This window comes from Octopus sinensis, linkage group LG9, assembly GCF_006345805.1.
Source record: "Octopus sinensis linkage group LG9, ASM634580v1, whole genome shotgun sequence".
In the NCBI taxonomy this organism is placed as follows: domain Eukaryota; kingdom Metazoa; phylum Mollusca; class Cephalopoda; order Octopoda; family Octopodidae; genus Octopus; species Octopus sinensis.
Window position 1 is genome coordinate 32,193,937 of NC_043005.1, and position 144,179 is coordinate 32,338,115.

A 144,179-nucleotide genomic window follows, 5' to 3' on the forward strand; every position below is an offset into this window, starting at 1 on the left:
ATAGGGAACAAGGAGAAGATTTAGAAGCGTGAATCATATGATGGCTTGATACTGATTGGTTGTTTAATAGATCTATCATGTGAGACCACTATGGTTTGATTGTGATGCATGACTGGTCACCTAGTGGTTTGGTTTCAAATCACTGCTACAGTATCTTTACTTTGATCTTGAGCAGAGCATTGGTTAGTATGTAATAAACAGTCTTAGATATTGACTGGTGTTCCTGAGTAGGTTAATACCTTCTACTGTGGGAAGTTAGTCCTGCCTTACTGTGAGCTATGAGTCCACAAGAACCACTAACAAAATCATTTGTAGCAGGCTCTCCTCAGGACTTTGCTTTAGATTTGCATGAAGTCACTCATGTTTCTGTCTACTCACATCCAACCATTTCAAACTAGTGAAACGTTGTTTTCCATTAGTTGCACTTCTCATCAAAGTTTTTCCAGGACTTGAGATCAATATTACAATACTTGAAGTTACCTTTAAGCTTATCATCAACTACATATGTGGGAAATTCTGTCTGTGGGTGTGTTTGTGGAGTTGTTAGCAAACTCCTCCTACACCGTTTCATTGATTTTGATGAAACTTGACACATGAGTAGAATTCATGTCTGGAAACCACATGGCATACTCAGATTGTTGAGAAAAAAAAATCGATAATAGGGCCCCTGAAAGGGATCCTTATATATATCTAATATATTTTATTTTAAAAACCAAGGGAAATAACCCATTAGCCCATGGAAGGGGTCTTTATATATAGCCAAGGGAAAAACCCATTCATTTTCTTAAATTATTTGGTAAAAATGAAATTGAGTGTGCTTATTTCTTAGTATTTAAACTGTTAGAGTTATTTTTGAATTTATCATAACAATAGATCCACTTATTTTGGTTAGTGACTTATTCATGAATATACCAACACTAGCGTCCCTGAGGGTAATATTCTCTGAGAATGCACAAAGCTCTTTCCAGGGTTATTTACTTTGAATTATTATCTCGTATCTGATTAGTCTGTTATTATGTAACATGCTTCATGATTTTAGTATACATACCTTATTAGTATTTCATCCTATGTTCTATATACTCTGGGAATGCATTAAATCCCTTTTCAGGGCTACTTTATTTTAATTCTTACTATTGGGTAACTAATTTCATTAGTAAATTACTATTTTTAAATCTCACAACGAGAGATCTTCAGCAACAGTACTTTGTAGTAAAGATCATTTGTCAGCATAACATGGCAGTCCTGGTTTAGGATGAATGTCTCTGTAAGTTAGGTGATATTGTCTGCAGCTGGCTATACAACACGATCTGTGTCCTTATATTTTTGAACAAGGGAATCTAGTACCCCCACTCAGCTCAAAACAATATCTTTGTATCATAATTTCTGGGTTATTTCTCTTCATCAGCACAGAATAATTGTTCAGCTAGAGGTGAATTTTTTATTATGATAATTATTATCATACACAGAGGGGACAAAACAGGACAATACAAACAATTATTGTTATAATGAGTTTGTATGATACTTGATTTAAAAAAAATTTAGTATTTGACTTTTTGGGGGTAAAACTTAATGGGCTGAAGAGCCCAGCGACTACACCTTTTCCTTTTCCATGAAGATTAAGCAGGGTCATTTGCACCCACCTTTCTTACCCCAGCCGTCCATCTTTTGTCAAACACACCTCACAACAGTCGTCTCCTCTCCAGCTCTATCTTGCTCTTCAGTTGATATCTGAAAAAAGTGAGCAATCCAGGGCCAGAGATGAAGGTTACCATCACGTGTCCTTGCAGTCTAGTCTTCCAAACACACTCTGTCAAAACTGCCAGTGTAAGGAGAAAACATGCCTCATCTTCCTTCAAGAGCCTGGTGGGCGGCATAATCTGATAGCTGTACTCTGCCTAGGTGTGACAATACACGTTCAACGTAAACTATCAAGCCTGAAAGCTTCTGACAGTGTACAAAAGCATGCAGGATAGTTTCATCGTCCAGCCCACATCTTGGACATGTCAGTGGCACTGACATTCTGTTCCTGGATAACTTACTGTGAACAAGTATAGCGTTCCTGTAGCACTGTCAGGTTAGGGATATTTGGTAATTATCCAAATACCCTGGCCCAAAAGTCTTTTGGAATAGGTTGGTAAGTTGGTTCTCTTTGAACCCCAGAGCCCCTCCTAGGACATCATTGTTTTTAAACTCTACTAGCCCTCTATACAAAACCGAGGTGGTATTCCCATTGCCGGTCTTACCCGTCTTGTGGATCAGCATGAGTGCCTGTCAACACTCCTTTTGCCATTCTGTCAGATTGTGTCTTTTAATAAAACTGGGTTTGAATCTCTCCAAAGAGGCTGGTTGCAGGAAGAATTCCTCTGCCAGCAGATTCCACACCTTGTCCCCCTAAAGATAGCGTCAGAGATGTCTCAGCCTCAATGCATGTTTGTGCATTGTAAGCCAGGGCATCCCTAACCCACCCCTTAGCAGTTCCTGGCAGCAGATGGAATGCCTTACAAGTAGCTTTCCTCCCTTCCACAAAAAGTGGAAAAGGAAGCGCTCCAACTCGTTTGGCCACGAGTGGGGGCAAGGGACAACGGTTAGGCAGTAGGTAATTACAGATGCAATAAACACCTGTACCACCTCCACCCTTCCTTTCAGGGATAGAACCCGTCCAGACCAAGTCCGAACCAGAGCTTCCACTCTGTCTGCCACCTCACTCCAATTCTTCTCCGTTTGGGGGTCCGGTCCAAACCAAACTCCAAGCCACTTAACAGGACCATCTATCTAATGACCCATAACACTGGATGATACCGGCTTGCTCCTCCAGGTGCCGAGGCGCAAGCCGATGGACTTGTCCTTGTTAACTTCTGCTTCCCCACCACTACGTATCCTTTGATGATGTCCTCTACACTAGGTAGCTGAGCCTCATTGGACATGATAAAGGTGACGTCATCCGCATAAGCAGAGACCGACTTACCGCATCCGATTTCCTTGGGAGTACGTCCCAAATTCTCCAACTTCCTCAGAAAAGGCTCAAGAGCCAAAACATACAGAAGCAGGGACAGGGGACACCCTTGACAAACTGAGCACTTGATCGAAAACAGCTCCGACAAGTAGCCGTTTATCTGAATGGTGGAATGGATGCTGCTATACATTGCAGAGATCCACCTACAGAAGTCCAGGCCCAGCCCAGCCGCTTTGAGAATCTCTGCCAGGTACTGATGGTCTACCCTATCAAATGCTTTACTTTGGTCTAAATGAACCAGTGCCCCACTTTTGCTGGTAAATTTACCCCCACTGTCTAAGGTGTAGCGTATAAGGTGAAGATTGTCCTGGATCAACCTGCCTGGAATGGTGCATGTCTGCGCCTTCTCTGCAAGCTTATCCATGATATGCATCAACCTTTTTGCTAACACCTTGGCCAAAATCTTTAACTCTACATTGAGTAGAGTTATGGGCCTGTAATTACTTATACTGTCCCCCTTGCTTGGATCCTTCTGGATCAGCGTCACCGCTCCCCGACTCACAGAGCTGGGAATCCTCCCATTCTGTTGCCAGTTTGTGTAGACACCTGCCAGCAGGTCCCTGAACAAGTCCAGCATACTACGATAAGACTCATAGGGTAGACCATCCAGTCCTGGCAACTTGTCCCCAGCACACTCTGCAATACCTCTTTTACATCCGCAGGTGTAATTGGTCCTTCACAGCATTCTGCCTCATGTGCTGAGAGTTGTGGCCCACCGGCAAGGAAGCCCTTTAGGGACTCCCCACACTCGAGCTCATCACTCTGCCCAAACAACTGGGTGAAATGCTAGTGAAAGGCCTTCTGCATCTTTTCCTGTCCATCGATCTTGTGCCCCTGTTCATCAGTTAAAGACTTTATAGAGGGTTTTTTGCCCCTCTGACACTCTATACAACGGGCCCATCCGGTAATGTTAATACCTTCTCGACCCACTGCACATAGCTTAGCTCTAACTCTACAGCCTTCGTGTTTGGCTTTGAGGTGAAGGTACAAGATTGTTCTCACTGCCAGCACTCTGTCTGCAGAGCCAGATTCCAAAGCCTCGTCTAAATTCTTAACTAGTTCCCTTTCTATTCTAGATCTATCTAAACTTAGCTGGTTGCTAAATCTAATGGACTCTAAATGGATGGCTCTCTTGAGGACATGCCACCATCTATTATTAATGATCGCGCCACATAATGCCCTCTGTACCAATTCCTTAATCCAGGTACGGAAGGCTCGACAAGTCAAAATAGACTTGTTCATCTTCCAGTACCCGGGTCCCTGTCTATGACATTTATCTATATGTACCTCACACATCTCAAATTTGTGATCTGTGTAAAGCACAATACAAAATTGAGGACAGTTAAAGGTATCCCTATCTCTTTCTCTAACAAATACCCTATCTATATAACATCTGCATGAGCTATTGTTATTACTCCATGTCCACTGTGGAACGCTCTGCTCATCCAGTCTGTAATGATCTACTACATTATAGCTCTCGAGTAGGCCCTTGAGGCCAGGATTTCCCCTCCTATCAGTCGAGCCAACACTATCCACCCATACATCGAGTATAGTGTTAAACTCTCCTAACAGAACTACCATTTTTGATGTCACTAGAAAGTGCTCTAGTTCTCAACAAAAACCAGACTGCCTACGCTCCTCAGAAGGACTGTTTACTCTCGTGGGTCACATCTAGGACAACCAGCCTACCTTCTGGGTCCAGAAAGACTGTACTTATCTGTAAGTCCAAGGTCTTTCTGAGTAGAACCACCATGCCCCCCTCCTCCTCGTTGGCTAGGAGAAACAAATTTCTCATAGCCATTTAGAATAGGCGAGAATGCTTGTAGTCCACTCATCTTGGACTCAATTACAATGCATACATCTATATCTCGTGACCTGAGATCATTCAGGAGACAAGCTTGCTTCCAATTCGACCCCAACCCACGCATAATGAAATTTTATCGAAAGGAATTACCTACAATTTAAGTTGGTGAGGTAGGGGCTGCACAAATCTGCCTGCCTCCCCATCCTTTTCTTTTGCTGGTATCACTGTTGGTGTGGCTGCTGGGCTTATGTCACTTCTGTGCTGACATCTTGCACATCTTCCGGGTGATGTGCTATCAACTCTTTCCACAGGCCTTTGTCCATTAATGCAAAACTAATGCCTGCTGATGTGTCTTTTGTTCTTTTATATACATGTGCCTTGTAGTGTGAGCTAATGTATTTAGACATCGGTTCATTTCTCCCTCTAGAGGCCATTGTTTTTCACGTTTTTTTTTGGGGGGGGATAAATGACTTTACCATGGGGTTGGGTTGGGGAGTTTCGCTGTGTCTGTTGCATGCTTTGCTGATTTTTTTGATTGGGGAGGGGAGTCAGGGACATGTGTCTATTTTCGTTTATGCGTGACTGTGGTAAGCTCCATTTCTTCGGTTGTTTCTTTCTTTTTCTCAGCTACTTTTTCTTCCTTCTTCTCTGACGCATTCTCCAGCTTGTCCGTCTTTTCCTTCACTTCCCTTGCAGCTTTTTGGGGAGGAGCCTCATTCTCTTTTTTCTTTTTCGTGCACTTGTAGCGAACGTGGCCCTTTTCTCCACACTTGAAGCATCTGGGCCTACGTTCCTCCCCGACCACTCGCAATGATAGCCTCTCCCCTACAAATACCCTATTGGGCAAATTTTCCAGGGTCTCATTCACCACTTGAACTACCATTTCTAATGTCTGGCCTTTCCAGTTTATGGCGGCCTTCTTTTCCATCAGCAAGATGGACACCTCTTCTACATCATAAATCACTGCTGCTGCTACCCACATAACTTCATATCATGCTGGAATTTCTTCCACTGTAATTTTTGCAGTTCTGTGTCTCAAGTATGTGGGTAGCAACATTATCTCCTCATTCTTTAGTGTCTTTGTTGACACCTTGGCTACATCAGCCGTTTGGAACTGTGCTTCGACAGTAGCGCTTCACGTTCCATGGCCAACGTAGCATACCTGATTCCATATTGGTGCCATGCACCTCTCCACCACTTCATTCTTGGCATCCATAATCCTCTTTTTTCCTTCAGGTTGTAGATTTTGTATACTACTGTTCTAGCATTGATTGCTTGTACCATTTCAGGAGGCGGCAACAGTTTAGTGTTGCTGCCACTTTTTTTAATTAAATTCTGGAACTGGAATAGTTGTTCCATTTTTACCTCCAACTCGGTCACGTTACCCCTCACTGCGGCCAAAAAACTTGGCTTTTCCTGTGTCTTCTCGTTATTACTTTTTGAACCTTTTCCCATCTCAGGAAAATCTTTTTGGGATTCAGTGTTTAATTCCATCACAAAAACTTTTTAAAATCTTTGTTACAAATGACAAATTCACAAAAAGAAACCCAGTAATGGGTAAAACAAACAGTCCAATAATAAGTTTTTTCAAAATAATAATCCAACAGAATTTTCTGCCCCGTAGGGGGAAAATTACTGTTTCTTGAAGTACAACAGTTCAAGTAAAAGGATTTCAAAGTACAACACAGAAAAATGATGTAGAAAAACACACAGGAACGAACTCACATAACATTTGGTAACAAAATGTAACTCACGAAGCAAAAGATTGTTCGGCTAGAAGTAAATTCTTTATTACGATTATAAAAATAAATATATAGATAGGACACTACAGGACAAAAACAATTACAAAAACGTTATGCAGTTCAAATGAGAATTAAAAATTTTGAATATATATATAAAACTAGACTTTTAATGTATCCTTTTTTTTTTAACATTTAAAAAAAAAAAAATTTAATCAACAAGTAAAAACACCTATCTGGCTGCCTGAAAGACCCAGCAACTATTTTTTCCTTTTCATCGATGATCAAGCTGGGTTACTAACACCCACCTTTCTCATCACATCCTTCCAATGTTTCTCATACTCTCTCTGTGGCAGGGTCTTCCTCTCTAACGCCATCTTGCGCTTCAGATGGTATCTGAAGTAAGTTAACGAACTGGGGCCAGAGACGAAGGACCCTGTCACGAAACCTTCCATTCTGGTTTTCCACACAGACTCTTTCAATACTGCCATTGTACAGTAAAAAAAAGCCTCACCTTCCTTTGAGAGTCCAGTTGGTGGTATCATCTTTATTATAGATCCAGCTGACAGCTGTGACAACACGTGTTCTATGTAATTTATCAAGCTTGACAGCTCCCAACAATGTAAAAAAGCATGCTGGATGGTTTCATCGTCCAGCCCACATCTTGGACACATCGGTGGCACTGACATTCCATGCCAAGATAACTTACTGTGAACAGGTAAAGTATTCCTATAGCACTGCCAGGTAAGGGATCTTTGGTAGTTGTACCCTGGCCTGAAAGTCTTCTTAAACAGGTTGGTGAGTTGGTTCTCATTGAGCACCAGAGCCCCTCCTAGGACGTCATCATTTTTTGCCTCTACCAGCCCTCTATAGAACACCGATGTGGTATTCTCGCTGCCCGTCTTGTGGACCAGCATTGCCGGGTCTAGTGCTAGTGCTTGTTGTTCGTTGCCGGGTCACAGTAAAAATTTCTCACTAAATCAAGAGCTAAGTTTGTTATCACATTTCAGTCCGGGCCAGTTTTGTTGTTTATGAGCTAGTTGGAGCTTTTTATGAGAGTAATTAATATTCATTGGACTTCAGTTTTCACACCTGGAATGGCATAATCATGGAAAATTAGCGGGACTGTGCACATGCCATTAGTTGGAAAAAAAGGAGGCAGAAGAATGCGAAAAACTCAAATTTGGCTGCAAAATAGCATTATTTTGAAAATACACATAAATCTCATTTGTTGAGTTTTGGTTTCACACCCAACCCAGTTCTGCACAATCAGTGTCACAACGGGAACATATGGGTTGGGAGTTTGACTGGCAGAGGTGATCAAGTTGCACATGCCAGCCCTTTTGACACCAACCTGCCTTACCTAACCCCCTCGTCCTATGAGTGAATAGCAATAGTGGGAAGAAAATTGCTGATTCCGGCAAAAAGGCAGAGCAATTAGAGCACAAAAAACAGCATTCAAAGTGATTTTATTAGTATGATGCATTGAAGCAAGTAACGCAGTAAGGTCAATAGTTATAAGTTCATGATGCATAGAAGCACGTAAGACATCAAGGTTAAGTAAGGTATAAATAATAGTTATGCCTTTTTGCCGGAAGGCTAATTGGGCTTCTGATCCACTGAAATGGAGGAGGTTAGGTTTGGAACATTAAGCCTTCAACTAAAACCTAGACTAACCTTATGGAAGGGGGCCCGGGAGCCTCTAATAGCTTCTAATCCCGATCTATCACTAGCCATCCTAGGGGTTCTAAATGACATGACCGTAGAGGAAATTGGCTGTGGAGATGTGCATGGCAGTTTTGTTTCAGAGGAGGACGACTGCATTGGATTAAGGACCATTGAAAAATGTAGCTTTGCAGGACCTCGTTTGGCTCTGCCTGGATTTGAAACCAAACTGACCCATTTGTTGCTTGCAAAGACAGTGGGAAATTTCTTTACCATGTCAAGAGGGAATAGTGATTGATGTCTTTCCACTTGATACGTGACGTTGCTGAGGTGGATGTCAACACAGAAAATATTGACTTTCATAAAGTGGAAAAAATAAATGGAAGGAAAACAGCAAAATGTGGAACCTGAAGACTAAAACAATACCTGTTGTCATAGGTGCCCTGGGAATGATAGCAAAAGGGGCTGATTGCTACCTAGCTCAGATACCAGGAAACCTCAAAATGCAGAAATTCAAAAGATAGTGCTCATGGAAACTGCCCATATCATACGCAAAATGCTTTCTATGTTATCTCAAGTTTTAAAACAAACACATAATTTTCTTATGGTTTCTTAAACATTCTCTAGAACAACACTATGTACAAAACCAAATATATGGCACCCTAGGCATAACACCAACATGAACTTCCAACTTGTTGTCTCTTGAGGTCTCTGGGTGAGACTTGGAGCCAACTTGTACAAATGTAAAGCAAAAGTCAAACATAACATAATAATAATGATAATAATAATAATAATAATAATAATAATAATAATAATAATAAAATGCCCTGATGCAGTACCAGACTGTGGCTCTCATGGCTTCTGATCTGAACTGATTGAAAGTGTTATCATGTACATTGTTTTGTCTTGGTATAAAAGATGGACTACTGCAAATATTCTGCTCAATACCACAGATTTGCTTGTCAGTTGTTTGACCTTAACCAGTTGACTATGTCTCTTAGTGCTGATGATATGTGCATCTCTGATCATGAGCAGAAGTAGTGGGGGAGCATCATAGCCATGTGTTGAAAGGAATTCTTAGAGGTTCGGATAATTCACCTTTGGAATCATGGTGGTTCATTCAACATCCTTAAACAATCCTTATTCAGGGACCTTTTGAGCAGGATGGGCTACTCAACCAGAAGAAAATTCTAACTGGGCCCCACCTGCAAGGTCATGTGCTGTTTATCTTGATATGAGATCACCATGTCGTGCACATATTGTTGTGATGCATGTGCCTGGTGTACCTTTATCAGACAGGTAGTCATGATGGGTATACTGGGCTTAATATATTCTACCCCAGTGTCACTTTGATGGCATGCAATGCTCTCTCACTCAATAATAATAATAACCTTAAAGCTTGAACATACAAAAGTCATAAGGTGAAATAGATAGCAGTAGTTCTGGAAGGAGAATAGATCATAAAGTAAGGGAAAGATGTGTCAGATGTAGCAGTAATAGAGGGAGATGTGTGAGTAGATAAGGATGTGTATAGTGAGAATGTATGATTGTGGATATGAGAGAGTGTTGAGAATGATAGCAAGTATGTGAAGGGATAAGATGGAGTATAGAAGAGGGGAGAGCTATCTGGAGGCACAGAAAGGTGCTTGGTCAGAATACTGTTGAAAAAAAATGTGAAGATAATAAGGAATGGGAGGAGGAATACTCTAATATTTGATATTCTTACATTCTATTTAACTCTGTTTTACTTTTAATCTATATAATCACCAAACTTATATACCTAATTGATTCTTCAATATTATTTCTTCTGTTAATAATTAATATATGACTTAGAATGTCATTGACATCCCTTCAAACACTCCATGAAGTAATAACAAGAAATTCTGTAAAATCCACATTTCTTGTTTTAATGTTTCTTTCTCTTTTCGACTTGTCAGTGCTTTCCCACTTCAAGTATTGACTAAACACTAATGAATCTTTTCTTTTATCTTGACTCTTATACATATTTTAAACACTAACTTGTTTCTTTCCACTCATGGTTTGTCATCAACAATTACTTCTTTATTTATTTTCTTCACCTACTTAACAAGAATTTATAACTAAAATCTTTATCCATTTTAATCATTCAGCGTAACAGTTTCAGAAAAAGCAGGTGAACCAATTTAACATTGCTACCTGTTTTACTAAAACCTCTTCCGTGTCTATAGATACCAAGGGAGATAAATCTGTTGAGTTCCCTTGAACTATAGCGCTGAATGGAGGCTCAATGATTTCCGCTATGAAAGAAAATGGAAAAAAATTTAATCACGTTAATAGTATTTATCAAAAAAACATAGTTAATGAAAATAAAATAAAATTAAAAATGAAAAATCTCTTTAAAATATAATGTTTTATATTATGTAATATTTTGAGTCATTGACTCCGTAATAACTTCCGTCTGTGAGTTGTTCAGACCGCCTGGGAAAGATGGCTTCTCGTCGTGTTGCTAAGACTATAGTGGATTGGGCAGCTTTTGCTGAGAGGGTGCCACCGGCCGAGAGAGATATATTCAGGGCATTTAAAGCAAAATCTACTAATTTTCTTACCAAGTAAGTATTATTAGCTACAAGTTAACTTCTCCTTTAATAATTGGTTTTTATGTCCTGATATAACCGTCACCTTCACTGTTACTTTTCAATATATTTTATATTAACAATCTTTGTTCATTTTATTCACCCTATCGCTATACTATTATTATTATTATGTATTTTTTATATATCCACTGACGTATACTGGTGATAGGCATGCCCTACGCTAAGGTGACCTCTTCGTTTACTTAAACACCGTGACCTCGATACTTTCCAACCAAGGGCACTGCACCTTATCAGGAAAACGACAGCTGAGTTTCGATGTACAGAAGTCAGGGTTCATGAGCTCATCTCGCTTCTACTGTACCCGCATCTCACATATTTCATTGTCTTCTGTGACCTTTAAATCAGCTCTTACATTGTAAAAGTGCACATACTACAGAAATAGCTGTAACCTCGCGCTGTCAAGAGAAATGGGTCGAATTGTTTAACTGTTCAATATAAAATTACGACCATTATTTTCGTACTGCGTAGCCTGGACCCTTAATGAAAATGACATTGAAGAAAAAAGTGTCCAAAATTGTTTTAAATGTTGTTTTTATTGAACCAAATACTCATAATTTTCCTAAGTCATTGTGATGTTTCTGTGGTTAGTCCCAGATCAACACTGATCGAGCAGACGAGATCAGTCAAAACATTCCAGCTGTAACCATTTCTTAGACACTGTACTTCACTTCTCAATGTGCCCTTGATTCTTTTCCTCCCTCCCGCCGACGTTGGATGATCATAACTTTCAGAAAAATGGATATTTTTTAATGAAGTTTTTTTACGAATATATGTTATATCATGTACATTCTGAATATACAAAAGTTTTTGGGGAAAGTGTTTTAGGTGGGGAATTTCGGATAATTCACCGGCGTCCACTTCAATTCGTCTTAACTTTCAAGAAAATAGATATTTGTGAATACCTCGGACTATGTAGATTCCGAGAATATAGGAATTTTTTTTGGGAAACAATTGGTTAATATAAAGATTCGCACCCGGGAACAAAAGCAAAAATAAACCAGCCTGGAGAGTGTTAACAAGTGTGTGGAAAACGAATATGAATATATATATACCGGTACTATTTAAGAGTGGTTCCGGTGCGCGCACTCGTGCATCCGCGCTAGCTAGTCGTGACTAGTCGATCCTTACTTCGTGGAAAAAAATTATTTATTTTGTATTTTATTTACTTTGCTAGGTAGTCGTTTAGGATCGACTAGTCACGACTAGCTAGCGCGAGTGCGCGCACCGGAACCACTCTTCTTAAATAGTACCCATTACAAGCAATTATCTTGTACACAACCCATACCAAATTGGTGGACTTGGGCACATCGTAGAAATAGATGAATCTATGATGTGCAAACGAAAATACAACAGAGGTAGAATGCCACAGGAGAGGTGGGTTTTTGGAGGATGGGATAGAGAAGACAAGAAAGGGTTTCTAGTCTTCGTACCTGACCGTTCCTCTGAAACTCTTTTACCCCTTATCAAAAAATTCATAAAATCAGGTACCACTATATATTCCGATTGTTGGGGTGCGTATAATGGAATTAATGAAATGGATGTGACACCAAAATACACCCATTTCAAGGTGACCCATTTGGAAAATTTTGTTGATCCCAAAACAAATGCACACACAAATTCTGTGGAATGTTATTGGAAGAATGCAAAAAGTTGTTTCAAGACTATGATGCCGGTACACACGAATATGGTGGAATCATACCTGGATGAATTTCTTTGGAGAGAAGAATACGGAAAAAGTGGGAAGGAATGTTTTGAAAACATTCTGAAGCACCTTTCAGAATGGTTCACATTACGACTACTTACTACTAGCTAGCGTGGATGTGCACCGGGATCACTGTTCGCTAGTAGTATCCGAATATAAAAACTAAAAGGGCCATATTTTGGATTGAGAATATGAATCAAAAAATGTTCGTTAGTTTCTGTGAGCACTGCGTAAATTTCCAAGAAGAAAATCGAGATCAATGTCGAAAAAGCCGTTTCAGTTATAGTTCTCACACAAGAACAAGCACGCAGTTGACAAAATAACAAGTGGTCACGGAAACTAACGAATTGAACAGGCGAATGGAAACAAAATATTTTTTCATTCGTCTGCTCAATTGGAAAGATGTCCAACAAAAATTTGCGCAAACATACATACATGTATGTCTTGATTGATAATTATTTCTTTCTTCATGTCAAGAAGTTATAAATAGATATATTGCAAGTTATTATTGCAGATCTGTGTTTCTCCAAAGTCTTTCAATGTTTTGTGTGTGTATTTCCTCTGGGTGCTATCTTCAAAATTGTTGCAGTGAGGCTTTTTTTACATCGTTGGGTAAATAAATGAATAGTGCTGGTGTGGTGCTTTTATAGTAAACAAAATTACAATTTTCACAAATATTGAAATTATCCATTCTCGAGTGTTTTCAGATGTAAATAAATGGTCAGTATAAAGATCCTCACCTGGGGTGGAGGATTAAACAGCCTGGGGAGGGGTGTTAACAAGTGTGTGGTAAACGAATATGAAAAAAAATGCGTGCTGATGACCCATGGCGTGGGGAGGGGACTTCCAGAAAATGAACAAGATCCGATTTTTCTGTCATAAATTCGGGTAAAATGGATATATATTGATTTTTTTCCCTGTAATCCCACGTTTTTGGTTATGGGGGATCCGATTCTGGAAAAGAAATTTCCAAAAATTGCATTTTCAAAGTTTCATTATGTTATCGCAGTTTTGTGAAATTTTGTAAATGCAATTTTTGAAAAAAATTTTTTTAGAATCAGATCCTCCGTAACCAAAAACATGGGATTCCCTAAAAAAAAAAAAGAATCTAATATATCCATTTTACCCGAAGTTATGACGGAAAAATCGGATCTTGTGAACCAATTTTACTGTTGCACTCTTTTGTACTCAGATTACATTGCACACCCAATGCACCAGAGCATGTTCCATGTGGCCTAGTTAAACCTCTAACCAAAGGTTTTCCAGCACTGACCTCATCTTATTTCATTCAGATAGACTTTCATTTTTAAAGTTGTAGGTTATGATTTGAGTGGGATTTCTAGCAAGTCAAGTAACCACCTAGAATCCTTTCTTGGTTTGTTACTGCTTGTGGTTCATTTCCACAAACATTCTAGCTATTTTCCATACATAGACGGTGATGATGAGAGGATATTCTTTTTTAACTCCAGCTATTTCCTAAATAAACCCTATCCTTAAAGATTAATTTAGGAGCTAAACTTTATGGCAAATACTTTCTATCGATAGTAACATCATGGCAAATACTTTCTATCGATAGTAACATCAATAACACAAGTTATAAAGTATCAGCTACATTTAAATGCCACTCTGTGTGATAATAAATAAATTTTTGTTTTACACATATGGCACGGGCATGTGGAATGTGTAGGACAATGAAATGGTTGAAGATTCATTCCATTGGGCAAGTATTTACTGCTATAGCTTTAAACTGACCAAAAGCTTATGAGTGGATTTCGTAGGGTATGTGTGTATATGTATATATATATGTTTATGTATGTTATCGCCACAGATGGAGGAAGCAGGTTAAGGACGGGGTTGACACTTTTGTGAGAGCACGTATTGGCATGAAGAACTTAAGGGTGCTGCTCGAAAGTGTACTGCTGGTGTAGTGAATGGGGAAAGCTTGGTTTGCAATGTTTGCAGTCATGTATGCTTGTCAAGAGCAGGGCTCATTAGCCACCAGTGGATCTGCAAATACAAAATATAAGTTTGTCCTGAAGGTCAGCAGTGGTCTTCAATCACGAGTGGATCGCCATCATCATGTATGTATGAATATATATGTATGAATATGTATGTTTGTATATATATATATGTGTATGTATGTATATATATATATATATATACATAGGCATAGGAATGGTTGTGTGGTAAGTAGCTTGCTTATGAACCACATGGTTCCGGGTTCAGTCCTACTGCGTGGCACCTTGGGCAAGTGTCTTCTACTATAGCTTCGGGCCGACCAAAGCCTTGTGAGTGGATTTGGTAGACGGAAACTGAAAGAAGCCCATTGTATATATGTATATATGTGTGTCTATATGTTTGTGTGTCTTTGTTTGCCCCCCAACATCGCTTGACAACTGATGCTGGTGTGTTTATGTCCCCGTAACTTAGCGGTTCGGCAAAAGAAACCGATAGAATAAGTACTAGGCTTACAAAGTATAAGTCCTTGGGTCGATTTGCTCGACTAAAGGTGGTGCTCCAAGTAAAAGTGAAACAAGTAAAAGAGAGTAAAGAGTATATGTATGTAAGCATGTATATATATGTACATGTGTGTATATATATATATATACACACACACACACACATATATATATATGTATGTATATATACATACATATATAGGTGCATGGCTCAGTGGTTAGAGCGTCGAGCTTACGATCGTGAGGTTGTGAGCTCGAATCCTGGACCGGGCTGCATGTTGTATTCTTGAGCAAGACACTTTATTTCACTTTGCTCCAGTTCACTCAGCTGTAGAAATGAGTTGCGATGTTACAGGTGCCAAGCTGTATCGGCCTTTGCCTTTCCCTTGGATAACACTGGTGGCATGGAGAGGGGAGGCCAGTATGCATGGGTGACTGCTGGTCTTCCATAAACAACCTAGCCCGGACTTGTACCTGGGAGGGTAACTTTCTAGGTGCAATCCCATGGTCTGTGTTGTGACCGAAGGGGGTCTCAGATATGTATATATGTATTTGTATATGTATGTATATATGTATGGAGGGTGTTTATTGGACACCCTGCGGGATGAAAAACAAAACCCGTCAAAGGGCGGAGGAACTCTTGAGAGTCAATGGCCATCCAATAAATGTCTTAGGGCTGTATCATGTGCGGGGACATAGAAATAATTGGACTGAATACCCGATCGCGCGGTTAAACCATTGGGAGTGAAGGACTCCTAGCCTTTGTTAGGGCATCCTTCTAGGCGAAGGTAACTCAGGTAACTGGGATAACTCCGACATAAAACCTGTGGCTCAGTGGTTACCGATGATGTTGACTTGTTCTTCTTTTCGGATTATGGCTGCTGTTGCTTAGTGAGTGAGATTGACTCAGTGCACAGCCTTCCCTCACTTTAAAAAAAAAGTTTCGTGCAATGGTCATACTCGATAACGAGGGGGCAGCCACTATGTATGCATGTATGTATGTATATATATGTGTATGTATGTATGTGTGTTTACACATGTACATTTATTTCTGCTCATCTACATTTGTGTATGCTGGTTGTAAGCAGTGACCTTGCTGTTTATGTGAACAGGTCGTTTGAGTACAATTTTCTGTGTAATAATGTATGAGCTATTGTTTGATAGATTGGGAGATTATTATCTCTCTTAGAAACTGCTGAGGTTGGTATCAGGAAAGGCATCTAGATGCAAGCATAGTAAAGTAAGCGTTGATAGCCTCTTATTTTATATATGCCTACAATAAAAATCCATTGTTTTCTGCAACTATTGTTTAGGGTGCACCAGTATCCTGAAGCCCTGCCAGCCATTGACTTTGCACAGTATAAGAAGCTGTTACCCAATCCAGCTATAGTGGATGCTTTTGAAAAGAATGTGAGTATTTTAAATAATTTTTCATTCTTACAAACCATTGTTAGCTCAGTTCAGCAACTGTTTCTTAACCTATAAACCTTTCTTCATAATTTTTACTGTTGCTTTTTAAGATTGGCTAATGTTACTTCCCTCAACTTCCAACCCATACTGATTGAGCTAACTATCTTCCCTTATAATTTATTCCCATTATTATCTGTCAATTGTCTCTACTTAGGGTCCTCAACTGAGCCACTTAGCTATTCATACAACCAGCTGACAAATTTGGCTTTTCTATATTTGACTTGTCGTGGCTGATTCCACTCAATTCTGATGTTGTCTACAGTAGTCATTGACCTACATGTTGTACTAGATGGGCTTAAATTACGATTCTGGGCAGTGTCATAAGTGTGGAATTGGTAAGTGATGTTATTGTTTGCAGTGTTGAGTTAAATTCTACCAACATGAAAAACTACTTGAATTGACCAGTGTCTTCTCCAGGGAAATATTTATCTCTCCTCTTGATACTATAAAAACTGTATGTAAAATAAGATTAATCTTTTACTACCTCTCTGTTCCTGTTATAATAATATGTCTGTCTTTGTTTTTTTCCATCCACCACACACTTCTTTATTTCTATTCTCTGTTAAGTCCTTAATATTTATCAAGTAAATTTCTATATGGTTGAGTAATCTGTCAGAAATAACAGGCAAATTTCCTCTTAAACTATACCTTACTATCTTAAAAAGAGGATACATTCTGTAATGTATTCCTTCATAACAATATCTACAAAAAGACAGATAAGGTAGCCATGGTTGGAATACTTTTCGATATCCAAAGCTGATCTGGATTTATACAACAACAACAATAATATTTACAGTAAAAGAAGTGTCTAGTTGTGTCAACCTCTACAGAATGTTCAAGCTAAATTTCAGTAACAGCTTGATGTATTTGTGAACAGTCAAAGGCATTGGAGAGTCTAAAGATTAAAGTTGTAGGTGAGAAAAAGTTAGCTGACATGGAGGAATGGAAGCCATTTGAACATTGGAAAAGTGTTACCTGTATCATGATATAGGGTATCAAAATACTGACTGCTGCTCAATACTCTGTGCACACTGTAGAGGCTGTAAGATGTGACATGGACAGCTACAACAGAAACTATGAAGCTGTGGTCAGCAAGAAGGAAATGCAGCAGGTGTTCTCGCTATGTCTGCACACTGGAATTCATCAAATAACTGCAGCACAAGGTGATGGAAGATCCGAGCAAGAGAATCTGAGCTTTGGTGAGAGAGATGGGTGTTGGAGATGTCATCATGAAGCTGGCTCTGAATGAAGAACTTTGGTGCCACTCATACGAGACACACGAGGGAAAAATTCTGACATCCAAGAACTGCTTGGCAAAAGGAAAAGAAACTCCTAATCAAACTGGGGTTGATCTGGTTCTTCTCAATGGAAAGAACTCCTACCAAGACTAGCTGCATTGAGAACAACAGGTGGCTTGCCTATGATATATCATGAACACCAAGTTCCCCCAAACTGTGATGGCTTTTGGGTGTGTTGCATGTGAGGATGACATCATTCTGCTCCACATCTTTAAATAGGGCATTAGGCTCGATTCAGATAGCTATGTGAAACTGTTGGAAGACCATATGTGTGGCAGCAGGATTTGGCTCCTTGTCACACTTTTGGAAAGTGTCAGAAGTGGTTGTTGGAGAATTTCTGTGACTTTACCAGCTCCAATTTCTGGCCTCCTAATTCCCTCCATTGTAATCTCATGGATTACTATTTGTGGAGTATAGTTGAGAAAGACACTAACAGCTCTGCGTACAACACGATGGCTGAGCTGGTGGTCAAAATCAAGGAGGTGTTTGAAGATCTTCTTAGGGTCAGAATGAGAAATGCATGCACCAGGTTCTGGAGCTGTCTTGAGGCTGTGGTGAAAGCTGAATGTGGCTACTTTGAGTAAATTGTTAACTCTCAGCTATAATATTGTTGATATTTAATCATTTTTTAAAAATACTTTTATTTTTGGATGGGATATTATTTTCATTTCCTTTTATGCAAACTGTCAAATTTAACCCAAACAACTTGTAGTGACTAGGGTTAGATATGAAATGACAGCCACATGTTTGGTCACCTGATGATTTCACTAAAGTTTCATTTCCTGGGTATTCATGGTCAACCTACTTTAGCTTGTATCCTTTAACCCTAGTACTATTCAACAGGAGTTATGTTCTTTCAGTTGTAATTTTACTTAGTCTGTTTTTTTTCTTTTTGTTTTGTTCCAGTACAAGGCACTATCTGTACCCTACCCAACAGATAAAGACAAGGTGCTTGATGCAGTGACAAAAGAGGAAGCCACGGTTGTAAGTATTCTTATATTTTTTCTCTGATTAATCTTGATGTTGTTAATGACATGTGGGTGTGGGTGGGAAGGAGGGCGGGCGTACCGCGAACTAGCAAGTTAAGACGAGAGCATCTTCTGGATACGTATTTTTTCGGCGGTGGTATTAAAAATCAAGTAAGGGAATCCGAGTGCGTGCGCTAGTTTACATAAGGTGGTGGTGGTGGAGGAGGAAGTCTTGGCGAAGCTAGTGGTAATCGAAAGAGAGACAGAGACAGGCAGAGTGAGGCCGAGAGAGAGAGACAGATTGAGCGGGAGAGAGAGTAGGGGTAGTGGTCAGAACATGAGGGAGAAAAATATTCTTTTGGGATTTGTGTAGCAAAATTTAATGAGATGGCAAATGTTGATAATAGTAAAACAGAATTGAAAAATCTGAGAGTTTTCGGTCAGCCAATCTGAGACAAAATTAGAGAAATAAGTGACTGTGTGATAAACTTGATCGATGAATGAATGAATATGTTGCGGTTAACGAAATGCGTGAACTAAGGTTATCTTAATTCAACAACAAGGAAGATGAAACTATTGAAACTATATTTACATGATGACATAGTACTGAAATGGACAGAATAATGAAAAGAACTAATAAGGGGTTTATGATCTGCACAGAAATAGAAGAGTAGATGAACGAGGTTGAAAAGACAAAACTTCTTAACTGAGCATCTTCTGAGATTCGTATTCTTCGACTGAATTCTGCTTGTCGTTCCATTACTTAGTCTGTCAGTAATGCTTTCATGTGATTAGAGAAAAATAGGGAGAGAGAAGTGTCCATGATGTGAGGTAGAGGATATGTAATTGTAATGCTTTCACATGATTGGTTGAGGGGAAGGAGAGAATATAGAAAAAGAAGAGTGAGATTGAAAGAGGGAAAAAGATGGAGTGAGAAGAATCCACGACACGAGGTAGGGGGAATGTAATATTTATTGATGGTTAAAAAAGTTAGTTAAAGGCAGTGATGATATAGAGGAGGAGAGTTAAAGATATAATTTTAGCTGAGAGGTGATGTTCTGGTGGTGAGGTTAAAGAAAGGCACAGAGAGAGAAATGATGATGGTGTTGGTGGTTGTGATTGGATAGTGAAAAGTGTATTTTTTAAAAATTGAACTAAGTTTTTTATATCACCTATCTCTTAACTCATGCGCATAAGGGCAATTCTGTGAAATATTCATGCTTATTTATGTGGCAGATATATGCAATTTAACTAAAGATTGTATCATGTACAGGATATTTTTTTTTTGCTTATGGCTAAAATGGAAATATTTATGAGTACTGTGTATTAAGTCTATAAAATTGTGCATAAAGTATCTAAAGTGCATTAAGTAATCATTGTATTCCAATTTCTTGGACTTTTCAGTGAGTAGCAGATGAGTGACTATCTTTCAATACAGTCACAACACAGGTTATTCTTTTAGGTTTTTTTTGGATAAAGTTTTTAGAAATAACGCAATACATTTACCATTAATTCTGTGAAATATTCATTAATCCAACAAAAGGTATTTTAATTCCTGAAGAGATATATACAGAACAAAGTATATTTTGCCAGACAAGTAATTATGGATTAGATATTTTGTGTGTGTGTTTATATATAATGGCTTTATTTCAGTGAAAAATCAGTGCTTTTTGAATGTCGTAGAGTTGTTGTCATTAGTGATCTAGGGTGATTTGGTATCCCATTGGGAACTTGTTACCATTAATATTGCTGTCGTTCATAGATTGTAGTCTGATGGAAATTATAAGTTTTTATTGGGTTGTTCCTGTTAGCTATGAATAGACAAAGCAGGGAGGTAGCACATCCCATGTTTTAGCTTACTTTCACAACCCAGTATATTTAAATACAACAAATGTATTCATTTAGAATGGACTTTTATTTCTATTTTGTTGACAGTCTTTTTCTTTTAATCCTCTTTTCAGAATGAATCCATCAAAGACCAAGTTGCTGAGTTCCAGAGAATGGCCGCTGATGCCCAGCTGATGGTAAGTTATCAACATAATTATATTATTTGTTTACATTGACATAGTCTAACCCATGATGGTAATATTTGTTTCAATTTCTACACCATTTGAGTGGTGGACTTAATCCATTGCCTTTTGGATGCTGTTAGTTTGTTTTCAGCCTGAAGATATCTAGATCTTTTTTCCTCTTACTTCTGTTCCCCATTAAGATCTCCACCTAACATGTTCACAAGCTCCGTATTACATCTGTTCCTGGGCCAGATCCTCCTCTACAGTCCACAGTCAGATTTTGATAAGTCTGCTTCACTGCCTACCACTGGTCTCTTGTGAACATATGTAACTTGTAGTTGAACATTTTACAGTGACAGTATCCAACAAGATACTCAGCCCTTGATGCTTTTCACAACTACTTCATTTGTGATGCAGTTACACTAAGAAATTCTTAGAGGCTTAAAGCAACATCTTTTGAAGACTTCTGCACTCTAAGAAATTCTGCTCATCTTTTTTACATGTTTTGCAAGCATAGGTTGCCATTGGCATTACAATGGCTGTAGATAGATAGCGTTTGATGCCTAAACCCTACAAACTTCAGGTACTGGAAGATAGCTGTAGATTTACCATGTCTTTTTTTTTTTTACATCAAATTCAAGTTGCCATTGTTTGTAATGTCACTGCTCAGTGAAGGCATCTCCAGAGTCTGACCTTTCAGTCAAACTAGTTTCTGCTATGTCTTTTGTCTTTTCATTATTGATTTAGAAGATCAACCTTTGATCTACTATTGTTGCTAAAACAAGTGGTCATGTCTTGTATGGACTGTAGATGTGATATTCAAGAATCCTAGATCATTCAGGAAGTCAAGGTCTGTGAATTTTCAGTCCCCATTTGTTGTCTGTGTTGGATCTCCATAGACCTTCTCATGGTGAAATTCACCATTATCAGGAACAAAAATGCTTAGCGATATTTCGTCTGTCTTTACATACTGAGTTCATATTCCTCTGAGGTCAACTTTGCCTTTCATCCTTACGGGGGGCGATAAATTAAGTACCAGTTGTGTACTGGGGTCGATCTAATTGACTGGCCCCTTCTCCCTAAATTTTGGGCCTTGTACTTAGAGTAGAAAAGATATCAAGCTGGCTACTTGATACTGTGCCATGATCTTTCATAGAGATTCCCTGTGTATGTTCTTGACAACCTTCTTGAGGATTTGTTTACTGCATGACCTTCTGCTCCTGAATCGTACATGTGCCTCCCGTAAATGTTCATCAACTCCTTCTTCAGGCAGGTAAGAAACACAGTGTGGGACATTTTATCAGAGCCAGATAACTGGACTATACTGTGCCATTTGTTGCAATCATATACAGCTCCTTTCTTGGGCAATGTTACTACCATTCTATTCATTCAGGTCTCAGTGACTGCCTCTAATGCAAAGGTATGACAATTCTTTTGTGGTGACATTCTCTCCATGCTGAATTGGGTCCATAGTTACCTTGTGCAGCTCTGCTTTCTTGTTCTTCAGGAAATGAATGACTTTGGTGACCTCTCTGTTGATATATCTTTATCTATCATTTGCAGGGGATTTGTCTAAGGAGTCTCTTGGTTGAAGAGGTAAACCAGGTTCAGCTGAGAAGGCTTTTTATTTTTAAACTTTCTAGGTCTGGAAAAAAGAGCAGTGTCACAGCTTTGTCCCCCACCCTCCTGGACCGGTGAGGTTGAGATTGTTAATGTTCCTCTTGAACCTTAGTAAGTCAACACCAGCTGGAAGGACATGAACAGAGGGGAAATCCAGAGAGACTGGGTGTTGGGTGGCTAGACAGAGCAAGGATGATGAAAGTGTCGGAAATGTCTGGATGGAGGTGTTGTGAGCCCACCCAGCTGCAAGGAGCAAAGGCTATTATAGTAGTGGTAAAAAAGACAGAGAGGAGATAGCAGACTTGTGGGCCAGAAGCTGGAGTTTGTGAGTGACTTAATGCCACTGGCTGGAGAGGATATTCAAAATATTAATGAACACTTAATGTTAGATAATCCTTTTCTATCTCCTTTGGAGATTTCTCTCAAATATATAATAATTTTTTTCAAACATTATTTATCCAGATTATTTTAATAAGGAAATATAGATGTTAACTCATTGACTAAGCAGGTTCTGATTCATTATGAAATATCTAAGATTACTGAGGGACTTGAAACTTGGCATTTTTGGAGTCATTACAGCCTGGTAATATTGACATAATTATTAAATGTTATATTTCAAAATACAATTATCAAATATTATATTTCATCTGTTTTCCTTGCTGGCATGGGTTGGCTGGTTTGACAGGAGCTAGCAAGCTAGAAGACTGCATCAAGCTCTACTGTCTGTTTTGGATAGTTTTTGCATGGCACCAGCAACAGAGAGGTTGCCAAATAATGTAAAGACAAGACTCCTCAGTTGAGTGGAGAATAGTATTGAAAGTGATGGTTTTGTGCCAGTTAGAAAGAGGTTAAAGTATAAATAGAAGGACAGAAATAGGTGCCTGCCTGTAAAAGTGCTACAGGGTTACCTCAGGAGGTGGGAGAAGATGTAGATGTGATGGATGGAGTACACTCAAGTGACAGGAGGTGTATATAAGTAAAATAGAACCAAGGATTGGATAGGGTGAATGGGTGGATTAGTTCAGAAGATTGTGAGAGAGTGGGAGGTGGAGGTGAGGGAATATAGTGAGTGGATACAAATAAAAGGAGTGGATGTTAGGATGATATGTTGTGGGGAAGAAATTCAACAGGGATACATTCTGAGCAAGTGGGCTCACAAGGATTCAAAGGGACAGTGGGAGGTAGTGAGGAGGGGAATACAGTGAATGGTGAAATCAGGTTGGCTAGGGTGTTAGAAAGATGGATTGTGAGTTTGCCAGGGACAGATTAAGTACAGGAGCATGGACATAAATGACATGCCTTCATGGCTTCAATTTTACATAGCTGGATGCCTTGCCTCAAGCACTGCAAAATACCAATCATTTTGGCCCTTTGTCATTCTATGAGGCTCAACACCTGAAGATCATTTTTCACCAATTTACCCCACATCTTCCTCAGTCTCTCTCTTCCACAGGTTCCTTCCATATTTAAGATCGGCATTTCTTCCATTGTAGCTATCTTCATCCATTTGCATCACATTATCATACCAATGTAGTCTTCTCTCTTGCACACTACATGGGGTGCTTCTTATACCCAATTTTTCTCTTAAACATACTTAAACTCTGTTGTACATGCATACTGACATTGCACATCCAGTTTCATTTCTTTCAAACCTTTGTATGTTCTCTGCAGTCACATCTCGTGTTTCACTATCAGGCAGCATAGCTATTTGTACACAAGCATTGTTGAATCTGCCTCGGTAGAGGTGCTTTGTTACCAACAAAGATAATAGCTCTTTGGACTTTGCCCAGCTGGTTCTAATTCTAGCAATGATACTTTCAGAGCATCCTCCACTATACTAATTTGGTCATCTAGGTAATGGAAGCTATCTACTATCTCTAAGGGTCCCTCTGGGCATTAGAGGTAATCTATTTCCAGTGTGTTCTTAGTGTTTATTGGTCCACATTTTCCACACACAAAGAGTATTTTTCTGTTAACCTTCCTGTGATTCCACTGCACCTCTTTTGCATCTATAGCTTGTACTGAGTACACCATATGGAATTTCTACCTACATCCTTTCTATGTATCAAACAGGGCTTGCAGGGATTAGTAATTTGTCTACTGTTGTGCTTACTAGTACTTTGGTCTTTGCTAAATTAACTCTAAGGCCCTTTGATTCTGGGCCTTGCTTCTGTACCTGAAATTTCTTCTCTAATTCTACTATAGCTTCAGCTATAAGAACAAAGTCATCAGTATAGAGAAGCTTCCATGGGCAACCGATTTTAAATTCTTCTATCATAACCTAAAGGATTATGATAAACAAGAGAGGGCTGGGAACTGAGCCTTGGTAAACTCCTACCTGTGCACTGAATTTGTTGCTATATTCGTTACTGACTTTCACATTACAGACAACATCTCTGCACATGGTTTTGGACAGCTTTCACCAGTGACTCATCTACCCATAGCTTCCACAGTGACCACCAGAAGAGAGAGAGAGCGATGGACCTTGTCAAAGGTTTTCTCCATATTGGCAAATCCAAGTACAGCAGTTTATATTTGATTAAGCACTTCTCCTGCTGTTGCCTTACTTGGAAGATAGCAATTGTAGTGCCTCTTCCTGGCACAAAATCAAACTGCATCTCATCTAGTTTAGCTCTCTTCTTAATTAGTTGAGCTATGATCCTTTCTGAAACATATGATGTGCTTTACAGTTAGTTTAAGGAAATAGAAAATTAATTAAAACTTATTTGTGTGTGTGTGTGTGTGTATATATATATATGAAAATCTCACACTTTCCGCTGTTCAACTACCACCATGGCTCAGTCAAAGTTATTTATCAATTGAAATTAGTTTCATTCCTTTTCATTTCAGTTCAGTTACATATCTATTCGTATATCTCTATCTACATCTGTAGACTCACCTTTGTACCTATCTATCTTGAGTACATCTTTCCTGGGGATTATGCAAGCTGATTTATTCAGAATTTTGTTATGGTAATCTTCAATATAATTCATTGTCAATGTCTAAGCAGGTCTCTATGCTTGAATTGAAACAATTGTGGTTTGTGTTACTCTTGTAGTTGTTTGGCCTCCTTCTGGAAATCCACAAGTAGGTACACTAAATAACATTACAATAGAACTATACTATATATTTAGCAAAGTTTGAATTTATGGAATTACTAAGCTTATAAATTCTTTCATATTATTAGCATTTCAATTACTTGCTGATTAAAAAGAAGCAATATTCTTCTTTTGCTTTCTCCCTTATTGCATTTATTTTTCTAGTTTTGGTGAGTCTTATTCATTCCAATTGTACAACAAAAATGCAGATGGTTTATTGAAGTAATTGTTAATTAGAGGGGTATTTCTGCCAATTCAAGATCACTTACTTGTGAAATATACTTTGGAAATCAATGAGCTTGTGATAATTTCTTTCTCCCTGTAACTGTTATTACACCATTTGAAATATTGTTTACCTTTCACTAAATACAAAACCTTAAATTTTAAGTTGACAGGAAAGGGCTTGTTGTGCAGTTCCTCTTTCTTTGAAGATTTGTAATATGAAGTACTTTCAATCAGGAATTGAAACCCTGTCACATAATTTTGTGCTTTCCTCAATGTTACATTGGAGTTCATCTTATAACCATTTGTTTTTTTTTTCTTCTTGTATTTCAGTTGGACAAAATCGACACAGTTCCTAAACCTGAAGCAATGACTCATGAAATGTTTGCAGATTACTTCCCAGAGTCTGCTGTTAACCCAGATAAGCCAACTCTGTATCCACATACCAAGCCATACCAACCAGAGAACATCAAAGATTTCCTTAAATAATTACTTCTTAGTAGATATATTTGAATTTTTGGATGATGAATGTAATGATAGTTTTCTAGTTCTGTATGACACAATCTAAATAAAGTTATTGGTTGGCAACATAATCTTCCAATATTTCCTTTTTAATTGAATTTAAATGCATGTTGACTCCTCGTTTTAATTTTTCACATCATCCTATTCATCTTACTATTCTGTGTACTACCATATTTAACACTAACTCTTCCTAATTTATTTAATGTAATTCATAAGTCTACCTCTATTTACAATCTTTCTCCCCTGATTTTACTGCTCAGAAAGGGGCAGTCTTTCTCTCCTTCATTTGCGATGCACCCACCCATTTTTGTCCCCACCACCTATACTGGAGTTCTGTGATGTGAATAACCTAATGCTCTGCAACACCCACTTTAGAAAGCCAGCCATTCACCTGATTACCTATCAATCAAGTGACCATGCTAGCAAGATTAAGTACATTTTTACCAGAAAGTATGATGTTGTTGCTCATAGATGCAAAGACCTTCTCTGGTGAAGAATGTACTCACCAGCATAGATTAGTTATTAGCAACTTTATACTAGAAGGATTCCAAGAAGGAGAGCTGTCTGGAAAAGAAGTATTTGGAAGCTTAAGGATTGTTTAAACGGTCAGAGACTTAGGTATGTCCAAATTGTAGTTCCTCCTTATTAAATCTTTCAGACTTGTAACATAGATAGCAACTGGGAGATACTATGGGGCAGCTTGCTGAGTGCCACAGACCAAATATGTAGCTGGTGCAAAGTCCTAACAAACCTAAGGTGATGTAGTGGTAGAACAGTGTTGTAGACAAGGCCATCAGAGTGAATAAATTATATCAGATAACTAGGAGGGAGATTAGAAAACACACTTAGCCAGGGGATGAGCAGAAAGGAGGAAATTTGCCAATGTTTTGTGGAATGAGATTTTTGGATTACAAGACAGTGCATTAGAGTAAATCATGATATGGCAAGAGAGAAGGTATTCACATGGATGATAGCTCACTTGCAGTTAGTGATTCTGGAAGTGCCACTATGAAAGATTGCTAAATGTAGAGGATGCATGGGAGGAGAGCCTGCCTAATGTGAACCCAACAGAGGGGCCAGCTATCGGAATCGATAGTAACTTAGTAGATAAAGCAAAAGGTTAAAAAGACCCTGGCCCATTGGTAATTGCTGCTGAAATGCTTAATATTGGGTTGGCAACTAAGTTCCCACCGTTTTTTAAATTTTGGAATCTTTTTTTTTTCCGAGTTAATTTTAGCTTATTTTGAGATCATTAAAGTGGAATGTCAAGTTAAGAAAAACGAGCATTTTTGACACCTCCTTTTTGCTTTTAATCAAGGTTCTAAGGCCGCAAAAGCTGCTTGCGACATTTGTGCTGTGTGCGGAGAGGGTGCCATAGCTGAAAGAACTGCTTGTGATTGGTATGCCAAATTCAAAAATGGAAATTTTGACCTCAAAGATGCACCTTGTTCTGGCTGTCCAGTTGAGCTCAATGAAGAGCAATTAAACCAACTTTTGCACGAAAATTCTCGTCAAACAACAAGGGAACTGGCAGAGAAAATGGAATGCTCCCACACTGCTAATAGAGAAGCATCTTCGCTTGATGGGAAAAGTTCAGAAGTATGGAGCATGGGTTTCGCATGCTTTAAGTGACAACAACAAAAATCGAGCCACAATCTGCTGGTATGCTTGCTTGTCACCGCTCAACTCATGGACACAAGCAACAATTTCTTTACCAAATTGTTACTGACGACGAAAAATGGTGGCTGTACATCAATATGAAGCAGCTTAAGGAATGGCTTAGTCCCAGTAAACAAGATCTTCATCTGTGTAAAACGATGTTGTGCGTATGGTGGGACTGGGAAGGGATTTACGAATTGCTTGAACGGAACCAAACGGTCGAAGTGGAACTCTATGTTCAACAGATGGAATGACTCAAAACGACTATTAAAAAGAAAAGGCCTAATCGGAAACATGGAGTTCTGCTGCATGACAATGCCTGCCCTTATATTGCCAATATGACCAAGGAAGCAATTCAAACACATGGCTAGGAAGTGCTGCCACACCCGCCGTACTCACTTGATTTGACACCGATGGATTTCTACCTCATTCAAATGCCATGTGCGGAGCTTAGTTCAATACTGATGCAGAATTGAGAGCTTGGTTGGATCAATTTTTCGTGTCGAAATCTGGTGATTTCTACCAAGGTATTGAAAATCTTGTTGAATGTTGGGAAGAAGTTGTAAACAAGGGTGAGTACATTATTGATTAATTAGTTATTTTCTATTAAACCTTTTAAAAAATTTAAATTTAAAAAAACGGCGGGAACTTAGTTGCCAACCCAATATATCTGGCAAAGTGGGATATAACCTAGTCACCTGTATCAGGTTGTTCAATGATTGGTATAGCAGTCAACTGCTACAAAGGCATCAAATTGCTGGACCAAGTGATTAAAGTTACAGAAAGGGTCACAGCTCAATTACTTAGGAAGAAAGTTAGCCCAGATGAGATGCATTTTGGATTTATGCAACTGCAGAAGTACTTAGCGCCAAAAATAAACCTCTGTTTCCGGCTTTTGTTGACATGGTCCCCCACTCCCTTATCTGGTGGGCAATGTGGAATCTAGAGATAGATGAGTGGTTAGTGAGAGCTGTAAAAGCCATGTACAGTATGATGGAGCGAAAAAGTACTTTTTACACAGATTTTTGAAATGTTTTCAAGAATATATTTTTTCATTGCAAAATCCTTTAAAAACAACTGTGTTAAAATTTAAAGTTCTTAAATTCACATCTTCAGGCTCGCACAGCCCACTTGAAATTTTAACTAATGAGTGGCAAATCAATTTGTAACATGTTTGACATTCCTCATTTTATTCTATACATTCATAGTTACAAATTGATTTTCTTTTGTAAAATCTCAAGCTCTAAAATTTATATCTTCAGGCTCTGCAAACACAATTGAAATTACGTGAAATAGACTTTTCGACTTTGTTTTCTTTATTATCTTTGAAACTAGGTGTTACATGGTCTAGATTACACACACACATTAAAATAGATTAAATAAATTGTTAAGATTATTGCTGAAAAGAAAATTCTTTTTTGGCAAAAGGCATCCATCCTTTGTGTTATAATTGAGTCAGTTAAACTGAAAATCTTAAACTTTGCTGACATAGAAGGGCAACTTTGATCTGGCCGATTCTTTCTAATCAACTTCTGTTTAGATACTGCTTGATCTACTCCGCAAATGATTATTTTTCAATTTGTCTGCTGATCCTGTCAAAAACCTTGTTCTCTCTGTGGTACTTTTTTGTCGCTACTACAACTAAAACTTTTAAATGAGTTGCACTTACAACAGGAAATGTCATATCTTTTGCATTGTTTTTAAACTCCTTATACTTTTGTTTGAAACAATGGCACATTTTATCTATTTTTCACAGATTTTAGTAATGCTTGGTACCTTAGATAAAAGATTAAAACTTTTGGTTTAACTGACTCAATCATAATATAAGGGATGGATGCCTTTTGCCAAAGAATTTTTTTTCTGCTACAATCTTGACAATTTGTTCAATTGAAGAATCTTTCTTAACTACATTCTTTTCTTTTTCTCGTTAAAAAACATTTTAGTACATCCTTGTAAGTTGGCAAAACTCATTCGCAAAGATACCCGAGTACCAGATATTGGCCTTTCAATATCATGATGTGTTATTGGCTTAAGAGTCATCACTAAATTTAACACGATCATTAATTTTAATACAATGGCCTAAAGTCAAGGTGCAAAGCAGAAAACTTCACACTCATATGATATACGTCCACATGCAATGACTGTTGCAGCAGCACTGGAGAGTTCACACTCCTGTTATCTTTATAGCCAATGCGGAACCTCAAGATATTAGTCAAGTGTATTGAAATTTGGTATGCAACCTCTTAAGGATACTATATTTACAGTTTTGCATTCTGTCATGTAGAAATGTATTCATTATGACTTATAATCCATGAAATCCAAAATTCGACCAAAAATAGTGATTTAAAAAATTCTTCAATTGCATTGCAGCGCCTGAAAAAAATATTTAACTGCAAAGTTCTTTATACACCTTTCTTTTAATTCACAATAAAATACCGATTCTTGGTTACTAATTTCAAAAGTTGTATTTTTCACTCCATCCTAATGTACAGTAAGGGGAAAGACCCCAATGAGTATAGCGAGGAATTTTGTGAACAAGTAGGAGTCAACTTGGGATTGGGTCTTAGCCCCCTCTTGTTTATCGTAGTGCTTCAGGTTGTAATAAAGGAATTTAAGATTGGCTGCCCTTGGGAGCTCTTCTACGCCAATGACTTTGTTCTTATCACTGAATCACTACCAGAATTAGAGAAGAAATTTCAGGTATGGAAACAAGACCTGGAATCAAAGGGCATTAGAGTTAATTTAGCAAAAATCAAAGTCCTAATACGTAGGAAAACAGACTAATCAGACTCCTTCCAGAAGATGGCCCTGCTTGATATGTAAAAAAGATGTTGGTAGAAACTCCACATGATGTATCCAGTGCAAGCTATGGTCACCTAAGAGGTGCAGCGGTATCACTGGAAGACTAACAGAGAAAGTAGTTTTTACATATGGAAGGTGTGTGGGTACATAAACACCAGGAATGTACAAATGATAGACTCTCAAATGTCAGTGGGGACCCTTAGTAGTTGACAGTTTCCATTATTAGGTGATCAAGAAGTTAGCAGTGGTAGAGGTTGTTTCAAAAGTATAGCCACTAGAATAAGCGGGGCAAAGTTCAGAGAGCAATTACCTCTGTTAGTAATGAAGGGCCTGATGCCTGTGTACTAACAGCTATGTAACATGGCAGTGAAATATGGGCTGTGACTGAGGACCTGCAAAAGCTTGAAAGAAACGAAGCCAGTTCACTCTGCTGGATGAGTGTCAGTGTGCATGTACAATAGAGTGATTTGAGAGAGAAACTGGGTATATAGGGCATCAAATGTAGTGTGCAAGAGAGACCAGAATGGTCATAATGTGTATGAATGAAGACAGTTCAATCAACAAGTGCCAAGTTCTAATTGTGGAAGGGGTAGACCCATGAAGATGTGGGATGAAGGGTTACAAAGCGTCTTCAGATGTTGGACCTTACAGAGGGGATGAAAGGGGACTGAGACTTCTGGTGGTTTGCTGTGCTTGAAAAGACACATCAAGCCAAGTAAATACATGGTTGTTCCTGCATACAGACATGTCCCCTGCATCACTCTTCAGCTGAATGTTCCTAATGTTGTGGGCTCATGGATGCTGGTGCCATGTAAATGCACCCAGTACTCTGTAAAGTGGTTGGTGTTAGGAAGGGCATCCAGCCATAGAAACCAGACATGGAGCCCAGGCAGCTCCTGCCAAACCGTCCAACCCATGCCAGCATGGAAAACAGATGCTGAATGATGATGATAGGTCAACTATGGCTCTGGGGTTAAGAAATTTGTTTCCCTACCACATGGTCTCAGGTTCAGTCCCACTTCATGACACCTTACATCATAGCCCTACCTCAAGAGTGGATTTGTTAGGCAGAAACTGAAAGCCCCTTGTATGTGTGTGTGTGTGTGCTTGTGCCTCCTTGTCTTGACATCAAGTAATAGTTGTCATTTGTTTCCAGTCTTCTATGAAAACATGTCATGGGAAAATATTACCTAGCCTGGAAACAGGTGAGAGTTGGCATCAGATCATAGAAAACTTGCCTTAATGAAGTCATCTAACTCCTGCAAGCATGGAAAGGTCGAAGTTGAAACGATTTATTGACAGGAGAGATATTTGAATATCTTGTTTCATTTCATATGTGCAGAAATCTGAAATTATGAAATTAAGTTTCCAAGAAGAAAATAGTTTCTCAATTTACTTTGCTCCAATCAACATAACAAAAGCAGTAATTATCTTGATATTCTTTATGGTCAACTTAACTTTGTTTTTCCTCAGTAGAATTTTTCTGAAAGTATTTTGAAAGTTGGCGAGGGAAGGAGATTGCTCACCATCTTTTACAGTGCCTGTCAAACTGGTGAGGTTAATAACGTTTGTTCAATTTGAATCGCTATAGATTGGAATAGAGAGGAAAAAAACTTGTAGGTAGGGAAAACTGGATTAGGTAATGAGATACAGGAAAGTATGAGAAGGAATTATAGCTCTAGAGGGTTCACCACCCGGTCAGGGCTGAAGGATTTTCATGTTTCTAAAGGGGAAACCCAAGTCTTTTAACCCTTTAGCCATATCCAGCCAAAATATTCCTGTTTTATTTTCAAACCAGTCAAATTTGGCCTCTCACACCTACATCAGTGTCACTTTAAAATCTCAAATCCATGAAATAATGCAAGATTAATCTAAAATGATTAACCATGCATTATCTCATGGATTTGAGATTTCAACGATGTGATTATTTAATTTTAAAATGACACTAGGGTAGGTGTGAGAGGCCAAATTTGACTGGTTTGAAAATAAAACAGGAATATTTTGGCTGGATATGGCTAAAGGGTTAAAAGACTTGAGTTTCTCTTTAGAAACCTGAAAATCCTTCAGCTCTGATCAGGTGGTGGACCCTCAAGAGCTATAATAGCTTCTGTTCAACTCCTGTATATTCATGTGAATACATAAGCTTTACATTTGACAGAGTATTCTGAATTCTAAATTATCAGAGATTACACAGCCTAAAGTTTCAGGTCAGTCCTTATTGAACAAGCCTATAAATTAAGGTGTTTCAACTTTGATTATTCCATCATTTTGTAGGTATGACATTGTCCATTGGGTTTTTATTTATGTATTTATTTAAAATGGGGGGATGGGGTGAATGCATATATTCTTTCTCATAAGAGTGATGTACAGGAATTTGATATGAAATTGTTATATTCCTATTGAAAGATGTTTGAACTAAGACAATATCATCATTTAATGTCCATTTTCCATGCTGGCATGAGTCAGACAGTTTGACAGGATCCAGCAACCTGCAAGGCCATATTAGGCTTTGATATCAGCTTTGGCATGGCTTCTGCAGCTAGATGCCCTTCCTAACACCAATCACTTGGCAGAGGGTACTGGGTACTTTTTTTTTGTGTCACTTACACTAGTGAGGTTGCCAAGTATCTTACCAAACAGAAGAGACAGAGGTAAAAATTGGTTCCATAACTTCCTGGAGAGAGTATGAGTAAAGAACTAGGTCTGATGTGCCAAGAAGGGAATGAACAGGATCAGCTGTCTTGATGGGCGTGTAATGGAAAAGAACTTAGAAGTTTTGTGTGGAGTTGGCAGCGAAGCAGGCAGCAGAAGACAGAATTGTGAGGAAGGATGTTTCTTTTCATCTGTAATGCTGTGAGTGAACCACTTGAGAATTTGAGGTTATGGGCTTTTGAGGCACACATGTTCTATGGTTTCATGATCAAAAATGGATTAGGTGTAAAGAATACTTGTTGCAAATAGACAGTACCCCTAGCAGTCAACTGACAAGAAGAGGATGTATTGCTTTGATTATACAATCATTTAGTGACAGTTGGTTTGGAAGTAATTGCAGAATGGTAAACATCTTACATAGAGGTTACCAGACTAAACTTATCTCTTGATATCTAAACTACACTGTATAAAGTAACAGCTGTGATTACACTGCTGTTGGCTTGATAATGAGTAGCTAATCTTGAAGAATAGTGTTTAACAGCCAAGCTTTCTACTCATAAGAGATTACTATCAATAACAGGTATACTAAAATCTAATGCATTCAACACTTTTCTGCTGGGTTGGCCTCTTTGCTTGTAGGAATATCTGTCCACTATCTCATTTTACCTAGATTCTATTTCAGTTTGCCAAGAAAATCATTAAACCGAGAACAAAATTTTTTGGAACTCTTAGAAGCCATCAGTCACCTCCAGTGTTGAAAGGAAAGTTTGCTTTTATAATTTTATAGTAGCTATCAATTTAATTAGAGACTGCAGTTCATGACACACTATCTAGAAATATTCTTGCAATCTAGATTCATATTCAAAAGAATAAAATTTAAGGTTCATATCAATTTCCTTGAACATTGTGGAATTGATAATATAAACCACATAACAAGCCAGACCAAAATTAAAAAAGAAAGTAATTTCGATTCTAACCAATTAAAAAAAAGCCTGAGAGGATTCACTGTTGTCAGTCCTTGAAACTCTTCAGTGCCAATAGGTGACTGGTGGTTGCTCAGCTCCACAATGTTTTTTTTCTTCTGACTATTTCAATTGATGACATAGAAATCTCTCTCATAACAACATATTGCCTTGCTCTTCTCACTTGACTACAACAAAAGCTTATGTTTAGTTTGGATAAAATAAGTCCATGAAATTTTTTTTCTTTCAATGTACATTGAGACAAGTATGAATGGAAGGACATTTGGCTATTTTCACTGGCACAAACCATTAATGATTGGTGGGGTACTACTTCTGAACTACATTAGTAGATGCCTGCTCATTTTATCAACATCGGGCAAGAAAAGTTGACTCGGAGTACAAACATACACCAAAACCTACAGTTTATTCCTGTTTCAGCAGACTCCACCATCACACATTACAACATATAATGACATTAAAATTTGAATTAAAACAGATTTTTTTTTTATTGTTTCCCATGGTTTATTAATTTTTCTTTTCCAATTAAAATTTTTTTTTTCTCTTGTCAGCAAGGCAAGTGATACAGAACAGAGAGAATACTTGCGGTATTAGCTGATTTTTGTTTTTATTGTTCATGTTACACACTCCACTAAACTGAGGGAGAAAATGGGGTGGGTTTTTTTTTTTTTTGTAATTAGGGTCTTATCTACACTGAGGTGGGGGTGGGGTATGGAATTATAAGACCAAACTATGTGGTGGTGTACAACAAGAGGCCTAGAATATTAGTGGGGAAAGGAAGGGAATGTATAATCCTTAGACTTAAAAAGAAAAAAAAAGTCATTTTTGATATTTTATTTTTCAACATTTTTTTTGAAGCAACTCGGAATGAGGTGGAAGGTTCTGGAAGTGAGAAAGGCTATAACAGTGTGTTTAGGTGGTATCTTATCACAGTTCTAAGATCAGAATAGTTGTTATAATTTACCTTTCATCTGAATTTAAAGAACATTGATTTCACTACAAAATTATTTACATCCAAAGAGTACAGCAAGAAATCACCATCACAACCACCTGTCCACCTGCACTCACATACCCACATTCAGAATCAGTGATAAAGCCCAGTTGATTGGTGGTACACAAGGGAGGGTGAGGTTATCTTCATTTTATGCTAAAAGGAAAGGAACCAAAGTAACATGATATATTTCAAAAACTATTTAAATAGTTCTCCATCTAAGCAATAGCTTCAAACTAATTTCAACATTTCCATGCTTCAATGAGAAACATTTAGAGGTGGAGTAAGAGGATAATTTCTCAAAGTTACCACTGCTTTACAAAGAATGGCACCTGAAATAACTAACAAATATTTTATCAAAATATGAGAGTGGGTGGGTGGTTGAAGTGCTAATCATTACAGTCAATTGGTGCTGAATTTAGCATATTCAACTGAAATAAAAAGTAAAACAAACGTAGGTTTTAAAATAATCTCTATGTTACCCCAGAATCTAAGGTTATTCTTTCCATTAAAATAAATAAAAAGTTTGAAGCTAAATGCAAAACCTGAAATTTTCCTCTACTTAAGATTTCAAAGTTTAGAAATGTAAATTATTTGCCATTTGTCTTGTCAGACTACTTCAACGTTAGTCACATTAGGAAAATTTCTGACCCTTACAGAATCACCAGAAAGATGTCCAGGTTAACATCAAAAGAAGTAAAAAGGTAATATTGGTAAGCTATGTCATTTAGTTAGTTTTTTTTCCCCACCCCCTCATTAAGTAGTGAAAACAATACTGGTTTCTGTGATTGTATATATGAAATCACTTTATGTCCATTTTTTCTGTGCTTGTATAGGGGTAGTCTTTACTGAAAGCACATGAAAGATGTGATTCGGCTAAACAAGAAGAGAGTGGGTGGCTGCATATTTTTAACAAATTCTCAACTTTTAATTTAGCTGGCTACTAAGCCAGCCGAATGAGGACAACTAAATCAGAAAACCAAAAGTATCTACATAATGCTAAAATGTTATTTCTCACTTCAATTAGCAACAAAATTGGATTATTGTGGTGGTAGGATTATAATTGTTTAATTTATTTTGCTGGGTTGGCAGAATCATTAGTCAGATTGAAAATTTGGAATATGGTAACCTTCCTGCTATTAAAGCTTAAACCAAATTACTTCAGTAGACATAAGCAGCAGGAGTGAAACTCAATTAGACATGTAAGCTGTAATTGCTCTCTGATACAGATTTTTACATGATTAATCGAGTTGTATTGTTTAATAAACAATTCTGCTGAAGTAAGTTATAGAATGGGGTTAAAAAAAAGTTAGGATTCTTTACAAAACATGTTACTTTGGAGCCTTAAAGAGAGAAGAAAAAAGATTTATGGTATTTCAGGAATAAAAACCAAAAACAGGATTCCAAGTAGGAATCAAAATAATCTAGACTCCAGACTGGGCTTTCTTTGACCTTACTTTGACCCTAACGTTATTTAAAGAAACACAAATTAATAAATAATTTGGAACTGTAAGAATAAAGCTGATACAGAAATGAAGTGATTTGAAGAAACAAAAGAAAAATAAAGGAAAAACTATTGTTGCAAAAATAGGTGAGGATTTTAATTGGTTATAAATGAAGTGAAATAAAGAAAAAAAATTAAAGGTCTTAAAAATAAGAAAAAAAAAGATATTTGAATAACATTTTTCTAAGTTAAGCATCATTTTTTTTTTTAAAGTTGGAAGGTAACAAGTGTTTTAGTCATTTAACACTCAGCAGATGAGAGATTCTTACTAGACCTGACTGCAAAAAGAAGAAAAAAAGAAAAGGATCAACCAAATGAAAAGAAAGCAAGGAGGAATAACTTTAGTAACAATACCAGTATTAAAAGATAACAAAAGAAATTTAAATGGTACACAACATTGTCAGGAGGGCAGGAGTTGTCAAGATGAGTTTAACAACAGAAAAAAAAGGAACAAAGAAACGAACAAAGAAACTTTGTAGCAACAATAAAAATATAAATAAAAGTATGCAGCCAGGACTGGTAAAAATATTGTGGTAGAGGAGGTGGTGATGAGGTTAAGTTTAATCAAAGTAAAATTAAATGTGACAGCTAAGACAGCAACCTCTTATAGACACACACACACAAGCAGATTTAGAATTTATTACTCAGTAAGTAAGCTGACTTACTAAAACTGAGATTGTAGAACAGAACAAAAGATATTCTATGAGCTTTGATATTATATATATATTTATTTGTAGCAGGCAAGGCAACTTGATTGGCCAATACTGAAACAAATTCAACATACTTGATAGCCTGATCCGTACTCCAGAGGTTGGCAGTTACGACTATCACATACACACACACACAATAAATAACAAAATGAATATATAGCAAAGCAAAAGAAGGGATTAGCCTGGCATTGTTCCTTTCTTTTGCAAAATCTTCCCCTTATATATACATATCTATATGTATTTTGTTAATAAACCATTTGATGAGAACAACAATAACAAAACTGTTTTTTTTTGTTTTTTAAGTGGAGGCATAATTGATTGAATTGACGAGGCACCATGGTACCTGATAATGATTTCTTTTGGCTTGGAGCCAATCCTACTTTGAGATGAAGAATTGGCTCCAGTATATAACTCATTTCAGTGACCCCTGTAGGGTTAGGACTCAGGATATTGAAGAGATGAATAAATACTGCAATGCATTTAGTCAAGTGCTCGGCTACTTTACTGGTTGACAATGATAACAGTTGGAGACTGGCACAAGGCCAATTTCTAAGTGAGGAGGATGAGGAATATAGTTGATGGCATCAACCCTTATAGATTACATTAACCCAAATAGAATGAAAGGCTAAGTTGACTCCAGCAGGATTTGAACTCAGCATGTAAACAGGACTAAACACAGCAACGCCTTTGTCTAGTGCTCTGCTTTTGTCAATCCATCACCCAGTGGCTGATTTCTCACATTGGCACAAGGAGGGGAACAAATAAAGTGATCACAGTGAACTGCTGATACTTATTTTGTCAAGAGGGATGAAAGATAAAGTTAACCAGCCAGGATTTGAACCTAAAAACTGAAGGCTCCCAGCTATATACTGTAAATCATCTAAGCAATCTAATTCTAAATCTACATCAGGTTTGGTGGTGGGATGGCGGTGGTCACATAAATTAACCTGTTTTTGTTTTATTTGATCTTGATGATATGAAAGACATAGCTGATCATAGCAGAATTTGAACTCAGAACATTAATAGAAGTGGCATTAAAATGCCTTTCTCAACAATTTTGTAAAATGTCTGTAGTAAGATATAGAATGTGAAACCCTTGTTAGGTGGGAGCCAGTTACCTTTATCCGGACAATCTCAGATTCTTAGAGTTTCCTCCTGTTCAATTGGTCCCATGAAATAACAAAGCTCCCACCAATATTTGAAAGTCGGAACAGTCTGGGTCCCATCCCAGTATTAATATCAAGACTGTTGGAAGGCTATAAAAACAAAAGTTGGGTGTCGTTGTGAGGGTGACGTATGAAACAAAGAACACTGTGTCCAGATGGTGAAAAAACAATATTTCCTTTTCCTTCCAAAGTGTGATGGTCAATGGTGAACTTAGAAACAGAAATATCATCCATCAATAGGGTAATTAATCCTGACTTGGAGGTGAGGAAATACAGGATAGAAGAATGCTTTTACCCAAAGCTATTTAGCAATGTAAGTGGAGGAGAGATAACTGGGAATTACTTACAGTGCTCATTCGCTTGCAAGAATAGAATACAAAGAGATAAAGGTTCAATAGTTATCTGTGAAAGATGGCAAACTTAGAGGCTCAGATGAAGCAAGATACACAACAGTCCACATTGTTCAGAACACACCATCTTAAACATTCCAGGCACAAGTTAATAATTTTTTTTTTCTGGGTCTTTTTCTTTCTTCCTTTTTTTTTAATAAATAAACATATTGAAAACTATAACATTGGCAGGAAAAGTGAGTGAATATGTGAGAGAGAAAACAAGAAATTCAGAGATAGGAGGAGCAAGAAGATGAAAGGAAAATAGGAGGGAGGAGGGGTAAAATAACAATATTTTATATCAACATGACTACAGCAATAATACAGTCATGGAAACCAGCAGTAGTAAACTTGTTTTAATTGAAAATACTTTCCAAAATTAATCCATAAAAATAAAAGGACCAAAAACAAAGCTTACTAGACAAACATACTTGCACTGACATTACATGGAAGTCTTCCAACCCCATAAAAACCAGTGCTAGCACACACACACACACACACACTCACTCACACACACACACTCCCAAGTGTTGCATGTGGCCAACAGTAGAATACTGGGCTGCATCATATCTAAATTCAGTTTTTCTCTTCAAATTTTGGTGAAACCAACTTAACAGTAATATCCAGGGGGGTGGGGCTCAACTGACAATATATGTCTACATTACAAAGAAAATGGCCTTGAGATATAATAAAATATACTTTTTATCGATATAAAAACATTCAGAGTGTGCTAAGTACACTGGTTATGAACATGTGTAGAAGTTAGTCAATACATTAATGTGTGGAATAGTGAGGCCATAGCACTAATAGTTTTTAATAAGCTGAAGTATGAACCTGTGAGACTAAGTTCCACATGCATGCATACACACAGGGAAAAGAGGAAGGAGCTCTAAGGAACAAGAATTTAATTATATTTCTGATTTCTGTAATTTTGTTTAAAACTTTACAATTGTTAAAGTAGATATTTTCATGAACTAAAACAGAATTTCATGAAGATTATTTAAATTCGTTTTAGGTTTAGAAAGAAAAGTCCCCCCCACCCAACCAAATCATTTTAAATAGAGCTCAAATTACACTTAAAAGAAACTAAAATTCTAGTGTAAGGCATCACCTATTTTACTGATTAATTTTTCAAAAAAGTATATAAACAAATCTTATTAATTTCAATTGTGTGTGGTTTATATATATTATACATATTTGTAACTGTAGAGAACACGGTTTCTTTCAAACATGTAGTGAAAGACAAATGTGTTTGAATAACAATTTTTATTAAAGATATTTTTCATATTTCCTTATTTGTCCTTTATGTTAAGTTAACAGTAGTTGTCCTAAGTTCATTACCATTGACCCTCTTGACCACATCTTCTGAAGTGATGATAGTAGGCAACAAGTAATTGTGAAATGATGTATCAGATAAATTCACAGTACTTGATTTAAAATTGCTTAGCAGTTAACTCCAGGTTACTTTCATATTATATTCTGTATGTGCTATATGTTATCGATTTTTGGTTTGAGGCACAGGTATGACTGTGTGGTTAAGAAGCTTGCTTCCCAACCACTTGGTTCTAGGATCAGTTCCACTGCATGGTAGCACCTAGGACAAATGTCTACTACAGCCTCAGTGGATTTGGTAGATGGAAACTGAAAGAAGCCCTTTGTGTATATGTGTGACTGTCTCGACATCATGTGATTGTTGTAAATGAGAGCCACCATCACACAAGTGGTGTCCTTTGTTTCCAAATTTCTGTGCAAACATTACCTCACTTGGAAACAGGTGAAGGTTCATAACAGGAAGAGTATCTGGCTGTAGAAAATTTGCTTCAACAAATTCTGTCCAACCCATTCATGTATAGAAAAGTGGATGTTAAAACGATACTTTTGGTAGCAATCATTTCATAGCTAATCCACTAAAAAAAAATCTATTTAAGATGTTTGTAGTATTAACTAATGGTTTCCAGTTTGATTTTATTTGTATTGTGTATTGCAGTAGTAGCAGCTTCTTATAAATGTATGGCCAACTGATGACTAAATGTTGTATACCTGTTTAATTATAACACAGACACACACAGACACCATCATTTAATATTTATGTTTCCATGTGTCAGATGGAGTTTGTTGAGGCAGGTTTTCTATGGCTGGATACTTTTCCTCTTGCCAACCCTTGCCTGTTTCTAGATAATATTTCTCATGACCAGACATGTTTTTCCACATAAGACTGAAAACTAACAACATTGCTTATATGACAATGACACTTATTTACAAATATCACATGACAGGGTACACCAACCCACATACTTGTCATACATATAAATGTATATATATCATTTAATGTACACAGTATAAAGACATGAGCTACTAATAGTTTGTTTGGAGACATGGGTGTAGGCAGGTTTTTATAACACCTTGTATATCTGAGCACATGGTTTGGTCAATCTGCAGATCAGGACACTGGTACAAGAGAAATCACGAAGAAATAGAATGAGAAAAAGGTAGATGTAAAAAGTTGAAAAAGAAAAATTCCATCTGATTATGCGAATGTGATTTCAAAAAATGTTATGCAAACCACCAATCTTCTTTCTGGCAACATCAACAAAAGTAAAGCCACTCAGTTGGTTAGCCATGAATAGTGTTTGAAGACCAACTGCACACTATGTATAATCAAGTGGAGAATTGTGCAGAAATCTGCACAATATGTTAATGGATCTAACAAATGTAAATTATGTGTAGCTGAAAGATTACATTTTCTTTTTTAGATCTAAAAATTCCATCACACTGAATTCCAGATGCAAACACGAATAAATTTCTTTGGGTGAACTGGAGGACACCACTCTCTCTGAATTGAGCAGCTGCCTTGCAGACTTTGGACCCTTCTCTGTTGAATTATTCTACAATTAGTAGCTTTATTATAGGTTTACTTGCAGACTTTGGACCTTTCTCTGTTGAATTATTCTACAATTAGTAGCTTTATTATAGGCTTACTCACGAAGGGGACATAACTAATTTTCCTTTTGGTTTCTATTCACCCTTCCACTTTTTGTATCTACCTTCTTGTGATTTCTCTTGTACCAGCTTCCTGATTTGCAAATTGAATAGTGAATAGATCACGTGCTTGGAGACAAGGTATGTTATAAAAACCTGCGTCTCCAATCAAGAAACTATTAGTAGCTTGTATCTTTATACTGTGTGCATTAAATGATATCTCTCACTGGTTGAAGTACTTTTTCTGTCGATCTATATATACATACATACACACATACATACATACGTATATATATATACACACACGAGATGAAATAATAGTCAATAACCTGTTGGGATGCTACTGAAAGTGTTTAGAATGTCACTCCTAGCAGCTAGTGACTATGGCCAAACTTACAAATTTCATGAGAACTATGTAAAGCACAATGGCTACAGCTGTTAATTGAAATAATGTGGCATACTATGAAGTTACAACTGTATTCAAGAAGTAAACAAATGCACTTACATACAAGCATGCATGCACATGCACACACACTAATCAAAGAAACGAGTGTGCATAAAGTAATGAAGCCCTTGTCTTGTCTATCTTCCATACCTATTACATGCCTAAATACCCACTGCAAATAAAAGCCAGCTGGAAAAAAAAAAAAAAAGATGTATTGTTGGTCTCAGAGAGGTATGAAGGAATGAAGATAAATGAGTAAGGGATAGACTGATAGAGGAATCTGATGTGTTTATGTGTGATTTGCAGATATATGTAGATGAAGAGATGACAAATTATAGCTACCTACCACCCCTGTGTGCACCCCACTACTAAATTATTTTGCCCCACTTCCAAAGCCCCTCCCCTACCTGCCAGAGTCAACACACACACACACACACTCACACACACCTAAGTTCAAGTTAAATTTAACAATACCAACAATCCAACTTGTCGGCTGTTGCAAAACAGAGAAAGCAAAAGGATTAAGAGACAAAACAGTAATAAAAAGAAATTTAAACTATTGAGAGAGATGAGGAGAAAGAGAGAGAGAAAGAGAAAGGGAGGGGAGAGAGAGAGAGAGGGAGAGAAAGAGAGAGAAAAGGAGAGAAATATCAATGTCTATTGCCATAATAGTGCTGCCACACTTCTTGGATCTTGGTCACCCATTCCTGAGCATGTGACATTGGGTCCTCTAAGTAATAAGTGCGGTTTGGCTGGAAAGAGATAATGGAAACAGCAGAACAAGTTAAAAAGATGTAAAATGTAATCATGTATGGAGATGATAACAATATTAAGTTTTTAATAAGTCTCAATTTTTGGCACAAGGCCAACAATTTTGAGGAGAGGTGTTAATTGATTACATCAACCCCAGTGGTTAACTGGTAATTTATTCCATTGAGCCTATAAGGACAGAAGGTAAAGTTGATCATGGCAAAATTTGAACTTAGAACATAAAGAGTTGGAAGAAATCCCATTAATGACTTGTACTAATTTTATCAACACCACAAAATTCAGAAAAAGTTAAGCTGAATTTCAACTAAAAACATAAGGTGTACCTAAACACTATACATTTTTTTTTTTTTGGTTCTCTGCCAATTCTGTCATGCACTGGAATTGAAAATGGCAAATGATTTTACAATGCCATCAACCACAAATTTTGAGGTGAAAATGCAATCAAACAGACCCAGTATATAACTGGCAAATCTGACCAATCCTGAAGGATGAAAAGGTAAACTTAACCTTGATAAGTTCCGTAATGAGAATATAAAGAATTTTGCTCAGCACTACAAATTCTGTATTTAGCATAGAATGAGCTGAAATGAATTAAGTCCTTAATGTTTTTGTTGAAGATAGAGAATTTAGTTAAATAACTGTCATTATTACCTTGTTTGGAATGTTAACACAAAATCTTGATGAAATTTTAATTTAAAACAGGAAGTTTGTATCAGAATCAGGAGCAGTCTTAGGCTGATTATTATCAAAAAGGTTAACTAATTCTTATTTTACCAACCCTGGAGGTATGGAAGCAATGTTGGCCCAATTGTATTTGAGAAAAGATGAGACTGAAGCCACTAAGTCTAATGTTATTTCCTACAATATAATTTTCAGAATCTGACGAAGTTGTGAAACGTAATTTATGAAAATGGCGGCCCAAAGTAAAATTATTTGAGAGAACAATAAGGAAACACACATAGTTGATATCACAAGCAAAACCAATTGATTAAAATCTACTTACTGTATGTACAAAATAGATCTTGAAGTTTTTAGCTTCTGGTTTTAATTCTTCTGACCTAGATATAAAGGATTATAAATTAGTAATTAATGATGCGAGCTTCAATTGCAGATGAAGACAAATAAGAAAAAACTGAATAAGCACAAAACTGAAGTGCATGTATAAGTGTACGTAAGACACCACATGGTCACACCTCAAGTGCACAGGTAATAGGCATAAGGCACATAATGGATTTTTTAATATTTTGAGTAACATTAGTCTGTAATGTTGCTGTGGTGATTCTTATTTAGCTTACTAATTTTTTATTTTTACAAACTAGAAGAGATAGGATGATAACTTTTTGGAGATGTGATTAATTTTACAGCTTCCTTACTTCAAAGAAGTTGAGCTAACAGTCGTTCTGTCAGTCAGCCAATCCTAGTTTAATATGAACTCTTAACCATATGCTCATTTCAGTGGTTTACCAACTTAACCCAGTAAGTCTGACTGAGTACAGTAGTTATCAAGAAACTTTACAGATTATGCCACCTTTCTATGTCTGGTACAGGTTAGCTGGAGAGAGCTAATACTATTTCAAGCTGTATACCAAAAGAAGTGGTACTGCAAATGAACAAAACATCCAAATAAGTAATTGTTCTCTTCACACTAGGAGAACAGGATTGTCCTGGTATGCCATACTGTGCTAATATATAAACTTACAAACTCAATTTTGCAAGGGTATTCAGCAATAAAGATAACCATTGAAAGAGTGCTCCAACTTCCAAATAAAATAGAGAATATCATGGTTCATCCAACTAGGAATTGAAACTAGATTGTAGGTTATTTCCCCTACAGATCTACTCAACCACATCTGCTACACATGTTAAAAGTAATAAAGGAAAAATTCTTGCAGTAACATGACCTACCATGGTATTTCTCCTTTAAGGACTTTATTTACAGGGTCTACATAGTATAGATGAGGTCCTTCAGTTAATAACAGCATTCTTCTTCGAGCAAAAAGACCCTGTAAGCAAAATGTGTGAGTACATGTATACACATAAATAAATACAGAATACACTTGAAGATTTCAGTCTTCAATCCACAGAGATAGATTTGGGCAAAGTGCAAAAAGAGTGAAAATATTAGACTTCTTAGATACAAACATATGTATGCTTTAGATACTGTGTGTGTGAGAGGGTATGTGCAAAGTGCAGCCACTTGGCACAGATTGACCTTGAACTAAATTTTAACATTCTACCTCACTTTTGCTGTTTACAGCAGTGCTTGGAAGTAACGTGTAGCATGTGTTAGTAGCACTGACCATGACAAGGAGAGTTGAGAAGACAATTTGCATCAAATTTTGCCAAAAGCTTGGTGATAACCTGATCAGAGGCCTACACAAAGTTTTCACCATTCTTGACACAATCAAGGAGAGTTTATGCAACTGAAACCTGTGAGTCTTTTTGATCAGCTGAAAGTAGTTTGGGTACAAACTTGGCAGACATGCGTCTCATACTCAAATCTTCAGTGATACTGAACTGAACTGTAACTAATCTGCACATCCTCTGATAACTCACGGATGGTGATTCGATGATTTCCCCTCACATCTGCGATGTTTTTCTCAGTTTTGCTGGTTTTAGGTCTGCCAGAACGTTTGTTACTATCAACATTTTTTCAGCCATCTTGGAAACGTCTGAATCATTCATACACTTGTGTGCAGCTCATATACTCCTCTTCATATACTTTCTGCAGCTTTGCATAGACCTCTGAGCAGGTATTGCCATAACAACTTTCTCTGTCATGGTCAATGCGATGATCACATTACAACGAAGCACTGTGAAAGTGAGCTAGAACATTAAACATAGTGCACATGCACAGTAGAGGTCAAGGACAATCTGTGCCAAGCAGCTTCACTGTGTGCTTTAGCATTGTTATAGAGGCAACAGGCCGGATATTTATTGATTAGTCCTCATATATATATATATAATCCTTTTATGTCTGTTTTCCATGCTGATAAGGGTTGGATGGTTTGACCAGAGCTGGCAGCCAAAGAGCTGCACCAGGTTCCAGTTTGATTTGTATGTATGCTCCAGATATAGATGTGCGCGCATGCCTGTACGCCCCAGATACAGAAGTGTGTGCACACCTATATGCCCCAGATACAGACACACATGCACGTTTGTATGCCTCAGATACAAACATATGCATGTCTGTATGCCCCAGATACAAACATAATGCATGTATGCACACAAATACATATGAGTATATTAATACTTGTGGGCATAAGTATGATGTATGGTCATAGAAAATATTTTAAGAGAAAAATCTATATCAGTAAGACTAGTTTTGTAAAAACTTACCTTACGCTTATCTACTAAGCCTTGTTTCAAAATGAGATTGCCTTCAACAAATTTGTGAAAATCATTTTCTCGGGCCTGTTTTTCGAGCAATTCTTTCCGTTGATCTTCAGTAATCCTACAATGAAAAACAACCATCTTCCATAAATGGCACAAAACAATGTATATTTCATTTATCATGTTTTTTTTTTATCATTATTCTACTAGCTGCTGCTAACTAATGAATGTATAAAGTGCAGTAAAAGGGTAGTGAACTTCTAAATAGAGGAACCTTAAATTTTTTTAACCCTTTAGCTTTTAAACTTGCCATATCTGGCCCAAATATTCTGCCCATTTTATTTTTAAACTGGCCAGATCTGGCCTCTCACACCTATTAATATCATTCTAAAAATAAACAATCACTGAAAATTCAAAGATAATTAATTCAAACAATAAGAATAAATAACGTATAACATTTGACAGAATAATCTGAATGCTAAAGGGCTAATAGCTTCAACTTGTGACATGGAATTGCTCTCCTCATTAACAAATGCTTCCTGCACAACTGATCAGGGATTGAGTTACATAAAATGCAATCCAGCTTTGTGACCAGAAGAGGTAGTATTGATGCAATCGTAGTCTTTTTTGTCACCAATAGAAGTAACTGTTCCTTGAATTTTCCTTACTATGTTCTTACTTGGAGTATACTTTCAGAGCATCCTCTTCCATTACTAATTTGAGTACCTAAGAAACAAGCTGCTATCAACCACCTCTAGGAATACAATTCTACATTTAAGAGATGAGGAATTATGTACATTATTTACATTCGACAGATATTTGTCCTCATCTTGTTTTCTGTTAACACAACGTTTCAGCTGATACACCCTCCAGCCTTCTTCAGGTGTCTTGGGGAAATTTCGAACCTGGGTTCTCATTCCTAAGGTATTTTTTGATATCATTATTATTATTGTTCAGGTCACTGCTTCGATTCAAACTGGGAATCTTGGGGTTAGTAGCCCGCGTTCTTAACCACTACGCCATATGCCTGTGGGCAATTATGGAGTGAATGCTCAGTGCAAAGAATATAAGTAGCGATCATGATACACAAAACGAAGAAATGATCAAGTTAAATAACGATCTGTTAAGCAACAACTACCCCAAAAGTATACTATCCACTCCAATTATGAGTTGTCACAAACTGTAGCAACCCTTGTTTTTTCTTGGACAATTTTGGAATTGTGGAGAGCACAGACTTGTATGCTAGTGTAAGAAAAATAAAATTGAATAAGAACTTTCCAACCACCGATCCATGGTCTCTAGAAACAGCATAACCTGATCTTTGGTAATTATAGGGTTCAATTACTAAGCAATGAGTCATATGGATTTCAGCTGTTGTTACATTCAGGTCTTTCTCAAGAGCAATACTAATGGGAAAATAGTCCTAATCTCGTACTTCAAGTAATTAATCACCATCATTTAACATCCGCTTTCCATGCTGGCATGGATTGGACAGTTTGGAAGACAGCACCAAGCTTCAGTGTCTGTTTTGGCATGGTTCTTATGGCTGGATGCCCTTCCTAACACCAATAACCCTGTGGAGTGTTTAATTTTTCACTTATTCACAGTAGTTACATTAATTCACAGAAAATGTTACAACAATTATTTTACTGTCACTGACAGTGTTGGTGGTTTAACTGATGTACTCTTTGTTATAGGTGACACTTGGAGCAGTGATTTCACAAAAACCAGGGAGAGGATTGAGAAGCGTGGTCCATTAGGTGTAGCAATGTTAACTTGAGGTAAATTAGGGGGCTGAACAACAAAAAATGGCAGTTGGTTGCTGAAAGAGAGATAACCAAATAATGTGGTAATGTTGTTAGAGCATTCGCAAGGTGAAAGGGGATTTGATGGTGTTATAGCAATAGATAGAGACCATTATTTCACATTTAAGGAAATTTAAGGTTTCAAAATTGAAATGTGTGTAGAGATGTTCCATGAAACACTTGCCACGCATCAATGTGCTCTCACTTTAGAGAAATTTTGACAAAAATAATGTTGCTGTTGACATTAACAAAACCTGTGGATCTAGCATCCAAACCTCTGAGCAAAACTTCTTGCCTAAGGGTCTCCATCCATTTCACATCTCTTGGAAAGCTTGCTTCCAGATTGCAACATTGTAGCATATGTTGAGTACTCTCTATAGCTCATTCTCTAGGGTTCCTCAGGATCTGCCCTCTCTTCCAAGATATCAATCACTCACTACCATATTCAACAATACCCATTCCTATGCACATGATCTCCACTCCTCTCTCATCTCCCTTAACCATGCATTATCCACATGTAACCTAGACACCACACCTGAAAATGGATACCTTATAAACATCCTGCAGTGAATGCATGGGTGGGTCATGCCAACAATAATTTCTTAACAGCTAAGAAACTCAAACTCTATTCATAAGAAAATACTACTCTAATCATAAGTGGCATTCAACTAGAGACCTCCCATCTCTCCAACTGTCAGACCACACAATCAGCAAAGATCTTTTAGCATAGTTAAGACCATATCCCAAAGACTAACTCTTCTCTTCAGGGCCAGAAGATATGCTACTGATACTCCACAAGGATAGAGGATTTACATCTAGATCAGGAGTGCAACTATGAACACTGACATCATAGACCACATCTAGGTGAGCCATTCAGCTAATGGGAATCCTTTTACTACTGAACACACTAACTTCTAGCCCACAGACATGCCTGTCTTTTTTATCACTATTATAATGGTCTCTACTACTCAGGTACTCCTGACCCATTCATCTCTCCACATCTCATCCAACCCCATATTTCAACCCTAACCCCTATTTCCCCACAACATCATTGCCCTAAAATGTTCCCTGCATGTGCTGACCAGCAACAAATTAATGTTATTAACGTACAATTTTAATCTCACCAATGTTAGATGGCCTGCAAGTCCTCCAGACTCAGCAAGTAAAAAGAAATGCTAAAACTATGTTGATGTTTTTTATGCAGGTATGAAACCAGCTCCAATAGTGTTTCAGGAGAGGAGAAATTATGATTTTATGTTTCCTAAAGGCATTAATAAAATGAAAAAAGTGAAACTGAAGTTACAATTTCAGCTTGTGGAGCAAACAATAACAAAAGTACTTACACTGTTTCAGTTATTATCTCCCCAATTCTAGCATCATCAAGTCCAGGCTGATACAAATAAATAAAAAAAAATTAAAAATCAAAATTGCAAAGGTGATATCATCCAAGACAATATGTAAAATTATGTAAAGAAGGAATGTATCAAATTCTTCCATGGCTATTCCTTAGACCTAAGGATGAGAGAAGGCTACATCATGTCTGCTATTAAACAGTTAAATGATCTGTTCATTTCCTCATTGCTTTGCAAACTTTCTTATTGCCACTTGCATTTTTAAGCCTGGGCTCGTTAATGTTGGCCTACATTCTTCAAACTGTCACTCTGGTTGATAGCTCTCTCTTAGATAATATGTTTTACTCATTAATAAAGTGCTATACCATTAAATTAAAACAACAGTATGCTAATTGATCAGCATTATATGATATCTTGAGGAGAATAAGCTATAATGATTGAAAGATGTTTTTTTTGGGTCATGTTAGAATATTTAATGTTTAGAAATAGATACCACAAATTATATAGTCCAGTTCCATATGATTAGCAGACTTCTTTCCTATACTACATCACCATCATTATTTTAATGCTCACTTTTCCATGCTCATATGGGTTGAACAGAACTGAGCCTTCCTATTATCAACCCCCACCTGTTCTCAAGCAAGGTAATATTTCTCCATGGTGAGATGTTTTTTTGCAAGATATTAAATGAATGGCCCTGCTTGTATGACAGTTATGCTTGTTTACAACCATCACAATGTCAAAACAAAGTTACACACAAATGATGAGTTTCTTTCAGTTTTTTTGTACCAAATCCACTCACAAGGTTTTGGCTGGCCTGGGGCTATGGAGAAGACACTTGCCCAAAGTGCCAAGCAGTGGTGTTCAACTCAAGACCACATATTTAGAAAGTAAGCTTCTTGACCATCAGTAATGCTTGTGCTTATAGTTAAATATTAAGTTTATTCCAAAATAAGCATCAAGTTTGAAATAAATTCTTAATTATCTTTGCACCAATCCAATAGAAATTTAAAGACATCACTTTTCAGAACTGTTGAAACAGCCCACCACATCTAGACGTTACAGTATTTTTGCATTTTACCATCTCTTACCATAAAATGTGTTATCACAAAATGTGTTTTAACTGTACTGAAAGTTTACCAGAAACAATGAGACACAGGACAAAAACTTTTTTACAAACCCGATAGTGGCTCCATAAACTGGGATTGCTAGGTGTGGCAGGTAAATAGGGGAGAAGATCAGGTGGGTCTTGCGTCCAAAGATGGTCCCAAACAATACCATCAAAGAAAGGATGTTTTTTAAGTGGTTTAAAGCCTCCAGATTCAGGACTACCAAGTCGTTTTTGGGGATTGAATACCTGAAAATAGACATTTATAAAGTTTACCTTCTTTTATTTAAGGAAAGTGCAATGAAATTAGTTAATCTAAATTTTGGTACAACTATCAAGACTTTAGTCTTGGTTTCTAAAAAGAGGATATTTTATTTCCATTGTTACTTCATCTGATACAGGAAGCAATGTCAGAGTTGTTTCTTCAAACGTTGTTTAGGTTTGTTTTTGTGATTGAAAGTTTAAGTAGTGTAGGTCACTTATTTTAAAATGTGCAAGTTTAGCAGCTGTAAGTGTCTCTTATCAGTCAACAACACTATCACCTCAAGCCACTCTTCTAAATCAACAGTCTAGTCCTTACATAACATTATACAACATATTGTAGGTGTTAGAATTTAATGCTCAAAGTACTATAACATCTTCAACAAAATAGGCTTGTATAAGCAGTACTTCACCTTTTTTTTATATGTAATTCAGATAGTTTTGAATATTAATGGTACAAGTAAAAATCATACTAATAGAGAAAAAAGGGATGCCAGCAGTATATAAGAATTTGGATGGGATTGAATTTTAAAAGTGTGTTTAACATGTGAAGTTGTCCTTCGCTTATTTCTTTTTAAGGTTAAAGTTATTTGTAACTCGTATGTTGTTTCCTAACCAATACTCCAGAAATTACGTAAATCTGACTAGCAAGGTCTTATTCAATATTATTTATATTAAATCCAAATTCAATCGTTTTAACAGTATTATAAATAAAACAGGAGTGTTCTCCCTCAGTTTACTTGTTTTTTTAAGAAAGCCTGTGATAAAGGTCTTTTTCTAATTCTTCTAAGAGTTGAGAAGAAGGACGAGTATTGAATTTTTAAAACTAATTCTTCAAACTATTCGAGAAAGAATTGAGGTAAATGACTTAAGGTCATGCTGGAGAAAAATAGATAATGCAATGTCTATTTCATGAGCTTGACAACAATTCAACACTACAAGACATACAGAATGTTGGGTGACAAAGCTTCCTGTGGCAGCTTAAAAGTCACTGAAAAATATCAGAAATCTTGGGTTTTTATAAGTTACTTTAGATATTTTTAGAAGTGTCCAGAAACTAAATTTCAGAATTTTTGGTTGAAAACTAGGACAGCTTTGGCTAATAATTTATTATTAAGCCAATGAAAAGAATCTTTTAAGATTGACTTCGTCTAAACTTCTATTTTAGCGCCAAAAGATTTCCACGGAACAACTCCAGTTGATTTCAAAACATATCTGCTACAAAGCTTTTTACTACATGTGCATTAAAAGAAAGAAAATAAAATAAAAATGCAGTTAAAGTATGAAGTTGGGAAAGGGAGAAAATATATTTATTCAAAAGTGATATATAAGGAAATGTTTTAGAGATAACAGTTTTAGTGTTATCATATTCCATTGTTAAAATTTTTTTCTTTTATCTTGTTTTGGGTTAAATTCTGTGAATATTCTTACAGAACCTTCAAACAATTTGAAACATGGCCAGATTTAGAAAGAAGATATGGCTTTAAAATTTTTCTAAACACAATTGGCATACATTTTAATGCTAAAAATGGTGATATTCCTCTGTTCACAATTTTCCCATAAATAATGTTATTAAAATGAAATAAAAATTTTCTTCAAAAATTTGTGCTTGGAAAGAGCAAACAATGAACTAGTTTTGAGGTCAGCTAAGCATTTTGGAAAAAATCATTTTTTTACTAAAAAAAACAACTGAAAATACTACAACTTATTTAGTGTAGAATATGTGTTATGTATCTTATATGAGTGGATCTAAATATATAAAAATTGGCTATAAAACAATACAGAGTAAATAAATTCAAAAGCTACAGATGTTACTCACCAATAATTTCTGGACCAAATCTTTGGCAACAGGATTGAAACCATCAGGGAACTCATAGTCAAGTTTTAAAATCTTTTGAAATATCTGATATTCATGGCTAAAAGTAGAAAATCATTTGCATGTATTGGTACACTTTAATCAATATTATACTTGCAGTTTTAAAGTAATGTATTTTTTATATGGCAGTAAATAGGCTCAAAGAACATTTTCATTCATTTTATTTATTTCTTCCTTACCAAACCATATTCTGACAATTAGAATCATGGTCAACTTCCATGTTGGTTAAGCAACCAAACATCCAATGTTTGTTGTCATTAATGCAAAGCTACAATTATTAAAGCCACTCTTACTCAGTTCAACTAGCTGTGCATGTGGACAGATGATTACATGTTGCTCACAAGAGTAAACAGTGGGGCCACTGTGTAAATTAAGGATTACTTCATTAGTGTTGTGCTGGCCAAGACTTCCAACTGAGGTTTAGGTGATAGGAAAACAGTTTAAACCAATTCTATCAAAATATTGAACATGAACAAGTGGTGAGTGAAAATTATGAAATTTAGTCCATTTATAACAACACAAGCCTATCAAGGCAACAAACCTAGATCCTGTAGGATTTAGCACTTTTGGGATAGCAGCTAAAGCCAATTTTACTATTGGCCAGTAAAAATATAATTTTATTGAATGAATAAAAGACATTTAAGAAGTAATTTTTGTTCTTTTAAATTTAGAAATAGTTACTCACTTTCCCCAGAAAGGTGGTAAACCAGAATGTAGTTGGTAGATTATACATCCCAAGGCCCACAAGTCAGAGCTGAAAGGAAATTGAAAATTTATAACAGCAACTGAAACATTTCAACTAAATATGTTGTAAATACATTTGACAGATCTAACAATATATTTTATGTTAACATTTCTAAAATGACAAGTGAAAGGATTACTTTGGTCCAAAGGTAAGAATACCTATCACGTCTAAAGGAGATGTGGGTTCATGTTCGATGGGCAGTCTTCTACATTTTCTATCCAAAAGAGATTTTCAGCCCAATATTTACATGCTATTATTTGAAGCTTTATGTAATGTGCTTCAAGAACCAATGTTCTCCAAAAGAATATATACATATATCCATATAAATGTGTGGAATAAGATATAGACTCAGAATCATGTAGTTATCACAGTAAGCTCCTCATACAGTCCTGGCTATCAGTCCATATAATAATCAATTACAAAGTAGTGTAATGTAAAATGTTCATGTCACAGAAAATCAAGAAAATCCAAGTAATAAAATTATTCTGTGAAGAATATATAAAAACAAATATTAAAGGTGAATATTGATTTATTTAACCATATGACTTCCATGTAATTTTGATTTCAGAATACAAGAAATTATGTACATGGTTGCATAAATGTGTGTGCTTAGCATTATTTCACAAACATTGTGGTTACATCAACAGTTCAACTCTAAATATAGACACAAAATTCACTTTTTATATACAAACTGCATGAAAAGCTGGAACCGCACAAAATTAGATTTGGTCAGTAAAAGGTAAACATCAGAGTAAAGCAATGACATGGCTCTATAGTTATAGGAAAATTTTCTTCACATGTGAACTAGATTTTGTACCCAACAGAAGTCAACCAGTTATTGTAAACAAAATAATGCACTAAAATATAACAATAGTCAACAGTTGTGACAGGGTTTCAAAAGGGAACACTGTACAACATTCAACAAACATTTTCTGAAGATCCTAATTCCTAGTACAATAGACAATATTAAAGGCAACCCAATCTCCATTATTACTGAAGTAATAGGTAGATGAAATTGAGGTACTTGGGTATTTCTCTAGGCTTCGTCAGAGATTATAAAGTACATAATGTTAAGTTATAAATAAATATAAATGTAAAATATTAAATTAATGGTAAAATATCTCTTTACCTTCACCCATTTAGTAAACTAGGTAATGTAATTGCAATGCAATAAAAAATACTTGTGTATTAATAATTGGGTATTCTACCAGCAGTATATTGGATAGAGATTATCCCGTAGTGGGTTGGATTCACAACCTATAACTTTCTTGGAGTTATATATCAAGTCAGTAGCGGGGGCGGGCATGCTGAAAGTGTAACTGCTAGAGTAAGAATAGCTTGGGCAAAGTTCAGAGAGCTCTTACCTCTGCTGGTGACAAAAGGCCTCTCGCTCAGAGTAAAAGGCAGACTGTATGACGCGCGTGTAGGAAAAAACATGCTACATGGCAGTGAAACATGGGCCGTGACTGCTGAGGATATGCGTAAGCTCGCAAGAAATGAAGCCAGTATGCTCCGATGGATGTTTAATGTCAGTGTTTATACTCGACAGAGTGAACGTACCTTGAGAGAGAAGCTGGACCTAAGAAGCATCAGTTGTGGTGTGCAAGAGAGACATTTGTGCTGGTATGGTCATGTGGCAAGAATGGATGAAGATAGTTGTGTGAAAAAATGCTATACCCTAGCAGTTGAGGGAACCTGTGGAAGAGGCAGACCCAGGAAAACCTGGGACGAGGTGGTGAAGCACGACCTTCGAACTTTAGGTCTCACTGAGGAAATGACTAGAGACCGAGACCTTTGAAAGTGTGCTGTGCGTGAGAAGACCCGGCAGGACAAGTGAGACCATAACCCGTGGCCTCTACATGGGATGTGCCAGTCCACTTATGCATACCTTTCCTTCTTGGGACACAAAACTCTACTTGTGAAGACCTGTTGAGGCAAGTGAGAATCGAAATCGATCAACATCAATGGAAATTGCAGCTGTGATACCAGTACCGGTGGCACGTAAGAGAACCATCCGAACGTGGCCGTTGCCAGCGCCGCCCCGACTGGCCTCGTGCCGGTGGCACGTAAAAAGCACCATCTGTTTGTGGCTGTTGTCACCCTCACCTGGCCCCCGTACCGGTGGCACGTAAAAAGCACCATCCGATCGTGGCCGTTTGCCAGCCTCGTCTGGCACCTGTGCTGGTGGCACGTAAAAAGCACCCACTACACTTACGGAGTGGTTGGCGTTAGGAAGGGCATCCAGCCGTAGAAACATTGCCAGATCAGACTGGGCCTGGTGCTCCTTCTGGCTTCCCAGACCTCAGTTGAGCTGTCCAACCCATGCTAGCATGGAAAGCGGACGCTAAATGATGATGATGATGATGATGAAGGCGACGAGCTGGCAGAATCGTTAGCACGCCGGGTGAAATGCTTATCGGTATTTCGTCTGCCGCTACGTTCTGAGTTCAAATTCTGCCGAGGTCGACTTTGCCTTTCATCCTTTCGGGGTCGATTAAATAAGTACCAGTTACGTACTGGGGTCGATATAATCGACTTAATCTGTTTGTCATTGTTTGTCCTCTCTGTGTTTAGCCCCTTGTGGATAGTAAAGAGAGTGATGATGATGATATATATATATCCGTATGTGCACACACATACACCCATACGTATGCACATCCACATGCACGTGAACAATCATACGTACACACACCTGTTGCTGTCGTTCATGACAGTCTATAGCCATTTCCAAGCATGACTTTTACATGAACTTTACAACAGCCAAACCTGAGAGCATCAAAGTGATGACATTGTTTTACATCTTAAACACACAATGCCAACATGCAGAGGGTAACGCACATCATTTTGTGGTCATTTTTGTATGTTTGCATGAGTCAGGTGTGTGTGTATTTCAAACTTCTACACACAATAGGTTTCCATACAGCTTCTTGCCATCAGTTTCACTCATAAGCCATTGGTCCAACCAGTGCCATAATTGAAGACACTTGCTGTCCAAAGTGCCTGGAACTAAACCTTATAACATTTAAAAAATAACTCACCTGCTTGTACTCCTGCTGGTAAGTACTTCAGGTGACACATATTGAGCAGTGCCAACAAAAGACTTCCGGCGCTGAGAATGGCGGTTCTCCTTGCTGCCATCTAGAAAAATAAAATGATTTTTGTCTGTAATTTGTCTGCAATATGGTTTCTTTGCTCACAAGAAGTTTGAGTATATTTACCATATTACTGAATCTGAAAGACTAAAAGCTTCCTTGATACGATGTAAATTCAGAAATACCTTCCACCAAAAAAAAAAAACAAATCAAATTTAAATTGTCTATTGCAGACAAACATTCAACATCATAACAGCAGTAAAATCCTTGCTCTATTTCAACATTATATAACATTCAAAAGACAAGCACTGACTAGAATAATCTTGTTTGTTTCTGTTTATTCTAGACAAGTGACAACAATAATAATTCACATTTACCTGTGTTGGTATCTTCTTTATCTACATTCTCATCCTTCCCTAAAATTTTAGCTGATCCAAAGTCTGTGATCTGTATATGCATTTTTTCATTAAGTAATATATTTTCAGGTTTCAAATCCCTAAAATATTAAAACAAAATATCACAGATGGTAAAATAATTCCACTCTGATTTTTTTTTTTTTAAATTCTCTCTATGAAAAGCAAGTAGGTCTAACAAGAATGTACTAAAGCTATCTTGACCACAACAATTTTTTAACCTCAATAAAATAAAGAGTAGTTTAAGTACTTTGAAATAGACTGTTCAATGCTTCAGAAATTTGTTGTTTTATACCAAGGTTGAAAAAGGAGAAGATAACTTTTTAATCTATCAAAGTTTTCTAGTATGAATCTAGCTTGGGATATCCAAGTACATATCCAGAAATAAGACACCTCATTATGATAGTGGACCAAAGGGATTTGAGAGGTAGAAAAATTATATTCTTAGTATTTCCATAGGTTTATAAGTTTATGTAGATTTTTTTTTTCTTTTTCTTTTTAGATCTTTTGCAGACTTCATTCAGTTATGCAACCCCATCTTCAGAAAATTTGCATCAACAAAAGCAGAAGTAAAATTACAAGAAATTGTGAAAATATTATGTCAAACAATCATTTAATGTCCATGATATTTAACAAGTATCATCATCAATGTCATCATGTAGTGTCTGTTTTTCATACGGGCATGTATTGGAGAATTTGACAGAACCTGATGGGCCCAAGGATTGCAATATGCTCCAGTATCTGCTTTGAAATGGTTTCTATAACTGGATACCCTTCTTAATGCCACTCACTTTACAGTATATATTGAGTGCTTTTATTTTCATCTTACCAGTGCAAATGAAGTCACTACACAGCTTTACATTAGGAGATGAGTAAAGATGAGAGAAGGATCCAAAGCATCTTGCTTACATGACTAAAACATATTTTAGAAAAGAGGATGAAAGTGATTTTATGTAGCTGTAAAGAGATGAAACCAGGTGCCAGGTGGACCCTCAAAGGTATGAGGTGGGTAGAAGTGAGTAGGGACAGGAATGTGGGTAGGTGAAGGCTGCAAGAAAGTATAGGGGAGGGGAGGCAGACTAATTGATTTTGTAAGCTTTTCATTCAACAATTCCAAGAAGAGACTGACAAAGTTATGGATTTCTATATTCTTGCATGGAATACGATACACACAAATATAGAATATTAACAAACCTGTGAATGATCCCTAAACCATTAAGATATTCCAGTGCAGTAACAATCTCTGCTGAGTAGAAGCAAGTGCTTTTCTCATCAAATGAGGATAATTTCCGCAAGTAATCCAATAGTTCTCCTCTACGAGCATAGCTGAGAACAAAATCTAGAGTACAATTAAGGAAGATCATTGTAGATTACTTAAATTCAAGAATTTAAACAGTTTAACTCCGATGTGTGTGTGTATACAATTAATTATAGCATATATCATGATAATCATTCAATGTCCACTTTTCCATGCAAGCATGGGTCAGACAAGATTTAAGGCAGACGTTCTTAACTGGATGCTGTTCCTGTCTCCAATCCCTACCTGCTTCCATGCAAGGAAATATTTTCCCATAGCTAACTAAATAGGTTTACAATCACCATTGTAATGTTAGGCAGGGGCAGTTTCCACCAAATAAATCCACTCACTAGACTTTGGTTGGTCTGGGGCTCTAGTAAAATACATGAAGGGTGTCACACAGTAGAGCAGAACCCAAGACTGCATGGTTAGGAAACAAGCTTCTTAAGCATACAGTCACACCAGCATGTATGTGTGTGATCATCATTTAATGTCCATCTTCCATGCTGGAATGGGTTGGAGGCTTGACAGAAGCTGACAGGGCCAGGGGCCACACCAGGTTCCATAGTCTGTTTTGGCTTGGTTTCTACAACTGGAACCCCTTCCTAAAGCCAGTCACTTTACATTGTATACTTGGTGGTTTTACATGGCACCTTGGTTTTAGGATCTCAATTCTGTTGTTGTGGGTGGGTCTTCTTGAGTACAGCAATGCACTACATCAGCCCTCTGTCACCTCCTTTGTAAGGCTCAGTGTTTTAAGATTGGCCTTCAATATTTTGCCCCATATTTTCCTGGGTCTCCCTCTTCCACACCTTCCTTCCACTTCAAGTGATTGGTACTTCTTTATGCATTAAGTGATAGGCACGCACGCACACACCATGATGTCTTTTCCATATTTACTGTCTTAGCAGTGTATATAATGCATTCAATAGATGCTTTTACAATAAAAAATATTCTTTCCATAGAATAGTTCCTGATTAATGATCATATACTGAATCAAGGATGTAATCTTTTATCACCATTAAGCAATTAAATCAAACAGCTGAATGGATTATTGAATTCCAAGTTCAAAGGTCTCTATTTCAAATCCCCTTTAAGCTTTCATTGTATATACAGGTTGTAACATCTATACACCTCAGTTTGTTAGTTACTATCAGATCACTTGGAAATGCCAAATGGAATAAACTGGTATCCTAGTCAGAGAATTTTAAGGGTTTACTTTGTAATCTTTTATCAAAATGATTTCTTAACTAGCTTCTTTATAGTATCTTGTTTGTTGGCTCTGATTTCTGGATTCAAACTTGATCAACAATAGTTTTCACTCATATCCATAGTACTCATTATCATCACCATCATCGTTGCTTAACGTCTGCTTTCCATGCTGGCATGGGTTGGACGGTTTGACTGAGGTCTGGCGAACCAGGCTCCAATCTGATCTGGCAAAGTTTCTACAGCTGATGCCCTTCCTAACACCAATCACTCCGAGAGTGTAGTGGGTGCTTTTACATGCCACTGGTACGAGAGCCAGTCAGGCGGTTCTGGCAATGACCACACTCAAAAGGTGTTTTTTATGTGCTTCCTGTATGGGAGCCAGTCCGGCGGCACTGGTAACAACCACGCTTGAATGTTGTTTTTCACGTGCCACCGGCACATGCCGGTAAAGCGATGCTGACACTGATCATACTCAAATGGCGCGTTTTACGTACCACTGGCATGAGAGCCAATCCATGGTCCTGGCAACGATCATGCTTGGATATGCTTTTAATGTTCCACTGGCATGAGTGCCAATCATTGGCCACGACAGCGATTTTAATTTTGATTTCACTTGCCTCAATAGGTCTTCGCAAGCAAAGTTTATTGTCCAATGAATGAGGGGTACTCATAAGTGGGCTGGATACACCCACTGGCAATGGTCTCTTCAAGCACAGCATATCACCAAAGGTCTCGGTCACTAGTCATTGCCTTGATAAGGTCCAATGTTCGAAGGTCGTGCTTCACCACCTCATCCCAGGTTCTCCTGAGTCTACCTCATCCACAGGTTCCTTCAACTGCGAGAGTGTGATACTTTTTCACACAGCTGTCCTCATTCATTCGCAACACATGACCATACCAGCGCAGTCATCTCTCTTGCACACCACATTTGATGCTTCTTAAATCCAACTTTTCTCTCAGGGCGCTTACACTGTCATGTATGCACATTGACATTACACATCCAGCAGTGCACACTGGCTTCATTCCTTGCAAGCTTATGCATGTCCTCAGCAGTCATGGCCCATGTCTCACTGCCATGTAGCATGGCTGTTTGTACACATGCGTCATACAGTCTACCTTTTACTCTGAGCAAGAGGCCCTTTGTCACCAGCAGAGGTAAGAGCTGTCTAAACTTTGCCCAGGCTATTATTATTCTAGCAGCTACACCTTCAGAGCATCCACCTCCACTACTGACTTGGTTCCCTAGGTAATAGAAGCTATCACCTACTTCTAGTTTTTCACCCTGGAATGTGACAGAAGCTGTTTTCTGCACATTTTCAGCGTTTATAGCACCTGAGCATTTGCCACATACAAAAACTATCTTCTCAGTTAGCTTTCCTTTGATATTGCTGCACCTCTTATGTGTCCATAGCTTACACTGGGTACATCTTATAGAGTTTCTACCTATGCCTTTTCTACAGATCGAGCAGGGCCATCTACCTGAAGGGATTTATGGTTTGTCTGCCTTCCTACTTATTAAGACTTTGGTTTTAGCTAAGTTGACTCTAAGGCCCTTCGATTCTAATCCTTGCTTCCACACCTGAAACTTTTCCTTGAGTTCTGATAGTGACTCAGCAATTAAAGCAAGGTCATCAGCATAGAGGACTCCCAGGGGCATCCTGTCTTGAATTCCTCTCTTATTGCCTGGAGGACTATGATGAATAAGAGGGGCTGAGGATTGATCCTTGGTGGACCCCTACCTGGAATTCTTCACTGTACTTGTTGCCAACCCTCACCTTACTGACAGCATCCCTGTACATGGATTGTACAACTCCCACTAACCATTCATCTATCCCTAGTTTCCTCATTGACCACCAGATAAGTGATTGGGGGACCCTGTCAAAGGCTTTCTCCATGTCAACGAAAGCGATGTACAGAGGTTTATCTTTGGCAAGGTATTTCTCCTGCACCTGTCTTACCAGACTGACTCTCTCCCTAATTAGTTGGCATCACCTTTACCTTTGTAGCAGTTGACTATGGTTCTACTACACCAGTCATTGGGTATGACTCCTGCATGTATCACCTGGTTAACTATACGGGCAACTAGGCTATAGCCAACACTGCCAGATATTTTGAGCATCTCTGCGATGATTCCTGATGGTCCGGGGCCTTTCCCTGTCTTCATACCCTTAATTGCTTTATCTACCAAGGTACTGTCAATTCCGATAGCTGGTTCCTCTGTTGGGTCAGCATTCGGTAGACTCTCTTTCTCCCATTCAGTCTCTTTATTTAGCTACCTTTCATAGTGGCGTCTCCAAACCTCTCTCTTTGCAGCCTTGTTTGATGGAAGTGAACCATCATCTATGCAGACACATTTCTCTCCTACATCACAATTCTCTCTTACACACTGCCTTGCAACACAAAGATGAAATAAGTAGCACTATTGTATTAGGTTTGGTTAAATAAAACCTGACAGGTCATACAAAGAAAGCAATAAGGACCACATATATGAACAATCAATGAAAATTTATGTTTATATCTTCCTCAATCTCTCCTACATTAGTAATAATACAAGTGTTGGTTCTGATTTTACTGGCCCAAAATTTTTATAAACCTCACACAAAATACAGAATGACAAAAACATCAATTGGAAAGAAAGAACTAAATATTTTTGAAAAGGTTAAAAAAAAAAAGTTAATGCAATGACTAATAAGTTTCTTATTGTTTAACTATATGTTAGTAACTGTATGTTGGATATTTTCTATGATCAAATGGACATTTGACACTTAAAGATCCTTTACATTGTAATGTTGCATCTATTTATTTTGGAGAAACTTCATGGATTGCCTTTGGCATAACTGAACAAGCTTGCTTAGGAGACAAAAAGTACAAGATTATTGGAGGTTGAAGCAAGTGAAAAGATACTATAACATGTCAGTAAGATGAAGTCCAGGGTCAGAATCATTATAAAGGAAAGGTAAGAAAGATGGTGAGAAGTAATGGATTGTGTAAAACAGAATGATGAGGTAATGGAAGATAGAAGAAATGACAAATGAGAATTATGATTAATGGTACAAAAAGAATTAGAAAAGTTAGCCAATCAAAGGAGATAACAAGCATCACTGTTATTTCAGTAGAGGAAATGTTGAGAAATTAGAGATGTGAAAATGTAGAGAGAGAGGGGATGGATCCATGAAACAATTACTATATCACAAGTAGCAGCAGCTAGGGTTATCACATTATTGAAGGATACATAATCTGTCAGTGTCTTGAAAGGTATAGTACAACCGTATAAAAAATGGATGGTTGATTCTGGCCAACACTTCCTTTTCTCTCATAACATATTGCGTTTTTTTCTCTCGTAGGATGTGCTTTTTCTCCAACACTTTGACTGAAAAGCAAAACAAAATATAATTACCAAATAAAAAAAAAAAACTTAGAAGAATAAAAATCAATATAAGATATTGAATGGACAAAATTTGAAACTTTATAAGTGTCAGAAATATTGGTTGAGTGAAAGTTCTTTCCATATCACAAATTTTCTTGATTGCTTTTCATTCTCTACAAGAATCACACCTACATTATCACCTTTATATTGTTTAAATTTATCAATTCAAGAATTCAGGGAAATTGGAACAATTTTGTTGTTAGCATTTGACCATCCTTATAGCTCTTATTCTTTAGATTTTAGTTTTTAAAATAATGTCCTAAGGTTTGGAATGTAAGTTTCCATATTGTTGAAGCTATCTGGCTGCTACAATAGCACACTTGATATAACTTTCTAAATTAGTAAAATTTTAGTGAAACCATTTGATGGGAACATGTCACTGCAGTGGTTATAAACCATATTTTATATGGAGGCATTGAAGAAGCAATATAAAATCTACCAACAGAACTGCTAAATGTTCTCAGACAAAACCACACTTCCAACTTTCAAACAACTATTTGTGTTTTGGAGTTCAAGACATTATGGTCTTCTTCATGCCTACATCACCTTTATTGTTAGACTGAGTGGCAATGAGGGTGAGTAAATAAGTGGGTGAAATCAACATTCTGTTACTGAAAAGAGCAAGAGTGAACAAGGGAAAGGGACATTCTATGAGGGTTATAAAAAAAGTGAGAGACATTTTGAAATGGTTGCAACAGACTGCGGCCGGACTGAAACCTCAGTTTCATTTAAACACGAAAGCCATCAGTAACGGTGTAACTTCACCTTCAGTGGCACCCACCATTTCATTTCTACAATATATTACAACACATCAAGTGAATTCAATTCTAGATGTCAGCACAATTAACAAAGAGGAGGGAAGAATAGGGCAACAAGCAGCTCAGGTTTATAGCGAAAGACGTCCAGCAAGTCTATAAAATGTAATGTGGCACTGCAATATTGAGCAGCGAAGAGTCTATTGATGACAAAAATAAAACTAGTTTGCCATGAGAATCTATGCCAAAGTCAGTCTAGACAATATAAAACACACACGTGTATGTGCAAGAACATTGAATTATATGAGCTTAAATGTGCAGAGAATAAATTAATAATAAAGTTATAGAGAAACTGTAACAGCTTGTGAGAGTCACAATAGATTACAAGACCACCCACACAACCACACATTAACAAACACAAATCTCAATCACTATACTAGATCTGTCAACACAGTGCAACTGCAGTCTGGCTGCAGTGCAACAAGCTAGCTGTTAACTGACCAACAGTTCACACTTAAAGAGAATGGTACACTAAAAGCATGCCAGGAATTCAGATAATAGCAATATAAATATTTGAAAAGAGGGGAGCTGGGGAGTTGAGTTGTTAGCATTTTAAATTATATTTCACATCTTTTTTTTTTTTTTTCTATATTCATATATTTTAAAAATCAAGTATTTTACTTAGATTCTCAATTGGTATGGTGCATTGAAGCTTGTCACTGTTTAGCAACCAAAATTCAAAACAGTATTAGGAACTGAGAGTAGAAGAATTAGTTGTTTTGATTAAATGTGTAGTAAGTGACACTGGCTTTTATACTGCCTAATCATATGACTTAATCACTTGATTCTGCTGTCCAAAACAGTGCAATATTGGAATCTTGACAACATTTCTCGATTTTCCAAACTTCTGGAGATGGAATAATTCAAAAGTGATTTTCTAAATCCAAAACCATGTCAACTTTTGATCCCTGACTGAGACAATATTAATTCTAGGTGAGATATCTTCAGTGGAATTGGTGTAAAGAAAATGAAAGGTAAATGTCACTCAGGACAGAACAGCTGGTTATTACAAACAACATACAATAAATCATAAGAAAATACCTGCATCTGCTATTACCAACATAAAAACTCTGATGCATACAAAACTATATCTGGTAGGAAACATGGACACTATGCTGGCTGTGCTAGGTGGTATCAAAAAGTTGCAGGACTAATCCTGTGGTGCGCCAACAAATGGCACACAGTTGCACATGCAGTGAGAGCTAGCAGTAGCCTTCATAAGGCAGTGTGCTGAGTGACATCACTGTGTTTACTGAGCAAGTTGTGAAATTTGTGTTTTTATGATCACATATATGTCGTAATCTGCAATTTTATGATGGATAGGAACAGAAAGCCAATGTGAAAGTTTGCATTAAACTTGGAAAGTCTGCTACAGAGACATTGAGTATGCTTTGGCAAGCGCACAGTGATGAGGCAATGGGTCGTACACAATGTTTTGAATGGCATGGGTACTTCAAAAGCAGAAGAACATTCCTGGAAAACGATGAGTAACCTAGAAGACCTGCCACAAGTGTCATCCCTGGAATTGTGCATTGAGGATTTGTCCCTCAGGATCAGGCCGTCAACTGAGATTTCTACTGTGACATTTTGAAGCATTTCACCAAGGATATTTGGTGAAAGTGACCGGATCTGTGAAACGCAAAGTATTGGATTCTTCACAACAATGCACCCAGTTGCTGAGCTCTCCTCACTCGTGAGTTTCTTGCCAAAAACCACATGATATTGCTTTCGCATTCACACTATTTGCCAGATTTAGCATGTGGACTTCCATTTCTTCTCCAAGATGAAAATGCAACTCAAAGGTTGCAGTTTTAACACAGTTGTCAAAATCAAGAGTGAATAGCAGGCAGTCCTTGATTTGTTTATGGAAAACAACTTCCAGGCTGGATTCCAAAAGTGGTAGGAACACTGGGACCAGTGTATTGCTGCACAAGGTGACTATTTCAATGGAGATTATGTTAAAATTAAGGTAAATAAGTTATTTTATTTTATTAAACATAACTAGTCCTGGAACTTTTTGATACCATGTTGTAACACATCTGTAAATGAACCCTAAAGACAGCATATCAGAGTATATTTGATGGTTTATTCTATCTTTCTAGGAATTTCAGTTGGAGTATGATCACATGAATCAATACTGAGGATTACATTAAGCTAATTTCAACAGCCTCAATAAGATAAACAGCAAAATAGACCAGACCATGTAAAGCATTCTCTTTTGTTTGCTTTCTTCCTTCTCTACATCAATGACCAACTCACTACCACATCTAACAAGGACATAACCTTACACTCCTCCTCTACTTAAGCAGATATAACCTTACACACCTCAATTATCTACACCAAACCTGCATATATTCCATAAACAAAGACCTTGAGAGACCCAACACCTCTGGGGTCATACCAACCTTATGTCTTAACAGTAAACAAAAAAAAAAAAAAGCTTAAGCACTACTCATAATAAAAAACACCACTGCACCACTCTCTCCCAACTAACCATGAACAGTATTTAGCTAGATCCCTTACAGTTGCTCTCTAAATGCTGGTTTCACAACCATTGAAAATCTCTTCTGGTAAAATGAAAATCCTTAGAATAACTAGGACCACTTCTGAAAAATTGCTTTTTTTATTCTGCAGGGCCAGAAAACATTTCAACTTATCAGTGGCTGACATTCTACAAGACTCAAGTGATGTCCACAACTGAGCACTGCTCCCACATCTGGCACCATGCTGCTGCTAAAACCATCCCGGATCACATCCAGAGAAGTATCATTCATCTCATCCAATCACTAGCCTAGATTCATTCCAGCCTCTGACCCATAAGAATGCAGTTTCTTCTGTCTTTTCTATCATTACTATAAAGATAACTGTTCCATGGCATGGCTGGTCTCATTTCTCCACGATTCAGACACCCAGGATCCACTTGTTACTCTTGGTGTACCCTACACCTTTGGTTCCCACAAACTATTATGCCCAGTCCTTTCTCCCCAGAACATCAGCACTCGGGAATCTTTTCCTGTTATCATTATAAACAGCATTAATGGTATCAAGCTCACAAGAATTGGATAATACTTCTTCCTCCAGACTCAACAAGTAAAATAATGATCCTTTGATTCTACAATCTACCATCCTGTATAATTGTGGGGGCAGGGAATCATCCCTAAACATTTATCTGTATAGGGAAATGCCAAAGCAAGCAGCCATCAATTATTTAACTCATTATAGAAAATATTTTAAAACATACACAAAAAAGTAACACCATTTTATTAAATAAAGGCATTATATGAACATACTTGCATATTCCTTTTCTGTATTGATCTCCTTGGCCAAATATACCTGAAGATATAAAAGTAAAATTGAAATTAGTTATAAAGTGATCTAATTTTACATTTTATTAAAATTTAATCCTGGTATATAATTCCCATAATAATCGATGACTTCCATTTAGTCATCAGTTTTTTTTTTTATTCCATTGGTGAAAAACTCATTTGGTTTTGATGAGAAGGAAGAGAAGTCGGTTTTAACCTCTTTGGGCCTTTGGAGTACCAATCCATCTAAATGATTCTTTAGGCTTCAAAACATGGTAATCAGAAGGAGTGAGGTTGAAAGAATAAGGTAGGTGAGAGATTTTTTCCCAGCCAAGTTCTTGATTTTTTTCTGATGTAATTTGTACATTATCATGATGAAACCCCACACCCTTATGATTCCCCAATGCAGGCTTTTTTTCCTCTCAGAGCAGCATCCAAATGCTCTAATTGTTAGTAATAGGTGTGGGCAGTAATTGTTGCATTAGCTGGTAGCAGCTCAAAGTGGAGGACTCCAGTGCAATCCCGCCAAACAAAGAACCATTTTTGCATGGAGTCCTTTTTTGGGTTGTGGCTTAGCCTGTACTCCACAATTAAGACATTGCCTGCATTGCTTAACATTTTCATAAAAAATCTACTTTTCATCACCAGTCACTAATCTGTCCAAAAATGGCACAATACATTCACGAGAGCGAAGAGATGAGCATATGTCCACTCGTGATTTTCAGCAGGCTTCTGTCAAACCATGGGGAATCCATTTTCTGAGTTTGGGCACCTTTTCAAGCTGTTGAAGATGCCAGTGAACAGTTGAATGGTTTGAATTGAGCTTGCTTGCAAATTCTTCAACTGACACACCATTATCCTTCTGAAGCTCTAACAAAAGAAGCCAATCCTCAAATTCAACAGGGCGTTGTATTTGTGGCCTCTCTCTCAGGCTGAGATCACCATTTTTGAACTCTGCAAAACATCTTCTATAACTTCTTCCATTCAAGTACTCTCCCCAGAAGTGGATATTTTGGATTGCTTCTGCTGCACAGTTCCCTTTTTGAACTCAAAAGCATTATGTGCCTTAAATGCTCCTTCAATACGTTCATCTTTGAAGGGTTAATATTAGTAATTAATTCAGTCAGATGATTCTGTAAAAAGAAATTATGCTAATTAAAAGGTTTCTAAATTTATGAGTATCAATCAATACCATTTGACATTTCGGACATTATTAATGGGATGACTTGATATATGAAAGAGTTGTCACATGGTCATATGAGATATCACCATATAAGAGGGATCTATTTAGAGTGCAGAATTAATGCCCATAAGAGCAATAAGTGAGATTTTGTGAAAGAGGAAGTTATTCAACAAATCATGGGAACAATAATCAATGAGTTTAGTGTTAAGAAACTGCTGGAAGAAGTCCCACCTTCTAGTAAGCCTAATAGAGTAGGTTTACCCTGAAATATTTTCTATCTGGCAAGTATATGTATTTTTTCCATTCATTTCAGCTATGCAGCTGTTGTCATGTTAAAGGATTTTGTAACCGAACAATAAATATTATGGCATTACTTGATACAGTATGTATGCATATACACTCCAGATGAAGATAATAGTGGTCATGGTAATGTCTGTGTAGAGGATCAATTGGAGCTGAACTTAAATGTTATGCACCATCAATAAGTAAATATGATAATGTTTATGTGGCATACATTCCTAATCCATACTGCTTAATCATCAATATTTGACCTGTGTCAGACCATTAGTTAAATGCAGTACTGAATAATGGCCATCCATCATTCCAAGAGTTAAAAAATAACATCTAACTACACATCTTGCATATAAACTATAGACTAAGTGAATTTCCATCAAGTGGTTTGAGTAAAGAAGAGATAAGTTTATAAAACTTACTTCCTGGTTGCTACAGAGGATAACAAAAAATATACAAAACAAAGAATGTATTGTAGTGAGTTAAATTAGTGCAATCATGTGCACGTGTCAGTCCTAATCTTGCCTGTCTGCCTGATCATCCCTGTTCTATATCATCTCTTTCAGTTTCCATCATGATCCATATCTATGTTATACATCTATTAAACTCATGCCCCCTTTTCTGGTCTGTTGCCACAACCTTCATGTCAATCTTTTGTCTATGTGATATCAATATTTCTATATCTACTGATACTTCTCCCTCTTTAACTATCACTATTTCATTGTCTCTAACAAGTCACAGAAATAATAGCACTCCTACCCACCGGCCATTCAATCAACTTTGTAACTAGAAATTTTAATTCCTTTTATAGTTTTAGCAACATAAAATTACAAAAATAGAAATATCACTCCTACCACAAAAGAAAAAAAAAATGCATATTTTATGTAGGAGGGACTTTATTTTTGCTGGAAGTGATGTCTTTACAAAAGGGAGGTGTTGTTGATAACATTTAAGTTATAGGTGTTGTAGTAGGATCTGATATGTGGCTTATAAAATATTTTTAGAAGACAGTGGTTTACAGAATGTTAAGGACAGTGATTTCTGAAGGAAGAGCTAATAGGTGAAGAGATGAAAAATATGGAACCATTGTCAGCTATACATGATAATCATAGCCAACTACTGTAAAATATTTAATCAACATCACTGTACCATCTTCAACTAACAAGCAAAGGATAAAGATTCATGAAAAACATGCTTCCAACTGAAGAGTCAATTAGAAGCTCAGCTTTTGTAAGGTTGTAACAGAGTGAGAGAGTTCAAAGAATTGCTAGATAAAGTAGTTTCTGGTCAGTTGTGCTTCAGTAAAAAATACAATGTTGAGGTAACTGAGTAAATATTTGAAAGCAGTCCACTAAGTTCAGCATTTAACCATTGCAAAGCTGCATCAATCAGCCGTGTTACATGCTGGCATCAGTCAAATGGCTTCACAGGATCCTATGAGTCCAAGGATTGCATACTACTTCAGTGTCTAATTTGGCATGGTTTCTATGGCTGGATGCCCTTCCTTATACCAACTATAGAGTGTATACTGGGTGTTATTTTCATGCTACCAGCATTAGTGAGATTACCACACAGTTTGCTAGATTACAAGACCTGAGAGAAAGGGCCAGAGCAGAACAGATTTCTTGGTGTAGAAGGGCCACATAACTACTCACATTTTAGAAGAGATAAAAATAGAAGTGATAGAGTTTTTTTTTTTTTTATGTGTATCTTCAAGGTATGAAGCAAATATAAGTATATGCAAGAATGAATGTGGACATAGAGGTTATGTGCACAATCAGAGAAATGTGAATACATGTAATGGTAATATAGATTTACCAAATGACAAGGAACATCGAAATTTTAAATGTATTGAAAAACTTACGGTTGAAAAGGATCCTTCCCCAATAACTTTTCCAAATATGAAATCATTGGGAGTCTTCTTGCCAGATGGCCTCTTGGCAAGGGTGGTGGGTGGGTCTACAGAGTGGTCCTTGGACATTCGAGTTGGCCCAGCAGAGACTAGTGGAATTGGTGCTTGAGCTGCAGTTGGGGGATACACCTTGGTTTTTGGTTTAGAACAAACACTGTTAGTTGTTTGGGATCTCTGTGACACCAGGCTAACGGACTAAAGTAAAATATATATATATACAGATATATAAGTAAAACAACTTCAGATTTATATAGATTTATTTTAATAAAAACATTTTAAATATTAACAATTTACTTCAAATTTCATCTTTGTAAGATCATCAAATCCCTCAACTGATGTATACAAGGGAGAAAACAGTGTGTGTGTGTGTAAAAGTATGAATGTCATTTCCACTTCATACAAGATCAGCTGAGCAGAACCCCACCCCCAAATTGATGTCTTGCTTACATTCCCTGTAAACCATGTTTTGTAGCAGTGTGATTTTGAAGTTTAATGGAATGAAAAATCTTTTACTTGAAAAACAATTAAGGATTGGTGATCAGAAGAACCAAGCTGTGAAATGTTTCACATAAGTACTTGTTCAACTGGTGCCAGCATGGAAAAATAGATGTTAAAGGAACAAGTTGGGTGACTTTGCAGGAACTTTGCATATTCGTTCCTCTTACAGATAATAGTGTGGAAGCAATGCTGTTTATTGTGGTAATTTAAGAAACATTTTTCTATGATAGTCATAAAATTGACTATTTTGGAGTTTGGGTAGTCTAATTTGACCTCTGTTGGAAAATTATGGCAGATCACTAAGAGAGAAATAAATTGCAAAACTTGTAAAAATCTTTGGCACAAAACAAATTTTGAGGGAAAGAATGTAGACAATTTCATTAATCCAGTATTTAACTGGTATTTACTTTATCAATCAGAATGTTAAAATGCATGAACCAAGTACTGCAAGTTTTAAAATTTAGTTGTACAGATTTTCTATAGAATTTACAGCCAGCACTGGAAGTTATAATCTTTCATAAACAAATACATCCATGTAGCTGGTGCAGGTTCTCAATTCTATAGAAAATCTATAGAGACCAATTTAAAAGACCAATTACGCTTCTAACATAAGTTAAGACAATATTGACTTGTAAACCTGTAATATACTTGATAGTATATTATAATTGCAAAATAAAATACTGTGTCCTTGCCAGCAATTAATAAGTACTGTAGGTAAATGTGATACGATTCTTTATGGCAATCCTGTGTTAACAATTTAAAAACATGTGTTAGAAGCATTAATTATTAAAAAAATGGTTATCAGTAAACAAAGAAGTTTTTTTTTATATATACTATTAGCATATTTAATGTTAGAAACAATTTAGCTGTTAATAATATTGGGGTTGTTAACCCCAAATATGTTTGGCAATGTAGTATGTAGTCACTATGAAAGGTTTTGTAAAGTTCATAAGTTGGGAGGGTATCTCATTTATGTGTAGCGATTGTGTGAATGCAACTGTTAAAGTTGTCCCTAATTGAGATGTTTTAAAGGTCTTTGTTCATAGAAAGGGTTAGTTTCTTCTAGGATTCATCATCATTTAATGTCTGTTTTCCATACTGGTATAACCCAAGAAAATTATGATCCTCTGGATCTATAGGAGTAGAAGTTGATTTATTTTTGGAGCTCTGATTATGTAGGTAATGTACTGTAAGATGGTAGTAATAATTAAAGTAGAATTAGGTGACAGAAAATTAAGGTCATACACTATAACATGGGTGAAACCAGTGTGAAGTATGGAAGATGGATCTATCTCAAATTATCCAGTTGCTTATCCCTGTCCCCACCAGAAGTAATTTTCTGAAAGAATTTTAAAAATGCAAGGCACCTAACTTAAAGCATATCTCCTATTCTCTAACATTTACATCCATTCTAATAGTCTATAAAAATAAAATAAGTGAAATTTCAACAATCCAAACTTTTGGTCGAACTGCTGCAACTGCATATTAACTAGCTGTATCACCACTGCATTCAGTTTTGCTAACAAACAAAACTAATTAAACATTAAAACACTAATGATAGACTGACACAAAGAGGTTGGTGGAAGGAAAAACCAGATATGAACACACACACAAACACATCAGTACACAGGTGTTTAAATTGTTTACATTTCTGTACATGCAAACATTTAAAACCTAATAAACAAATATGCAACACCAACTGATTTTATATATATACTAGAGTTTTATATATATAGATATATATATATCATCATCATCCTTTAATGCCCGCTTTCCATGCTAGAATGGTTTGGATGATTTGACTGAGGACTGGCAAACCAGATGACTGTACCAGGCTCCAATCTGATCTGGCAGAGTTTCTACAGCTGGATGCCCTTCCTAACGCCAACCACTCTGAGAGTGTAGTGGGTGCTTTTACGTGCCATCGACACGAGACCTAGTCTGGCAGTACTGGCAACGGCCACGCTCAAAATGGTGTTTTTTACATGCCACCTGCACAGGAGTCAGCCCAGCAGCACTGGCAACAACCTCACTCGAATGTTTTGTTCACGTGTCACTGGCACAAGTGCCAGTAAGGCGAGGCTGGTAACGATCACGCTCAAATGGTGCTTTTTACATGCCCACCGGCAGTGATCCTACTCAGATGGAGCAGTTAGCGCTCCACTGGCAAGGGTGCCAGTCATTGAATTTGGTTCAATTTCGATTTCACTTGCCCCAACAGGTCTTCGCAAGCAGAGTTTAGTGTCCAATGAAGGGAGGTTGGCATGGGTGCCAGTCGTCGAATTTGGTTCGATTTCGATTTCACTTGCCTCAACAGGTTTTCGCAAGCAGAGTTTTGTGTCCAAAGAAGGAAAGGCATGCATAAGTGGGCTGGCTACATCCCTGGTAAAGGCCATGGGTTATGGTCTCACTTGTCCGCAGGGTCTTCTCACGCACAGCATATTTCTAAAGGTCTCGGTCACTAGCCATTGCCTCGGTGAGGCCTAATGTTCGAAGGTCGCGCTTCACCACCTCGTCCCAGGTTTTCCAGGGTCTACCTCTTCCACAGGTTCCCTCAACTGCTAGGGTGTGGCACTTTTTCACATAGCTATCTTCACCCATTCTTACCACATGACCATACCAGCACGATCATGTCTCTTGCACACCACAACTGATGCTTCTTAGGTCCAACTTTTCTCTCAAGGTAGTTACACTGTCGAGTATGTACACTGACATTACACATCCATCGGAGCATACTAGCCTCATTCCTTGCGAGCTCAGACATGTTATATATATATATATATATAAATATATACACACACATACACATACGGGTTGGACAAAATAATGGAAACACCTAGCATCATAATTTTGAAATATCTATAAAACTGTCAAAAGCTTGTTTATTTTTGTTTTATTACTAGTGTTGTTTAATATGTTTTTGCTAAAATTGCTGTTTCTTTTCAGATATCAGAAAAAGGTAATTAAAATTCATTAAAATGACAGATCTATTGGACTTTCAAAGAGGTCAAATTGTTGGTGCCCGTATGGCAGGCGCTAGCCTAATGAAAACAGCCGAAATGTTTGGTGTATCAAGAAGCACCGTCTCGAAAGTAATGATAGCCTTTGAGAAAGAGGGAAAAACCTCCACATTGAAACAAAACTCTGGAAGAAAACCGAAACTTTCAGGTAGGGTTCGTCAGACTCTTACACAAATTGTTAGAAAGGATCACAAAAGTACAGCTCCCAAAATGACTGCAGAGCTTAATGACCACCTCGAGAACCCAGTTTCCACAAAAACTGTTTGCTGGGAGCTGCACAAAGCCAGATTTCATGGGAAGGCTTCAACCAGAAAACCACTACTTTTAAAAACAAATGTTGCAAAGCATTTAGAGTGGAGTAAAAACCTACAGAATTAGTCCCTAGAGCAGTGGAAGAATGTTATTTTCTCGGACAAGTCATCCTTTATGTTATTTCCAGCACTGGCTGAGTATGCATGTGGAAACAGCCAAAAGAAGCATGTGACCCAGACTGCCTTCTTCCAACTGTTAAATATGGAGGAGGATCTGCGATGATCTGGGGCCTATATCTTGGCAATCCACCAGCTCAATGGTTTTCCTTCATGACAGAATTAAGAGTCAAGACTATTTAAGCATTTTATCTGATCAAATTTATCCTATGGTGGCGAAACTGTTTCCAGAGGAAAAAACAATCTTTCAGGATGATAATGCACCAATTTTAAGAACTCTTTCTAGGTGAATATATTTGCTAAAAATGTCTTGAATTCAATGGAATGTTATGGAGCACAGGGACAGCAGCTGTTAGTGCACGGCAGTGAAAAAAAAAATCAACTAGTCAAAATGAATTGTGGAGGGAGAGTAAATAAATTGTTATGACCAGCATGCATAAAAATATACACATGTTTAAACTTTTACAGGGAAAAGGTTGATAGTAACTTAGAAATTCCGTTTGCCATCTGTTTGATGTTAAATTGCTTTTATATGATATAAAACACACACACACACATATATATATATATATATATATATATATATATATATATATATATATATATATATATATATATATATATATATAATCCACTGAAGGAGTGGCTTTTCTGTTGATAAACATTATAATTAGCTGTTTGTGTCCACCCTACCACTCAGATTTCCTCTCATTCATATAAATTTTATTTTATTTTCTCTCTATTCTGTAGCATTAGTGCAGACAGTTTCCTGCTGGGTTATACAGATCATTCAGCCACTACCTATTCTAAATTCAATACCTACTAGAGTCAACCGAATTAAAACAATACATTTACTGTTATTTATTGGACTACAGAGTGTGTGTGTGTCCAGTGATTTAAGAAACAGTCAATAACTACCAAAATATCATCAAACCTCATGAGTAATATAATTAGGTAATAAGAGATGGCAATTAAGTAAACAGATTCTTTATGGTATTCAAAACTCAAGGCCTCATTCTACAGTTTACATCCCAATAGAACTGATATTGTCTAGTGTCATTCCATAGTTGATAAGAAGTTAAGTTATTTAAACAAGCCAAATACCTAATCAAAATCCCCTTGCTCTAATAATCAACTCCCAACTCCTTTTTTTAATTACTAGTTGGAACAGACTTTTCTGCTCTTTGAAATATTCTTATATTTTGACCTGTCATCAACAGCCACAATGCTTTATCTTCCATCAGAAAATACAGAGGTATCTTCAAGGGTAGAGTTCTCTTGTCTAGAAATCTGACAGAGTTCATTTATCAGTTAATGAGTAGATAGTAGCTATACCTACTCTTCCATTACACCATTTATTTAAAAAATTTAGGAGGTCAATTTCAAAAACTAAATATGTATACTCTTTTACTTGTTTCAGTCATTTGACTGTAGCCATGCTGAAGCACTGCCTTTAGTTGAGCAAATCGACCCCAGGACTTATTCTTTGGATGTCTAGTACTTATTCTATCGCTCCCTTTTGCTGAACTGCTAAGTTATGGGGACGTAAACACACCACCATCGGTTGTGAAGCGATGGTGGGGAGGACAAACATACATACACACAACAGGCTTCTTTCAGTTTCCATCTACCAAATCCACTCACAAGACTTTGGTTGGCCCGAGGCTATAGAAGACACTTGCCCAAGGTGCCACACAGTGGAACTGAACCCGGAACCACGTGGTTTGTAAGCACTTACCACACAGCCACTCCTTTGCCTATCCTATTTATGTGTATTACTTTTCAAACTATTAACCATTTTCATACCAAATCTATCTAACTGAATAATTAATACAACAAAGGTTAAGATTATTAGTTTTTTAAACATTTTAATGTCAGTTTTTTTTTTTTAACTCTTGATACCAAATTGCCTTCGAACACTCCTAGTTCTATGATACAAGATTCTTGTTTTAAAGTGATCTAAATTCAAACATTCCATAAAAATTTCATGTTAACTTGTGTTCCAAATACCAGCTTAATAAAGTTATTTTATTAAATTCTTTACTATTTTCGAAACTAACTCAAATATGTAACAAAAGAGTTAAGAGTATTCAGGGACAGACTGAGACAACCCAGGTGAAAATAATGATGATGATGCTACTGGCTCTTTACTTGCTCCTTAATGTAATAAGAATACTACTGGACAAGTGTGCAGACAGATAGTGGAAGACAGAAAGGATAGTGATAGATGGATAACTAGGGAACAGGTGGTTTTATTGACAAATCAATAAGAACTGGAAAGTGGTTATGGAATCAGAGAAAATTATTTACAAGTTCCATTTATTCAACCATTTATGTTGCTCCCCAAATGTAGGAATAACAAAGCTCAGTGCTTGTAAGATAGCAAGTGTTATAATAGGAACTGACAGTTGGTGTCTTTAAGGTTTGCTATTACAATAGAATTTTATACCATATGTGCCTGTATATGTCTGAGAGAGAAAAATAAACAGTGAAGTAAACAAAGAGCAGGTTGCCATAGCAACATATACATAAGGATTGAGTGTAGGGAGATAATGGTGATAGACTGGTAAATGTGTAGAAAGGAAGAGAAGATTAATATAAAAAGTAAAGATGAAAGGAAGAATATGAAAAAGATCTGTTAGATAAATGTGGAAAGTGGTAAAAATGTTAAGGAATAATGAAGAAAAAACTGTACATGTATAGGTGTGTGTGTGTGTGTGTGTGTGTGTATGTGTGTGTGTGTGTGTGTCACTCATGAAGCTAGTTTCTGCTCAACTTCACAACACTGTCATGCTTTAATAAATGTGTACAAAAAACCAGATTGTCTGCATTTTGGGATTACAGAAGATCCGTGGTCTCTATGGAATTTCCTGAGACCCTTGGCAGTTGGTGCATATTGTATATGTCATTTTTGTTAATAAAAGGCTCAGATAAGGTGGAGAGATGGCAGAATCATTAGCATGCCAGACAAAATACTTAAAGGCATTTCATATGCCTTTATGTCTTGAATTCAAATTCTGCCGAGATTGACTATGTCTTTCATCCATTCAGGTTTGATAAAATAAGTACTAGTAATATACTGGGGTCAATATAATGAGGATTACCACCTCTCGGGAATTCCTGACCTTGTGCCAAAATTTGAAACCAATATAGGGCCCAGAGTTTCAACATCTATTTGGAGTAAAACAGAGTGCAAGATGAAGTAATTTGATGGTCAATAAGTAACCATAGGTAGAGCAATTATTATAGAAAGTTAACATCTTGGTATCTTCATGGTTGTTAAATGTTCTATTTCCAATGTAGACAGAGTCAAGGAATAAACATTTTCTTTCATATTCAGAAAGTTGAGAAAAATAAAGGTATTCATTCATACAATTAATATAGACTATGTTGCTCTCTGCTAAAGTGACTGGGATCCTTATTGAATTGCTAAGCAACAGTTTCCAACCTTTTCACTAGCAAGGACCTCTCATATAAGTTAGCTTCTACCCCAAAGGCCATGGATTCAAAAATGTGGTGTTAAGGTCTTCTAATTTCAGTTTAGTGAGAAACTGATTTAATGCACAATGTTTGGTCACTTTAGCAATATTTTAAAAAGGATATTTCCCTATAATTTAGAAATTAAGAGTAACAATAAACATGCAATATAATTAGAAGCCAAGAAGTTTCAGGGTGGTCACAGACAATTTTCAGGAAGTGTTCTCTTTTTCTTTCTCTAATATTAGTAATTAGGTACAGGAACAAGCAGCACCAGCAGGTTGAATACATTCATGTGTGTGCACAGTGTATTCAATATTTAATGAGAGATTAGTCTTAAACATTTACTTTGGGAAATTTAGCCAGACAGAAAGCTGCACTTAATAGAGTTGAATGTGCTGAATACTAGAAATCAAATCATTCCTTTGGCCAAATGGGGAAAATGTGACACAAAGCTGATAAAGCAAAAAGGATAACATCTTGTGAAACTGTAATTGAAACTTGCTGCTGCATGCAGCCTATTTGAAGTATATTACATATATCATCATTATCATCATTTAATGTCAGTCTTCTATGCTGGCAAGCCAGAGGACTGCACCAAGCTCCACTGTCTGTTTGGCATAGTTTTTATGGCTGGATACCCTTTCTAATGCCAACTACTTTACAGAGCAGACTGGATTCTTTTTACATAGCATCAGCATTGGCAATGTCTGTTTTGGCATGGTTTTTATGACTGGATGCTTTTTATGTGACACCAGCAAGGTCACCAAGTAATTTGCAAGACAAAGATCTTTTGAAAGCAGGGTTGTATTGAAGAAGGTGGCTTTGTACCAGGTGATGAAGGGTTAGAATATGACAGGAAGGAGGAGAGGGAAAAGGGGAAGTGGGAGTGTGAAAGAGATGGTGATGCTGTGCCAGAGAATAATTTCAAGGTACCAGGATGTGAATATAACTGGAATGGTAGAAGATTGCCCAGGGTGTAAGAGTAAGGAGTTCACATGAATGCAAAAAACAAAACAAAAAAAAAACTGGGTACATACGAGGGGACAAGAGGATAGCAATGATACAGTGGGCAAGGCAAGGAGGACAGGGTTGGAGAGAGAGAGAGAGAGAGAGAGATAAGCGTAGTGCATGAAGAAGGATATGTAAGGAAAAGATATGAGGTTTGGTTTACAGGAGCAGGGTATGTAAAAAATTTTAGGTTACATGTGGGTGGAGCACAGCACCTCCAGAACTCAGTTCTGCTGAGGTGGGTGGGTCTTCTCAAGAACCTCATATCACCAGAAATCTCGGTCCATTGTCATGTCCTCTCAACATCTTGAAATTGACCCTCACTACTTCATCTCATGACTTCCTGGGTATCTCTCTCCTACATGTGCCATCCACTTTAAGCAGTCAGCACTTCTTTATACAGCTGTTTTCATTCATATGCATTAAATGTCCAAACAGTCTTTTCTTTTGCATGCTGCATCTGATACCTCTTATGCCCAACTTTTCTCTCAGCATATTTGCACTGTCATATATGCATACTGATGTTGCATATCCACTGGAGTATACTAACTCCATTCGTCTCTAGTTATGCAGGTCTTCTACATTTAGGACCAACATCTCACTACCATGGAGTATAGCTGCTCATGCACAAGCATCAAACAATTTGCTTTTCACTCAGTACTTTTGTTGTCAACATAGGTAATAGCTCTCTGAACTTCCTCCATCCTATTCTAGCAACAATACTTTCACAACATTCTCTGCCACTGCTAATTTGGTTCCCTATGTAACACAAACTATCTACAATCATCTGGGTATTTGAGAGAGTCTAATTCCCATGTGTTCCTAGAGCTTATTGTTCCTGCAAATCTGCTACATACAAAGACAGCTGTTGACCTACCTGTGATTCCACTGCACCTATTATAATGTAAATAGCTTTGTACTGGGTGCAACAAATGGAATTTCTTCAAACACCTTTCCTAGATATTTAATTGAGTCATTTACCTAACAAAAATTGTCTTATCTGCTTTCTTCTTAACAACTTTGGTATTCACTACATTGACTAAGACTTTCTGATTCCAGGTTCTCCACCAATCCCCTATAGAATGTTTTTGTAATGCAGTCACTCAAGGTTGACCCAGGATGGCAGAGTTGCTCGAGAGCAATGCGACACTTGTGATGCCATTTGCCCTTCCTCGGCCTCTTCTTGATCCACATCTGCACTTCGGACATGGAGATGAGCTGCAGGAAAGCACGCCTCACAAAGGCGAACACACCCATTCACTATCGTCTGCTTAGAGCAGGAGATGTCACAGTCTCAGTGCATGTCTGTGCATCATTAACCACGGCATACCCAGCCATCCTTTTAGCAGGTGCTGGCCACAAATGGATCACCTGGCCTTCGAAACACTTCCTTTCCACAAGAAGTGGAAGAGGATGCGTTCCAGTTTGGTGATGGTAGGGTCAGGACAAGGCATGACGGTCAGGCAGTAGCAGATGATGGACGTGATGTACGCTTTCACCACCTCCACCAGACCTTTTAGGGACAGTTTCCTCCTGGCTCTTTGCTGAGCGAGAGTGGCCACCCAACTCATTATTTCATCCCAGTTCTTCTCCATTTGGAGGTCTGGACAAAACCAGACCCTGAGCAACTTAACCAGACCATCGGTTCAGGGTCCTGCAATGGAGGCGCTGCTGGATGGCATGGGCTTGCCTCTCAAGATGCCAAGCTGCAAGCCCACTGACTTTTCCCGGTTAAACTTTACTCCCATTACCGCATCGTAGTCTTCCAGTGTCTTTCCGACCAGCTCGATGTGATTGTGGCTAGACACTATGATGATGACGGCTGCATATTTGGACATGCTTGTACCATATCCCAATTCTTGTGGGATGCCCCTCAGTATCGACAACTTCTGCAGTAGTGGCTCAAGAGTCAATATGTACAGAAGTGACGAGAGGGGGCATCCTGACAGCTGAAACATGCAATGTCGAATAGTCTGGATAGATGCCCACTCAGGCGAACTACCGAACGGATGCCTCTGTATAAAGCAGCGATCCAGCTGAGGAAGGCAGGACCAAAACCAGCCACTAAGAGGACAGCCTCCAAGTATTGATGGTCTACCCTATCGAAAGCTTTGAATTGATCCAAATTGTTCAGTACCCAACCCATGCCAGGTTCCTTAACTACCCTGTCTATGATGTAGCGCATGAAGTGGAGGTTGTCACGAATGCTCTGGTCCGGCACAGCGCACATTTGCACCTTGTCAACCAGTTCCCCAATGACAAGTGCCAACCTCCCTGCTAACACCTTGGCCAGAATTTTCAAATTTGCATTAAGCAGAGTGATGGGCCTAAAGTTATCTATTATGTTCCTCTTGTTTGGATCTTTCTTTAGCAGTGTTACAGTTCCTCGGCTCACAGAACTGGGGATACACCCATTTTGCTGCCAAGATGTCTCCTAACAAGTCTGGCATATAACCATAAAGCCTGTAGGCAGACCATCCAAGCCCGGCAATTTGTCCCTCGAGCAGTTTCCTATTGCATCCTGTACATCCACTACTGTGATGGCACCTTCACAACACTCCGCCTCTCTTGCTGAGAGTTGTGGCAGGCTATGCAGGTAGGCACTGAAATCCACCCTGCGTTCTGGTTAGCCAGTTGTCCCAAACAGTCGGGCAAAGTGCTGTTGAAAGGCCTCGCACATTTTTCTAGGCTATCAGAGAACAAATAGTGGCTTTGTTGTGCCTCTGCCACTTGGGCAGCTTCAATACCTTTGTTTCTTAGAGCATGCATCCTAGCTCTGACAACGCATCCTTCATGTTTGGTGTTGAAGTGTTGGTCAAAGGCCAACCTCGCTGCCAATACCTTCTGTATATTTATTAGTAAATATTGCTCAATCCTCCCTTCTCTCTCCCCTGTCTCTATATGTGAATGCAAATGATTTTGTCTGTCCATTTACAAAGGGAGAGAGTATGGGTTTGACTAGTGTTTTCAGTGTCGTCTGAGATTTGTTAGTTCAAAAACAGCTACCTTGGGGAATGTTCAGAAAGCTGAGGTGGGAGAGGAGAAAAAAACACAAGACATGCTAATTCATGGCTCAGCATATCAGTAATACATATTTTAATGATGCCAGTGGGATAAAAGAAATTGAATTGACCCTTTAGTTACCATATTTCCACTGAAGTATACTTGGTTTCAATGAATTTAGTAAATTTATCAGGAAGCAAGTGTTTGGGAGAATAAATCAATTTTGATGGAATATTTTAATTTAGATCACTTCAAACAGGAAATTTCTATCACAGAACCACCAGGCAATCTCAAACCAAATTGTTATCAAAATGGTTGAGAGCTGTGTATGTAAAATAATGTTAAAATATTGTTAAATCCCTTTATACACCAAGAACTCTGCACCTGCAGATATCTAGGATATTCAAACGAATTGAAGCCATGTCTCTCAACACCCAAAGAGGTCAATAATACATTTCACAACTGTAATAAACAAGGAAGTCACTCATTTTAAACTTCATCTGGTACAAACATATTTGTGAAACTGAAATCAAGTTGAGCCATAAATCAACCCTAATAAAAAGGACCTAAAATCAAAGGCTGTTCTGCCATGACCATCTTGTATTCAGTTTAGACTGTAGCAGTAGATTAAATATGTCTACCTCTTTAAGAGGTTGGAGAGTGAGAAATTAGATGGAAGTTTATGTCTAGCATGTCAAGCAACCATATAGAAGCTGTCTTGTTAGCATGTAATCTGAGATTAAATTGCAAGTAAGGGTGAGTTGCAATCCTGCAAAGTCTAGAGATCAGATCCTATTATAATAGCTGTGGAAGAAGCACAGCAATAACATCAAAAATGTGATTTTCTTTCATAAAAGAGAGGCTTTCAATAAAGGATGGATACATTGTCAAGGTGAAAGTAGTTTTCTTCTGAAAATGAGGTGCAAGTGGTTTTCTTCAAATGTACTCTGTTATTAGAAACACTATGATCAAAATCTGTCACTGCTCACTAATGTGTAAATTTTATATAAGAAATTAATGAACAACTAGTTCAATCAAATATTTATTACTTGCTTGTGAACAAGCAGATTTTAGCTATTACTACAATTCATTATTGGCAAGTAATATAAATAAAAATATTGGCTTAGAGGAGTTATTGAGCACATTATGTAACCTGCTTCAACAAAACTCTACATCTCAATTTATTATTTAGTACAGTTAAGTGGTCAAAAACTATCATTGAAATTAATCAACCATATCCACTTGGAGTAGTCTATGAAAACAAGAACCAATCAGAGAACAGCTATTTGTAGACAATCAAGATACTGACATGTGATGATTGTGTGTTTCTTTGTTCATTAAATTTGATGATGACCCAGCAAATGAAAAAAAACAAAACAAAGGCAATGATGAAAAGAGGAGATGCTGCTTGAACTTCTATTTGTCCACTAGTATTTTGTAGGTCACCTATCAGCCTGTTCTCATGACTATGAAAAACAAGCACCACTAAAACAACTAGGAAGCAATTATCTGTGACAGGCTTATGATTCCAAAAGGATTAATTGTCCCTTTCTAGTTCAATGTACAGAGTTAAATACTGATGTTATAGCTCCATGTTGGAGTGGGAAAGGGTTTGCCAATAATTCCTAATATTCAAATGATTAACCATACTCTTACTCTTTTACTTGTTTCAGTCACTTGACTGTGGCCATGCTAGAGCACCGCCTTTAGTCGAGCAAATCGACTCCTTGACATTCTTTGTAAGCCTAGTACTTATTCTATTGGTCTCTTTTGCCAAACTGCTAAGTTACGGGGATGTAAACACACCAGCATCGGTTGTCAAGCGATGGGGACAAACACAGACACACAAACGTACATCATCATCATCGTTTAACGTCCGCTTTCCATGCTAGCATGGGTTGGACGGTTCAACTGGGGTCTGGCGAGCCCGAAGGCTGCACCAGGCCAGTCAGATCTGGCAGTGTTTCTACAGCTGGATGCCCTTCCTAACGCCAACCACTCCGAGAGTGTAGTGGGTGATTTTATGTGCCACCGACACAGGTGCCAGACGAAGCTGGCAGACGGCCACGCTCGGATGGTGTTTTATATATATATATATATATATATATATATAATATATATATATATATACACGACGGGCTTCTTTCAGTTTCCGTCTACCAAATCCACTCACAAGGCTATGGTCGGCCCAAGGCTATAGTAGAAGACACTTGCCCAAGGTGCCACGCAGTGTCTTGACTCCTCATAGAAAATGAGGATTACAGTATCAAACTTTAAAACAATGTACAGCAAGAGAGCCTCTACATGATTGTTTGACTTGTAAGAAATAATAGCCAAATCTCCTTCAAATCACCACACTATCTTAAAACTGTAAAGATATCAAATAATATTGTCCTATTTATATAATACAAGGAAAAGGCAACAAGAGGCTCAAAAGTGAAACAACCGTTATCATGTCTGCTTATTCAGGATTAAACTGGGGCTAAATACATTTAACCTTGCTCTGCCTACTAAATATCAAGGCAGTCATTCAAGTTTTTAATAGACACTATTTCACACCAACAACCTATCATATTCCTGTTACTACTCCCTCAGTAGCCTTGTGTTCACTTGAGATATCAGTCATTTGAACTGATCTGTTTCTATTTTTGCACCAAACATTACATCCTTTTCAATAGGCATCACCATGTGGAACTCCTTTGCTATGATTCAGCTTCATAAGATGAATCAATAATACTCAACATAGCCTTCCTTTCTTGCTTTGCAATAATTTCAAATTTGTTCCAAGTCTGCTGACATTGTGTTTCATTCTTGTAAAAAAGTTGATGTACAAAAACTTCAATTAACTTAAATTACACTTATGCTGCCTATCTTTAACCCTTTTGTTACCCAATTTCTGATGAAATACATTGCCTGTGTTAAAATTTAGTTTGAAAATAATTTTAAGAAAATCTATTAAAGTACCCGGATTATCAAAATGAACTATTAGTCCAAGCTGAAATGCCTGATTGATTTCCTGTAAGAAATAATGTTCAAACAGAATCTTCAGTTGGTTTTCAATAGTAGAGTATTTGAAGCAACAAAATCTATTAAGCAAATGTATTACAGGGTTATTCACATCTAGGTAGGTTATATGGCCCTCAGTACAAGTACCTTTGCCATCAGCTAATCAAGTACAAACTTGATTCTCTGCTAATATTGCAAAAATTCAATGCACAATCCTACACAAACATTACACAAGGTGCTACACATTATTACAACTCCATTTTTACACACAAAATACCCATCTGAGTTGCAGTTTTATCATTCATATTGCAATATTCCATTATTTTGCTGTAACTCTTTAGTAAATTTAAAGTTCTTGGGTATTAGTAAATATAACAAATCACAACAGGATTGATGCAGTTAGATTTTAGGAATTCTAATTCCTAAGCATTCTCTCTCTCTACATCAGCATAGTATTTCTTAATATAGAATTGAAAATATCTAATGCTAGTTTTACCAAAGATTATATCATTAAGATATTAACCTTGGTTATTTCTTTCTTTACAAATAATTATAAATCATGGTAACTTTAGCCACAGTTATAATATGGAATTACATTGGACTTGACAATTCAGGCCAAATAAAAATCAATGACACTATTTACTAAATGTATTAGGCAATATTTAATATTCACAAACAGATTTTAATGCTTAGAGAACTGTCTTTTGAACATTATTCTCTTACTAGTTCTAGTTGTTGCCATACTGGGAAACATTAAATCAATTTTTAAGCCTGCTTCTGTTGAGAACTATGATTACAACAAAAAACAAATAAGAGTCCACTTAAAACCTAATCATACTTGGTTTTAAATAATTACCAACTAGCATTGAATAATTTTTGTACCCCTTCATCCTCACATCTAAAATGTGTTTTTCAGTCCAAGTATCAAAATGCAGAAAGTGAAATAATTCAATTAAACACTTTAAGTGGTGCTAAGAACCAGCTAATACATGATTGAAGCCTCGGAAGTAAAACAATTCTATCTTAAAACAACAGCTGCTCTGGATACTGTGTAAAACAAATTCACACATGTCACAGCAAATATCCATATTCACATTTTTTTTTTAAAGAACTTAACATTGCTTTTCTTTCGAAGGTTGGATATCTTTCACTTATTACTTCACAGCTTCTGTCTGGAAATGTTGCTTAACAGTACCAACACATGCACCGTTTAAGAAAAAAAAAAATTATGTATATTGAGAATAGATACTTAAATAATGAAAAGAAAAAGAGTGAATGTAGAAGGGCAAGCTCATTGTAACAAGATATTGTAAAGCAGGAGAGAGAATCTGAGAATATGATTGTGACACCTAGACTTACGCAAGGCTGACAAACTGCTGTATGCTAAGACATGTAGAGGAGAAAATAACACACGATATAGACAGTGAACTTCTGGTGTTCAGAATTTAACCATGGTTACACAACAAATACATTAGCAACACAAAACACTAACCACCAACAAAATTCAGACACTCGTTTAATTCACCATCATTGTTTAAACATCCACTTTTCAATGCATTCATGGGTCAGACAGAATTCATCAATGCAAATTTTCTAGGGTTAGATGCCCTTCTTGTTACCAACCCCCACTCATGTTCCAAACAAGGTAATATTTCCCCATAACTAGACATGTTTTCACAGATATTTGCAAACAATCAACACTGCCTGAATGACAGTGACACTCACAAATGTAAGATACACACTTCACAGTCTTCTTTCAGATTTTGACTAGTAAATCTATGCACAAGGCTTTGGTCAGCTTGGAGCTATAGTAGAAGACATTTGCTCAAGGCATCACACAGTAGAACTGAACCTGAAACCTTGAGGTTGAGAATTAAAGTTCTTAAGAATACGACCCCACCATCACCAGCTGATTGCTTCAAATGGTCCTTCTCTACCCACAATGTGTGCATTCAATAAGGAGACACCTACAATAATCCAATAATTTCAAAAGCTCCTTCATATCATGCAAGCTCATTACATAACCCTAACCAGCTGAACCTAGAAATGCTGATAATACAAACTAACCGGAACAACAAATATACCCTAAACTTTGTCTCATACAAAAATATGAGGTGAGGCTCTACACTAAACATGTATCCAATTGATATGTTATTCTTAAATAACTGCTTTTGAATACCAACAGATAAAAGAATGAAAGAATTAGTCACAGCATTGGATAATAAGTCAAGGAAATATCTAACATTAACAGCTAATAACATTTTATTAGAATAATTCATCTGTAGTTGAAGGAAGTCAACAAAGCTGGTCTTCCTCCAGCTATGTATAGGGAGCATTCGTTATAGAGTTGAGATGTAAACTGTGAAGGAAGAGCTTCAAGATTACCTTATTGGTATATACATCAGAATTTTCATGGGAGCTCAAAAGATTTCACAACATGAGCAACCAAAAAAGAAGAGATTTATGGACATATTCCAACCAACTTAGCTATTGTTGTATAACTTAAGGTTGGCTTTAATGTGCCGAACAACAACCATATCAAATTTCATATTTAAGAGATATTTGTACCTAATAGAGAATGAAGGACACTTGATTATATTGATTTTACTGACAAAGACAGATACAAAATTCAGGATATATTAAAGCTAAAGAGGGACAGAAATTCTTAGCTGTGACTGCTTAAAAGGAGGAGGGGGGCTATATCTTGTATTTGATTATATTTCTATCTATTTTTATAGGTTGGAGTTGGTGAGCAAAAATGAAAATGTATCATTCATATAAGAAATTCATCCAAAACAATGCTTACTAAACTATTGAGACTAAAAGCAATTTGGATAACAAAAATGTTAATTTTACAATCCTTTCATCTCCTCTTAGAATGGAACAGACAAAAAGAGAGCAGCTAATTACAGCAGTGCTATGGAATATTGCTTTGTTCCTGATGTTAGCTGTAATTTTAAATTGTAAAATAGACAAAATGCTTGTATCATGTCACAAACAGGAAAAATGAATTTGACAACTAATGATTTCCACTGTTCAATTAAACTTCAAGATAACCCAAGAATTGATCATTTGATATGATTGACACTCCTCGTTTCTGGAGTATTCATATTCTGGCATGCAAAAAAAACCTGTATTTTTTTTGCCATGTGTAAGCTAACTGTAGTTAAAGGAAGGCTTGGGAGAGAGTTAAATGTTAATAACATAGAATGTGATAGCATTATTAATGTAGAATCAAAGTAAACAATATGTAATCACTGGGAATAACAATAAAAAAACTTAAAACAATCTACATAAATGTAAAACTGAGAATGTGTGTCTGTATGTGTGAATCCCTAAAACTTGAGAACTACACAACAAATTTCATTCAAATTTAACACATGCCTTACTTGGGGTCCAAGTAGTGTCATGGGCAAAAACATTTTTTACCTTCTTGCCTAGGGTGAGCCCACAGCAATATCATATCTTCTCCACTATTTCAGTATTACATGTTAAAAGTGAAACAAAAACATCTCTTTATTGTAATGTCAGATACTTTCACTTTAATACTGAAACTATTGTCATTTTATCTAAGGAAAAACGAATACAGTTGTGCTCTTGGAAGCTGTAGGGTTACCTAAGCATAAAAGATGAGCATTATCTGTAATTCAATGGTACATCAGTGTAAGAGTTTGCTTTGACATACACTTACATTGTGATTTCTGCAATGTGGTACATAAATTGTCATGTAAATGACAGGCATCTTTGCCTCCACTGATTCAGTTGCAAAGTGTTGAGTAAAGTTATTTGATTGCAGACCTCCTTTCAGTCTTTTTATTATCACTGGGTCACACATAGTCCCCAGATGGTAACATTGATTTCAAGGCCTTCCCAGATGAGTGACTGGTTATTCAAAGACATTTAAAGATTGTAAATTTATTCTGTCCAGTTACGTATCAGTATAGTGGTCATTTGCAAACTCCAGAGGTTAATGTTTATTTCAGTTGGGTCACGCCCTTCCAATTGCTATAGATTCGTAATGCATCATACGGCTGTGCCTGTCACCTGGATGGTGAGGAATCCTACATTGGGAATGGTAACTGACTGCTTATTGTGATCATTCGTCCTTTGGTTTCCTGTAGCTTTGCTCTCTTTTACAAACTTCAATTAATTGATTAGTGATCTCTCAAGTCTTACACCTCAGGTTCAGTGAAACAATCCCTTGGAATTCCCTACCTACAGATAAGCCAAACATACTGTACTAATGCAACTAATCACCAATTTTTACTCGGGATTTCCATCCAAATGAAACAGGAAATGTTTAAGTCCCATTATATTTATTTGATTCTATCATTTCCTACTGTGTCATTAAATCTTGAGGAAGACAATCACTTCTGTTACTACATTCCTTGCTGTTAATTATCAATGTTAATCTCTACGTCTTGTCTATTAGCAGCAACATTTGCAGATAATCTTGCATTTGTTTCATTTTTAATTCTTTAGAGACTAATTAATGGAGTCTATTTATAAACAAATGTCTTTTCATATTTTTATTTTTCAAATAATGTGTGAAAGTAATTTTCCTACAGTAAACAACTACCTTTTAAACAAGAATTTTACTGAACTAGAATCAAGTAAAAACCCTACCTCTTTTGATTTAGTCCATATGAAACCCAGTAGAGGAATTCGCTTAGGGATAATGAAGATCAATTCAACCTTGGGACATTGATCTCAGAAAGCAGAGTTGACAGGCTTAACTAAACTTGGAATCTAACAAGGTATTTTATTCAATGATTAATTGATTTTGTGAGAAAACAGTATCAACTATGAAATTTCTGTTTTGAATTCAGTTATTAATTATGCTTCACCTCCATTCTTACAATCATAAACAAAATAAGAAAAATATATGCATACAGGATCAGCAAGGTTCAAAGATCAATCCAATCCAAAAGAAAAATGATTTTTATGTGGCAAAAATTGATTACAATCACATAACTAAGTTTCTATGGTAGTATAATGGTGCTTTTAGCTGGTGCTGGATAACTGTCTAGACACTAACCAAGAACAAAACTCGTTTTCTTCAGTTGGGTACAGTGGATGCAATGGCTGTAACAAAATTTCAAAATTGAGAATCACTTTTTTAGTAATCAAACCACAAGTTTAATAATTTCCAAAAAATTAGAAAAAATATTTCTTTAACTATTAAAATATTTGCATCATGCTCCAGCGTCTCAGTTCTGGCATGGTTATGATTACTATGGCTAGATACCCTTCTTAATGCCAATCACTCTACAGTGTACATCATCGTTTAACATCCGCTTTCCATGCTAGCATTGGTTTTGATGGTTCGACCAGGGTCTGGGAAGCCAGGAGGTTGCACCAGGCTCCAGTCTGATCTGGCAGTGTTTCTACAGCTGGATGCCCTTCCTAACACCAACCACTCCGTGAGTGTAGTGGGTGCTTTTTATGTGCCAACGGCACAGGGGCCAGGGGATGCTGGCAATGGCCACGATCGGTTGGTGCTTTTTACATGCCACCGGCACAGATGCCAGTCAAGGCAGCGCTGGCATCGGTCACATTCGGATGGTGTTTTTACGTGCCACCGGCACGGGTATCACAACTACAATTTCCATTTGATTTTTATTTTGATGTACTTGACTCAATGTCTCCTCAAGCACAGCAGGTCGTCCTTCTGGCCTCGAGCCTAAAGTCACTAATGACTAGCCTATGCTGGGAGATACATTCTTCACCTGGAAGGATTGTTGTACTTAAGAGCAACCCTGCGTCTTGCTGTCTGGTGAGGATGAAATCAATATGGCTAGCAGAGTCTCCTAATCGATAGGTTATAAGGTGGCTATCTGGCTCCCTGAAATTAGTGTTGCAGATTAAAAGGTTACATGCATCACAGAACTCCAGTAGCCTAGTTCCCTCATCATTTCAGGTGCCAATACCATGGCCACCGTGTACCCCAGTGAAGGTACCAGATTCCCGCCCAACATGTCCATTAAAGTCTCCAGCCACAAAGATGAGGTCATTGCCACTACTCTTTGGGATAGCCTGTAGAAGGGTACCATAAAAGTGATGTGGGGCATAGGTGGAGATAACTGTAGCTGTGATGTTCTGCAGGTCTAGCCAGAGCTTAAGCACTATCGCATACCCTAACAACCTCTGTGACCTTCTCCATCACCCCCTTCACCATCCATGTTACCTTGCCAGAAGACTTTATACCTTGCCTGTGAGGACCCTAGCTAAAGATCCTCTCCATCTAACCTCTTGTATGTAGCATACATCAACCCGTCTCCTTTCAAGCATCTCTACAATCTCACAAGACCTACCTTTCAGTATGCCAACATTGATAGTGCCAACTCTGAAAACTGGGAAGGGAATGTGGGGGTAAGGTTTGGGGAGGAGGGATGTTATTCAGTGCCTGAAAAGAAGAGGGTTGTTGTGGTGTTCGTTTTTTTTAGGCATGCTTCATCTCTTCTCTCTTCCGACCTGACAACATTCAAGCATCCAGGCATGTTAAGATTGTTGCCCCTACTGGAGGTAGGCACCGGTGTTAGTAGTGTTGTAAGCATAAGCATTATGGTCATCGAATGATGTAGATTCAAGTGGTGTAGCAAAAATATGGATATTCCAATGTTAGGTTACGAGAGAGTCAGCTGAAACTGGTTGCGTCAGACCAGGTAGAGAGGGATTGCAGGTATAATGGAGGGTACCCCCAGCGGGGAAGGGTTCAGACAGAGAGAGGGGAAACAAGCTCATTCCTATATATACACAAGCGCACCCACGGACAGCCGAATAGCTTTCTCCTTCATAAGGCTAAGGAAAATTCCTGGGTAGTTGTTGGCATGTTTCTAAACAGAATGAAATTGGAACGAAAGATAGCCGGTTAAGTAGGTGGGCAGATAACCTGGTTGTGTTTGTCCCAGTAGAGATAACCTGGTTGTGTTTGTCCCAGTAGAGGGAGAAGAGGTAGAGAAAGAGAGGGAGAAGAGGTAGAGAAAGAGAGGGAGAAGAGGTAGAGAAAGAGAGGGAGAAGAGGTAGAGAAAGAAAGGGAGAAGAGGTAGAGAAAGAAAGGGAGAAGAGGTAGAGAAAGAAAGGGAGAAGAGGTAGAGAAAGAAAGGGAGAAGAGGTAGAGAAAGAAAGGGAGAAGAGGTAGAGAAAGAAAGGGAGAAGAGGTAGAGAAAGAAAGGGAGAAAAGGTAGAGAAAGAAAGGGAGAAAAGGTAGAGAAAGAAAGGGAGAAAAGGTAGAGGGAGAAGAGATAGGGGTAGAGAGATGGGGGAGAGAGGTAGAGAGAGACAGAGAAAGAGAGGGAGAGAGAAAGAGTGCAGGTAATATAGGGAACAGCACCAGTGAGGATGGGGAATTGGGAGAAGAGATAACTGGAAGGGGTAGTGACAAATTTCTAGACAGAACAAAAGGTAGAAAGGTAAGATAGCTGGTGAAGCGGGTGGGTGGATGAGCAGCTGGGCTGGTTGCATTTGTCATAGGAGAGAGAGAAGTGAAGGTAATATATGGAGAACAGCCCAGTGAGGATGATAGTAGGAGAATAGACACAGGTAATGGTGGTGGGAGAAGGGATATCCAGTGTAGATGGCGGGAAGATAGAGATATCCCCGGTATTAGTGGTGGGGGTGGGAAAGGTCAGCTGCACTGCAAACAAGCAAAGTTTTGTTTGGGGACAGAAGGACGAAAATATGATAAGAATGAGATTGAATAGGAGGTGATGAGAGATAAAATTAAAGTTATATTTTGAGGGGACATTTTCAATGGTTAGCTCATGAAAAACAAGCTGTTAGTAAATAATACATTTAAAGTGTTAATGGTGAATGAGTACAGGAGGGGAAAAAATGAGAAAGAATCTTAGCTTCTCGGACATGGTTTTTTTTTTTGTTACTTGTACATGTGAGCTCACTATGTAACTCACAAAACTGAAGAGCCTCCTCTGCAGAAAAATGTAGTGGAGAAGGAGGTGGTTTCATGCAAAGAGTTAAGATGTTAAAGTAAGATAGAAGGGAGAGGAAGAGGTTTGCTATGGAAGAGGAAGATACTTCTCATTGTATGAGGTTAGGTTAAGAGTAAATGGAACGGAGTCAGGAAGAGAAATAAAGATAGTAGTGACAAGGTGTTAGAATGTATCCCCAAATTTTAAGAAGGTGAATAGAGTTTGGGGTCAGAAGATCAGGAATGGTGGGTAAAGGTTGAAAAAGTGTGGAGGAAAGCTAAGAGTAGAAGTGGTCAGGTATAGCGAGATAAATATAGTGAAAGGCAAACAAAATTTGAGAAAGGTTGATGGTAAATATTAGGTGTTAAAAATGAGAGATAAGTGTTAATAGGATGCAGTTCAAGGGAGACTGAATGATGATGGGCAATAAAGGGTGACCAATGGAAAATGAGTGATGAAGGGTAGATGTCAAACGGAAGTGATTCAGGGGAGAGAAAAAGAAAATTCGAATAGAAAAAGATATCTGTAGTTCTGCTCTCAATTACAGTAGCTGAATAATGTAGCTAGAAGAATGATGGTGGGATTGGTGACAAGGAGATATTGGCCAAGACACCCAGTTGTGTGCATATCCATCATGCTTCTAGAACCTCAATTTCACTTAGTGGGTTCTCAGTTATGATGTATCTCCAATTTGTCATCTGAGACTAGTTTTCATCATCTTGTCCCACATTTAGGAACAGATGAATAGAATGAAGTGCATTACTTAAACATTCAACAAAACACAACTAGACAATCACATAAACCACATTGCAGATTAACTTAAATACAAGGATTACAAAAAGTATTACTTGATTAACACACAACCAACTCAGAATGAAAATTTTGTATGAACAATATGAAAGAAGCTGCTCTAGAGCAAATCATTTTTAAAGTGAAAACAAGCAATCAATGCTAGAATATAGTAATGCTGAATTGACAGAGATAAAATAGGCAATCATTGAAGAAGGCAATGAAGACTAGCAAAAAGAAAAACCACAAGAAATAAGTTGACCCATCATCATCATTTAATGTCTGTTGTCCATGTTAGCATGGGTTGGAGTTTAATCAGTGCTGGTAAGCTGCACCAGACTCCAGGTTTGGCATAGCTTTCTACAGCTGGATGCCCTTCCTAACATCAATGACTAAGAATGCAATGGGTGCTTTTATATGTTACTGGCATGGGTGACATGGGTATCTTAGCGTGACATGGGCATCTACCACAACCCATTTTGCTCAGCTTGATGAGTCTTCTCAAGCACATTAATACCAAAGGTTTTGGTCATTGCCTTTGTGAGGGCCAACACTTGAAAGGAACTCAGCCACTTCGCCTCCATGAAGCCCAACACTCGAAAAGAACTCAGCCACTTTGCCTCTGCAAGGAGGCATATCAAAGTAATTAGGAGATTGGCATTTCTAGAACACAACTGAACAACTCTGACAAAAGCCAATAGTTTGAACCGATACTAGCAAATCATTTTCTAACTTTTAGTGCTATGACCTAAATGACTTCACTATTTATCCTCCTCACATCTCTTTGCTTAGTTTCCAGTTCTTTAGACTTTATTCTATCAGCAGCTGGTTATAGCAAGAGCTATTCACTTACCTGTTTTACATCAATATTTCCATGCTGCAGTTTGGTATTAAATATTCTTAAATTGCTATTATCACAATACCATTGTTATATTCTGAGAGCATGAATTCTACACATGAATTTTCTATTGATTTCAAGATTAATCTGTTTTTCAAAATTTTTTAAAACCAAGGTTCAGTAGGAAAGAATGTACTTTCTATCAAGGTATGTTGTATAATCATCAAAAATTAACAGTTTTGTAACAAAGTTCTAAAGAATTACAATTTTCTTAAATTTCAAAATACTGAAACTGGAACGAACAATCTTTGTATTCTTTTCTTTTGGCTTTGCAAATAAATAGAAAAGCATTTTTCAAAACCTCTCGGCAAACTTGTTTGAACAATAACAGTTTGGAATCATGAAACATTGCAGTATTTTCACAATTTACCAGTTAAATTCATGGGCTGCATCTACCTCTGAGAACTTCTGTATGAATGTTTATATATACACATTCTGCAGCACCAAAATCCATTAAGGTTTTCCCCACTGTGCTAAGATACAAAGACAGTTATGATTTTTAAATTTAACATTCACTTAATGGAGATTCACTTCTGTTTACAGATTGCCAAACTTCACTCACTAAATACTAACCTTTGGCTTCTATGGTATCAAATGGATAAGATAGGAAAAAAAGAATCTTATAGTGATAACACACAATGTTTTTGCTGGGGCCAACATAGGATAAGGAAGGTTAGTTTCCATTACACCTTTATCTGTTTCAACATTACATCTTCACTTAATTAGCATCACCATCAAATAATATAAAATATGCCACCAACATAGATACTTATGGCTTTATTGATTAAAATGTGTTGTGTCAAAATTTTTCACAGAACTTTTTAATATGACTTGACATTCACACACTTTACAATTTGACCACATATTTTTATTGTCATCACCTAACAGCCGCTTTTTCCTGTTTGCATGGATCAAAAGAAATTTGAAGCAATTTTTTAACAACCAGATGCTTTTCCTGTTCTTAAGCTTCACCTATTTCCAAGCAAGGTAATATTCCTCTAGTCCTTCAAACAAGATCAGTAAAAATGGTCAAACATTGTCATAAAATATTACAAACACCACTTGTGTTATGATGACACTTGTTTACAATTAACATGTAATGTCAAGACAAGGAAACATGTAAAACACACACACACACGGCTTCCTCCTATTCCATTTACGAAATCCAATACAAGGATATTGTTGGCCTGGGAATATAGCAAAAGACACTTGTCTAAAGTGTGCAATGGGACTAAATCCAAATCCATGTGGTTGCAAAGCAAAGTTCATAATTACATGACCAAGTCTAGCACTAATGTATACTGACACGTATACAACTGGAAGTGATATTTGAAGAGTGAGCACACAAAACATCAATAGTTCAGCAACTAAGTGTAAAAAGTGAAATATTTAAATGGTATATATTGTAAACATAATATTTCTGTCTGGTGAATAACTAGAAAATTGGAACAAGGCAAGCTACAACATCATAGTTGACCTGCAGAAAGAATTTGGTGTGATTTAGACATTTATTGAAAACAGATTATACAACTTATGTATTCTGCAATGGGCAGCATGGTTAACTGATAAAAACCTAAAATCACTAGAGATAAAAGAACTGAAGGACATCTGAAGCCAATAGATAACAAACTCATAGTATAGCTTACAAAGTACATACTAGTTGAGCATAAGGCAGCTCTATTAGAGACATCAACAAAAATACAAGATTATCCAGGCTTGAGCAAAGTGCTCAAAGATTCTATATATGTGTCCACTAGTAATCTGTTTTCAACCTCATTAATTCAAGTCATTGTATGAGTCATAGAAGTGTTCAAGCTTTGCTGCTGATACTAATTTAATATGTCAATAACCTGTAGAGAGACAACGCGATTCATTCATTTGTTTGTTTCTCTTTGTGCCTTGTGGTACCTGAAGCAACAAGATCGCCCTTGACAGCTCGTACCATTGTTAACCCTCTGCTTTTAAGATCTGTTAGTGTTCTCTGCCATGTTTCCTTTAGTCGACCACATCTTGTGGAACCCATTGATAAGTGATCCTGATAATTGAGTTTGGTTTACAGCAACAAACTTGAACCAGCCATTTCCATCTCCTTACTCCAATAGTTTATTGGTTTCATGTTAACCTTGGTGTGTAGTTGGTTATTTGAGATCATAGTTGGCCAGTAGAGCTTCAAAATTTTTCGTAAACATTAAGTTTGAAACACCTCCAATTTCTTTTCAGAAACTCTTCAGAGAGAACATCCTTACCTGCTAACTCTACAGATACAAACCCTGATGACCTCTAACTGAATGTACTAAAGCTAATGTGAACTGCACTTCATCACAGCAACACTAATAAGTAAAAATATATCACCTTAACTATAGAAAGCTAATTATCCATCAAAGTTTATACCAAACAATTCTCAGTCAACTCGTAGAAAAGAGAAGAGAACTTGAAAATAAAATTTCACAATTTACATGCCTAGAAAAATAACTGAAAATTACTACTATCCAAGATTATAGCTTTCTATAACAACCTTTGTCAGTTGATCAATGCAGTCATGAGTAAACTATGCTATGTAGATGAAGGTGCATATAACTGAAACCTGTTCAAAACTGTACCCCTTGCCTGCCAACTGATTTTATCCTGAACACAAATTCAGTCTCAATTTCATGCTTTGTTTAGAAGGTGCCAACAATTACCACTTCAAGTTTTTTTTTTAACATCAGACCAAGTGTGAAATTTCAATTGAGAATATTTTGCATATGTCATTCCTTACTGGTCCAAGTTATACCACTGACCAATTTGAGTTGCGCCTTCAGCTATTTTTTAATGAATGAAGTTTTAAATATCTTTTGTCTCAGTCATTAAACTATGGCCATGCTGGGGTACTGCCTTGAAGAATTTTAGTTGAAGGAATTCACCCCAGTACTTTTTCTTAAGCTTGGTACTTATTCTATTGGTCTCTATGGCTGAACTGCTAAGTTATGGGGACATAAAAATACCAACACTGGTTGTTAAGCAGAGTTGAGGAACAAACAAGCATTATACACACACAATGCACACAGTATAAAGATACAAGCTACTGATAGTTTCATGCATTAGAGAGACAAGTCTAGGCAGGTTTTTATAATATACCTTGAGTCTTCAAGCAATCTTCAGATCAGAATGTTGGAAGCAGAGAGAAAATAAGAAGATTGATGCAAAAAGTGGAACAGTGAAAAACAAAAAACAAAAGAAAGAGAAAATGATAATTAGCGTTATGTTTCCTTTGACTGTAGAATAATTCAATGGAGAGAGGTCCAGCCTGCAAGACAGCTGCTCAATCCAAAGAGGGTGGTATCCTCTAGTTTGCCAAAAGAAATTTGTCCATATATATGCATTTGCTGAAAATTTCTTATCTGAATTCAGTGTGTGATGGAATTCTTGAAACTAAAAAACAATATACAATTTTTCAGCTACACATAAATTGCATTTCTTAGATCCATTAAGATATTGCATGGATTTCTCCACTTGATTGTATGTGGTGTGGAGCTGGTCTTCAAACCCCATATGTGGCTAACCATTTACAAAAGCAAACCTACTGAGTTGGCTAACACATATGAGGTATGAAGACCAACTTCATGCCACACAATCAAGTGGAGAACCACAGAGATATCCATGCCATATGTTAATGGATCTAAGAAATGCAACTTGAGCATAGCTGAAAGATCACAGTCTTTTTAGATCTAAGAATTCGACTGTACTACTGAATTTCTGATTAAAAATTTACAGAAAATGCAGGCATATGGACAAATTTCTTTTGGCAATGGAGAACACCACCCTCTGTGGATTGAGTAACAGTCTTGCAGACTATACTCCTCTTTGATGAATTATTCTACAACAACAAGTTTTATTATGGCATTTCAGTCAAAGGGAACATAATTCTAATTTACTTTTGTTTTTCCATTTTTTTTTCACCCTTCCACTTTTGCATTTACTCTTGTTTATTCTCATGGTTTCTCTTGTTCCAGCAAAAGATCTGTAAATTGAATAGGCCATATGCTCAGAACCTTAAGATTACATGGAGACGCAAGATGTGGTATAAAAACTTGCCTAGACCCCGCCACTATAATGTATGAGACTATTAGTAGCTCATATCTTAATATTGTGTACATTAGCTATTTACATCCCACTGGATGGAGTACTACTGTTGTTGATCTTTATGGAGCTGAAAACTACTTATATATGTGTGTGTAGTATAGAGGCAATTATGCAGGTCAACAAATTAGACACATCAAATACAATATACATATACAGGCAAAACGAGAGAAAACAGAGGTGGAAACTTTCAGGTGATAAATCAATCTTTGAACTTCTCTGCATTAAGGATCTGAAATGTAAGAGCTTCTCTATCCTGATGATGGAGGCTTGTCTCATCCATTGTTAATTGATAGATATGGCTGCATATTGTGAGGAACTAATTCTACCAACATTATTATGGATCACCAAGCCCCCCAAAACAGCTGTTGGATTTACAACACATTTCTTCCACCCATTTAATTTTCTGTCATTTGTACTGTGTCAGTTGGACCTATTAGTATAAATATCTATATATTTATAAGAATTCAACTGAAAGTTTCCACCTTTTGCTTTCTCTCATTTTGCATGTATACATATTTTGTATTTGATGTATTTTATATATTTGATATGTCTAATTTGTTTATTTGCATAATTGCCTCTATACCCACTCAACTTCATCCCTCTTATAACCTTTCTCTACCTTGTGGAGAATGTTCCTCTGTAAAGACATCGGAGTCTAAGTTTGAATCCTTTCAGCACTACCAAGTGTCTTCTATATGGAGACTCTTTGGATCTCATCTGTGAACTATGTAGTATATATATGTACACTCGCACGTATGTGCATACGGACTTCTTTCAGTTTCTGTCAACTAAATCCACTCACAAGGATGTTGTTGGCCTGAGACACTTACCCAAAACCATCTAGTTGGTGAGCAAACTTAACACATAGCCATGACCTTGCTTTTATATATATATATATATATATACACACACACACACACACTGAATACACACATAATTTTAGCAAATCATATAAACATATAAATAACCAAATTAGCATTGATCAAATAGAAATCATCTGTTCAATATGTGTTAACACTTATTAAAAAGTTTCATAAAAGTACGAAAATAACCATAAATAAAAGCACCATCCCCTGATTCCAAACAGTTTAGCCACACCTACACTCTATAAACAAGCAGCCACTCCTTACTAGATGGCTAATAATCACCAGAAAACAGCTACTTATATCAAATATATAATATAAAAACTATAGCTATTAGCACTTGAGCAATCACTCAACCAGCTAATAATAGTCAATTCTCCCTCATTTCACAAAAAAAAACCAAAGGGCAGGATGGTCGAAGTTGGAATACTTATGATCACAGGCCTACTCAATAAGGGATAGGGTGCAGCAGAAAAATGTCACATATTTTAAACAGCTTATGGAATTGGAGAAGCTAGACAGATGGTATGGGGGGTCTTCATGTAGATAATATTTTGAACATTTTTCTTTCTGGTTACCATCAAGGTTTTGACTGATGTTGAAAGGTTTCTAAAATTAGGGAAGTTTTTTTTGTTGTACCTTTTAAAATTAGATACAAATTCTGCTTTCATTTCTCATTAGTGGCTCCACTTGTTTATTTTCATCTTGAAGACAACTACAGACATGACAAAAACTTACCATTTCCAATTAAACATGTTCGGGATTATGAAATGTACACCATTAAAATCAATTAAAGAACTTTCTATTTTGTTAGGTCCAAACAAGTATCAATGAAAGACTATAACCCTAATAACACAAAAGGTGGGTTTACTGCCTAAGTTAATTGTGAGATTCATATACCTCACTGGGTCATCATGACAATACACTAAGACTCAGAAACAATTATAAATATCTAAAGGGCAGTGACTAGATTTTACTACAGTTATAACAAGCTTTAATTTCTGAAATACTAATTCTAAAGATAGCTGATACTTAGCAAGGAGTGAATCCAATTTGTTACAGCAAAAATACAATTTAAAAACATAAAGAGACCACTTTATAGTTTGACAAAGGTTACTAATATTCTTTGGATTACTGTAATCCTGATTAATGATTCAAAAAGACCATACAAAAGTAGCCAACACCTGAGCTATTGAAGGTGCCTTTTTGTGGTCATTCAACCTGCTAGATATAATAGCCAAATGTCACCTAAATCACATACTTATCTGAACGAAGGACAGATGGAATACTGTCTTGGGTACACTATGCCTAGAAAAGAAAAAGCAAGATGATTAAAGCTAGAATATGTTTGAGTGTAGGCCTGCCTGGACTAAGAAATGATACTTTTCATAGGAATGGGTTTCATATTTTGATAAGACTATGGAAGTTAGGATAATGAAAGTTAGTTAAATTCTTAGGACACAAACGAAACTGGACACTATGATGGTTTCCCCCAACCCAACAGGGTATGAAAGTAATGAAAAACTAAGTTGATTTCGTTAACATCTGAACTGAAAATCATTCAACGTCCATTTTCCTTGCTAGCATGAGTTTTGATTAGAGCTGGTAAGGCCAGGGACCGCACCAGACTATTGTCTGTTTTAGCATGATTTCTACACTGGATGCCCTTCTTAACATCAACCACTCTGTAGAGTATACTGAGTGCTCTTAACACGGCACCAGCACCAGTGCTTTTTATGTAGCACCAGCATCAATTCTGCTGTGGTGGACGAGTCTCGAGTACAGCAATGCCCCAGATATCTCGGCTCATAGTCATTTTCGTATGGTTCAGTGTCTTGAGATCGGCCTTGACGGAGATTTTCTAATCCAGTACTTGGTTGTTAACAGCGACTCCAGTCACCCTGAATTATTTTTTAACTTAACGCACAGGGCTGCGGAATTACCAGTAATCATACTGAATTAACACAGTATATTACTGATAGCTATTTGCTTTGAATCGTGAACGAAAAGGATCGAGAGATTTTATTCCACTATATTTGTCAACTTCATACTTTAACAACAACAATAATAAATCCACTTTTTTCTCGTCCACCTTATTTTCTTTGCTTTACTAGTAAAAAGGAAAACCAAAAACTTGATAGAAATAGATCAATACTTCACATTGATCGTATGAGTAAGCGAGTGTAGTAAGAGTTTGATGGCTTCCATATTGACTTGTTCCGAGAAAGATTTACAATTTTACATTCACATTAAAAAAAAAAATAAAAAACCGAGAAGCCGTTGGATTTCCACTTGCCTGGTCTCGGAGAGGTACCCGCAATGGCAACCAGGGTTAAGTGGCTTTACTACAAACTATCAAAAATATCGATCGGTTTTCGTCTGTCGGTTTAGCACTATACAATATATACATGCACACACACAAACATACATGCAATATGTGTGTGAGTATGCATAGTTTGTCAGTTTAACGCCACACACAGTTAATGATATGTACAATGATTCCACTTGAGAGGTTACAGTTGATATCAAACTCAGTGTATTACTGGTATTTTAAAGAAGGCAAAGCTGAAGTAGGGGCGATTTACATTTAGAAAAGCAATGAAAGCAGACAGCGAAACCATTATTATTATCTGGTTCATTCAAAACAATTGTGATTAACTGAAAACAAAATGAGAAAATGTCCCATAAACATGTAAAATTGTTGCTTGTTCAAAAGATTGCATTCAATTGAGAATTTTAATGAAATAAAACTTATGAATCTAACAAACACCACTTACTGTAAGTAAATAAAAACAAAAGGAAAGGAAAGAGGAAGAAAGACAGGGAGTGGGAACCCTTGTGTTTGTGGTAAAACGCTTCCGTATATAGAAAAGGTTTTATAGAGAAAAATACTTGGAATTCAACAGCGACCATAACAGTCTGTCTTTATATATATATATATATATATAGATAAATATAATCTCACACACACATTGGTGTTTAAAAAAACAGTAACTACATGTACATACAGTAAAACTATATACAAATATGTATTTAGTGAAATGTTAAAATGCATACTTAAACTGTTAATATTTAACGATTTCGCTCACGTCATTAGAAAAGGCATGAACATTACAACTACACTAAACCGTGTCCTTAAATGAAAAAAAAAAAAAAGCAAGTGGCGGAGTGAAAGGAAGTCGGTATCTAGTGAAATAATAAATGAGGATTAGAGATAATTTAAGATTATCTGAAAACTTGACAATGTCTGAATCAACAGTGTAGAAATGGCATTGATTTTTCTAATGGATGTCTATCATCTCAGTGCTGTTTGATTTATTTATTCATTACGCTACACAATATATCATCAACAGTAGTTATTGGGAGAAAACAAGATTAAATATATTTATCTACGTTGGTGTTTTAACCACAAGTAGAGAGGATGAGTGGTGATTGAACGAGGGTACCTGTATCTTGTTAAATACACACACACACACAAACAGGAAATAAATATAAAATGAAAATGCTCGATTCCTCCCTACAACTAATAGTTTCAGTAGGAAGGAAGGAAATCAATTCCGCTGTATATTCCAAAATATTTGTGATTAAAAAAAAACAAACAAACAAAAAAAAACCAAAACGTTGAATGGAGTCCGACACTTCGATGGAGTTTTTAACTCGGGCACGATGACATATTGTATTAATATTTTCAAGGTGAAGCAAGAAATAGGCAACCAACGTTAATAATTATCAGAGACGAGGAGAAAACGAGAGAAAATATTTTTTAGGGAAGCATATTATACACACACAAACACATATATATATATATATATTATATATATACACATATACAAACACACGTATATACGCCACTTCATAGACTAATAATGGATAGGTAAGGATAAAAGGGTACTAAGATGTGTAAAAAAAGAAGGGTGGAAGGTATTTATTTAGGATTTACCATTGAATAAAAACTTGTTGGTGACCTTCGAATAAAAATCAAAGAATTTTGTCGAAAGAAAAGGAGAAGTGAATGTAATAAGAGTTTGTAAAATAATTCGGCCATAGAATAAAGCAACAACCAAATGACTTAACGATTCTTTCGACCGGCAACACAAGATAATAAGTTATATATACATACATATATATATAGATATATATATATCCGGTGGGGGGGGGGTCTCTCTCTCTCCCCATATTTAACCCCACCAGAAGACTTTTAACACCACTGACAACATATTATTGGCAGTAAAAATAAATCAGTGTGAAACATTATTTACCATATCAGCCGTGTCTCCTCAAATAAAAGAGCTGTGTCTCTCTGTCCCCCGCGGTCCAAAATATATAGATATACGTCAGTGAATGCGGCAGATTTATCGTGGCAAACCCTTCAAGGCCAGCACTGTCATCTTGCACCTCTTATGCGGAAATACTTATTACGCAGGTCAAAAACAACACGGAAGTAGCTGACTGGACGCAAAGGCGACTTTCACTGGCTTTCTTCTACGGAAATCTTTACTTGATAAAACATTGTAGGCAAAGGAGTTATGGAATATTTTGTCTTTGATCATTAATTATACATTTCAATTACGTAGTGATATTTATAAGTGATATATACCATATTCAATATTACATATTTAAATAATAAGTATATTTATAGTGAATGTTTACTTTTTATATCGCTTATGTTGAACCATATTTTTATTTTCGTCTTCCCTCGCCACCGCAATTCAGTCAGTAATTCATTCACGAAGGTTTCGATTCTCTTGATATTATTTCATTTACATTTATTATATTTACATCATACTCTGCTTTACGCTGTTGCTCGAAGAAAACTGCATAAAGAAACAAAATCGTCATTTTTCTTCAATTTTTCTCACTAAATTAATAATTATATTTTTTCGATGTTAAAAACATTTTTTCCTCAAAATTATTCAAATAGGATATTGAATTTTTTGGACTATGATTAAGAGAATATCAATTTATAATGTTACTACGTGTGAGCTCAGTAATAAAGTAGACTTACAACTAAAGGCGTTCCAGCTTTGAAAATCCGGCTTTGTTTTTCGGATTTAGTATATCTAGAGCTACATTATCCAATGCGACCTTCGTTATTTTAAGGCTACGGCTAAGAGAAAATTGGCTGCTATTTCTAGTAGATCGACCGTAGTTCTGTTATTTATTTATGTTTATACTAGATGGCTTCTATATTAGTGAAAAAGGACAAAAGTAAACAAAAAAATAGCTAAATTGGAAAAGAAGTCAGTAAATAAATAAAAGAAAATAAAGACGAATGTACACTCGCTCATAGACTGTAGCAAAGGTAATGGAGAACCCCACCCCTTCAAAATAAAAAAAAAAGGTATTACCTCGATAATACCGGGTTTGGGAGGTTGTTATGGGAAACAAATTTGACAACAAAATTATACAAGTCAGGATTTTAAATTTTATTTTTAATGAATTTTTAAGACAAGTGAGAAATTTGGGCAAAACAAATTTATCTATGTATGAATGTAGGAGAGTACACCTTGTCACTAAATACCGTTGAAACAGTTACAACGAAATAGCAAAAAACAACTTTATTCATTATCAGTGAGTCAAGGGAAAATATAGAAACCAAAATATAGAAGAGACTGCCAAAGGAGACAAATATTGGAATATTTGATAATTAAATATATTCAGAGTTTTTTCATACGCCATATCACCACTTTTTTTGTGTTCTTTAGCTCCCAGTAACTTGAACATATTTCCTTAAACTTGGCTTCGAAGTGTTTGGTACAATTTTCAGGTTATTACTTGACAGGGATTGCAATGTGACTACTTCAACATTGATTCCCAAGGTCAACTCCAAATGGGGAGCCACAGTACACACATGTTAATTACTACTCTGGCTTGGGCTATTTTTCTGTAGAGTATTGATGTTCTGTCTTGGAGAGATTAGACCATGCTAAGAAAATTGATCCAGCATTGAACAATACCTAACACCTGATCACTGGTTGCATGTAACACATCAACATGTCCTCACTAGCATCGCCCTTACTGTTATGAAATGGAAAGTGGCTTCTTGAGTCAAAATGACAAGGGCTACTAGTGATGTATGCCACCTACTCCATAGATGCCAACCCCAGGCCCAACAACTGAAGTCAAGAAGCTTCCTCAGCTTGTGGTAAACATGGCTCAAATGAGTGGGCTTACTCCTAGCATGCACTTGTAGGCAGAGGAATACAGCTGAGAGGTGGTACCTAGCCTTAGAATGTAATCATGGATTTGTGGTGTGCATTGATATAGTAATGTCCTCCTCTTGGAAAATTTCTATATTTTCTAGAAAGTGTATTTTTTAGGAAGAAAGATAGTGTCCATGGCCTGTTATAGGGCTCTGAGATGAGTGATGAAGTACCCCAAATGGAAACTGTTGTAGTGAAAATGGTACACCCTTTCTCCCATAACAAAGTAGTATGATCCAGCCACTATAAAGTCAGTCAGTCATTGTAGGAGGTCAGTAGTAGTAGAGTTGTTGTATGAGTTCTCAGTTGGAGTCAGTGTTAATTACGTGATATATATGAGTTTGAGTTACCGTGTAGACATTTCAAAGTCATTGTCTTGTGGAGCTATCAGCGATAGTATAATTGACAAGTCAAAGATAATAAGATGTGGTATACCATATTCCTGGCAACAAGAATATTATGGTACAACATATTAGTGGCGACAAGAATATTACAGTATGGACAACAACATACAAGTGGACGAGGATCCACATTATCACCGTGGCGATGAGGATATAAACAATTCACACGAAAAGAAACAATTCACGTGATTGATGTTGAAAAATTTTTCATGTGGAGAAATTAAAAAACTCAACAGAGGAGTAACAAACATTTTTGTTGTATATATTTTACAAAGAATCCATAAAATTATGGAAAACTTGTAAGAGGGTTTAGCTGAGTTGCAAAAACAGCAACAACAACAAGAACAACAATACATGTTACAGCAACAAATACTACAACTACTGAAGTTGATAACAAAATTGGAAATTAAGTTTTCGCCAGACAATGTAGAAAATTCAATAAATGAACTGAAATATGACCTGGAAGAAGGAACCACTTTCGAGACGTATTACTGAAGATTTGAACAAATTTTCTAAAAAGAATGCCAAGACTGGATGGATGAAATGAAAATGTCTAATGCTGAGGAAACTGGTGACGATAGAGCATGAGAAATACTTTATAATACCTAAAAAAGTTTCTGACATAAATTTCACAAACACAGCTGACATTTTATGTAGGATGTTTAGTGAAAAAACATCGTTGTTGAACACACATTGGAAATGTTTGAACACTGAGAAAAGCAATGATGAAGGTTTTTCCACATGTGGATAGAGTGAACAGAGAGTGTGAGAGATTTAAACTGGATAAACTAAATCCAGATTCGTTCAAGTGCCTGATTTTTGTTCAGAAACTTACTGCTAAAAAGGACACAGAAGTCAAAATGAAAGTTCTAGAAAAACTGGAAATGAACCAGGATATAACTCTCCAGAAACTGTCAGAAGAGTGCAATATGATATTAAAGTAAGGCATGACTGGGCAGCTCTGACGGTTTATGTAAAGAAAAAATAATACACTAACAGTGTGCGCTGACTTTTTAACTGGATTAAATGACTATTTACTCGAACACAACTATCCATTGCCAAGCCCAGAAGAAGTGTTCAAAATACTAAATGGAGGGAAAATTTTCTTGAAGTTAAACCTCTCAGAGGCCTGTCTACAAATAGAAGTAGAGGAAGACTGCACACACCTTTTAACAATCAACACACACCATGGATTGTATAAATTCAAGTGGTTTCCTTTTGGAGTAAAAGCGGAACCTGCCATATTCCAACAAGTGATGGACACAATGTTAAATGATTGCGACTTCGCTATTGCTTATCTCAATGATATGTTGATAAAGAGCGAGTCAGTAGAGCAACATGTCACACATATTAAAAAAGTGTTCAGAAAAATAAATGAATATGGGTTTAGACTAACAGAGGAAAAGTAAATTTTTGATGAGAAAAATCAAATATTTGGGGCAAGTAATTAATGAAAGTGGACGAAGGCCAGACCCATCAAGGGCGACAGCAATATGGAATATGCCTCCTAACGAACATCAAATTGTTGCAAGCATTTTTTAAGCTTGGTAAACTACTATCAAATATATATCCCAAAGATACGCAACACAAGGGCTCCACTAAATGTACTGTTAAAAAAGGATGCCAAATGGTTTTGGTCAGAAAAATGCTAGAAGGCATTTGAGGAACTAAAAAGCATGTTAACATCAGACTTGTCGCTTTCATACTTCAATCCGAAGTTGGAAGCGATACTGGCAACAGATGCTAGTGAGTACAAGGTAGGTACCATACTCCTACACAAATGTGAAGATGGCAGCCAAAAGGCCATAGCTCAAGTGTCAAGAACGCTATTGCCAGTGGGAAAAAAATTATAGTGAAACTGAAAAATAGACATTGGCAATTATATCTGGCAAAAAAAGTTCCACAGGTTGATACATGGTAGATGGTTTAAACTACAAACAGACCATCACCCTTTGCTAACAATTTATGGATCCAAGACAGGAATCCCAGTATATACAGCAAACAGGTAGCAGCGATGGGGCATCATACTACTAAACTATGACTACGCAATATTTACCTTAAAAAAAACTAGGACATGCTGACAGCCTATTCAGGTTAATACCCAGAAATAGCAAACCATACAAGAACACAGTAATAGCAGCCCTAAGAGCTGAAATGGAAATTAAATACATAATGTGGAACATTGTAAGAGAGTTACCAATGACTCTGGAGGAGATAAAGCAACATGCACCAAAAGACAAGTTCATTAATGAAAAAAATTATCTCTGTGGTCAGCGAAAAAAAAAAAAAAAGATTCAGTAAGAAAAAACTAGGGGTTAACATATATTCAACATGTAATGGTGTACTGATGTAGTGATACTTGAGATTCTACAAAAAAGGTTTAAAGAATTCCATACTGGACTTTCAGGCATCACAAGGATGTGCAGTTATGTGTATTGGCCAAAGATGGACGAGGAAGTTGAAAATGAGTAAAAGGCTGCAGAAGATGTGCTCTGGCAGTGAAATTGCCTACTTAAAAATGAGAATCTTGGCCAGAAGTAAAAAGTCTACGGACAAGACAACACATTGATTTTGTGGGTTTGTTAAATGGTTATCACTACTTAGTAATTGTTAACAGTTTTACAAAATGGCAGGAAATTGTTAAGTGCAAAAGATCAACCTCCACAACAGTAATAAATTTTTTGTACAAATTATTCACAAAATTTGGCATCCCAGATGTAATTGTATCCGATAATGGAACACAATTTGTGTCCAGTGAATTTTGAAAATTCTGCAAAATGTTCATGGTAGAACATAAAACAATAGCACCTTACCATCCCAGAGCGTTTTGTGGACACTTTTAAAAGAGCTTTGAGAAAAGTAAGCAAGGAAGCCACAGAAGAAGTTGCTCTGCAGCAATTTCTAAGGGTATACAGGGTAACACTGAAACACAATATACCAGCAGGAAGCTTACCGACTGAACTGATATTTGTGAGGAAGGGGAAATCAGTTTTTGATAAACTGTTACCTGGCGAGGAAAGGAAAAGTACCAGAAAAGACAATCCTAAATTTTTCAAAATTGGTGATAAGGTGTTCATGAGGTTGTATAAAAACAGAAAACAGTACTGGGAAGGAGGCAAAATTATGAAGTACATTGGGAAAATGATGTACAGAATTAAAAGCAGAAAAGGTATTGAAAAAAGACACAGAAACCAATTGCTGAAGTGATTCATAGAAAATGAACCAGACAGATTGGAAGAATCTATGGAATGGCTGTATAGGTACCAACACCATAACAGGTCGTTGAACACACGTGCACAAATGGAAGGAAAAGGAAAAACACAAGAGTTTCTACAAATAGATGCCAAAAAGAAAAAAATATGTTGGAAAAAAAACATTAGAATGGGAGGAGGGGGTGAATAAGGTAAAATAAAAATTACTTGCTTCCCAAAGAAAAAACTAAAAGGGGAGATGTAGTGAAAATGGCATACCCTTTCCCCCGTGACAAAGTGGTATGATTCAGCCACTATGAAGTCAGACAGTCAGTTGTTGTAGGAGGTCGGTAATAGTAGGGTCATTGTACGAGTTCTCAGTTGGAGTCTGTGTCAGTTATGTGATATATAAAAGTTTGAGTTATTGTCAATGTAGATATTTCAAAGTCATTGTCTTGTGGAGCTATCAGTGATAGCATGATTAACAAGTCAAAGATAATAAGACATGGAATACCGTGGCAACAAGAATATTACAGTATGGACAACAATATACAAGTGGACAAGGATACACATTATAACAGAGACCTGGTCAAGACACTTGCAACAGTGTGGGCTCTGCTAAGGAGTTAAACCAGCAATGGATTAAGTCTATGTAGTTCATAGTGGGATTTGATCTCAGAATACATACCATTATTTTATCAACCCCAAACGGATAGAAAGGCAAAGTTGATCTCAGAGAGCAGAGCGTCAGAAGAAATCCCATGAAATTTTCTGTCTAATATTCTAATAACTTGATTTCAATACAAACCTTATGCATTATATAACCTGTCCTGGTCCAGTAATGGTTTTTGCATTGTGTTGCACTTGTGGCAAATACTACTGAGGTTGACTTTGCCTTTCATCTTTTCTGGGTTGATAAAAAATTACTAGTCAGTTTTTTGTGCCACTGGTATTGACTAAACGCTTTCCTCAAAATTGCTAGCCTTGTGCCTAAATCAGAAACAATTATTGTTGTTATTAGGGTAGTAAGCTAGATGCATAGGACAAAATGCTTAGTGGGGTTTCTTTTGGCTCCATACATTCTACATTCAAATACTGCCAAAGTTAGCTTTACCTTTCACGCTTTTGATGGTGGTAGTGGGGAGTCAATAAAACATGTACCAGTAAAATACTGGAGTCGATGTAATTGTCTACTCCTACCCCTAAAATTGCTGGTGGTGTACCAACATTTGAAACAGGATTGTTAGCACACCAGACAAAATGCATAGAGGTATTTTGTCCTTAGATTCTGAGTTCAAATGCTGCCAAGGTCAATTTTTGGGGGCGATAAAATAAATACCAGTCAAGTACTGGCATTGATGAAATTGACTGGCATCCCCACCTCACAAAAAAAAAAAAAAAAAAATTCAGCCAAGTGCTTTTAATAGAAAGGATTATTATTATTGTTATTGTTATTTTCTCTTTATCATAGGTTTTGTTGGAGCTCCTGGAGTTTTGCATGTGTAGCGAGCTTACTTACTACCTGCAGCCTATGGCACCATGCTATCCATTCTTTTCAGCTATCTAATACTTTCCTGATTATTCTGGCCATGTCAAGGAGGCAAACCTTTTGTAACAGTTCTACTGGGCACTCTATTCCAATTACCTTTATATTCCTCTTGATGCCTTATTATTATTAAGAAGATGGTGAGCTGGCAGAACTGGTAGTATGCTGGATAAAACACTTAGTGACATTTTGTCCATCTTTATACTCTGAGTTCAAATTCTATCAAGGTTTGATTTACCTTTCATGATTTCAGGATTAATAAAATAAGTACCACTCAAGTACTGGAGTTGATGTAACCAGCTTCCTCCATCCTCAAAAACTGCTGGCCCTGTGCCAAAATTTGAAACTGTAATTATTACCTCCACCTTAGTGAAGGCAGAGGTATTGTTTTTAATCGTGTTTGTTTGTTCATGGACAAGATATCTCAAGAACCATTGGATGGATTCAGATGAAACTTTCAGGGATGTTTGGCCTCATGACTGAGATGAACTGATTAGATTTTGGGGTCAATCCAGTACTGGACAAGGATTCTAGATTATTTGTTATATTTACTTTACTTTACATGATTATGATCTTAGGCTGACTTTCAATTCTTTCTCAAGTCTTTAGTCTGTTTCCAAAGTTATATTTTCGTTTCTCTATTATTAATTTTACTCATGTCTCTATCTTACTAGAAACTGATGGATAAAGAAATCAAACTACATAAACAAACAGCAGCAAACCCATTCAGAAATTAAATAACACTAACTTATTTTTATAATGTATATATTATATATTATACATACATAGTAACACTTTACAGTATACTTACATATATAAATACATCTATACATCGATCTAAAACAACAGGAATACTAAACGAAGGCCGGAATTTAAGAGAAGAGGAAACCAAGAGGTCTCATACTGTTCATTTAAAAATTCCTGAGTAGAACTAATTATTATTACCTCTGTGTAATATTTTGAATGTTGAATTTGTTAACTTCGGCTTGTATCAGATAAGGATAAACTATTATTACTGTTACTAAATTTTCTACAGCCACTTTCACATTCCATGACTACCATTGGGATCGATCAGGTCACAAATATTCCGGATTATTTTTCCATTTTCCAAATAATTTTCAGTTTCCTTTTTGATCACTCCAGGTGCTTCTACAATCACTAGTATTGTAACCGTCTTGAAATGCCACATTTAAAAAAATTTCAATCAGCAGATCTTTATATTTTCTGAGCTTATTAAAAAGAGAGAAGAAAGACAGGGGAAAGAAGAAAAAAAGAATGAAAATGAAAAAAGAAAATAAGGGGGAAAAGGAAAGAGAATTCACAGTGACAATGCTCTTCTCAATATGTGTGACATACCAGTTATGACAATTTTTGGCACTTCCTGCATGGATGGCGAGTCAGGGATCATCCTCAAATAATTTTCAGTTCCCTTTTTGATCATTCCAAGTGCCACATTTTTCCGATTTCAATCAGCAAATCTTTATATTTTCTGAGCTTATCAAATTCTTTTGCTGTGATATTATGATCACAAGGTATGCTCATATCAATCAATCAACAGATTTTATTGTTTTGGTCTTCCACAACAATATCTGGTTTATTAGCTTTGATGGTCTAATCTGTATGTACTGGAAAGTCCTAAAGAATCATTACATTTTCTCCCTCAGTTACAGCTTTGAACCATTTGTTAGCAGTTTTGATTTTATAGTGCCAACATGTTATTCAGTGTAGATATTGACCAACTCTGTCGTGTCTAAATTTATACTCTGCTGGTTCTAAAACATTACTCCCCGAGATTAGGTGCAGTATCAACACTCTGGATCTACTCCATTTTTCATCACATTGGCTTGGTAGTTCTGGGTCAATAAGCTCTGATCTTGAGTAGCTAAGATAAGGCCTTTGCTCTCTGTCTTTAGCCTTGAGCTCTGTAGCCAATGATGGGTGTGCTTCTGGCCTACATCAGCTTGTTTGCTATGGGCCACATATTTGCCATGTAGAAGTTTTTGTTCCCACCTATCAGCCAATTGTTTAGACACTGTTTGCTTTGCCATTGATTTCACCTTCTTTGCAACAGCAGTTGCTGCACTTCCATCATGCTGTTCAATTTGGATATTATGCATAAACTCACTAGCAAATTTTTAGCTCTCCTTCATGACAGAATGAAGCTTCTTACATCTCTCATGGTTTTTAACAAGTTTTATCATCCAGTTGTAAGATGTTTCAAGATATTTGGCCAGTTCAGTTGTGGTGGTTTTGTAAGAGATTTCAAATTGGATCACACCTTGACCTACTAGGGCTCTGGGAAGGTAAAGACAATCTGTGTCTGCCTTTGGGTGGATTTTCTTGTCAATTTACCTTATTTCACTCATACAGTTTCAACATTGAAACTGTAAATAACAACTGTAACTTCTTGGGAATTTATGGCTAACACCTTGTTATGTGCATTTAACCTAGACTTTAGGAGTGCTCAAACTCTCCTGTAACATTCCTTCCTGATCTCTTTCATGCTTGCATGCTGAATGCCAGAGCCCTCATTTATTTCAAGGTATTTATAAGTTTGTTCCTGCTCAAGTTGATTTATAACTGTGTCAACACCACTGAATGTGAGGTCTTCAATTTCCCTTTCTGGAAAGTGGCTTTGGCACATTTATCAAGACCAAATTCCATCCCTATGTCATCACTGAATGCTTTCACAGTATGCAATAGACCTTCAAGCTCATTATTATCTTTGCCATAGAGTTTTAAGTTGGCCATATAGAATAGATGGATTATTTTTCTTGTTTTCAATTTTATACCCATACCCTGTTCTCTTAAGTTCATTTGTAAGAGGTATCAGGACTATACAAAAGATTAGAGGTGAAAGTGAGTCACCATGGAAAATGCCACAGTTGATGTTAAAATTTGGTATAATTGGAGATTCATATTCCACACTGGTATGTTCTTCAGAGAGTTTGAAATTACAGGAGAAATTTTGAAGAAATCCAGTAATTTCAAGATCCATTATTATTGTTGTTGTTATTCATCATCATCATCGTCTTTTAACATCCGCTTCCCATGCTGGCATGGGTTGGACGGTTTGACTGAGGGCTGGCAAGCCAGAAGGCTGCACCTGGTTCCAGTCTGATCTGGCAATGTTTCTACAGCTGGATGCCCTTCCTAATGACAACCACTCCGAGAGTGTAGTGGGTGCTTTTTACATGCCACCGGCACGAGGGCTGGTCAGGTGGTACTGGCATTGGCCACGCTTGAATGGTGCTTTTTACATGCCACCAGCAAGGGAGCCAGTCAGGCGGCCACTGGCAATGACCAATAAAATGTTGATCTGGAACTGTCATGTCAATTATCAGGCAGTTTTGTTTGTCCCTCCTAAAGGTTACTATATCCGGCCTTCAGTGCCCTCTAACACCTTGTCTTTATGGAAGTCAAAGTCCCAGAGGATTTTTGCCTTCCCTTTTTCATCCATTATCTTTTCTAGTGTATGTTGATACCAAGCACCTGTTACCTCATATCCATACTTCTGGCATAGTGGAGGTTTGGGGCTACCTTGTTGTGTCTGCACTTGTACTCTTTTAGCGCAAGACTTCACAAGCACTAACAATGTGATTCTTGCTTTTGAACCTTTTCCCACACATTCTGCAGAGATTTGTGGCACTTGTGTGGTATATATCCCTTTTCACTGAGTTGGTATTCAATGCCTGATCCTGGGCACCAATGATTAGGCTTTCAGTATTCTTTTTTTATGTCACCCTTGCTGAGCCACCTCCATTATTATTATTATTATTATTATTATTATTATTATTATTATTATGGCAGATGTTAAATGATTATGATGATGATGATGATGATGATGATGATTATATTCAAATACCACTAAGATTAATTTTGCCTGTCATCTTTTGGAATCAATAAGTAAGTACCAGTCAAGCACTGGGGTCTATGTAATCAACTAGACCTCAAGAACTGAAACAAACAGTAGTCTGTCCAAAACAGACAGGACTAGTAATTTCAGTTAGGGAAGTGAAGGAAATTAGCACAAAAATGAGCAGCATGGAGTTCAAGGCTACTGGATTAAAAGATTTGGTGAATGTCATGCACAAATAGCTGTGCAACTCAACACCTTGTTAAATGCCGACCAAGTAACACCAGAGTGGTTGACATTAGGTAAGACAATGTTGTGCTTCAAAAACATTGAAAAAAAGCAATATGGTAGACAATTATAGGCCGATATACTATTTGCCACTTATGTGGAAGTTATTGACTAGAATACTCGCAGAGACAATGTACAAACATCTGGGTTCCAAGCATAAGTGCAGAGGTACCATGGATCAACTCATGATAGACATAACTGTACTTAGAAATTGCAAGAGGAGGAAAAGTAACTTAGCCATGTCATGGATTGACTATCGTAAGGTGTACGATATGATCCCACATTCTTGGATTATGGAGTGTATGAACCTATTTGGTATTGCATTGAATGTTGAGCAATTGCTTGGAAAAAGTATGGTGAATTGGAGAATGAACCTGACAGCATAAGGAAGGAAGTTTAGGGACAGTAGAAATTAGGAGGGGCATCTTCCAAGGGGACTGCCTGTCCCCACTGATCTTTGTACTGTGCTTGATACCACTAACACTGATTCTGAGGAAAGCAAAAGCTGGGTAGGTATTCAAAAGCCGCCAACAAAAGTCAACCATTTGTTATTCATGGATGACCTCAAGCTTTATGGTAAAGATGAAGCCCAAGTCAGTTCCCTCATTGATACGGTGTATGCTTTCAGTGCTGATATCAGAATGGAATTCGGACTGAGAAAGTGTGGTGTGTTAGTCTTGAAGAGAGGCAAAATCAAATGTATGGACAGGCTAACGATACCGTCAGGGAGGTTATGAAGCAGATAGAAGAGATGGGCTATAAGTACTTGGGGATACTGGAAATGGATAAATTGATGGAGAAAGAAATGATGAAGAGCGAAAATTTAAGGTGGAGTACTTGCACAGACTGAGACTGATCTTTAAGTCAAAATTAAATGGACGGAATAAGATCGAAGCTATCAACACCTGGGCGGTTTTACTCCTTAGACATGGATCAGGGGTAATCACATGGATAGTAGATGAACTAAACAGCTTAGACAGAAAAACAAGGAAGTTGCTAACTAGATATGGGCCACTCCACCCAAAAAGTAACATAGACAAACTGTATGTACCAAGAAAAAGAGGGGGAAGAGGACTTATTGGATGTGAACACAGCATTAGAGCAGAAGAAAATAACATAGCATGGTATGTAAAAAATGCCACAGAACCGCTATTATTAGAAGTAAGAAGGTCAGGATTGTGTAGGATGAAAGATTGCAAAAATAAAGCACTATACAAGAAATTAAAAACGAATGAAACTGAAAATAGGTGGGTAAAGAAAAGAATGCATGGTCAATATCATAGGGATGTTGAAGATAAGACAGACAGAGGAAAAAGATGGCTGTAGATGACTAAAAATGATTTAAAACCGGACATGGAGGCTCTAATTTGTGCTGCCCAAGAACAAGCACTAAGAACAAACTACATAAAATACAGAATAGACAACACATCAGAAAGTGATAAGTGCAGAATCTGTGGACAAAACGGTGAAACCATATGGCATATTACCAGCCAATGTATGCCACTAGCCCAGAAGGAATATGAGAGACACCCCGACAATATAGCCAGGCTTGTCCATTGGACACTTTGCAACCAGTATGGACAGGACAGAGCAAAAAATTGGTACAACCACAAACCTGAAAGCATCATCGAAAATAGAAATGCAAAGATCCTATGGGATTTTATGATTCAGTGAGACCATGAGATAGAGAATAGGAAGCCGGACATAGTCTTAATTGAGAAAGAAAACAAACTATGCTGGATCATAGATATAGCATGCCCAGCTGACAACAAGGTATACAATAAAGAAGAAAGAAAAGTTGAGAGATATGACAGGTTAGCTTGAGAAGTTAAGCAGTTGTGGTTGATGAAAAAGGTAGCAGTAGTACCAATAATTGTCGGAGCCCTGAGAACAGTGAGCAAAAATCTCGAGAAGTACTTGGAAGAAATAGGGGCTGCAATAAGCGTGGAACACTTGCAGAAAACAGCACTGCTTGGAACTGCCCGAATACTCTGGAAGGTGCTCGAAAAATAAGAGGTGTTACCTTAGTTCACTGGTAGTGAAACAGCTGATACCGTAATACATCTCCAGCATTAGAAGCTGTGCAAAGGCAATGAAGAAGATGATGATGATGATGATGATGATAATAATAATGATAATAATAATCTTTTCTACTCTAGGCACAAGGCCCAAAATTTTGGGGGAGGGTCCAACCCCAGTTCACAACTGGTACTTAATTTATCAACCCTGAAAGGATTAAAGGCAAAGTTGACCTCTGCGGAATTTGAACTCAGAACGTAAAGACAGACGAAATACCGATAAACATTTTGCCCAGTGTGCTAACGTATCTGCCAGCTCACTGCCTTAATAATAATAATAATAATAATAATAATAATAATAATAATAATTGACTTGAAAATGAATGGAATCGAAAATAGGTGAATAAAGAAAAGAATGCATGGACAATTTCATAGGGGTGTTGAAGATAAGACAGGCAGAGGAAAAAGATGGCTATGGATGACTAAAAGTGATTTAAAACTGGAAATGGAGGCTCTAATCTATGCTGCCCAAGAGCAAGCATTAAGAACCAATTACATCAAATACAGAATAGACAACACATCAGAAAGTGATAAGTGCAGAATTTGTGGACAAAGATGGTATCTTTGTTTTGGGAAATTAAAGCTGTTTCTCTCTTTTCCAGCCATTCAGGTGTTGCTTCTGGGTCTGCTTGCCTGTTGAATCTTGCCACTGGCATGGTACTTGAGTACTGGCATAGTACTTAAGCCAGAAACTGGAAACCTTGTCAATCCCAAGTGATTTTGCAGTTGCTTGTAGTCCTTAATTTGGTGAGTCCCTTGTCTAACTTCCCAGATTAATCTTGGGAAGTTCTTTGTTTGTTATGGTTGGGGATGTTATTACTCAGATTTTTTCTCTCGCTTCTTTTCTCAGTGGATTATTATTATTACAACTATTATTAATGTGGCGAGTTGGCATAATCATTAGCACCCTGGGTGAAGTGCTTAGTGGCATTTCGCCTGTTGCTACATTCTGAATTCAAATTATGCCGAGATTGACTTTGCCTTTCAGCCTTTCGGGGTCAATGAAATAAGTACCAGTTGAACACTAGGGTCAATGCAATTGACTCATCCCCTCCCCCAAAATTGCTGCCCTTGTGGAAAAATTTGAAACTATTATTAATATTATTATTATTATTATCATCTTCTTTCAATTTTGTTTTGATTTCTTGCCAAGTGTCTTCCCAACACCTAGGGCAAAGAAACTCAATGCATATATTGGTAGACCATTAAAAAAGTCATGTGATAGAAAAAATGGGGAAGACAGAGAGAAAAAGTAAAGAAGAAAAAAATGAAAAAGAAAATAAAGAATTATTATTATTATTATTATTACTATTATTATTGTATAGGTGGCAAACTGGTTGAATTGTAAGCACTTTGGGCAAAACACGTAGTGGTATTTCATCTGTCTTTATGTTCTGAGGTTGATTTACACCCTTTTGGGGTTGATAAATTAATACCAGTGGAACACTAGTGTCCATATAATCAACTAGTCCCCTCTTCCAAAATTTCAGGCCTTGTGCCTTTAGTAGAATGGATTATTATTAACAAGGTGGCAAGTTCGTAGAATTGTTTGCATGCTGGGCAAAAAGCTTAGCAGCATTTCATCTTTATATTCAGAATTCAAATTCTGCTGAGGTCGATTTTGCATTTCATCCTTTCGGGGGTCAATAAAATAAGTACCAGCCAAGCACTGGAGTCAATGTAATTGACTCATCCCCCGCCCAAACTTGCTGACCTTGTGCCTAAATTTGAAACCATTATTATTATTATTATTAGTATTGAGTGAGAGAGCGGTTCATGCCATCAAAGTGACACTGGGGTAAAATATACGAAGCCCAATATACCCATCATGACTACCCGTCTGATAAGGGTACACCAGGCACATGCATCACAACCATATATGCGCGACATGGTGATCTCATATCAAGATAAACTGCACATGACCTTGCAGGTGGGGCCCAGTTAGAATTTTCTTCAGGTTGAGTAGCCCATCCCGCTCAAAAGGTCCCTGAATAAGGGTTGTTTAAGGATGTTGAAAGAACCACCCATGTTTCCAGAGGTGAATTATTCAAACCCCAAAGAATCCCTCTCAACACATGGCTATGATGCTCCCCCACTACTTCTGTTCATGATCAGAGATGCACATATCATCAGCCACTAAGGGACATCCTCAACTGGTTAAAGTCAAACAACTGACAAGCAAATCTGTGGTATTGAGCAGAATATTTGCTGTAGCCCATCTTTTATACCAAGACAAAACAATGTACATGATAACACTTCCAATCAGTTAAGATCAGAAGCCATGAGAGCCACTGCCTGTATTATTATTATTATTATTATTACTATTATTTACAGAGTGTGGGTGTCTTGAGAGAAAAACTGGGAATAAGAGGCATCAGATGTGGTGTACAAGAGAGATGGATGTGCTGGTATGGTCATGTGATGTGTATGGATGAGAACAGCCATGTAAATACGAGATGATCTCTAACTGTGGACGATGATGATGATGTTTGGAACGAGTTAGTAGATTTGAACTCTAAAATATTTTACAGTCTTATACTCTTCCTTATATTGTTATGACTTACATCGTTTAATGAAAGAAATCAATGAGACTTGCTGCTAAGACTATATTGATAACTCATGATAGCAATGTTTATCTCATTATCATGTCTCATGATCACATGCTCCCTCAGAATTATTTACAAATGATTCACCAGAATATGTATAACTTTGGGTTGATCAAATAACAAACCTTGTGACATCTAGAATTGATTTTTCCATGAGGACAACTAACATGTTTTGTATTTACAGCAATTACAAAACATATGTAGTATTGGGATCAAACTCATGTTTTGCCACATATGAATTTCAAATCACAATTCAATCACAGCTTGATCATGTAAGCAACCAATATCCTCTCCAATCAATGGCTGTTGCTCACATGATGGTTCTGTAGCCTGTCTGGAACTTTCTGTGAGCAAATACAATCAATAAAGGTAGACATTTTGCAGAGTGTTGAGACATCCAAACCAGTATGATATTCTCCAGTCATCTGGTGGCACGTAAAAAGCACCCACTACACTCACGGAGTGGTTAGCGTTAGGAAGGGCATCCAGCTGTAGAAACATTGCCAGATAAGACCGGAGCCTGGTGCAGCCTTCTGGCTTCCCAGATCCCCGGTCGAACCGTCCAACCCATGCTAGCATGGAGAATGGACGTTAAACGATGATGATGATGATGATGATGATCTCAATTTTAGAGTGTCTTGGGTTAAGTTTTGAATTACACTCTCTCTATACCTGTTTTAACAGCTACATATTGGTTTTATATGGAAACAACATGCAACCTAAACAATATCCAGTTATCTTTCAAACCATCCAGCTATAATTGGTGAACCTGATGGTAAATTTCCACAGTAACAATTGGTGAACCTGGATTTAAAAGGATGGTGTGTGGGTCAAAAATTGATTTCTCCAAATTCTCCAGCCATGAGAACTCAGGACATCAACTATGTCAGCAAAAGCTTTCATCTTGACATTGGACGATTTTTGGAAGTGTGGCTATGAGAAAGATAGTTTTGAACTGAAGGAAAGTATTTTCTTGATGCTGCCAGGTAGACTTAACTGCTATTTCAAGCAAATGGAGATGAAACACATAAAGAGAAGAAAACTCTGAATGACCCATCCTTGCTTTTTCTTGTCCCATTTTTTGTATTCTTTTATATATATACACACACACACATATGTATATGTATATATATATATATATATATATATATATAATATATATATATATATATATACTAGCAGTATAGCCTGGTGTTGCTCGGGTTTGTTTTTTAGTTGCACTTAAAACGGCAGACTTTGGTGTTGCGTTAACAAAGTTTCGACGTAGTTTCAAGCTATGAATAAAAGTATAGTGTGGCGATGCTCAAGTTTGCTCTGAATGTGCTGCAAATGCATAATGCTGACTTCAATTGTTGGTATTGTTGGTTAATATTCCTTCTATTAACATTATGGAGAAAAAAATTACCCATAGATTTAAAGCAAAAGGAAGCTCAAGTTTCGAACTGCACTGAAAATCTATTAAGAAGTTAACACTGCAACAGTATTCGTTAAGAAAAAGTACAGGAAAATCCAAAACGTTAGTAAGAACAGTTTGTGGTTACAAAAAAAACAAAATATGTTATTTTGAAGCCAAATGGGTGGGCAACATGAATCGTGGTTGTAACTGTAAAATGAATAAAATCGACTATTTTACATCACGTATAACTAAAAAAATTTGTAAAATCAAAACATACCCATTGAAGGTTTGACTTGAACATCGTAGATAGTAACAGCATGCAGATTGAACAACTGCTATGACTGCCATACCCACAAATAAGAATCACTTAAACCGACAAAAAAGAGATGCCGTTACAAAAAAGAAATGGAGTCACATGAAACGATCGTACTGCATTACCTCTAGATATCCTTGTTGCTTATCTTGATTATATATATATATATATATATATATATGCACACGAGTGAGTAGATAAATGAAAGAAGGGCACTTAGCGTATTTATTAGAAGTTACATGTATAGATCAAAACAGTTTGATTCAGATTCCTTGGTACTCTGAATTTCAAGTGTGTGGCTAGTCTTTGGCCATTGGGGTCTGCATGAGAGTTTGACTGAAGAGAATCAATGTTTATTACTGGACGTTAACTTGTGACTGGTCGAGAAAGGTCATGGGGTATAGCGGTTTGATGTTGGTTTTTCAGCGACAACAGTTAGTTGGAAAATACTGCATGGTGAACAGGAAATCAACTGTGTGGTGGACAAGAAATTGGTTGTGTGACTGGGGGAAGTAGGAAGGGGTGGTAGATGTGGGAGGTATATATGTATATATGTACATGTATATGCGCATATATGTGCGTGTATGCATCCATACTTAAACAAGTGTGTACATGTGCTTAGATATACATTCACACATCCGCACATGCACACACATACACAAAGGCACATGTGCTCATGCATGCACACATACACACACACACACACACATACACACATGCATATGCGTACCCCTTTATCCCCATGTACATATACACATTAGCACATGTGCATGTATATGGGCATGCACATGCATCTGTGCAATGCATATGGTGAGCAGATGCATATGTACACTCATGCACATGCACACACATGTACTCATGTGGTCATGCACAAGGGGTGGTGTACAAGGGGTGAGAGTATGCAGGTAGACAGGTATGGAGAAGTATTTAGAATTGGTGATTTGTGGTTCATGGGGGTTAATTTGTGGTAGTGACCTTGGTGCAGGCAGTGCTAGGGGTGGCTGATACTAAGGAGGTATATTCGGGTTGTCAGTGGCCAGTGGCTTCAAATTTATCAGAGGGGTATATATATTATATATATATATATATATATATATATATACCTTATTGAGTAATGTGTTTCATTTTTGTGTGGGGAGAGAAAGAGAGAGAGAGAGAGAGAGAGAGAGAGAGATGAGGCACTATGGATATAGTAAGGAAGGGCCTACTATGAAAGAGAGGGGAGACATAAATGAAATTAAAAATATCTTAAATGATGCTAATGAGATGTTTTTAATCTCTCTCTCTCTCTTGCTATCTCTCCCTCACACACACAAACAAATGTGGAAGAGAAAACAAATGTTTTTTTTTCTTAAACACAGAAGATATAGTATGTAAATTAAGGATGGTTTGAAAAGATACAATATTTTCCCATTTAGAATATATTTCGCTTCTCACACAATATTTAAGATATAGTTATTTTAAATTGATTCTTTGCACATAGAGAAAACTGATTTTCTCAATCTCGGTTAGAGTTTTGGGCAGGAAAACTTGCTAAGGGAAAGTGAATTTTTTTTTATCTAAAACACTCAATACCATTTGAACCTATTCTGCAATCGGAGATTAATATATCCAGTGATTTTAAGAGGTATGAAAAAGATATTTTGTTTTAATATTATACTTTTACTCATTTCACACAAACACAAAAATTCTCCAGGGAATATATTTTTGTCGTTACCACTAATTTCTATAACTTTAGCATTTTCCCTTCTTCTTTTCAAAGTTGTTTGAATTTTCAATCTTATGTAATCCACACTCTCAAAAATGTATTTCTGTAAAATGTTGGGGGTGGGGCTGAAATTTCTGGACAAAATGTGTTTTGTGGCATATTAGTAGGTCACTGTAGTTCATTCAACAAAAAAAAAAATTCCAATTATTCTGGAGTGAGAGGGTTCTGATTTCCCACCCTACCATTTTTTCTGACCAAAAAAATAAGTCGAATGCGGCACATTAAGAGGTCAGGTTACCTGTTTCTACAGCAAAAAATCCAAAGTTTTTTCTTAGTAAAATGTGTGTGGGTGCACTTATCAAAATTTACCATATATACCCTTAAGAAGAATATTAATAAATTATCTTCACAAGTTAATAAGTTTTATCAAAAATAGATTTTATTAATCATAGAAACCATTAAATTCTTCATCACTCTCATCTGATACATCATAATCAGATGCAACTACTTACTAGTAGTTCATTATCATCAGAGTCACCTTCATTGTAAATCGCATCATCTTCTGTACCTTCCATGTTGTTGCTTATACTGCACTTTTGAAAGGCCTTTACAATCACTTCTTTCTTCACACCATTCCACGAATTCTTCACACAGCCACAACTTCACTGATTGTTGGCTTCCTAACTTTTCCTGTTGGTGTTAGGTTGGAGTCACCTCCTGGTATCCACTTGCTTCATTCATTTCTCATTGAATGGTTTGTTGATACTGATGTCCAGAGGTTGAAGTTGGCTTGTTAGGCCACCAGGAATAACTGCCAATTGTGTTTCTGATATTTTTGCCAACTTTTTTGTTTCATCAGTTATATGTGCCCTGAACTGATCTAACACTCAGTATAGATGGCTTCTTAAAAAGGTTCCCAGGTCTCTTACTCCAAATCTTCTTGAACCAAAGCTTCATACCACCTTGATCCATCCAGCCCTTTGCATGCACATGCACAAGAACTCTTTCTGGCTGCTTCTCCTTTGGAAGTGTCTTCTTGTTGAAAATGAGCATGGGTAGCAACAGGGTACCATCAGCACAGCATGCCAGGACAACTGTGTAATGAGTCTTCTCATACTCACTTGTCTTGATGGAAACTGTTTTGGCTTCTTTTTGATTCACAGTTTTGTTGGAAGGAACATCAAATGTAAGTGAAACTTTGTCTATATTTGCTATGTGGCAAAGTTCAAAGTTGGTATTCTTGCATAAATTAATGATATAAGAATGAAACTTAAGAATTTTTTCTTCATAAGCATCAGGTATCTTCTGAGCAAGCTTGGTTCTAGTCCTTAGATTCAAACCATTCCTCTTCATAAAATGGAAGCACCAAATAAGTGTACCATTAAAATCAGTTGTCTCTTCCGTCTCTTGTCCTTCCTCTTTGCTCTTTTTTTTATTTCCTGAGTAATTTTTCTTCCTTGATTGATTAGGATCTTTGTCAAAACAAATGTACCAGTTTGCCCTTGGTATTTGCCCTAGTGTTTGAGTTTTACCTCCAGATTTGGCTTCCTTGTTTTTTGCCCTGTGCTGCTTTCTTCATCTGTGGCATCTGTAAAAGTTCCTCTTTGTGCTTTTTCCACAGTCCAATCATGGCAGCCATAAGAGGAGGCCAAAACTGTCTTGCTGCAGCTTTATTTCCATGATCCTTTGCAAACTGAAACATTTTCAATTTGAAATTTACAGGATATGAAATGCGCTTTTTATTCTTGGACATTTTTACACAAATAGAAAACAAAAATCTAAAAAAAGTGTAATGCAGGATCAATTTAAATAACAGTATACAATATCTAAGATTGTGTCTCAGTTGAATTTCCATATTTGGTTATGCTACATTTATGCCTGTTTCAGTGTGAGCTGCATTGCCATATATGGCTACTGAGTATGCTCGCTGTCTCTGATAGGTTGTATGATCTCTGTATGTGGCCTGGGTTTTTAAAAAAGTTTTAATGTTTGCATTTGCGTGTTTGCTCACAACTTTAAATACAATATAGAACTTTTGTGTTAATACAAAAATACAGATCTAACAGTCTCAGTGAGCATGAGTAAGTACTGTTTGGCAGACGATTGTCATTCGTGATGGCCGCTTTATGTGCATGCTGTTGCTTGATGAACGGATAGTAACTCATCCAAGAGGACATCACAAACTGTTGGGTGTTGGCCTGAGGCTTGCAATGTTGAAAGTCATGGAGATTTGAGATTTGAGGAATTAATTTATTAATATCTATAATACTATCCATGTATAAGAAACCCCCATATTTTTTACCTAATTTTTGACAAAAATGGGTTCCTTATACATAATAAAATATGGTATATACCCATTATATTCAAGGCTAATAGTGGCTGTGCAAGTTCACATTTAGTAGTTGTTGAAATGAGTTTAAGTAATTATATAGATCAAGAATTTGTAGAGCTAGAAGACAAAGGTGGGGGAAGGAGGGAATATTTTTTTAGTAGGTTAATTAGTTATTAGAAAAATGTTGAGAGTTAGTTTAACTAAGTATGTTGGTTCAATTCTAACCTGAATCAGGAAAGTGCAAAAATGTTGACTAAACTACGTCCGAAAGTTTATTTAACAATAATGAATTATAAGAATAGAGGATAATAAGTGATTCTTTAAAGCATAATTTACATTTGCCCAATTTTGTGTTATAAGGGGGAGCTCCTTTTATAATAGACCATGCCAGTGTATAATTTATGTTTTTTGACTTAAGATAATGAATGAGTTTAGCTAATGTAGTTGAAGTTTTATAATTAGGATTTTTGAAAGACTTTAAATGAGCATGATAGCTACGTTTGAAATCTGTGGTGCTACCAATATAGGTCTTTACTTGTGCTCCATGTGTTATTTTCCACTTTCTGCCTTCATTCAGGCTGATGTTATAATTTGGGATGAATTATCCGCATGTCTCATTGTTTCCTCCCAGAGGCATTGAATAGAATATTAAAGGATCTTATGAAGATGGTCAACCCCAGGTTTGGGCATGTTTTGTTTGTAGGAAAAGTAATAACTTTTGGTGTGGATTTTCAACAAATGTTGTCTGTCATTGAACTTGGAAGCAGACCACAGATAGTAGACAGCAGCTTTAATAATTCATCTTTATGGAAACATGTAAAAAAATTCATCTGTCAGAAAATATGCAATTAAAATCATATGCACAGAATCCAGAAGATCAAAACAAATAAATTAAGTTCAACAACTTTATACTTCATTTAGGAAATGACAAAATTATTATATCCCAGGGATGTATCATTACTCATGATTTCAGTGACTTCATTCCCTTGGTTTTCAATAGAAATGTCTTACAGAAATGCATTACAGAGCCAGAAAAATTTTCAAAAATTGTTTTAGCACCCCAAAATATTGATTTTGATCTCATTAATGAGGAAATGCTAAAACTGTTTGTAGTAGATGAAGAGGTTCTCTTTAGTCATCATTAATGTTTGCATCAGGATGACACTTTGGAATTCACTACAGATTATTTAAATATACTAAATATTTCAGTCTTACCATTACACATATTAAAAGACTAACACAGTAATTATTCTCTTACATACAATTAACCAAGTTAATGGCATGTGTAATGGTAAATGTTTAGTTATTCAAGACATGCAAGAAAAAGATATTTAGGCAAAAATAACTGAAGGTCTATACAACTGAAAATATTAAGTTACCCTTTCTTCAGTAGGTGAAGAGTTACCATTTAAATTAGACAACAATTAGATTAGCAATGGCAAGTTCAATTAATAAATGTCAAGGACAAACATTTGAAAAAATTGCTTTATACACCAAAGCCCATACTCATACATAAACAAAGATATGTTGCCTTTTCTAGAATGTCCACAGGGTTTCCAGGTTTGAACATATATATATATATACTGAATGACAAACATTTCACAAAGAATGTTGCTTACAAGGAAGTTCTCATTTGGAAAGACTTCAAGCAATGAAATATGAAACCAACAATACAGATTCCAACTGTACAGAACAGCAAATAGTATTTATCTACACATCAGGGTTGGCATCATTTACATACAAATTGTAGAATATGGAAATAACAAAACAATAATTTAAAAAGCATGGAGTGAATTTGAAGTTTGAAAGCAGGTTAGCTTATTGTAAGCTACTATAACACAAGCTGAACTATAAAATACTCAAGCATGTTGGGTATATAAACCTCTCTTTATCCCCAATTCTCTTTTTTCTTTCCCTATTAGGGTAGCCATGTCTCCCTATCTTCCTCTCTAACTCTCTCTCTCTCCCTTCCTTTCAAGCCTTTCTTCCCAACTGGGTTACCACATAGCTCCTTAACTGCAAGACACTTATATCTCTTATATTGTACTTTAACCTCTCCCCACTCAAGGTGCCTTGCTCTTGAAAGTTACTTAGAGGTCCCACTGGTGCTGTTGCTACATAAAAACGGTTGGTGTTACAAGGGGCACCCAGCTGAAGAAACCATATCACTGTGCTGCTGCCACATTAAAAACACACTACATTCTGTGAAGTGACTGGCATTAGGAAGGGTATTCAGCCATAGAAACCATGCCAAACAGACACTGGAGCCTGCTAAAGTTTTGTCTTGCCAGCTCCTGTCCAATCTATGCCAGCATAGGAAACAGATATTAAATGATGATGATTATGACTTCAATTGAGAATGGACAGATTACATAATCAATAAAGAAATAATATTTATGCAATAACTTTCTTAACACAACCACCTCCATCAAAAAACAAAAAACATTCAGCAGATACATAATAATCACTAATGATATAAAGCAATAGATTCAAATGCAAATATTCATCCAAGGTATATATATTTCATTTACTTGAAGTTCATTAACTTTCTCAAAATGTCAGTTTTAACAGTTTCTTTCAAAATTAGTATTACTTCAATTACATTCATTAATATTGTCAGATAGTGAATAAATATTTGTCCAGTAACAAAAAGAACAAATAATATAGATCCATTACAATCATTATGAAGATACCAGACCTTCAGAGCATAATTTATAGGATTTTCCATTGAAATAACTGTACCTGAGTGACTCACTAAAACGTCAGGAATAATCTGGGGATTATACAATAACCTAAGAAAATCAATGCATAACATGTAATAGTTGCAGTAACAATATACATGAAAAATACATTCAGTTATAATTCCAGTATACTTTAATAATGCACTTTATATTCCTTTCAATAGCAGTCGAAACTCCCTTAAACCGCAATTATTCAGTGAAACAACCATATTCTCATACTCTACACACACCATCCTTCATTGAGCACTATTCCCACCTGCATGCCATGTGTATACTTATGCATATACAATATAGAAATATGTGACACAATGATATAAAATCAATGTAAAATATGCAAATTTAAAGATAGTATGTTTGCACTAATATATATATGTATTGGAAACATTCTTTAACCCTTTAGCTTTTAATCCAGCCATATCTGGCTCAAATATTCTACCTGTTTTATGTTAAAACTGACCAGATCCAATCTTTCACATCTACCCAACAATGTCATTCTAAAAATATACAAACACACCGTTGAAATCTTAAAGCTACCACATAATGTGTGTATTATTCAAAACAATGTGAATAAATAAGCAATATATTTGACAATGAAATCTGATAGCTAAAGTGTTAAAAGAAATGATACAGCAAAATAATTTGAATACCAAACATGAGAAATATTTTTTAAAAAAAGGAAGGGAGATAACTCTGTAATACTTATAGAAGAGTTGCTCGTAATTTCATAGAAATCAGGAAATTTATACAAATATATGTAAACACACGCGTACACACTCGCACATATGTATGTATAAAGATTAGTATGTAGCAATTAAAAGGAGAGGAAGGAAAACATAAATTGGTTGAAATGTCCCTTTATTTTCATTGTTGTAATGTAAGATACAACTCGAAGAAATGTTGCTCTCTGTGTCGTGTGTTGGTTAATATATTAGGTTTGATAATATAGTAATTGTTTTTTCTTTAACTGTTTTGTAAAATAAGTATTTACCATTTTCTTGCTACCTATACTTATTCCACAGAACCAAGTGCTGCTAATATATTAGAAGTATGGTAGACTTATCCATGCGATTTTGATATCTGAATATTATCTAAATCTCACATTTACCTTGATTATTATTTTCATTGTATTTATAGTCTACGTTGTATGATTCATCTCCATCGGCGACAAATGTGTGTGTAGATATTTCCCACCCAACAACTTTTAATAAACAATGTTGTTATATATTTTTTAATACTTTCTTTGGTTACCAAAAAATATATTCAATTTTTCAGGGTACATTGACGTTTTATTATCATTGACCCAATAAAGTGGCCATATTATTGAGCATTTCATTTTTAGGTTGGGGTTGGGGCTATTAACACAGCCAACAAATGGAGCAGTAAAAACGTAAACTAGACGTAAACATATAGAATAAACTTAGTATATGACTAATGTTTTTTTTTTTAATTTTGCTGACGAGCGTGGGAGACAACTTTGGATATGTTTCTTACCGTTTCCGGCTTCTTCAATATATATATATAACTCTTTTGTAACTTACTGAAATCGTAGCAAATTATTCCCTTTGTAATTTTGGAGAAATGTATTTTTGTTGGCTAAAGAACACTGAAATTCTTAAGGAAATAAACAGTTCATTAGTACCACTTGAATGAAGAAACAATTAATATTAGAATATTTAATGCCACTTAATATGTCAATGTCTAAACGAAAAATAAATATGCATTCAGAGAGAAAGCAATAGCTTGCTTTCCAACCACATGGTTCAGGCTTCATTTCCACTGCATGGCACCTTGGGCAAGTGTCTTCTACTATAATCTTGGGCTGACCAAAGCCTTGTGAGTGGATTTGGTAGATGGAAACAGAAAGAAGCCTGTCATATCTGTCTATCAGTCTAAGTGCATGTTTTAGTGTCTGTCCCCCACCACTGCTTGTCAATAAGTGTTGTGTTTATGTCCCTGTAGCTAAGTGGTTTGGCAAAAGAGACCTGTAGAATAAGTATCAAGCTTGAAAAAAATAAGTACTTGGGTTGATTCAATTGACTAAAAATTCTTCAAAGCAGTGCCCCAGAATGACCGCTGTCCAATGACTGCAACAAATAAAAGACAACAATTACATTTTTATTTTCAATTTCATTTCATTCTTAAGGTAGGGAGCTGGCAGAATCATTAATGTGCCAGACAAAATTCTTAGTAGCATTTCATCTAACTTTACATTTTGAGTTCAAATTCCACCAAGGATGACTTTGCCTTTTATCCTTTCAGGGCCAATAAAATATGTACCAGTTTAATTTCATTTTTATTAAAATTTGATTCAAATTTTCTTTTACAAGCTCTGATTTGTTTGACTAGGGGGATGGCTGTGGACTTTAGATGTTAACCTCATAACTCAATGTTGTTGGAAATATGTATACTTGGAGATATGTATACTTGCAGGTTAAATTCCCATTGTTTAACATCTTTGGTTGATGTTACAGTGGTGATGAAATATGACATTCAGAAACTGTTTGGAAATTCATGAAGCAGGGACCATTCCTGTTCTTGGGTGATAGATTAAAAACCATCGCCTGGGGTTTTGGCAGCGCCTTTAGATGGAATTCATTCTGTTGCAAGTATTTTCGACCAGAACTCAAGGCTGAAGATAACTTTGTCCTTGTTACACCAGTTATGAGGATCCTGAAGAAGATTAAATATCTTATACTTCTTCCTGTAAGTCATGTGTCTCACACCTCCCCACAAAACAAAGAAGAGGGAAGGAGAGACGAGGAGGAGAAGGAGAAGAAGAAGAAGAAGAAGAAGAAGAAGAAGAAGAAGAAGAAGAAGGAAGAGGAGGAGGAGGAGAAGAAGAAGAAGAAGAGGAGGCGAGGAAGAAACCCAGTATTATTTGACATCCATCAACATTGACCCTTTTGATACCAACCCATCTGAGATTGCTTTTGGTCCTATGATACAAACTTCTTGTTTTAAAGTGATCTAAATTAAAACTTAATAATTACAGTTATTTCCCTAAATTCTTCATTATTTTCAAAATTAATTGAAACAAAGTTAATATAGTTCAACTGAAATATTGTAACAAAATGGTTAATGGGTACAGTATTAGCATAAATAATAGTGTCCTGAGAAGGTTACCTTGGAAAATGTCACATTTTATGTGAGGTTGTGTTATTGATTTTTACAGTTTATTTTCTGTGGTCTATATATTTCCTGAATGATTTTTTTTCATATTAATTGGTTTAAAAAGTATTTGGGAGACAAAGACTGACTTTTCTGACTTGAGGTTATGCTGTTTTGGTCACTTAATAATCCCATGGATTTAATTAAATAAGTTTCAGCTGAGATCTTACTTCCAAATTCTCATTATTAGTTTTATAATAAATTATATCAGTTAAAGAATTTCAGTACAACCTTAGGTATCATTCTTACTGATACTTTTACATTCTACTTCATATCTTGACTTGTTGGTAGTCCTTTCTGTGCATTCTGCCTTCCTCTCTCTTTTTTTAAATACATTGATTTATAGTAAGGCAATAAGCTGGTAGAGCCATTTGCATTCTAGGCAAAATGCTTAGTAGCATTTCACCTATCCTTACATTCTGAGTTCAAATTCTGCTGGAGTCCATTTTACCTTTCATCCTTTCAGGGTCGATGAAGTAAATATCAGTTATACACTAGTGTTTATGTTATTGACTTATCCACTCCTCCAAAATTGTTGGTTTTGTGTCAAATCTGAAACCAATATATTGACTTGTAGTGCTTTTAATTGAAGTTGAAGAATAATTTTAATTGGTTGGTTTCTTAGATATATTTATTTATGTTTGCAAGACATATGCTACAATTATTAGAAATTTGGTTTTATCAGCAATTAACATTCTTAGATCTTTTTAATAAAAATGTTCTCTGATTTCATTTTGGTATTTGTTTTGCTACATTCTTGTTCTCTTGTTGTTGTTCTTGAAATAAGAGCATTATTATTATTGGGATAGTTTTCTTAGTGATAATTTTGAAATTTCTCTCTTTCTGATGTGAATCTAATGTTAAAAGACACCAGTAATTCTATGAGGATTGGGAAACAACATGTTAAAATAACTGTTGAAGGAATTCATATTCTCACGATAATCATGGTATCATTTACCATCCTTTTGTATGGTGCCACAACTGTTTTTAACATATTAGCCATCACATATACCACTGGTGACTCATCTCAAACTTCAAACAACCATCAGTAACAAGTTGTAGCAGTTAACATGATAATTTCACTGTGAAATTAGGTTTATGATAGCTTGGATGTGGATCAAACTGATGGAAATCTTTGATATTTAACAATTCTTCAGCATCAGCTTAACTCTCCTTGCCAAGATGCTAAACAATAATAGCAGAAGATTATGTACTAAAATATTCATAAATACCTGCTTAGACTAAGTTCATTTACATAACGGTACATTAGGCCACACTGTAAAGATTTTCTTAACTGTCTTTTTATTGCTATTTTTTAACTCTTTTCAAATATTTGTGTTCTGTTTGTTTGGTTCTTCCCTTTTCCTTAAATTTTTTTCTGGACACTTTGTGTTATTCAAAAGAATTGGAAAATTTTAAGAAATCATTTCTTTCTTGAATGATTACTAATTTATTAGAATTGATAAATGGTTTTCACTTATCTCCAGTTCTGGTGGCGGTCATAATGATGACAATGACGGTGCTGATGCTGATGACAGAAATAAAAAATTCTCATTTGAGTGCAAATAAATAATTTAATAAAAAACATAAATTGTATGATGATGATGTATGAATAATGTAAGGAAATACATAGATTGACATGTATGAGCAGATGTAAATACAGTTATTAAAAATACATACATATAGATGCAAGCATGACTGTTGGGTAAGAAGCTTGCTTCCAATCCCCGTAACTTAGTGGTTTGGCAAAAGAGACCAATAGAATAAGTACCAGGCTTTTAAAAAGTAAGTATTGGGATCAATGGATTTGACTAAAACTGCTTCGAGGGGGTGCCCCAGCATGGCCACAGTCTGATGACTGAAAGAAGTAAAAGATTAAAGATACATATACATGGCTGCTTCTTCATTTTTTACTATAGCCATTGCCTGAAGCACTTCAAATTTGGCCTCAAGTGACTTGCACTCTTTGGCTCAAATGTTAAATACATGATTGCCTAAAACAACACAAGCCACTTGTTGGCTACCAAACACATTCATGTAACATTTCAAGACCCCAGCTGATAGGCAAACTTGATGGCATTCATGGCATGTTGTTATGCTGTGTATGGCACAATACATGTCAACTCTGTACATGACTTCTTTTGTGACTTTTCAGTCCTCTGCTGAAGCAAACTCTCCCATGTTCGTTGCATGTCAGCTCACTCTGGTCACCCACATCTCCTGGAAATATCACATCCACACTCTTTCTAGATCCTTTCTTCAAGCTATTTCAAATTTCTCACTTCTGTCATATTCTGCTTTTCTCTATCTTGCCTGTTCAGTTGCAATCTCTTCTCATTCCTTTTCCAAGATGTTAGCTTTCTTCAACAATGTTTTTATGCAGTTCTTGAAATTCAGCTTAGGTGTATGAGGTGAACACTTTCCAATACTCAGCTCACCATACAGGAATTGCTTTGGAGTCCTGCAGTCTTTCATTCTCATTAAGTGACCCTTTCGAGTCAGCATTGCAAAATGATTGTCTCAATACTTTGACAGTAACTTCTTTCAAGGACTCCACTATCACTTATATACATTTTCCAATGCAGGACCAAGATATGATGTAGACACTGCTGGTGGGAGCACTTCAGTTGTTTCAAGTGTTTTTGGTAGGTTACTCACATCTCATAAGTGTACAACAGGGAGGGCAACCCACTTGTTATATAAATATTCACTTTAGTATTAATATAGATACCATGTTGATACCACATGCATTTTTCCAACTTTCTGAAAGCATCCCTAGCTTTGCTTATTCTTAGGGAGATTTCATTGTCAAGGGTACATGGTATACTAGGGGTGCTACTAAGATACACAAACCTATGAAGCTTCTGACCATACACTTGGATATCTGGTTCAAAGTATGGCACTCCTGGCCATAAGTCTTTTTAAGACTTATTGTGTAGTCTAGCACAGAAAAAGCACTGGAAAAAAAGAGTCTATATGTCACACGTCATCTTGAGTGTCAGCAAAGAGATCACAGTCATCTGCATAGAAAAAGTATCTTAGCAATGAGAACATGACTTTTGAATTTGCACTGAGGCATTTTATGCCAATAGTTTCCTAGACATACGAAACTTGACATATATTCCACATGGACACATGCTAAAAGCCATTACAAATACTATTGTAAAATGCAGTGAAAACAGTGTTAGTGCTGGAACATCACTTTGTTTGGCACCATTATTCATAGCAACAGGATCAGATACATTTCCACCAACATTCACCTAGGCCTTCATGTTGTCATGGAATTAGTAAAGAATTGTTACCAACTTATTTGGATGTCCAAGTTTCCTCAGTATCTTCCAAAGAGTTTCTCTGTTTACTGTGTCAAACAACTTTGTCAGGTCATCAAACACTTGAAATAGATCTTTCTTTGTTCAATACACTTTTTCTGAAGTTGCCTAGCTGAGAATATTATATCAATCTTATAGCTTTCTCTTCAAAAACCACACTGAGATTCTGGAAGAACATAAACAATGTACAAAAGTAGTCTATTGAGCATAACTTTACACAATACCTTACCAACAACTGAAAGCAAAACTATCCCTCAGTAGTTGCCACAGTTGTCTTTTCGACCTTCTTCTTTATATAGTACAACCATAAGAGCATCTTTCCAGTTTTGTGGAACTATCTCATCATCCCAAATCTTCTATATCAAGGAGGTGAGTTCATGTATTAAATTTTGACTTCCACTCCTAACATTTTCCACATGCAGACCCTCCATACTAGAGGACTTTCTGTTGTTCAGTTTCTTAACATGCATGCATGCATGCATGCATACATACATACATACATACATACATACATACATACATACATACATACATACATACATACATACATACATACGTACGTACGTACGTACGTACATACATACGTACGTACGTATGTATGTATGTGTTCCACCAGAAGTGATGAATCAGAAGACTCAATACCAGTATAGAGTATTCTTTAATACATTATAACTAAAAGGCTCCAATTTCCAGTACTCAGAGTTACTTGTTTTTGATCATCAGTTGGTAATCTGAACCTGCTTTTCTTGTGTAATATTCACTGTTTGAATATCTTTTGGAATATGAAAGGAAAGTTTGAAGAAAATGCTTATCTTTATGTTCTTTTGTTAAAAAAATTGTGAATAACACAATAAAAAAATGGCTGCTTCAAGCTTACATTTTTCATTTTCTTTCTGGTTCTCATGGGAATATTTTCAAATGTCTAAGACTTAATAGGAGCCAAGTCACTTGAATAACTTTCCTTGTCAAATAGCATTGCTGTTTAAGTTATGTTTTAATGTGTGAGCATGTGTACATTTTTATGTGCCTGTGTAGACACATACATATGTATACTTATATGCACATATATACATGCAATTATATATGTATGCATACAAATAAACACATGTACACATCCATGCACATACACATGTATTAAACATATTAACTTTGAAATTTTGAAATCAATGATTTTTTGTGAACCAGGACAAAATTCAAAAAGCCTGGTATTTATTTATTAGATACTTAATCTCCTGCATACATGGCTCTAACAATTCCATTCTTTTATTCAAACTGTTATTGAAAATTTTAAAACTTTTGCTAGTCACAGGAGTGGCTGTTTGGAAAGTAGCTTGCTTACCAACTACATAGTTCTGGGTTCAGTCCCAATGTGTGGCATCTTGGGCAAGTGTCTCCTACTATAGCCTTTATTTGTTACTTCAGACTTAGAACTTGAAGGCCTCAGAGATGCAAACCAATCTGGAGCAGGAAGATCTAGGAGCGTCTTTCAAACAGTCAAAGATTTAGAAACATACTAATTAAAGAATTTGATGAGAAGGTTAAGATAGAGACATATGACATAGAGGACAACTACAAGTGCTAGTGAGACAATCTACAGAGGGCTACAGACCAAATTTGTGGCTGGTGCAAAATTCCAGTCAGGTAAAGAGTGATTGAGTAGCAGAACAGGGAAGTAGACCGAGCAATATGAGTAAAGAAGTCAGGCTTGGAAGGTTTGGAAGAATGGTGGCAATCTGGTAGTTGGAAGAGAAGATAGGTGATAGGTCTATTTAGTAAGGGGAAAGGCAGAAAAGAAGAGATTTGACAATGTTTTACATCAGCGGTTCCCAACCTGGGGTCTGTGGACTCCTTGTGGCCCACAAAGGTAGTACTGGGTGTCCATGAACTACTAAATTCAAAATTTCATATATATACATATATATATATATATAAGGATATTCTCATTGTTAAAGGGTCCATGTGAAAACTCATTTAAATAAAAGGGTTGGGACCCATTGTTCTACATCATGTAGACCAAAGACATTAAGTATTCTTGATTGCAAAGAAGCGTATCATGTTGGAGAGAAGTGTGTATGGAAGAATAATTGCATGCTTGAACTTAGTGATTCTGAAGTGAAAGAGGCAGGGAAGTGCTATTATAAAAGGCTACTAAATGTAGAAAATAAATGGGAAACACAGAATCTTCTTAATGTGGATCTGACTGAGGGTCCAACCATTCTTGTTGACAGTAGTATTTCAGATAAAGCAATAAAGAATATGAAGACAAGGAAAGCCCATGGTTCATCAAGAATTACCATTGAAATGGTTAAAATATCTGGCAGAATAGGATAGTCACCCTTATAGTTAATCAGGTTGTATAGGAAGGTATCATACCCAATGACTGATGTAACAGCATCATAGTAATCTGTTACAAAGGTGCTTTAGAGAGAAGTAATTATAAAGGAATCACATTCTGGAACAGGTTATGAAAGTCACTGAAAAATTCATAGCCCAGTTATTTAGGACGTGAGTTAACTCACATGAAATGCAATGTGGTTTTGTGTCAGTCAGAAGCACTTCTGCTGCTCTTTTTATAGTTTAGCAACTACAGAAGAAGAATTTAATAAAAAGTAAACCTCTGCACTTAGTGTTGTTGACCTGGAGAAAGCCTTGAGAGGCATTCAAGTTATGTACAGGGTAGCTGTTAGAAAAGTGAGAGATAGCAATAAGTACAGTAATGAATTTAGTGTGCAAGTAGGTGTTCATCTGGGTTTAGTTAACAGTCCCCTCCTATCTATTATAATCCTCTTGGCCATAACAGGAATTTAAGATCAGTTGCCCATGGTACTTCCTCTATTTTGATGACCTTGTCCTTATCACTGAAAATGTAGATGAATTAGAGTTAAAATTCCAAGAATAGAAACAAAACCTGAAATCAAAAAGTCTTCAAGTTAACTTAGCAGATACCAAAGTTCTAGTTAGTAGGGGAAACAGGCAAGATGCTGATCTCTTTGAGAAAATTACTGTTTTATATGTAGACAAGGCAGGTAGAAATTCCATGTGGAGTATTCAGTGCAGACTATGGACATGTAATCACAGGAAGGTTAACAGAGAATGTACAGTAGAAGCACAGAGGAAACAGATGTTCTGGAATGCCCACAAGGCTCCCTAGAAGTAGTAGATAGCTTCTGTTATTTAGGTGACCAAATGAGCAGCGGAAGAGGATGAAGTATAGTTGCTAGAATAAGAACTGGTTGAAGAAAGTTCAGAGAATTCTACTTCTGTTGTTAACAAAAGGTCTCTCTCTTTCAGAGTGAAGGGCAGCTTACATGATGCAGAGAACATATAAAGACTTACAAAAAATGAAACTAGCATGCTTTGATGGATGACAAAGTACAAATGTGTTGAGGGAAAAATTGGGCATATGAGGCAACATATATGGCGTGCAAGAAAGAAGACTGTGCTGGTGTGGTCATGTGATGTAGATGAATGAGGATAGTTGTGCAAAAAGTACCAAATACTAAATGTGTAGTGAGCCCACGAAAGAAGGAGACCGAGGAAGATGTGGGCTGAAGTGGTGAAGACTGACCTCAAGATGTTGAACCTCTCAGAGGAGATGACAGGGAACTGAAATGAATGGTGACATGTTGTGTGAGAAAATATGCCACTCCCACAACATACTTTCTAACTCTCATTCTGTGATACTCTACTTCCTTCAATTCCCCTCTGCTGAACTGATATTCTCTGTGTTCAACTCATTCCCTATCTCTAATCATGTCCCACTACTCTCACGCAGTACACTTACCTACACAACCACATTTTCTGCTCTTCTATCCTATCCTTTCTTTCTCATATTCATGTTGTACCATGACTTTACATCTCTCTCTCTCTTTCTCCCTCTCTTGAGATGGACAAGCTATGTATTCACCTCTTCAGTAAGATACTTGCTCCTGTTCCTCTATCTAATTTCTTATCCCTCAATTGTATACCTCATTCAGTTGAGGGGTTTTATCTTGCAGATACTTGGTGACCTCATTTGTGCTGGTGCCATGTAAAAAAACACCTGGTACACTTTGTAAAGTGGCTGGTGCTATGAAGGTCATCCAGCAGTAGAAACCATACCAAAGCAGACATTAGAACGTGGCACAGCCCTCTAGCTAATCTGTCTATGTTGAAGCATCCAAAAAGGATAAATACTGATACACATACATACATACATACATGAACTGGCATTCTGTTGATTTTGAGGATAAGTGTTCCAGTTGATCTGATCAACAGACTAGCCTGCTTGTGAAATTAGAATGTATGTGATAATATTAACAATGAGAATATCTTTCTTCAAGTGTTTACATTCAAATTTTACAAATATATATATATATATATATATATATATATATATATACCCCATGCTACTCCAGACTGATGACGAGCAAAGTCTCAGAAACTGAAGAATGGATAATAAGCGAAATGGCTCCATGTAGCAAGAAAAAAATAAAATGATATCAAAGGAGAGCTGCAGGGAGGAAGAAGATGGGTGGAGAGGGTGACTTGAGGAGGAGATTGGGTGAGGTACCCATTTGTGCATATATATATAGGGAGAATTCACAAAAAAAATTAAATACAGACACGCACACACACACACACACGTACATATGTATGTGTGTGTGTATGTGCATATATATTGCTTGTATAATCTGTTTTTTGATATCATAATAATGCAACTGAAGTATGTAGACAATGTATCAAATTAACATATTTCTCTTGAATGGCTTGTGGTTTTTAGTGGAGAAACATTTTTTATAAACACATTAAGCAACTTATTTTCCACTGAAGAGCCATCACAACAACTAGAGCTTGAAGTCACTCTTTCTTTCTAGTCAAACTGTTGTGTGATGCATTTTGTTCCTAGACATGAGCAGGTCTCAACAATTGTTGAAATTTTCTAAATGAGTCGAGACTATGATATTAAACAGCTATTAAGTTATGTTGCATTCTATAGAAGGCTAGTGGAGGGCAAGTGTGACAACATTCTCTGGGAAACTCTAGACGTTGATGAAGATCAACTAACCGGCCTGTTTCAGAGAACTTTTGGAGAAGATTGAAGCTATAATTGCAAGATAAACATATTTATCTCTGAACTGCTTATCACTACATAATTTAGAGAGGACAATAACAAACTTGAACGGAACAATGTCTGTTCACTTTTGACACTACTACTTCCACCACCACCACCACTGTTGCTGCCGCCAGCATCACCACCATCATCGCAGTTGCCACTGCCAGCTACAGCACCAACAGTAGGCAGGAAGATTGTACTATTGGTACAATGGTGAACTAAATAGTCTGCAGTATATGAGTTTATATTGTTTGATGTTCCGAGATCAAATCTCGAAATATTTCATTTTCGTTATTTTAATAAAACACGAAGTAACAAAGTGTTGGGTTCAATTTAATTATAACCCTAACTCCTCTTAAAAAAAAAAAACCAAACCAAGAAATCATTATTATAGTTGTTGTTGTGGCCGATGACAGTACTGCCTGATTGGTACCCATGCCGGTGGCACATAAAAAGCACCATTCGAGCATGGTCGATGCCAGTACTGCCTGACTGGTCCCGTGCTGGTGGCATGTAAAAAGCACCATCCAAGTGTGGCTGAAGCCAGTACTGTCTGACTGGCCCTTGTGCCGGTGGCATGTAAAAAGCAACCATTACACTCTTGGTGTGGTTGGTATTAGAAAGCTCGTCCAGCTGTAGAAACACTGCCAGATCAGACTGGAGCCTGGTGCAGCCTTCTGGCTCACCAGCCCTCAGTCAAACCGTCCAACCCATGCTAACATGGAAAGTGGACTTTAAACGATGATGATGATGATGAGGAGGAGGAGGATTTCTGATTTTGTTATTGTTGTTTTTCAGTTTGTGTGTGTGTGTATGTGAATGTGTAAAAACAATGGATGTTGATAGTAATTTGTATACTGCTGCTGCTGCTGCTGCTGCTGCTACTACTACTACTACTACTACTACTACTACTACTACTACTACTACTACTACTACTACTGCTGCTGCTGCTGCTGCTATTTCTTTAGTTATGTATATACATGTGTTATTGTAACTATTGGTTTGTGTCAACATGCATATTCAAATATTCTTGATCTAAAAATCAAAATTCTACCCTTGTACCTAAACAGTATCAGTGCTTCACACACCTATCAGAATGTGTAATATGATTTTTCCCAAGTACATTTATGTACACGTTGATCATTTATATTATCAAAATTACTATAAATGTAACAGGTTTAGAAATTATACACTTTTCTCTCTATAAATATTTCTATTTAAAATCATATTTTTTTCATGAGGTTATCATGTGGAAGATCCTGTTTTGTTTATGAACATTATTACAATTGAAAAACAAACAATCCAGATTCAAACTGAGACAGAGATTGGTTTCATTTTGAAACAAACTGAATGAAGCAAGCATAATGATTGATGAAATGACCAACAAAGGCAGACTTTTGAAATGAACTACTGATGCTATTATTATTCTAACTTGTGGGTTAATGTTGAACGCCTGCTGTCACATGTAGGATGGATCTGGCTATTGACTGAGTTTGTTCTTTTGGCTGAGAAGGGCAGGCTGTCTTTCTTTGCCTGATAGCCTTAGTGAAAGAGGCTGTGTGGTGTACTAGATTGATAGGGCTGAAGACAGATACTTTCCTCTTTGGCCAAGCCCTCATCAACTTTTTCAAGTTTCACTTGAAAAGGAAAGTAAGGGTAGAAAGGGAAGTACTGCCTCCCAGCAATTTTGTTAAAAGGTGGGTTAATGGTGCAAGAATGGTCCAAGTGAATGAGCCTACTCTAAGCATACACTTCTAAGTTGAAGAAGGTCAATGTGAAGGGGGCACTTGTCTCCCTCTTTTGGGGAATTATTCATTGTTGTAATTTTATATTGTTACTGTATAATTTTTTACATGCCTTTTATGTAACCTCATATTGTATTGTATTGTCCTGTACCATCCCCAATGCTTTTGTGAACCTTTAGTGGTTAATAAAGCAAACATTATTGTCATCTGTGATGCTTTTGCTCTGGCAGATGTTGTGGTGATACATTATCAAAAAAGTGAGCTATATCCAATGGCCAAAGGTACTTAGGGTCATTCCTTATTATCATTATTATTATTATTATCATTATTATTATTATTATTATTATTATTATTATTATTTATTATTATTATTATTATTATTATTATTATTATTATTATTCTATGTTTGACTTTTGCTTTATGTTTGTACAAGTTGGCTCCAAGTCTCACCCAGAGACCTCAAGAGACAACAGGTTGGAAGTTCACGTTGTTGTTATGCCAAGTGTGCCATATATTTGGGGTTTTTTTTGGTGTTGTACTAGTGAATGTCTAATAAATTAAAAAAAATAAAAAATCATTATTATTATTATTATTATTATTAAGGCAGTGAGCTGGCAGAATTGGGAGTATGCTAGGCAAAATTCTTTGTGGTATTTTACCTGACTTTACATTTTGAGCTCAAATTCTGCCTTTTCATCCTTCCAAGGTCAATGAATTAAGTACCAGTCAAGTACTGGGGTTGATGTGATCGACTTACCCCCTCCCCACAAATTTCAGGCCGTCATTATGTTCTGAGTTCAAATTCCACCAAGATTGATTTTACCTTTCATTCTTTAGGGGTTGATGAAATAAGTACTAGTTACATATTGGGGTTGATGTAATCGACTAGTCTTTTCACCCCAAATTTCAGGCCTTGTGCATTAATAGAAAGGATTATTATTATTATTATTATTATTATTATTATATTTCAGGCCCATCACTCTGCTTAATGCAGAGTTGAAGATTTTGGCCAAGATGTTAGCCAAGAGGTTGGCACTTGTTGTGGACAAGCTGGTTGGCGAGACGCAACTAGGACTATTCATGATAACCTTCATCTTATGCGCTACATCATAGAGAGGGTGGGTAACGAAGCTGGGTGAGTTAGGCTCTGATGAATTTAGATCAATCTAAATCCTTTGATAGGGTCGACCATCAATACGTGGCAGCAGTCTTCAAGGCAGCCAGTTTTGGTCCAGTTTTCTGTGGTTGGATCGCTGCTTTGTACAGCGGTATCTGCTCGGTTGTTTGGGGGAATGGTCACCTGTCAGAGCCATTCAGCATCTTGTGTTTGGTTCGTCAAGGATACCTTCTTTCCACCCTGTTGTATGTACTGACTCAAGAGCTGTTACAGTGGAAGTTGGAGGCTTTGAGGGGTGTCCCACATTATCTAGGATGTGGGAGAAGTGTGTCTGCTTATACTGATGATGTCACCACCATAGTGTCTAGCTACAGACATATAGACCTGATTATATTATTATTATTATTTATGCTATGCGCAAATGTTTGGCATTCAGAGTCAATGTCCTTGATACTGGGTCAGAACCAGTTTCCTTAGATATTGAAGCAGTGATGAGAGTGTATCACCTTGAAATATTCCTCTACTTCTGCTGACCTCACCTAAGTTGTCTTGACCTGATGTTAGCACAGTTCTCCAAATGACGCGCTGTTTTGTAAGAGATAGACATTTTTAGCTATCCCAAATATGTTGAGGTATTCTAGGATCCATGAATATGGCACGCTATCATATGCCTATTGGTAATCAATCCATACAATTGCTAAGTAGAGGCTGGGAGAGGAGTCGTGGTGATGGACCTGGCCTACATAGATGACATCACGCTCTTGGGCTCTATCCGGGTAGATGTCCAGGATGCTCTCAAAAGGGTGCATGCAGCAGCGGCAGCTGTTGATCTTCGGATCAATGCTAGCAAAACCAAAGTGATGACATCTCTGGTTGCAGCAGATGAATGGCAGCCAATCGTTCTCGAGGGTGTGGGGCTGGAGGATGTGGAGTCCTTTGTCTACCTGGGTTCAATGGTGATTCCAACGGGCCAGGGCGCAACTGAGGTCGAGCTTCGCAGAGGTGCTGCTGGATCTGCATTTGTGCACCTCCAGCGGTGCCTGTGGGACAGAAGAGAGATCTCCTCAGTGACCAAAAGGTGAATCTACCAGGCTGTCATTCATACTGTCTTGAATTCCTCCGTTATTGCCTGGAGGACTATGATAAATAGAAGGGGGATGAGGACTGAACCTTGGTGGACCTTTACCTCTACTCTGAATTCTTTAGTGTACTCGTTGCTAACCCTCACCTTACTTACAGCGTCTCTGTACATGGCTTGCACAGCTCTCACTAACCATTCATCTATCCCTAGTTTCCTCCTTGACCACCAGATAAGGGATCGG

At 36.8% G+C, this 144,179-nt stretch overlaps 2 protein-coding genes and 1 long non-coding RNA gene across 3 annotated transcripts; 2 read left to right on the forward strand and 1 right to left on the reverse strand.

Moving 5' to 3' along the window:
- The first annotated feature begins 10,646 nt into the window (after window positions 1-10,646).
- On the forward strand, window positions 10,647-26,301 carry LOC115215661 (ATP synthase subunit d, mitochondrial). The gene is made up of 5 exons (XM_029784919.2): window positions 10,647-10,809; window positions 16,329-16,425; window positions 18,690-18,767; window positions 20,713-20,775; window positions 26,037-26,301. The coding sequence occupies exons 1-5, from the start codon at window positions 10,688-10,690 to the stop codon at window positions 26,190-26,192; spliced, it is 516 nt and encodes a 171-aa protein (XP_029640779.1). The 5' UTR covers window positions 10,647-10,687; the 3' UTR covers window positions 26,193-26,301.
- A 15,714-nt stretch (window positions 26,302-42,015) lies between these two features.
- Window positions 42,016-104,163, reverse strand: LOC115215594 (3-phosphoinositide-dependent protein kinase 1). The gene is made up of 15 exons (XM_029784810.2): window positions 104,004-104,163; window positions 70,653-70,895; window positions 67,300-67,342; window positions 63,000-63,137; window positions 58,453-58,597; window positions 57,223-57,341; window positions 56,792-56,891; window positions 53,694-53,762; window positions 52,952-53,048; window positions 50,944-51,120; window positions 49,755-49,801; window positions 46,613-46,727; window positions 45,179-45,276; window positions 44,277-44,331; window positions 42,016-43,254 (listed from the first exon to the last, which is right to left on the reverse strand). Exons 1-15 carry the CDS (start codon window positions 104,004-104,006, stop codon window positions 43,153-43,155), a joined length of 1,551 nt encoding a protein of 516 aa, XP_029640670.1. The 5' UTR covers window positions 104,007-104,163; the 3' UTR covers window positions 42,016-43,152.
- A 31,329-nt stretch (window positions 104,164-135,492) lies between these two features.
- Window positions 135,493-138,525, forward strand: LOC118764689. Its single transcript, XR_005000496.1, has 3 exons — window positions 135,493-135,506; window positions 136,648-136,656; window positions 138,432-138,525. It is a non-coding gene; the product is annotated as an uncharacterized LOC118764689 (long non-coding RNA).
- The last annotated feature ends 5,654 nt before the right edge of the window (window positions 138,526-144,179 follow it).

Coding starts and splice junctions, on each gene's coding strand:
- LOC115215661 (XM_029784919.2), top strand. CDS start 10,688: ATGGCTTCTCGTCGTGTTGCTAAGACTATAGTGGATTGGGCAGCTTTT. Junction 10,810..16,328: donor TCTACTAATTTTCTTACCAA/GTAAGTATTATT, acceptor ACTATTGTTTAG/GGTGCACCAGTATCCTGAAG. Junction 18,768..20,712: donor CAAAAGAGGAAGCCACGGTT/GTAAGTATTCTT, acceptor TCCTCTTTTCAG/AATGAATCCATCAAAGACCA.
- LOC115215594 (XM_029784810.2), bottom strand. Junction 58,598..62,999: donor TCAAGACACTGACAGATTAT/GTATCCTTCAAT, acceptor ATTGTACTCTAG/ATTTTGTTCTCAGCTATGCT. Junction 53,763..56,791: donor ACCAGCAGGAGTACAAGCAG/GTGAGTTATTTT, acceptor ATTTCCTTTCAG/CTCTGACTTGTGGGCCTTGG.